This window comes from Haliotis cracherodii, unplaced genomic scaffold (genome assembly GCF_022045235.1).
Source record: "Haliotis cracherodii isolate W230 unplaced genomic scaffold, xgHalCrac1.p SCAF_12, whole genome shotgun sequence".
In the NCBI taxonomy this organism is placed as follows: domain Eukaryota; kingdom Metazoa; phylum Mollusca; class Gastropoda; order Lepetellida; family Haliotidae; genus Haliotis; species Haliotis cracherodii.
Genome location: NW_027266267.1, coordinates 40611950 through 40731629, shown reverse-complemented (window position 1 = coordinate 40731629; position 119680 = coordinate 40611950). Strand labels below are relative to the sequence as shown.

General features: G+C 38.3%; 1 pseudogene; it reads left to right on the top strand.

Moving 5' to 3' along the window:
• The first annotated feature begins 24858 nt into the window (after nucleotides 1-24858).
• Nucleotides 24859-101367, top strand: LOC139457896 (scavenger receptor cysteine-rich domain-containing protein DMBT1-like; annotated as a pseudogene).
• Nucleotides 101368-119680: the final 18313 nt, after the last annotated feature.

The following is a 119680-nucleotide window of genomic DNA, read 5'->3' as shown; positions in this document are numbered from 1 at the left end:
TTCTTACTTTATTCAATCTCTACGTAAGTTTGATAGGTTGACGAGGCTAAAAAAACAGATGCCAAGCTGGTCCGCCTTATGTCCTTGGGAGCGTAGGTGTGAGGTCTGTCTTGTAGAACCTACGCCGGGTACGGGGTGTTTGAAACAAAATACCTCCTCCTATCCGGGTCGAGGTTTAAGTCGTGACCGAGTAGGTGTCGCCTGGCTCATGGTTATGCGGTCTTTCTTCGAATGGCGTCCTGTGTGAAACCATGGAACACATGATTCCCCGATGTCATGATGTCTATATATGTATATCTCTTGGTAGCACAAAGAGTTTTTTTTAAGCAATCCTTACACGAGTTTATCGCTAATCCTTGTAAAATCCTTTGAATTTTCCTGATTAGTTCCAGCCTCCTCGTGTACGTCTCACACTTGAAGTCCTTACAGGCTAGGGTATCTGCGCCCCGCCATCCAACCCTGGGATAAATGCATAGTGTGAGACAGGATAAGATTTGTAAATTTTCTAATAAATTGTATATTTATATACTTATTCTATCTCACTAAATATCCTATCTCACTATCGCTAAATTCCCACCCAACCATCCCCGCATCACAGTTACACCAGGTTGTTTGCTCTAGATTGAGAATGAGGGTGCTGGATATGTCAGGTGATCATGTCGCCTTGGTCGTGTCGCACAGGCTTTTAGTGGTGCGTGAACCATGATCACAGTGGTGAATTAGTGATGTGTGAGATGTATTTAGGTGGGTGGTGTTTTTGAAGCTGGAAACTTTGTCCTAGGACGTTTCCACACCAAGATCGAAGAATGAGAGGAAATGCATAGTGTGAGATAGGATAAGTATATAAATATACAATTTATTAGAAAATTTACAACTTCTTTAATATGAGGATCTCAACGTTTCGGAGTCTTTGCTTACTCACTTATCATGTGAATGAATAATAGGATGCAGAGAGCATATATTTGTCCATGTAGTGTTGATATGATGAACCCTTTTGTGTTGATAGATAGAGTAGTGGCCAGACCCTCAAACTGCTGACATACCCCTCCCCATAGTAGAACAAAGCAAACTTAGGTTTTCCTTATGTGTTTGTATCCAACAGACTAGAAAATGGTGGTTGTTGTCAAATGTGTTGGTGGCAGATACTGTTTTGGGGTCAAAATGCACTTTTCAGTTGTAAAAATAGAGAAAATTAAATATAGTCCCCCCCAAAAGCTTTTTTAAGGTAGTGTATGCATTGAATCCTTATTTGCATCATTAATGTGATAGTTTACACATAGTAGACTTGAATTATTGTTAATTTTGTAATCGTAGCCCCTCACAAATTGAGTTATTGGTAAAAAAAAAGCCAAAATATGGTGAATTTTGCTCTATTTTCATTTTCCAATTATTGAAAAAAAGAACTGTAATGAATTATTAGTATCATCTACCAAGCCATTTGATAGCTCAAAATGAGCCGATACGTCTAACTGCTTGCCCTCAAAATAGACAAGCAGATGATACTGTTTTGAAAGAAACAAGTAACTCAATTTAAATTGAAGAGAAGCCCCAGTGATATGGGAGATTCCGAGATGAACCTATTCTATGGCTATCAAGGCTGCTACCCAAACCGATCCAAACTGTATCGTTATGTCTTCAGAAATACAAATTTCTTTCAATATTTATACTACGAGATAGTAAGGGTAAGGCTTACTCACCGGTGGAACGTAGACAATATCGCTAATACAGATATAACGTATTTGAATGTTAATACTAAAGACAAACACTAATTATTTTTGCAGTGACGATATAACTCTTATACACGTTTATTGGTAACTTTCGTCAGTTTTGCTCTTTCGTCAGTTAACAGTCTCTGAGCCAATGGCGGATGCACCAGCAGCGCAAGTCCCAACCCCAGAGGATGTATATATCAGATCCCCTGCAACTGTGGCCACCAATACATTGGAGAAACCTTCAGATCCCTCAACACCAGACTCAAAGAACATAAGACCTCTGTCAACAGACTAGACCTGAAATCCGCTATTTCCGAACACATCATCAAGAAGCAAGACCATAACATCATGTTGGAAGCAACAAAAGTCCTATCTACCAACAACTGGCGACAAAGAAAACTAAATCAGGAGACACAGCCAGCCATGAACCGTGACGAGGGAACCTATCTGCTCAGTGCTAGGGACTTATTGCTTTTATATATTGCTACTTATCCAGATGGCTTTCATTTGTCCATCGCCATTTCTATTGCTATTACCTATCAGTGCTAATCAGTGTAATTAATTAGAAGTTCATGGTCAAGTCATGACAAGACGCGTGTGAGAGAGCTCTGACTAAAATATAAAAAATCATCACAGAAAAAGAGGCCAAAACAGTTGTTGCACAATTGAAACATCTGAAGCTAGTGTCGAAGTACCTGGAAAGACAATGGGAGTGAGTTTAGAACAGTGGCGGGTGAGAATTGTCTTATTCTTTGGGTGTTGACCAGGGAAAGTGGCCATAGTCGATTGAAGCCTTTATCGTCGGCCTGTCCCAGTCGGACTTTTTATCAGAGTGACATTCTTGTGCTGTCTCTTGGTCGTGATTAGCGGGTCAGTAGAGCAAAATCCTGGTCCCGATTTGAGATCGTCTGATCAAGCGCCGAAGAAAGGTTCTACACAAAGTAAACTAACTTATTGTCAAGAAAAGGGAGGTAACCCGGCAGAGCCTAGTCTAACTGACATTATGAGCGCTCTTCAGCGAATGGAGACAAAATTCGAGAAGTCGCTTCAAAACATCCGGTCAGATGTCAATAAAGTCACGAAGCAACTCAACGAGTGTGTAAAAGATTTTGAAGCTGTGCGCGAAGAAAATCGTGTGCTCAAGGAAAAGGTTAGCAAACTTGAAGATTCATTTAAAAGAAATAATGTAATTATCATGGGAATCCAGGAAAGCGAGAAAGAACTGTGGACAGAGACAGAAGATAAAGTAAGAAACTTTCTAGAACATGATCTTGGAATCGAGAATGCCATGAACGATGATGTATTATCAATCGAAAGTACGCGTAGGTTGGGGAAAAAGAATAGTAATGGCAAGCCAAGGCCAATATGTGTTCAGTTTATGAGGTTTAAACACAAACAACATGCCCTTGGGCAATTTCGGAAGAAAAAGCGTGAAGAAGGTGAACAAACTGTTTTCTTGAAAGAGGATTTCAGCGATATGATAAGGGACAAGCTCAAACAATTTTACCCATATCTCGAGAAAGCCCGTTACCACATCGGCGAATCAGAAAAGATGTTTCTGAGGTATGATACCATCGTGGTTGCTGGCAGAATGTACACATTCGACATGGAAACAGGAATCGAGCCAAGGATGGGAAACCCTTACCCCAGTGGATGGAGGAATAGGGGTGCGGCCAAGGCCAGAGTACATGTAAATTAGATTTTGGAAGTCTGAATGTTTTCTCATGGAATGTTAGCGGGCTAAAGAAGTTTGTAAATAGTGATATTGTGAATATGTTTATGAAATTTGACATTATTGGGTTATATTAAACTTTTGGTAGATCAGAAACTGAATTCTCAGACTTATTACCTGGATATTCTCACTAGGGAGCTGCAAGGGAGTGTAGCTGGGAAAATATGTGTTCGGAAAAACATAGCCCATTTGTACCAGAGAATATGCTCAAATTATGCAAATGAAATATTCTTATTGTTCGATGGGATTACTTGTACATTTGACATGAAAACAGTATTGTGTTTCAATTATATCCCTCCAGAAAGTTCATAATATTACAGGACTGTAGATGAGACAAATTGGATTGAGAGCCTCCGGAGTCAACTAATGACTGTCATATCCGAGTATGGTGACAATATACAGTTTACTGTAATAGGTGATTTGAATGCGAGGGTTGGACTTGAACAAAATTTTATAATTGATGATGACATCACATACCTGGATGCAGAATATGATACTGACTGTTTTAACATTAGAAGAATATCACTGCAAACACGAAAACGTCGTTTTTTTCCGTATATGGTCATTGGACGGAAAAACAACGTTATTTGGACGTTTTGAAACCATCGTTTTTCGGTCCAAATAACGTCGTTAGTTGACATCGGAATTTACTGGGAGAGAACGATATCATCAAGCTCCTCCCTTTCTTGATTGACATTGTTAATCAAGCAACAGCGTCTACCGGTATTTCTACTTCTCAGATTTCATTGGTCAGTTCTTGCGTGTTAGATAACAGGCCCGCGTTTGACGCTGCGCTCGATGCGCTTAGCGGAAGTATTGAAATCAATCGTTCTGCGCATGCGGATTACTTAATGCCTTGTCCAAATTTTCCGTTCTGTGCATGCGCGATTGTTTCCGAGATATCATGTCACCACTATTTGACAATAATTCATAAACACAGTCTCGTGAAAGTTCGGAATCGTACAATTCCAAACTGGTGATGCCTATTCAGACTAATGCTTAGTCTCTAAAACTGTATAGTTTTGAAAGAAACAAGTAACTCAATTTAAATTGAAGAGGAGCCCCAGTGATATGGGAGATTCCGAGATGAACCTATTCTATGGCTGTCAAGGCTGCTACCCAAACCGATCCAAAATGTATCGTTATGTCTTCAGAAATACAAATTTCTTTCAATATTTATACTACGAGATAGTAAGGGTAAGGCTTACTCACCGGTGGAACGTAGACAATATCGCTAATACAGATATAACGTATTTGAATGTTAATACTAAAGACAAACACTCATTATTTTTGCAGTGACGATATAACTCTTATACACTTTTATTGGTAACTTTCGTCAGTTTTGCTCTTCATTTTAATAACTTTGTTTTCACATATACATGTAGCAATACCCGACAAGCCTGTCATACATAATTATTGGGCAGTTTTCAATCTTGTACCGACTTACTCTGGTGTTCCTGAGCGAAGCATATTGGCTTGGGTGTTACACCCCGTTTTTCTGGTAATCCTATTATTACTTTATTTTTTATGTAATGACACCCTGTACACTTGATCACGGCTCCGTGACTATCCATAACAATCAAGATGAACATTCAGTTCAAGTAAAATGATGACACCACAGTCAGTCAAAAACCAATGCTGTGAGGTTTGATAACACTTTTATACCAGGTCGAACATCGTGGATCCTCATTTTGAGAATAATATCATATGCTAATCCATCTGCGAATACCGTCCCGCTCAAGATGACCTTACTTGTTGCTAAAACTATCATCTATACCCCACTCTCACAATAATTAATCTCATTAATACATTAATGCGCGGCATTCTCTACCTCTAGAAGATTATATAGTTAACATGCTTATCCAACTCGAACTATCATGCACCCCACCGCCGCCCCACCCCTCGCACCCCACCCCCCCCCCCTGCTGATAGCCTCCGCAGGATGTTCGTTCAACTCTGCAAGGAGCATTCTCAGTGGCTTCAAACGCCCTGAAATGTTTTCGCCTTCCATCCAAGATGGCGGACAAGTAAAATCGTATGATATTTGGGCTATTTTAGGTCGCAAACACTTTTTTGATTACCCAGTAAAGTTTTATTTGTTTTATTTCTTTAAAAATATATTACGTGTTCATGAATTACAATTAAGATGAACATTCAATTTCCGATACAAGTAAATGAATAAGTGTGCTTTACGCCACAATCAGTCAAAGACCAACGTTGTCTGGTTTGATGATATTGTGTACACCCTATCCCCATTTAAGTCTCCAATGTGCGTATTCCTGGTGACGAAAAGGCCCCATGTACCTGGGAATCTCATTCGTGCGCGGCATTCTTTACCTTAAGAAGATCATAGTTAACATGCTTATCCAACTCGAACTACCATCCCGCCGAAGATGAATTTTGATTTACCAATCCCTGAATTGAGAAGACGTGCGTTACGAAGCTCCTCCAAGTCGTCATCAATATCCATAAATGTCTGTGATATTATTACCCATCAAAAGCCGAATATATTTATTGCGCTTTTCTTGATTACAAATGTCATAATTGGGATAACACTTTCTTAGTAAAGTAGAGATTCTCGTACTTTTTTGGGTTGACTCCCGTCCGGGATTTGAGCCCACACTATGAGTGAGGCACCCAATCGCCAGCACACAAGTCAGCTATCTAACCCATTCTCAGTAAACTACATATTCTCGTAATTGTTAGGGTTGAGATAATAGACGTTGATGGACAAATTAAAGCCAAAACTTAACTTATGAATGATTGGTAATGGGCAAACGGGAGGCCGGGGTAATCAGCGCTAATTATCTGTTGGCTTTCCTTGTTACGTACGTTTTCTTTTTACTTTTGTTGTTCTTACAGGTACATTTATATGTTCTCTGCCTCATAGCATTTATTCACCCGATGAAGGAGTTAGTATATACTCCGAAACGTTGTGTTCCTCATAATAAAGACGTTGACATTCATATTTTTTCCCTTATAGGTATCACTTCTTAATGCCCTTCAAAGAATCAATCTAGCTTTGTTTTTAAATGTGGAGATATTTGCTTAGAATATAATATGGTCATGCCTATAAACATTTGGGTCTTTGTCTACTTGAGCATTTAAACATAAATTTTATAGCTGATGACATTACTAAATCTGCAGGAATGCAGTTCACGTCATAGCAAGCTATGATCTTTATTTACACTTTACATATTCGAAATGGAGAAGTTTATCGTAATCTTCCGCAACTCTCACCTCCTGACCAGTTGAACTTCTTAGTGCATTCTGATGCCATTGGAAAATTCCAGGCTGCCCTTCTTTCTGTGATGTTTTGACGAATGAAATCTATTGCGTTATGATAATCTCTGTTTGCTGATATTTAATATGTACATATTGTAAAATATTTACTATACTTTAAACGTGTAATTCGATGCATACAATGTAATGTAAACATAAGTGATGATGCACGAAGGCGGTTACAGTCATAGTTATAGTGCGATGGATATAGGGGAATGGTAGGAGGGTGAATGTATGTAAGCACGAATACCGATACATGAGGGCGGATATAGTTATTGTTCGATGGATGTTGGGGAATGGTGGGAGGATGGATTATGTATGAAAGCATGCGCATGGATCCATGATGGCTGACATAGACATAATTGCGGAGAAAGAAGAATGCAATGTGTGCGTGTGCGTGTGCCTGTGCGTGTGTGTATGTGTGCGTGCGTGCGTGCGTGCGTGCGTGCGTGCGTTGTGATACGAGGGTTGGCGAACATGTTGTGAGATGATTGTGTAAGTAAGTTAAGTGGGTGAGGATGTGGCAGGTATGAGTATTGATACATGCAGACTGGGGGTTGGGGGACATGGTGTGCCTGTTCTGGTGTCTTTTGTTTCACTCACTTGTAGTGTTTGCTTTAACTAAAAAAAATGTGTTAATGACTGAAAATGTAGTACATATCTATTCGAACTACGTAGCCATTTTTATGCTGTACACACACACACACACACACACACACACACACACACACACACACACACACACACACACACACACACATTCACATTACTTGTTTCATTAAATGTATCATCGAGTATCAGTAAGAATCTAGAAATAACTGCCTTTGTTCTGTAAATCTCACCAAGTTTCAGCTTTCGCCTCTTCCTTTGTGGAAATAGGTTTCACATTTGTAAAATGATCTCTCTTATCTGTCTGTACCATCAACTTAACTGCCCTCACCCCCTGCAGTTTTCCCGTCCCATATTGCCAAGCAGGTCTCCCACAAGGAAGAATACGGCCCTCCCTCATTCTAGTTGTACCGTGCCTAGCACAAAATGTTGTGGTGCCTTGCTGTGGCCAAACATTTTGTAACAATTTGGCAAACTTTGATATGTAAACAGCAAATATAATTCAGTTTTATTTCAACAAAAACGGAAAAAAATCCTACTTATTTAGTGGATACCATAACATAAATCAAACCAATAGATCGTTTGAGCTAGAATGAATATCAAAAATATTTAGCAAGTCGATAGTCATAATTGTTGGTCCTAAAGTGAAATGTTCTTCATGAATACTGCAAATCATGAAATTAACGCAATAATAAGTCAGCACATTAATGCGAGTATAGAACCCTGGCTTAAAATACGTCATGACATTTATGAGAGTAGCATTTCAAAAATCACCGTAGACTAACAATTTAATAATGTAGTATTGGCTGATAGACGTTCGACCAAATAATATCATTTGCTAACTTCAACTGTTCATCTAATTTCCATTAATGTATGTTACATTAATGTACATAGTTAATATGTTCATGGGCTTCATCACTGAATGTATAGTGTGGAGGACTACTTCAGTTGAGGATAAGTAACATAAATAATGATATTATTATGCTATTATCATTATTATTCCTTCAGATTATTAAAAAAAGTTATTATGTTTTCATATTAAACATAGAGAAAAAGGTATGGAGATTGTGGAAGATATGTTTAGAACAGGAATTGTTAACATAATTCTTAAAGATATTATGTTTTGTTTGTTTGTTTTTTAATGCCAAACGCAGCAACTTAAGGATATTACAACATACATACATTTAGGTTCAGTTGTATTCTTAAATTTGTATCATTTTGCAAATGTTACAGAGACCTGATAAGTGATATAATAATGTATAGTCGCTATTCTTAAAAGTATGAATATGTTAGATTTATCAACCAGAAAAATTGCATACCAAAGGATAATCATATTTCATGACACCATTCTATGTCAAAGTCATTGATATTTGTGTATGCCGTTACTACATTATTGGCTATGACACGGATACGTCGTGATAAAGCACTGAGAAATTGATGTTTGATGATATAAGATAGCTATGCAATAAATCGCACAGAACAAAGAATGAAGCGATATTTATTTCACGATAAAACATTGTTCTATCATGACGTCATTTATGGAGATTCGAACATGCACTCGCAAAGTGAAAACGTCGAAAATTTGACCTTATTTTTGAGAGGTATGTGTCTAGTGTGTTGTTTTCAATAGATGTAGCTGGGGAAGGTAGATAAAGGCAGTGCCCGAACAATCGCATCCAAAAGTGAGAGCGAAATGGCAATCGGTATTGGGAGAAAAGGTACAGATAATCGACGAGAAAATTGTGACCAAAAACCAAAAAAAAGACCAAATTCAAACCCTCCTGTTCATAAAATGGATTCATCTGGCATGGCCGCGGTCGGATTCTATTCAAGGAGTCATCATTATTTAAGTACAGGTAAATATTTTAAAACGTGTACTTTTCCCTAATTTAACACCCTTAAAGGAGGCTAAGGCTGTGTGGATATCTCATATAGAAATAAACGAGTCGTGGTCGTTGTTTATCGTACAATAAACAACTCCCACTCGTCGTTTGTTTCTTAATTACATGACCATATACACTAACATTATATCTTTTCATCTTTATCAGTCAACAAAAGCGACATAAGCCTTTCCATTATCACAAGAAACCCTTGCCAAAAGTAGCGCCAACTGCACGATTACGACAAGACCAGGAGCATGTTTCATGATTCACCATAAAAATGATGACACTGGGTGCTCTCAAAAACGCGAGCTCATTCCGATCCACTAGTGGCACCCGCAAAGGCAAGCCAATTGTTCACCCGAAAAGGCAGAGAATTGCATCAGACATCATTTTGGTCATTGATACGTCAAACCTGGAAATGTCGTCTTCACGTACAAAACAAAACCCAAGCAAGGACCCTAATCCTTTAAACCCGCCCAAAGTTCTGTTAATTACATAGTTTTTACATTTTCTTACTAGTTCTGAAGTAAATCGTATTTACCCATATGAATCGTCTTATGTCATTTATTGCCAATAAACAAGAATATGCACACTTTCTGAAAGTAATGTGTGATAAGTCACGCAGCAAACCTATACTCTCGATATACATGCTGCGCTTACTTAAAAAAAATATTGGCTTAACAAGATACGTATATTAAAGTGCCATGCTTTCCTGATGTGTTATCATTCTAATTTGAAATAATGACATAAATAGTTACCACTCATCTTTCAATATTTTTCAAGGTTGGGTTATCACGAACATATTTGAATATATAGAACAGCTGTACTTGCTTATCTTTATACTTAAAAGCAACAAATATGTCCAATACAGCCAAATATTTGGCAAAATGAAGAAGGTCTCTCGGCTCCTTTTTATTATATTTTATAACTATTGTTTAATAACTGGGTTTTTCTGTCAAATATGTTCCTTTCAGAGATTAGATGTTATTCTATCATCAGGTCTGTGGTACGTTCACTACATCAGCGTTGACATTAAAACGATATTACATATATAAATACATACAGAGGAAATGCTTAGTATTTACCTTTTAAAGAAGAGTGCAGGGCGACTTGTTTTATACATATATATCTGGACATATATGTATGGACATTTGGATGAATATAGATATACCTCCTTATAGATAGTGTTCGTAGATGATTGTAGAACGTGCATGAAGAAAATGGAATAATTATGTGAGCAATCGGGATAATACCACGTTTAACAATATACAGCGATATTGCGATATTGATTTCCAACATACAAGACGAACCATGAAATTATGACTTGAATTTGGAACTGGCTTTCTGGTGTGATGTAACACCCCATAATCTCCTGTAGAAAAAGAGCTTAAAGCACGAATAAAGATCACGAGATGATACTGATGTAAATACTTCTGGACATATATTTGCGTAGTAATTCATCAGTATATATGTATTTTGCGCAAAAGGATATTGTAGGATCGACGCTGACATGCGCATATAACCTATTCACCAGTGCTGTAATATTTGATTCATTTGTATTTTGACACATATCGATACGAACATGGAGAGTCTGTTTGAAGATATATAGACATGCATGGGATCTTTTGGATAGTTGGACCTCACAGCTAGACTAACGCTTAGTCTCTGAAAATAAATTATTTTGATTAAAACGAGAAACTATTTTTAAATTTAAAAGGAGCCTCAGTGGGATGGAAATTTCAGCCTGAACCTGTTGAACATATAGGCTTGTTTCATTTGGGGCTATCAGCATTGCAGTAAGGCCTGGGCGGAATGGAAAACCTGTCACTACTTCTCTCTCCAAACGAAAATAAAAAACGAAAAATGTCGGATGTGTTTCTTCTTAATCCTTCTAATTTTCTATTAAGATACATGTTTTAACTTTAAAGTAATTATATGTATCTCATGTTCAAAAAATGTATTATTGGTATCTGTGGTGCTGGTACCTTTTTGTCGTCATAGTGTAGCTTTTGTGGAGTTGCTATGAATATCAAATACATGTCTTGAAATATGGACTAACAGAACCCATCATTGAACCATTTGCAGTCTAAACCATCTAATTGCCGTGAATGGATATATTATCCATCTACTTATACACACTTATTATGGACAGAACATAATTTCATTGTACCTTATTATTAAAAAAATACCCTTGAAGATCGGGGTTTGAATAGGCTTTCAACAACCCATGCTTGTACAAAGGCGACTCGGGTGGTCAGGCTCGCTGACTTAGTTGATGCATGTCATCGTATCCGAATTGCGTAGATCGGTGCTCTTGATGATGATAACTGGATTGTCTGGTCCAGACTGGAGTATATACGAACCACCGTCATATAGCTGGTATATTGCTGAGTGCGGCGTTTAACAACAAACACTCAAACAAAAACTATTATTAAACACCTTCCAACAATGAGAAATTAAACTTATATTTTCTATATATTCTGTTATATTTATAACATAATTTGATTCATAATTTAATTATTGCGTTGCTTTCTTGTCTGTCATTCAATGTACATGTTCAAACCCCTAAACTTTGAATATTTGATTTTTTCACAAATGGTTACGTTAGTGAGTTGCCTAGATCTCTCGTTACCTTCTCACACGAACAGATTAAAATAATTTGTTTTTATTATCGTATTTCAGTTTATTTAATTCATAATACGAAATTAATAATTCATTTATCACAGTTTAGATCATATTCGTTTATATCACTATCTGATGTTAAGGTTTTATTGCAGAAATTATAATGAATTCAAAATGTAGAAAGATACACAATTTGCTATTATTTGACTTTTAAGCTCTACAAAGTATAATATAATGATGAGAATTCCTGTAACGGGCAGTATTTAAGAAAGAAATATAAGTCGATTAGTCAGATATGCCCTTCAGTAGTATTATTGTATATCTCCAGAGAGAGGTTTACATTGTAGTTCTCATTATTTGTTGATAATTCTACAAGCAACATAGACAATATATATTCTACCATAACGAAAGAATACAGAGTATACAATAACTCGAATCACAATAACAAATCTTATATAAACAGCGGTGCTAATGGTTTAATCTCTACATTGTGCCCATGTTCGTAAGACCCTTGTTCTATTTAGGAAACAGCCCAAACCCGAAACTCCACAACATATCCGATTACACTGACCCAGTTCTCCAGTTCTTCATGCGATACTGTCGCTCTTGTACGTCTCCCAGTCCATAGAGAATAAATTTAAAAGGAATCCAACTCAAGTCTAGAACTATTTGTCAAGCCTAGATTGCCTCAATTCTATCCATGAAAGTACAATGTAAGCGTTAATAAAAAATATTGTTCTTGGCTGATAAGATTATATTTTGTAGGTACATATTTTCAACTACGAAAATTGTACTGACACCGGCACTGTCCCTATTGAAGCTATTTATAACTCAAATAAGACTTTCGAATTGTCGTCCATTGTTCGATGTCAATACATCAATGACAAGTGAGGATGATATAGTAATCGTTGATGCCGCGATACACTATATTAAACAATTATAATCAAGTTGACTAGTATGTACATTACTACAGTGAACATGTACATGATCATGCCCTAATAATCAAATGTCGTAATATAAAATACTAATATATTATTATGTGATGAATTTGACTGGATCAGTGGTAACATGTGATATTAATATTCCATCAATTTCTTTCCTGGTTGGTCTATCCATGTCTACAAAATGAAAATAATGCAATTAAAAAGGAACACAGAACAATTCTTAATTTCAGACTAGAGCTGTTGAAATCTAGACTTTCCCAATCATTATAGACTTGAGTTGGTCTCATTTTTTACATTATTCTCTTGGGTCTACGTCACAGCTCATACCACACAATAACAAGACCAGTTAGTCCCCCGCCGGAGCGCCTGGATTTTGGTTATATCATCTAACATGGCCAACTCTGCCCTTAAGTAAACAAGAACCTAATTAGCGAGTGGTCCTTTATGATCATGCTGGGTTTTTGTCCTTTGCTTGAACAATAATGTAACTTAACTTCTTTTATTGAGTCGTTTATTTGTAGATAATTTCGTACACAGATATTTCATCTAACATGGTAATTATAATCATAACTATTTTTCAATAATAATGGTATGCACAGTTCTTTATGTTGTTCTGTACACGGATTCCGCAGTGGCTATATTGCATCATATTGAAACTCATGGATGTGTATGCCACTGTACCAAATTAATTATGATCATATTCTTTATTATTATTATCCCATTCAGACCCGACATTTTAACAAGAACACACATAGATCTAGTTCAGAAACACTAGACTGAAATTAATCCAATATGATTCCAAAATTATAAGATATATTTATGATTAATGTCATAATCGGGGCATAATCGGCGATATTTACTTCATCAAATTTACAAAATGAAGATCGTATCATGTTTACGATTTCGTGATAACAGTGACCTGACACGAAATATTAACGCACATATCACTGTTGAAAATGTGGTTTGTGTCATTGTTTACATTTCACCGATATGACGAACACTTTCGAGTCTCGAAACAGCTTAAATAATGTTTCCCTTCACTAAAAGTAACAACGGACGTTATTCTCGTATATACATTGCAAGAGCATTCATGAAAATGCTAAGAAAAATATTTAACCACCCGTTCTAGCGTTTTTCTATAGTAAATACATGGCGTGTCCGCCATGTTTGTTCGTCTAGTGGAGGCGGCCATTGTGCAGTCATTGCCTGGGTCAGTGTAGCGCCAGCGCAGCATACCCGGGGAACCAGGCTGCTTCAATTATCCAATTGATTTGATTAGAATATACTTGCGTCAGTGTATTTTATTAACGCCCAAAACAGTAATTTAAACACATAGAATAACAGATCATATACACGCCTGGTGCCTTCACTTACCAATAGCTTTAATAGGCCATCCCGGAATAAAATCGTTCCCCGAAAAGCGAGGAACATCCCTTTTATCCTTTTTATAAGAAATTAATTCCAAACAATATCCTCAGTAGATGAGAAGATCTGTTAAAGAATTGCCTCTGTAAGTCAATCACACTGAAGTAACTGTGCATAGCGGAGGGATATGTTATCACAATAAACTTGGCAACATGGTTTGGTTTGACTTCTTGGCGCGAGTCTGAATTCCTTTAACATGTTACATGTCCTAAAACTGGCTTATCAGCAAATCTCGCTGCACTACGCGCAACAGATACTAGAGCAAGGCATGCCAGAAATACGAAACCTAATACTTCCGAAAGGAAGCCTTAGGCATCACGTGCGTCGGGGGACCAGGGCCATCTCATTGGCCGTTAACAGTTGTACAAGGCGGGGCAAAAAGCATCGTTTTTCCGTCCATTTTACGCTTGAAAAACTCGACCCTTTTCCGGAAACTTTCTAGACGTTCGCCAATCAATCAATTTTAATGCATTTTTAGTCGTTTTTCCGTCCAATGACCATATACGGAAAAAAACGACGTGTTTGCAGTGTATCCAAGGATAATGTTGTGAATTTATTTGGACGATCACTACTATCGCTATGTCGAGTGATGGGGCTACACATGCTAAATGGAAGATCTGGAGGAGATAGTTGTGGTAATTTCACTTTCATCTCACATACTGGAAAGAGTGTAATAGTCTATGTCTTGGTTTCTACAAGTTTGTACACAAGTGATTCAGATTTTGACATACTTGCCATACCAGAATCAGATCACCTACCACTGACATGTAGACTTACTTTAATCTGTCAAGTTCATCCACACAAGACAGGCCAGCAGTTATAAAGTCATGGAATAGGCTAAATTGGAAACCAAACTCCAGCCAGCTATATGTTGACGAACTTGTAAATGCAACATGCAACAGCGAGCTGCAAATGACATGTGTAGAGAATCTGGATGATAATGACATTAATGCGGCAGTAAGCAACTTGTCTGAAGTTATTTGTAAATGTGCTATTTTAAGTGGTATATAATCAAATAAGGGGTCTGAGGGGCGCTCCCTTAGTCAGCCCAAGTGGTGGGACCATGAATGTGAGATTCTCGAAGGTGAAAAATATAAGTGTTTAGACAAGTTTAGATTATCTGGTTCTAACATTAACTTCAAGAATTACATTTTATCAAGAAATAAATTTAAGAATGCATGTAAACAAAAAAAAGCCAGATATGACATGGCGATAAACCAGATGTAATGCGGGTGATAAATAATGAGGGTGTGACCACACGGGAATTACGGAAATTCATCAAACGCTACAACAGGCAAGGGAGGTCTGGCAGTGAAGCAATTTCACCAGAGGAATGGTATGATCATTTTTCATCACTGCTCAACAACAGTAACTTTGATACTGACTCTGACTTCTGTGAACATGTACATAAATTTATCAGGGACAATGAAGATCACACAGCATGTTGTGACAATGTTGAGGGTGTACAAGTTTTAGATAAGACTATTACTATGGAGGAAATTAGATCTGTAATTAATGATCTCCCCAACGGCAAAGCGACAGGACCTGATTGAATTTTAAATGAACATTTAAAAAGTGTATCTCATATACTTTTACCTTATATCCACAGGTTATTTAACAAAATATTATCTGTTGGAGTTTACCCGTCACAATGGACAGAGACAATAATATTTCCTATTCATAAAAAAGGTGCAAAAACAGAGCCTAATAATTATGGGGGAATATCTTTGTTATCGGTAATTGGAAAGGCCTTTACCAAAATACTAAGTAATAGACATGTTGGCTGGTGTGAAGAAAAAGAAAGCTGGCTACAGAAATGGATATAGCACCATAGACAATATATTTGTATTACAATCAGTTATTCAGAAATACCTCTCCAAGTCAAAAGGGCGCCGCTATTGTTTATTCATAGACTTTTCGAAGGCATTCGACAGCGTCCAGCACCATTTATTGAAATATTTACTTTTACAAAAAGGTGTAAAAGGTAAATTTTTCACAGTTATCTCATCTCTGTATAGTCAGTTAAAATCATGTGTTCTAGTTAACAAGTCCTCACTGTCTGAGTTCTTTGAGTGTACAATAGGAACCAGGCAAGGGTGTATGATAAGCCCACTGTTATTCACTCTGTTTTTGAATGAGCTAGTAGATATATACAGGTTTAATGATTGCAAGGGTATTTTTGTCAATGAGTATGCTGAAAACATCACTTTGATAATGTTTACAGATGATATTGCTAATGTTGGAGATTCTGTTAGAAGGTTACAGCACCAGATAGATTGTCTAGCAGGATTTTGCAGTCAGAATGGGATGAGGGTTAATTTGGAGAAAAGGAAAGTCATGGTATTCCGAAGAGGTGGTATAGTAACAAAAAAGTGGAAAAGTGGTATTATGATGGTATTCCTCTGGAAGCAGTATCCGCTTATAAGTATCTTGGTGTGTTTTTCACTCCTAAGCTCTCATGGAGTTCGGCAAGAAGTACCCTTGCAGAACAAGGAGAAAAAGCTCTGTATATTTTGTTTAGATTCTTGAAAAAGTCTAAGCTTAACATTAAAGAGTCCTTGTTTCTATTTGATAGGATTGTTTCTCCAGTCTTATGTTATGCATCATGTGTTTGGGGATTTGAAAGTGTTCAAGTTATAAAAAATGTGCACTGCAAATTTCTTAGAAAAGTTGGTGACATAACCCATTTCCTTAGAATTTTGTAGGGAAAGGTTGCAGGATTGTTGGAAACAAACATGGGCACTATCTATAAGTGAAACAAGTAAGCTTAATACTTATTCCATTATCAAATCAGTGTTGGAGCCGGAAAGGTATTTGCACAATATGAAGAGTAAAAATATAAGAATTACTCTTAGTCGATTCAGATGTCGTAACCACGAACTGGCTGTTGAAATTGGGCGGTGGGGAGGAGTTGCTAGAGAGGATAGAGTATGTAAATATTGTTTTGATAATCTGAGTGTATCAGTTGTGGAGGATGAAGTTCATTTTATTACATCATGTTACTTGTATAACAAATTCAGAAATATGCTTTTGCCAAGTATTTGTTCTAGTAATCTTTGTACTCTTTACAAATTTGAGAAAGTTATGACAGATAATTTTTGTCAGAATCTTTAGCACTGTATATTGTTAAATGCACGCAGGCAAGGCAGGTTTATCTCAGAGGTTAAAGGGAGACAACTTTATATATAGTCCACGAGTGCTTCACTTACTTTTGATGATTATAGTAGATCTTTTCTTAATGATTGTAATTGTTGTTTGTCATTTAAAATTGTTGTGACTTGATTATATACACATGTACTCTAGAATGGAGGCCTTTATTACAGAATAAAAGAGTCTTGAAGTCTTGAAGCTAATTACCCCCTGCCTCCCGTTTGTCCATTATCCAATGCTTCTTTCCAATCAGTGATAAAGTCCTGCTGTCACTTATCAGCCCTTATTAACTGCTAAGTTTTGGCTTCCATTTGTCCATTGCTCAATAGCTATCAGCGCCAATTAGGTGTTGGCTTCCCTTGTTTAGTTTCCACCTTTTTCATCTTATTACTTTTGTTGTTCTTACAGGTACATATATATGTTCTCCGCTTCATAGCATTAATTCACCTAATGAAGGAGTAAGTATAGATTCTGAAATGATCATCTTTATAAAGAAGTTAACGTCCATAAATGCTCTTCTTTATTTTTACCACTTCTAAATGCCATTCAAAGACTACATAAAGGTATCTAAACCTCATAATCTGACATATAAATCAGAATATTTATGAACACACTATTTCTCTCAATACCCAAGGAGTGCACTACAGTATTATGATTATATTTGTAATTACATACATGATTCTTCATAATAGAAAATCATTTATACCACGAAACGCGTAAAGTTCGGTGTAAATTTAGTCAAAAGTAACAAAAAATGAATATGATAGAGATGTAACCGAGATATATCTTTACTCGTGGCATAAGAAAAACAATATTGTGGCTATGTAGCCATGCTACGGTCCAAACACACTTCTGAACTTGTACACGGCAGACGTAATTAAAAATTAACATATCGCTATTTAGTTTCCAGAAAAAGCAGTAAATGCACTCTGGTGTCACTGGACTTTCTGCCTGATCCATTACTTGATTCTCTGGTTTCTTCAAAGACAACCGTCGCACGAAAGGCAACATACAACACTAACTGTTCTTGCAAATTGTGTGAGTGGCATATGTTACCGGTAGGGCAGGACATGTTTACCTTTTTCACTGATTTTCAGTGATCTATTCATATAATTGTCACGGCTATTTTGCTGCTACGTCCAATGGAATCTGTATTGGCGGACAATCCAGACTGGTTGTTCTCTGGTGTAGACGTTTTATAACGTTTTAAAACTATTTTCTTCTGTTATCTGCTGCAATACTGAATTTTAAGGATCGTGTCTATAAGATGTTACTACATTTATAGACTGTAATAATATATGTATGGTATAAAATAGAGTCTAGAAGAGTCAGAAGAGAAATGTCAACTGTTGTGCGAAACATGTTTAGACATTAAACACTTGATTATCTGATTTTTTCATCACTTTTCTTTGATAAATACAGCAGCAAGCAGGAGTCGAGCAAGGATTGTGGAAATGTACATATTTGAACGGACATGTTTACGCTCTTGCTTGGTGTTGATGTTGTCGTATTGTGAGCACCTCAGAGCAAGACACACCAAGTACCAAAACTGTTTAAACGGTTTAGAGGGTTAGAGAGAGGGTCAGTGGAGTGTGCCCACCTCTACTATCAAGACAGAGATCATATTAGATGACTAAATATTAGCTGAGATAATGATAAGGATAAGATCTTATGAAAAATATTTGAACTCACATTCTTGGGTAACTTAACAATATAGCTCAATTGCACTCAGCTGAGTTAATCTGGACTGGGTATTATTTATTTGTAAGTGAATCGTGAAAGGCAGTTGTACGCTTGTAATTGTGATCTAGTGATATTCTTATGGTGATGACTGGTTGTAAATTCAAAGAAGACAGCTTTCTTGACATTGCTGACACATGATGAAATATTGAAGAAGTTGTCAGTTTGGATTGAGCCCCCTAGAAATGTCCCTAAACTTTGCAAGAGCATTCGTCCTTCTACTATACTTTTGAACACCCTTGACGACCTAGGCTATGTCCAGGCCTCCAACACTGACAAGGCAGCTACAATGTTCCACCTTTAGAAGATGCTTTCAAGCAACATATGTTGAGAGCCATTTTTCAGACGACAATGTGGCTGCAGATATATCCCTCATCCCATCTGCAGTGACAAATCATATGTCATTTGAACCTGAAGGCTTGAGTGGCAGTGGTGGCAGAGACTGAATGTATCTTACTGCACTGGAGAAAAATAATGGATTTGTAATGATTTGGTAATGAGTTACTGACAACAATAAAGCAGTTGCATATAAGTGCTTCACATTGACACTTCAAAGTAAGTCAATATGATCAGCAATTATAGTATATAACATAGGTAATAATTATCTTACATATGACAATAACATGCTAGATGGAGCTCCTGGTCGAAACCTAAATTTTGACATTTACATTTCTCATACATTCCAAAGTGAAGACCAAATATTGTCATTTTCCTGTATTGGCGACCCTCTTGGATGCCAAATTTTTCTCAAGCTCATATATGTAAGATACTTAAACGATTCATGTCTTCAAATAAAACAAATTGGTGTACCAGAATGTTAGTGTGGTCATAGTAGTTTTTGAAATATGTTACTATATATTTGTTGTTTCCTTAACAGGATGGGGGTGGGATCACATTTACTACATTTTCATACATCATATTATACCTACATTAATTGTGGTTATTTTCTAAAGCATTCAGGCAGATATTGTGATATCACACGACATGATTGTCAATATGAAGGCTACGTTATCTTTAGTTGTGGAATAATTTGAAAATGAAAATTGAGTGTATTTTTCCTGTTTTTTGACACAGTTTGGCCCATAACTCGACTTAAACAATTTTGCTAATTGTTTATTTGTTCTATTGTAGGTTTCCTAAGTCAGCACATTAGTTTTATTTATAAAATGAACATTGCAATATGCAAACTGACTTGGTAAGCGTCATTTATTTGATTTACCTAATTTTGACACTATATGCATTTTACCACCAAAAAACATGTCTGCCACCAAAAGAAATCACCACAACCATCGTTTACTTATGCATAAATGACGTCTTGTGAAGAACAATGCGGTTGTGCTTTGTTCTACTGTGGGGAGGAGTTACTCTTTAGATAAGCCTCTCTTTAAGGGTGGGCCGCTACTCTAATAACAACATTAATGTGTGAGAACTTCATTGGTTTAGTAAGTTCATAACTAAGAAAACAACTGCCAAACAACTGTTGCCTAATGATAATAGGGATACGTTTTATGATAATAATTATTTATAATAAGGGTCCAGTTGCCAGTACCGTAGCTCCATTATCTTTTACACTCACTTGTGTGTTGCAATAACATGACACTAATGAGTGCTTCATCAGTTTAGCAACAGTTTATAATTCTTATGATAAAAAGTTGAAGGGAGATACGTTTAATAGATAGCTGAGGAGAACGTCTGTTGAAAATGTAAAGATTTTATAATATGATGACAGCAGAAATTCAGGGTTTATGGCATTGATAGAGGTATTCTGTGAATTACTGACAATGGTAACACTTGTTTGATAACTACAATAGTTATGATCCCCCGCCCAACAAAGTTGGCGGGGGATATAGAAACGGGCTCCGTCCGTCCGTCCGTACTACCGTCCGTACGTCCGTCCGTCACGTTTCGTTTCCGGAGCATAACTCATAAATCGTTCAATATTTTTTCATCAAACTTTGCAGGTCTGCCAGGTACATGCTGAACTTGTGCCTTTTGCTATTTAGTAATGTTAGAAATTATTTTTTTTTACATTTCCATGGCAACAAGATGGACTTAGGTTCTGTGAGGGTAGGGTTCGATTCCGGAGCATAACTCATACACCGTTCAATACTTTTTCATCAAACTTTGCAGGTCTGTCAGGTACATGCTGAACAGGTGCCTTTTGCTACAATTATAAATTTTATAAATTTTTATTTTTTACGTTTCAATGGCAGTAAGATTGACTTAGGTTCCAAACTCTTTTTTTTTTACAATTTTCATGACAAGTTCCATCTCGGTTAAAAAAAGGTTAGGGTTTGTTTAGATTTAATTATGTCATAAATTCTGCAACAGGGGCGGGGGATATAGCCACGTTAGTGGCAAACTCTTGTTCTGATTGAATAGAGTTGATGACTTTGATAATAACCCCACAACCTCCAACCACCATCCCACAAACCGAACATGCTCACCTGTTCTATAAAAAACACTTTTGCTGAAAAGAATATACACAAATCCGTACTGAATTATACAAGTTAATCCTGTTTATTATTTTCAGTCAAAATTACATGCATTAGTGTTCAATAATGCCAGATTGGGAAATGAGCAACCGTCTTCTTGGCAGGTTTTTTATTTATACAAAATTGGAAGGTTCCCATAGTATCTGTGTGGAACAGGAGGACAGATATATTTAAAATAAAAGTTGACCATGCACAGGGCTTGGCATGACCAGCCGATTAATAAGATCGGGCCCATCCTACCACCCGTCCAGGTGAAGTGAGGGTCAAAGTGGTGTGTTGGGCAGTGGAATACCTGTTCTTGACACCAGAATCCCGTCATCCAACGACACAGGGGCGCAACCCACGGCATACGGGTTGCCCAATTTAGTCGCCAATTAAAAAGTGCGTCTCATCTTCATCAGAGCAAATGCTAAAAGAGTTAAAACAATGTGTACAATTCCTATCTGCTGATAGCCAAGAGGCAGGGAACCACATCTAAACATTGCTAAAACTCGGTGCTGGTCTCTGAAATTAATATTCAATACATGAGGTTCAACCTCATTAAAAGATAGATTGAAATTATCTAAGTGTTCTTTATTTGTTGCCTTTTACAATCCTGCAATCATCCCCAAAATCATTTACTTCTGTTATTAACGTCGTGAAAGTGTTGTTTAAAAAAATCGATTTTTATTGTATTTTGCAAATGTTGAATATGAAATATTTTTAAATTGCAGCTGATTGCTTTTTGTCTACTCTACTGGCCAAATATTTACAGTTATGTTTAGACCAATTAATAACCTTAGAGCAAATTCTGTCACATGACTGTCGTTCAAACTTCTAAAACCGTTAGTCTAAAAACGTTAGTGTGTACTTTATGAATAGGTAAAGCAAGCCCCACCATTAACATCAAGATTGAAAGTGGTTTTATGTACACCCGGAAAATATACGACATGCTCTGTTTTCTGTGATATTAACTTGCATACATTTGTTTATACTCCACATTGATGATCCAGAAAACATGACTGGTTCAACCAGAGAACTTAACACACGCATGGTTAGACATACCTCCTGCCACATCAAACTTCTTAAATAGCTATGATAAGGCGCGACTGGCAGATTTATAGTGTTTCCTAACAGTCTTTCCTATATCTAAGAAGTAATTGAACCATAAGCTAAGATATCTATAACGTTCACCATTCTGTAATTTGACATCCCCACAATTGAATTGAACTCTGGTCGTGTTACAGAAGCACATTGATCTTGATTTATCTTGCTACCATTTACAGTTTATTGCCAACGTTTGCACCAATCATTTGAGACATTTAGCATAGATTGTAGAGACGCTTCATCTCGAGCAATAAGCGCGACATCAGCAGCAAAAAACAACAGAGATATTGAATACCACAATTGAGATTATTAATACATTCATCCAAATCATGAATATACACAGAAAGAAAGTAGGGGAGAATTTACAGCATTGTTTTACTCCTTGGTAAACAAGAAAACGTTCAGTGAATTATCCATTTAATTTGCCAAAACAATTTACACCACGATAAAGAGACTGCATGGCGTCCATTATTTTACCTTTTACACCTACTTTACGCAGCTTGAACCGCAAATTATCTCTTGTAACGGTGCCAAACGTCTTTTTCTAAAAACAAAGCTAAAAAAAAAAGAGGATTGTTTTTAAGCTTTTCTTTTTTTAATTAAAGTAGATAAAACATATGGATGATCCGTACAATCTCTTTGTTTTCGGAAACCATTTTGTTCCTCAGCTAAGATAGTATTTCTCTTAAACCTTCAAGACAGTCGAGTATTTAATATATCTACATATATTTTACAAAGGATTAAAATAAAAATGTAATTAACCGGGCGATTTCCCACATTTAGATGGTTCCACCTTGTCGCTGGATGTAAGTTATCACGTGGTGTCTGTCACAACAAGGATCAAGAATATAACTAAGGTGCTTCCATGCTTCTGCTAGTCTCTAAAGTTGTAACTATTTCGTCGTTTATATTTGAATGCAATAGGTTGGGTGAAATGGACACATGGCAACTATGCAAAATTCATGACTGGTAGAGATCCCTTGGCACCTAATAATTGAAGTTTAATTACCTAAGTTATTTGTTTCTACTTGGACATTTATGATCTGTTTACTTCTTTACGTATTGATAGAAAACAATGCATGTTTACAAGCAAACGATAAGCTTTTTGAAAATGGCGGTTGTTCAGATTTAAGTACATGTATTACTTTTGTCTGATGCCTTTCTTACGTCATCATTTGTTAGATCTGTGCATGCTTTGAATATCCTTTGATGTTTTACGTCCATCCGTTTTTACTCTAGTTTTTCAGTTAAGCATTGTTTTTATCTGTTTTGTATGTCTCTTAATTGGAACTAGTTATAGTGTGATGTGTGAATGCCGTTGAAAGTCGTTGATCCAGAACGTTGGAATCCTTGGTATAAGAAGTAAATAAGACGAAATCACCTTGAATAGTATGGTAGATGTCACTTGTGAAAAAACATTTCTAATCTCATTGAAACCAACCCAGTGTATTTAGTCAACCAACAATATACCATTATCTTTCTTCTATGCCATTGTGTAATGTCAGTACATTTTGCACATTTATCGCTCTCCACTTTCACATGATCATTAGAAATATCATCTTAGTTATAACAAAATAAAATATCAATAGATATTGCCTGTCCCGCTGTTCTTCTCTAATGGGGAATGGAAATGAATTAAGCTTCAATGGCCCCATGATCTAATTTAACGCCAGTACACTTTGGGAATTCTAAGAAAATAAAGGATTTAAGAGTTGTGTGCTATTCTAAACATTCACGGTAGGATAGATATGGTCACTGAACAGGATGAGATGTGTTTAGAATATAACGTGAATATATAGAAATAAGCATGAACATATTCCACCTCCAGTTGTTACGTAGTAAAATAAATATTAGTTTTAACTATTTGAGAATATTTGGTATTATTCTACCGAAAACATGTTCTGTATACTGTGCACAAACAGATGACTAGGGTGTTCTGATAAGATCAAAGATTGATAGAAGGTCCAAAACGACCAAGAAATCGAATGCAATTTTACATCATCAAACAGAACAATTTCCCATCTATATCAACAACTTGTTTGTGAGAAAGTGTCTGTCTATGTTGAAAAATATTTGGCTGAAGTAAGTATTTGTGTTTGTTTCTTTTGATAGTTGTGATCTAGTATCACTGAAAGTTACATTGAAAAACAGCAAATTGAGACGAAACAAATAGTCTTGATGGTCAGTTGGTTGATTAACCACTTCCCAAAGGTACAGACGCTGTGTTGTGTTTCAGCTGCTGCAGTGGTATATGCTCGCCAAGGAAGTAATGCAACCTTGTCCTGGAGATTACCCCAGCCTGCTGTCAGGGAGTTTACAGTGAGACGTTATTCATCAGATATTTTGTTCCATGTGACCAACTACAACAAGGTGGACATCACTAGCACGTACAGGACAAGAGCAGAGTTTACTGGGAACATTGCCTCGTCAGGATCTGGTGTGTTCAGTTTTCTGCTGTATGATGTTGTGTGGAATTCTGACCATGGTGTCTACAGATGTTACAGGGGTTCACCAGGCTCTAGAGGGGATCAGATGTCTGACTGTGGACAGGTGCTTGATGTTATACGTGAGTATATGGCCACACTGATTGTGCAATACTACTTGTAATGATGTCATTATATGTATTTGAAATCCATAAACTGAAACGTTCTTTCAATCACATTTGCTCAAAACAGTTTTCATTTCACAGACAAAATAGGATTTACTTTGTGCATATAATTGTCTAACAGAATTTGGAAATATTGATAAGCGCAAGTTTTGAAAAACGAACAGATTAAATAAGGTACGGTAGTGCCAGTGAGTTGTTATACATACTCAACAACAAAAGTTCCTGTGACACCAATATTTTAGTGTATTTTTCAAACAAGTAAAGTTTGGTTTTCAATATTGTATTACATGTATGGAATCAAGTCACAAAAACGCAACTGATACAGGAAAGCATGCATTCCATGCAAAAATTTACTTGTATGCAAGCCCCATGTATTTCACTAACCAAGAATGGGTATAAAAACATGTGTGTTAACGGGATTCCATATGCATTGTTTAGCATCGTGCTGACATCATACACTCAGAAAAACAACAAAATTACGCAATTATTCAACATTACGAAATGCCACGCCTGTCCGAAAATGAGCATCTGCGTACCATAGGTATGCTTGAAGCAGGATCGACAATTTAACGTTCACAGAAATACCATTTGGTGTTTATGGCAACGTTGGCAACAGACGAATGCATTCAGAGACCATCCTCGGATTGGCAGGCCACGCGTAACCAATAATCGACAAGACAACTGGATTCGAACAACACACCTACGAAATTGATTCCAGCCAGCAACAGTGACTGGAAGAATCATCCAAGGCCTTCGACAAATATATTTTCACAAACCGTACGTCGCCGCCTCAGATGTGCAGGGATTGTTGCCAGAAGACCCGCCAGACGTCCCATTTTGACAGGAAACCACCGTCAAGCACGTCTACAGTGGCGCAGGCAGCGTCTACGCTCGACGGCCATGCAGTGGAGACAAGTTCTATTAACTGACGAGTCTCGTTTTCACCTCAGCCACAGCGATGGACGGATTCAAGTGAACGTTACGTCAATCATTGTGTCATGGAAGAAGATCGGTTCGGGGGCGTTGTGGTATGGGGTGGGATTACAGCAAGACAGAGGACCCGTTTGATAGTGGTAGAGGGAAATCTACAGATATCCCACAGGACTTTGTGCCACGCCTGGTCAATTCCGTGAGACGAAGATGTGTACATGCTATTGATTTGTAAATTGACATTTTGGCATGTTCATGTTTTTTTGGTTTGAAATCACGCATTTTCTGAAGTCAGTATGGCAAATTAAACCATTTTATCTTTTTCAACCCGAAATTATTTCAGTTTTGGTAAAAAACATAAGTTTTCATTAAATCTTATTCAGTGTCAAAAGAACTATTGTTGTTCAGTGTATATATATATATATATATATATATATATATATATATATATATATATATATATATATATATATATATATATACACACACACACATGTTTTCAAATTGGTGTGTCGTTGCGGTACCCGTTTGGTTTAAGCGTTAACTTGCCACGCCGAAAATCAGGGTTCGATTCCCGACATGGGTACAATGTATGAAGTCCCCCGCCTCAACATTGCTTGAATATTGCTAAAAGCTAAAATCAGCCTAAAATATACTCACTCACTCACTCAAACTGTTATCTGACTAGATGTTATCAATTAAGATAATTTCTTTGTTTGATACCAAGTAAAGGACACTATTCAATGATGATTTAAATATCAATATGACCAGAGATAATTGTCTAACGCAATAATTAAAATTAGAAAACAAGCTGGGCAATTCAATTTGTCCATCACTTGATTGTCTGATTGTTTACATGCCGCCGCCGCGTGGCATTAGTATGGATGTGCGGTGTCAGGCAACACACATACTTTTTAATGCAAATCATGTGAGTGGCTCGTGCTACCGGTAGGGTAGGATATGCTTACCCTTTTCGCAAACACTTGTTGTCATCATCCGTGATCCACTCATATCATTTTCACCGCTGTGTTGCATTTTACGCCCAGTGAAATATGCTTCGGTGGATAATCGAGATCATTGTTGGTACCCAAAACAAACAGACTAGTCTTCGGTATGGGAAAGATCACCTGTTTTTTGTTACTGATTTACTATTTTTAAGTTTTGAACATCTAAAATCTTTTTCTTATGAAGAAAAACATAAAATCACGATCAGAACGTATTTCTAAAAAATACATGACAAGGCGTTAATGTAAAATATGGAATTCACCATCACATATAACTCAGAAGCACATGTCTATTGTTTCAGTTAGAGATGTAAAAGTGTATTGTCATAATTGCAAGTGTCTACTGGAAAAGGTGTTTCATATGTGAATGTGGTCAGTGCATGTCTGTGCAATCTTGGAATTTAATATATTGCATTTTTCACCAAAACATTGCTAACACTAGACTGTCATGTTATTGATGGTATTACCATTGCCCACACACACTGCATGTTTCCAATAACTAGGATACCTGTCAAATGCTCTCTTAGCTCTTCAAAAACGTTGACAAGAAAATATGTTCATTATGTGACATTCGTTTTCAATTTGCTAGACTGCTTCTCAAAGAGATTAATAAAACAGTTGTGCAATCATTGCCGAAATAAACATTATGTCATGAACTTATTGAAACGCAACAGTATCAGCTGTATGTTGTGGAATATTATTATTCCATGAGTACTAGTCTCTATCGCATAAATTCATCACTCTTGGGTGATTATCTCAATTTTGACTGATTTATTGTTTTATTGCTGAAATACTTCCAAAACCGCATTAAAAGGCATCTGTAGCACATGTGGAACGAGGCCATATTTGGGTCAAGTGACTTCACAACTACCCCGATCTAATAAATTCACTTTTTCATATCATGGGTATTTCAAACGTAATGAAACTTTGTATTACTTTCTTTTGGACCACCATAACGAAACAAATAGACTTTCTTCAGAGATTATACAAGTGTAACGAGGGACATGAAAATAAATATGGTTAAGACAAATTATCTTATTTTCATGAAAGTAAAAAGTGGAATCCAATGGAGGAATATGCGTGGTCGTCAAGACGATTCGTTACAAAGAGATGTACTTTTCTGAGTATGCAGACACAGTATTGTCACATGGTGTGGTAACTGAAGTGACAGCATTTCAATAAGCGCTTTTTACAGTTTATCTAACATACTATACACAAAGAAATAAAATACATTTAATATGGTATGATGTATTTGGTGCTCATTGTGAACTCGGCCATCAACGTAATAATTTTGTTTTATTATGTTCCATGACTTTATCTGAAGTTGTCAACTGTTTTTAATTCAAAATGAAATAGGTGAGAAAAACTCAAGATGTCATAGAGAGAGCATTACGTGTATAGATTTTATGGTAATAACGATTTTAAAGGCGTGTTTGATTTATGAAGCATGATCTGTGTCAGTATTTATGTTATATTTGATGTACCAGATGATAGGTTACAAGTATTGTGCAATATTTGGAATTTGTCAGGATAATTATTTTTTGCTGTGGTACAACATGTGAGTTACAGATCAGTGTGTGTTGATAAAAGCGATCAAATCATGTTCATGGCCATTACTATTATCAGCTAATAGCATTGTCCACTGTACGATGCTGATCATATCATAAACATGTGGCACCCTTCACAAGTACGGGTATCCTGGCAGACACTCTTTCCACTACACCACATTGCCGGTCCGGTCCTTCATTGTACGACGTTTTAAGAGCAGATTTCGTATTGCCAAAATTATTTTACACCAAAATTTATTTAGTTGATAATATGAGGGAAAGATACACTATCTCTGTATCAATACTCTCTGGTATTGCATGTAAAATTATCTGGGGGTGGCAGATGTCGGGGCTGGGATTTATTTGTACGTTTATGGACACACACTAATATGAACCATTTCCTTAACACATAAACATACAATTTCATAACACAACTAAATAGTTATTAGATTATGTAAAAAGGTTCAAGACATAAGTCCCATGCACACAAACGTTAAGAGGTGGAGGCGGGTGTGTCGGGAGTGTACAAATACATTAAAGTTTAACATCTTATCTACAACCTTCACATTATCCACCCTGTAAGCCATTGTTAAGTTACAACCTGATGACAATTCAATGTAGTGCCTCGATGAAGTCTGTGTTAACATACACTGAGCGTACACAGGAAACTTCAATGGTCTGTGGTAAAGTGGATCTCCTCGCCATATTAACTCATATTAACTGACGTGGTTGTTGCATTATCAAGCCAATGCTTGCGATATGATGCAGTTATATTACCTGACCATTGAAATATGAAACATAGGATCAATCTAAACCTTGTCATACCGCTGGCATTGTTCATCAAAATCAATTACACGCTTGGATGTTACATGCTATTTTCAATGCTTTATGGGTTGCAGCATAATCAGCCACCTTTTTCCAGGATCAGTGCTACCACGTGTTTTACATTCAGGTTCATTTGGTCCTTCCAAAGTTTGGAAGAATGCCACCTTCGATGGCTTAGGCTTTCCTGCGAACTGAGACTTCTATGCCAATGACATCATCTACGCCGGTCGCACCTTCTTTCCCAGAACCTGATGTGAACCTCAGTTCTCCTGCCAGGTCTGTTTTGGAGATTGTGAATGACAAGGCACTTATGGCCATCGCTTAAGACTTGTTTTCAGCATCCTTTCAGGTAACTGCATATATGGTGAACATGTCTAATATTTTGAACATGACCTTTCACCATGGCCATGTCCCTGTCTGCCACTACTTCAAGGATCATGCCATCTTGTTGGCCACCTACGTTGCCATTCTTCCCAGAAAGTAAGTGGCGTGAGAAAATCCTTTTGTCTTAGGGTATTGCTTGTTTCCAAGAATTTTAGCAGGATGTGAACGGATTACAAGTTATAGATCTTCAGCCACTGTTCTGCAATAATTCAGGATGTTATCTCTCGCTAACCATCCATCTGGTGGATTTCATGGCATCATTGGACGCACAGGAAGCATACCGGCACGTCCCTATTCATTGTGAAAACCAGCCATTTCTCACAGACTCTAAGGCAAGACTTGCACATCGGCAGCCACGAGGTCTTGGCTGGGATATTGCTAGAAATCACTGAACACAAAGCCTGAAGGACGCCAGACTCCTGATCCCCACAGCCAATTTCAGTGGCTCATTACATGATTGTCAGCGTGCCACTGACGTAAGAGACAATAGGCTTGGCTACTGCAGCTGGTATTGGCGAAATACTTACTTTAGACGTAACCCAGGTAAAATGTGACAGAGGACCAGAAGCCGAGGTTCACACGGGTCTCATGTGGGATTCTGTGGCCAAAAATCAACAACAATGAGAGTGAGTGAGTGAGTGAGTTTGGTTTGACGCCGCTTTTAACAGTATTCCAGTTATATCACAGCATGTCAGCTTGATGTGGGAGGAAAGCCCTAAGTGATGCAGGTCTCAGACGTTTACCACTTCGGTGAAACCTACGAGCACAGGTATGGTGCTGACAAACCTAGAAACATAATCGGGGCGAACTGGGATTCGAACCCACAATCATAGGTTTCTGGCGTGCCAAAGGGACGCAACTCTGCACAGCGAATCGCGGCGCCTTGGACGACTGGGCCACTCGTGCCCCCTAACAACAAGGAGAAGATTGGTGGATGTTCATAATATCTTGAGTTTTTGACTCCATTGCTTGCTCTAAGACTTGATAGTGACAAGAACTTCCTGGAGACAGAGCAAGAGGTTGCATCCTCCGGGCAGCTGAGTATAGCTGAGGTCACAAAGAATGCGATTCCGTTTTGGTTACGGACGACAATTCTGCAGGTGTATCAACATGCAGGTTTGGGTCTGCCTCATGCATACAATTAATACGAAATCAATTCTCTGGTATCCTCGATGGCACAACAAACCAAATGTTCAGTGGGTGACTTCCGGTTGCACATGATTGGCTACTAATTCATCTTTTGCTGACTCACAGAGGACCCATGGATAAATCCGAACAAACTAAATACTACCTACAAACATCAGAAAACAAAGGAAGTGGGGTAAACAATTTACTTTGGTATCTATTTCTGTTTCTTATGACTTGATATTTCTGTTAAACAAAATACATATCGGACACACAGCGCCTTACAGTAATGCGGCTAGCATGAAGAGAATGTTAATGCTTCTGAAAAGAGAGTTGCTGAGCTAATGAGAAGTACAAAAGAAGAAGTTCAAGATTCCAATAACTCTTTAAAACGGGAAGTTTCTGACATGAAAGGAAAGTAAATGTGAGGGGAATTGAACATGACGTTGCAAATCACGATAGCGTAATCAAGGAACTATGTGAAAAGCTATCAGCCAAAAGAAGCCATCATATTCAGCTTTACAAACAAGTTACCCTCAAGCAAATCCATGACAAGAAGCCAAACTTGCTTATCTATGGTATTCTAATATGCCGAGCAGAAAAGTACAAAACGGGTGGTTCGGGCTTTCCTCGTCAATAAAATAAAATATACTTTCAGGTGATCCATCGTCTCCCTGTATCAGATTATCAGAAAAAATACACCACCCTATATCACCCAATAAAATTATGCCCAGATCGGGAAGGTGGCTATCGGGCCAGGACACTAGCAGAGAAACTGGGATCAGCATTCAAGCTGATCCGCCAGTCAAGCTTAAGAAGAGACGTAAAGTCTGAGTAGAGGGGCTGCATCAATTCGTGATGCTGATTACAAGATCCATCTCCCCGAGGCAAGAGAATTAACTGACCTTGAAAGTTCAGTTTCCACCCTTGCCGAACTAGAAGGGAATTTCCTGTGCTCTATCGTAGCGCCACCAGTGGCTATTACGAGTTATGTCCCTTCTAAACCTCTCCTTTACACCAATCAGATTCCACCTCTCGTATGACTTGCATTTGCTTCAAACAAAACAGTAGCACCCAGTCAAGACGATCTGATCGATAATCAAGGTCTATATTGTGGTACAACCAGTATTACATCGCGAAATGCATCAAATCGCGTGAGCACCTTCATTAAAAACATGAAAAGATTTGGAAAATATGTGTTGACAACGAGTTGGCAGTGCACATGCTTTGCAAATCCTGCAATCGACCGAAATCTGCACCACAGTTTACGAACCGGATTTCGATTTTGATTGGACTATGCATAGACTCGTTAGCCCAACCAAAATGTAACTCCACAATACCAGCCTAGTTCAGCAAGGGTGGAAACTGGACTTTTATAGTATGTTAACTCTCTTGACGTGGGGCATTGAACAAGATCTGGACAAGGATGAAAGCGGTTTCAGCCAAAAGAATCCTGGACACCAAAGACACCAAGGAACCAGGGTCCTCATGGTGCAAAGGTGACCAGTAGACAGTGCTACATTGATGGGACGTGAACACAGGATGACTCTCTGTTTACATGTAATTCACTACTGATAATGTTATTACACAGACTGTAAATAAACTAAAACCTCATGTATAAACTGTAGAATGTGTACTATATGTGGACTAAATTATTCTTTACATGTTTAGTTTAATTGTGAATTAACTAATTCAAAAGATAACATGAATCAAACTAAGTGGCAAAATATAGGCGCAGCTTTATCACATAACAATACAGGCGGAGGTCGTGACAAGCAGTATTACACAGTACACAGATTACGCAATGGAGTAACTACAAAATCATAACCAGATCTATCGGGAAAAATACACATCATGACCAAATGGGCCCACGTGGACAATACACATTGTTAACAAATGGCCTGGAATATAGACGTCATGACCATGGAATTTACACGGTACAGTTCATCGTCCGTGGCTAAACACAACATGAGGCGTGAGCTCCAGTCCATCCTGTGTAATTACACACACTGCCATCCTCTGTGGTTTTGGTACACTTCATGTGCAGTATGTACGTTGGGGGTCAACTACTTACAGTTTATGAGAAACATACCACGACCTCTGCCACTGAGCTTGCTTTATGGCAAGCTCTTTCCCCTGTGGATTAAGGATTAGATCAGAAATGCAAATTGACACAAGATTGGAAATGAGCGGCTGCGTCCAAATGCGGACAAACCAGCAAATACCTAATGACCCTCCTCAAATGGGTAAACATGACATGTGGGTGCCAATCTGTCTGAAGAAATATGTCGGCTATGTTAATTATATTGTGTCCATGAACATGCCCTCCAAGGTCTAGGACGCCTTTCTTCCGAATTTGTTAAATCTCTTCCTTTGCACTCTATCACTCTGCCGTCTGGTATACCCCGTCATGTGAGTCTCTGCAGAACATCTAACCATATGATGTGCATGTAGGGCATCATGTGAAGTTTTGTAAGATCCAAACTCACCTTTGGTAGCACATCCAAGAGATCCCCGTAGATCAGACTGGAGTTGACTAACCATATTTCTGTCAGAAATGAGCTGTTAGAACATATTTCTGCGAATGTACTTACCATATACAGCAGATTTCCAGCTACCCCATGTGTAAAGTATGTTATGTGATATTCCCTGTGTTACCGCGGCTCCAATCCTAAATTAGTGTGTGTTGTAGGTACTGATATCTGATGACAGGTTTACCATTCATACCGATGAAGAACTGGCCTGGTTGGGCTGAGCCTAAAGACAGATGTTTGGTTAGTGACGTGTCTTGGCAAATTGGCAGTAAAGAAGATTGATAACCTGATGTACACACACACTGGAGGGCAGTAGGTAGTCTCTTTAACATGTCAGTTATGATTGGGTGTCTAGCGTTGGGTGTCGTCATCAAAGCTACTGTATTTCTGTATCCCCGCATGCATTTGCAAACGAAAAAGTTTTGTGATGTCTGGCAAGAGCTGAGCGGTGCAAAGCTGGAGATAACCGTCCTTGACATACTGGCTATGAGATATTTTATGTTGGTGACAAATTTTGTCAAATAACCTTAATGCAGCTGCGTAGGTATGTTGAGTATTGCTCGTCACCGGTTATTTTTAATGCCCCAGAGGCCTCAGATTTTAGATAAGCCACAGATTCCTGGGAACTGGTGTTTGTTTAGTTCTGGCTTCTGATTTCAGCTGACGAAACATCAGATAAGGAACATATGTGTTTGTTTTTTTTAAAAAGTATTTATACTAACCTTTGACTAATAAATTAATGTTGAGACAATGAAGGACAGACTGCCCAACAAACTGCATAGTCTTCCCACATGTAGTTCACTGCTTGTTCAGTATGGAAACAACTGCCTGGTTTTCACTGTTTATTAAATTTTTTTTGCTCCTGAGCTCATCAGCCCAAATGTTGTGCGCAACTTAGACTGAAGTGGGATGGTTCCATGTTAGACCTATATTCTTCCAATGCTCCGCCCATGAACCGTTAGTTCAGCGTCCTGGAAAGTATGCTCTGAACCCACGTCATGTCTCCTGATGTCTGTCTGTTTAGAGCTGTAATGCTTCGTTTGTAATCCATCATTGATCCAGGAATAATGACATTCCATTGCGATTGTCTAGGAATGGAAGCCAAATCAGAAAGTCATCTTTCTTCATATTTCTTGTAACCCTTACCTTATGATGATATGATGAGGCTTCTTAAGATCACAATATCGAATCACTGATTCTCCAAAGGAAGCCCCTGCCAATTGGAATGGCCCTACCTATGTAATTTAGAGAACTAAGAAGACCTTCGACTGCTGGTATGGTTCACTCTTTTCTGACTGTATCGAGCTGAATTCCAAGGGAACTTGTTAATGGGGTTAGTGTTACTGTTTTGTGGTTGGCTATTGGAATTCGTAATTCATCGCAAGTTGCTAATTATATAGACATGACTTATTGGCATTCAGATTTATTCATTTCAGATCCTCTGCATAGAAAGTCGCGCGAGTAATGCATTAACTCCCTTTGGGAATGTATCTTTCTTTGCACTATCCACTTGATGAAGGTGGATTTTGTTTTCCAAATATTGAGCAACTTATACTACATGCGAATCGTAATGCTTTGCTGTTATAATATGTGTGCAAGAACTTTATTCCAGGCAAGTGAATATCATGAGGATTTACCATGCATAACCGTAAAACGTAAAAAGTGTGTTACGATATAGACTGGCAATTCTGACTAAACTTTACTTCATTGACATTTTCTCAAGTACAGTTTGTTCCATATTGCGCTGATTCTTGCAGAGAAACTAAACTGGCCCCTCTAGGACCCGTCTTATGTAAGTGAATCCTTCTGTGAAACCATAACAGAAAATACTGACTTTAGTTAACAATAGATAGGAATCCAGGTATTCTAACAGCTTATCTTCTTTGATAAGTGTGCGACTCAATGCCTTCATGTTTTGGGAAGAATCTATTGTAAAACTGAAAAATATTAACATCTGGGGCTAGTTGACTTCCTCCAGCTGATTGGTTCAATCAGCACTTTGAGAATAGGTGGCTCCAAATACACTGATAGCAAACATGAGAAGCGTGGTAATGCTACCTGTGACAAAATTTTCCAGGGAAAGTTTAGGAGTAAACTCAGAGCAAACCCCGAGGGACTATCACAGTTATGTGACATAGACAAGACATATTTTTGTAGCGACTGATATTTATCAGTGTATATCTGTGAGTACATTATGCACTGCTTATTCACCGACACAATATGTAAGTTAAATTGTGAAACAATTTATCTGTAGACTGATTGATTTACACCTTATTTGGTTTAATTTGGAATACATATTGAGAAGTGTAATGTGTACATGCCCATGTGAATAAGTTCTGGCATCCTTGTGCACGTATGTATATGTATATGTGTGTACACGTATTGGTATATGTATAGGTGTGTGTATGTGTATGTGTATGTGTATGTGTATGTTTGTTGTTTGTTTGCAATATTCAAGCTATATGGCGGCGGTCTGTAAATAATCGAGTCTGGATCAGACAATCCAGTGACTGATATCATGAGCATCGATCCACGCAATTGGGATCGATGGCATGTATCAACCAAGTCAGCGAGCCTGACCATCCGAACCCGTTAGTCGCCTTTTACGGCAAGTATGGGTTGCTAAAGACCTATTCTACCCCGGAATCTTCACGGGTCGTATGTGTATGTAGGTATATATAGAGGTGTATATGGGTAAACATGTTTATTGTGACTATACTGCTAATCCATGGGAAGCTCTTTGCCTTCATCCCAAAAGCCTGAGCTTGTGGTAACAAGGGATATTTATTTGTGTTTATTCTTTTTATCCTCTTCTATCACTATACAAAACTAAAAATCATTCCAATGGGTACATTACACTTCGTTATTTCAAGATAAACATGGTATAAATAATACCATGATATTGATTACATTGATAATTGATAAAATACATATAGTGTCGGGCAAATGTAGAGAAATAGCCGAAAAGACAAAACAAAATAAAGTCATGAATTTATATAGAAAAAAGAAATTCTCTATCTTTTGTGTGCAGGATGTCCATATTTCCAAAGATAATGCATATCTTATATAAAACGAAAAGGTTCTTGATGTGTTATAAAATATAGAATGTAAAATACACAAGACTTAATTTAACAATAATGTTACACCTTAGTCGTCATGTGATTACAGCCCACGGGGTTATGAGAATATCAGTGTTATTTACAAAAGGCATATAGAAGACACCCCTGAAACAATTTAAGATCACAATATATCACTTGTTTCAGAATATATGTACAATAACACATCAAATGTAAAGTGTCGATCTGCTTCTTAAAAGCTCATTACATCATTACAGCAGATACACAAATATATTCCTTCATCGATATTTAATCAGTGCAGATGTACCTTTATATACAAAGACAATATAATTACACTTATTAAACGCATAACTTAGGAAATCATTAAATCGTCAAATCATATTATGCATAATGAATGCATGACATGAACATATTATATAGAGAAACTATATACAAAACATACCCTGTGTGTTGCACGAGAGTGTAACATGCCTTCTGCCAGTCGTCTCATTCGACAGTAACATGACCCTAAATGCAGATACAATATTAATTATAATATTGTAAATAACATATAAATAATTAAGACATAAACACGCATCACTGAAATTCAACTTAAGTCATTCATACAACTATCAATAAAGATATGGATACATCTAGAGAGATGTGTACAATGTCTAGAAATACACCAGATTTACTAAATAATAGCAAATATGCATCAAATGCCAAAATACACAAAATACCAACTTACCAATGCAATGAAATATAAAATATACTGAACAACACAAGTTCCTGTGACATTGAATAAGATTTAATGCAAAGATATGTTTTTTACCAAATCTGAAACAATTTCGGTTTGCAACAGATAAAAGACTCCTGCAAGTGTTCAAATGGTTTAATTTGCCATACTGACTTCAGAAAATGTGTGATTTCATAAAAAACATGAACATCCCAAAATGTCAATTTACAAATCAATAGCGTGTGTGTCCACCTTTGGTTGCGATGCAAACAACACATCTTGCTCTCATGGAATGGACCAGGCATCGCACAAAGTTCTGTAGGATATCTGTCCATATCTGCTGGAGCATGTTTCGAAGATCCTGGAATGTCTGTGGAACACGTGGTTGACGTCGAATGTGCCGATCCCTCTCATCCCCCATGTGCTCGATTGGTGAGAGATCAGGGGAGCGAGCCGGACAGGGGATTACCTTTGTTGAAGAGAATCCTGAATAAGTCGAGCAATATAAGGCCTGGCGTTGTCATGTTGAAAGGTAATGCCTGGGCCATGACGACGCAAAAACGGTAGAACAACAGGGCCGATGATCTCGTCGCGGTAGCGCTGTCCATTGAGGTTTCCCTCTACCACTATCAATCGGGTCTTCTGTCTTGCTTTAATCCCACCCCATACCATAACGCTGCCGCCCCCGAACCGATCTTCTTCCATGACACAATGATTGACGTAACGTTCACCTCGACGTCGGTACACTCGAATCCGTCCGTCACAGTGGCTGAGATGAAAACGAGACTCGTCAGTGAAAAGAACTTGTCCCCACTGCATGGCCGTCGAGCGTAGACGCTGTCTGCACCACTGTAGACGTGCTTGACGGTGGTTTCCTGTCAAAATGGGACATCTGGTGGGTCTTCAATGCACATCTGAGGGGGGCGACTTACGGTTTGTGAAGATATTCGTCGAAGGCCAGGCTTCTTGCAGTCACTGTTGCTGGCTGGAATCGATTTTGTTAGGTGTATTGATCGATTCCAGTTGTCTTGTCGATTATTGGTTACGCGTGCCCCCCACTCCAAAGATGTTCTCTGACTGCATTCGTCTGTTGCCAACGTTGCCATAAAAACCAAATGGTGTTTCTGTGGACGTTAAATTGTCTTGCAACATCACGTTGACTCGATCCTGCTTCAAGCATATCAATGGCTCACAGACGCTCATTTTCGGACAGGCGTGGCATTTCGTAATGTTGAATAATTGCATAATTTTGTTGTTTTCTGTGTGGTTTTGGTCAGCATGATGCTAAACAATGCATGTGGAATCCCGTTTACACACATGTTTTTATACCAATTCTTGGGTAGTGAAATGCAAGGGGCTTGCATAAAAGTCAACTTTTGCATGGAATGCATGTTTTTCTGTAGCAACTGCGTTTTTGGTTACTTGATTCCATACATGTACTACAATATTGAAAAGCAAACATTACTTGTTCGAAAAATACACTAAAATATTGGTGTCACAGGAACTTTTGTTGTTGAGTATATATGTTTTGATAAGCAATACTCATGACCCTAATCCCATCACACTCACCTCATTCACTCAACCTATCGTTTGTTTATGTTTACAAGTTATTTAAAACCTATTTTATTACTTATATACTTGATTTAAATTAATGATTAAAAGCATAATGTTTACAATGATATAGATTAATTATGATTACTTACCTTGATTACTTGATCTTTAATCCATTATGAATTGTTGTGCAGTGCAGGTGTGTTTGCAGGATAAAATAAGCAATGACAGGTGAGAAAGGGATCTGAATTGAAAGGTATACTAATTGGCTAACAACAGGTAAACCTAATGATTAAGCAAACAATAGAACAAAACACCCTTGGAAGTAAAATAGACTGGACCATTGACCTTAGATCGAGTAAAAGCTTATCAGTAGCAGATGCTTATCAGTAGCAAATACTGATAAGGACACAAATAATAATATATAGGAAACCAGGAAATGACACAACCCTCTGTTGAATCAACAAGCTGAAATAGAAAAGACATGATACCTTATCTACACTAAAAATACTTACATATTTACAAGCTGCAGAATTTCCACCGACTCATTATGTTATTTTAGACATGATGGTTGATGGTTTAAAGTTAACCCTAACCGTAGTGTATAACTGATAACCCTTTAGTTTACAGTAGACTGAGTAACTATAAAAAATAATTAGGTCTTTGAAAGGCATTTAGAAGTGATACACATAAGGAAGAGAATATATGGATGTCAACTTCTGTATAATGAGGAACACAACGTTTCGGAGTATATGCTTACTGCTTCATCAGATGAATTAATGCCATGAGGCAGAGAGCATGTATATGTACATGTAAGGACAACACAATTAATAAGATGACAATAGGTGGAAAAATACGAAGGGTAGAAACTAACAAGGGAAGCCAACAGATGATTGGCGCTGATTGGCGCTGATTGGTGATTAACAATAGACAATGGAAGCCAACACTTTACAGTAATTGGCACGGAAGGTATGGAAGCAAGTACTTAAGTTATCATAGATAAGTAATAGGTAATTGACACTGGGCAAACGGGAGGGGTAATTAGCACTGATAGGTGAAAGAATGGTCATAGCAAAGGGCAAATTGAAGCCAGCTAGGTAATTAGCAGTGATCAAAGATCAAAGCAATAAGGCCCAAGCACTAGGCAGATAGATTCCCTGGTCACGGTTCATAGTGTCTCCTGATGTCAATGGGTTCTTGTTGTTTCCTTTGTTGCCACTTGTTGGTGTTGGAGGCCAGGACTTTGGTGGCTTCCCATGTGATGTTATGGTTTTGCTTCTTCAGGATGTGTTCAAAAATAGCGGATTTCAGGTCAAGTTTGTTAACAGAGGTCCGATGTTCTTTGAGTCTGGTGTTGAGGGGTCTAAGGGTTTCTCCAATGTACTGGTTGCCACAGTTGCAGGGGATCTGGTATACACATCCTCGGAGGTTGGGACTTGCGCTGCTTGTGCCTCTGCAGGATGTACTCAGATGCAGTCAATGCGCCAACCAGCCATCGATTTTCTTATGGTGCTCACCGAAGAGAAATTATCACTACAGGTTACGACGACCGAGACAAAATACCCAATCAGTGTGTTTCCCTTCACTTCTCCAGAAGCCAGGAATGCACACGCATCTTCAGGTTTGAATCGTCATGCAGACATCATCATGAGGATCCATATCAAGATGCTTCTGAGACGTTATGACAGTCCTCGTTACTCTGGTCTTTATCATCGACACTCTCTCAGCCTGAGATTCAAGATTTGGAACAGATTTTATCTAGTGCTCCTGGTGTACATGGATTGTAAACCTAACACTTATCCCACAAAATATTTCTACGAGAGTATTATTGCCCTCACTGGGGACAACCTACACCATTCAAACAGGAACATTTGACGAGAGAGTCCGTCGACCTTTCATCAGTACTCTCAGCAGGTCTTCGACACATGAGGATGTGTTCTAGCATCATACAGGGCTCAACTTGCTACTGCACCGGTTTCACCTCATATTCTATAGTGAACTGACTGCCTATACATTGTTATTCTTCGGAACTCGCAACACCACTCGTTGCGTGCAGAGCTTTTGGACACTGTTCGGCAAGCCTGCAGAGTTTCCTGTTCCTGTGCAAGTGTGATTCACATATCACATGTCAAGATTCCCTGTTTAAAAACAAGGCTGAGATGCTTGGACAGACTGACCTCAAGCGAGCCATGTGGTGCATTTACTGTAGTATTTTGATGACTACACATGAAGTCTTTAACATCCTCGCACCTCCTTTGTCGTCACCTCAAAATAACAATAGGCAGCACTTTTTACGGCCCAAGGTGATGGAATCCATGGTGTCTTTGCCAGTGCTTCACATCGGTATACCGCTGATCAACCAGGTAAGACAAATCATTCCTCATTTATTCAAGATGGAGCTTGTGAATATAGACGTTTATTCGAGATATGCTTTACATCCCTTCAAGTCTCTGGTATTGCCGCACTTCAACATGGTCCCGATTACCCAGCTTTGTGTGATCATTCGAACCGAGAATAATATAGTCAAACTTGATTTACAAGATACAGGTTTGACTTCGAATTCTCAGTCAACTACTTCAGACAAGCACATGGTTTTTGCAGTAAGTGCTACGGACCCATTTACAGTATTCGAACATCCGAATAATGACACAGTAAAAACTCTAGATCATCAGTTGGATGTTATTTATAGTGGATTTCACGGGATAGCATATTTCTCGGGATAGCATAGTTCGACCAGATGGCGCCCTGTCTCCCTTCTTCAGGTTCCACTGGTTTTATCCACCAAGGCTACTATTGATTCTTCTTGTACGATTTTGACATCACCTGCTGGTTATTGGAGAAGTAGATAATGTAGAGAGGCAGATGATCGACAGGAAAAGGGTTCGATCTTCCAAGGGTCATCATCGCAGTTGGTTAGTGAACACAGAAACATCTGAGACCACACTGTCTCGTACACTGCAGTTGATCGGAGCTCTTTTTGACGCTGATCTCAAGAAGATGTCCTCTGGACAGGTGGAAGAAGATACAATTACTCATGGCATTAGCACTCAAACAGTCTTTACATCTTCGACAATGGTAGCAGTTACTCTGTCCTTTGACGTCGGTACAAGCTCTTACCTAGAGAAGTCGGCTACAACTACGGCCAATTCAGCGATAATTCAATGAGAGACCTTATCTTCAGATTAACAATTGTCGGGTGCAATAGAATAGACCCTCAAATCTTGAATTCAAGGCGGCCATTCTATCGATCTCCCTTTTGGCAGAAGTTCATTGGCAATCAGGACTCATGATCCAGTCCGACAATGCCTCAGTCGTTTGATACATCAACAAGATGACGATGGAATTTTTTCAGCTGATCGATGCTTTGGACATCAGCACCCAAGCCTGACACATTCCGGAAGTCAGCAATGTCATAGCAGACTCACTGTCACGTCCGGATCAACCATCCTCAAAAGAAAGGCGTATCCATCAGGAAATCTTTAAGGGGATTTGCCGCCTCTACCATTGCCTAGAGATTGACCTATTCTTCACAGGTTCAACAGACAACTCTGTTTTAGTTATGTCTCTCCAATTCCCGATCAAAAGGCATATGAGTTTGTCGCTCTGGCCATATAATAGGAGAGTCTCAACGCCTACGCATTTCCCCCTACAGCGCTTCTACCATGGGTAATCCAGAAGACCGTAACGACAAAACATTTACAACTGATTTTGATCACTCTCTACTGGCCAGCTCGCAGCTGGTTCACCATGTTGGTAGACCTCACAAAAGGAAACTATTTTCCACTTCCCTTGTGAAGAAATCTTTTTCCTTCAACCTCACTCCTGCCTCCTACAACCATCTCTGGACACCCTACATCTATGGGCCTGGCTCATTTACAGAAGTCCTTTGTCACTTAAGGTCATTCAAGGCGAGTAGCAAGGACCATCACGGAGGCTCATTGTACTTCAACATAAGTGTTGTCCTATAATAAATTGCTTATCTGTGATAGATCGATCAATACCTTCAGCATCTTCTCTCCACTCTACATTATCAACATATATAGCAGGTCTTACTTTGGTCATCACCACCGCAACCCCCGTAAAGATCGCTGTAGTCCCTGAATTCCAAGCACTTCTCTGCTCTTACAAACTCACCGACCAATCGCCCAGATTTCGTCGACCAAAATGAGACTTGAATGTAATACTACCACACTTGATGTCAGCAAAATATGAATGCTTGGCGGAAAAAGATTTTGAACAGATCAAAATCCAGACAGTCTTTCTTCTAGTCCTGGCTACTGCTGCAAGGGTCAGCTAAATATACGCCTTGGATATAAACAGGATTTGATTCGAGAACCACAGCTACGGAAATGTTCATATAGGTCTACGATGGGATTTCATCATTAAGAACCAACTTCCTAGTCAACCCAACAAGCTATTTACCATCCCAGCATTGGCTTTGATTCTAGATCCCGAGGATTACGAGGACATATTGCTATGTCCAGTTTGAGCTCTATGCAGTTACTTGCAAGCCTCATCGACCCTGCTACGATCCCGGAAGAGATTGTTTATCCCTATCTCTCAGAACTCTCCCAAACACCGGTCCCCTTTGGTTATGATCTACAATACTCTGTGCCTACAACTTTGCGCAATTGCCTCCACCCCAGACATCAAATCCTCATGAGACGAGAGCTGTTGCATCTACCATTGCTCTACATAGCTCCTAAGTGCTATCATGGAAGGATGCTTCTGGAATTCCGACACGATCTTCGCCTAATCCTACTTCATGATATCTTCGTAACCAATGTCCTAGGGCTACACCACATTGGTCTGCTGGTCCTGGCTGAACAATTAATGACAGCCCTTTAACACAGATAAATTACGAGTACACTCACTGTAATCGTGCAATCATATCATGTACAGCATGAATATATAATTGAGAGCCACTCCCTTTCATTCATTATCATTATGCGGGTTCCCAGAATGAGGCCCGAATGGAGAGGCACAAATCATCTGTAGAGACTGTAAAAAAATCTGTCACCGCGAAGTTGCCGTAAGGCGCGTGTAACACTTCAGTGTGGCCAGGGACTGTGTAGGCAAGTGGGCTCGTGAGGACCGGCACAGTAAATAGACAGTCAGTGAACCGTATTCATTTTTGGATACACCCTCCACCAATGAGGAAACCCCCGACCACTACTTTGAAGAATTTCTGGTGACCTAATGGTCACGATTGGGCAGTTAATGACTGACAACCGCCACCAGCTGCTTGATACTGTTGATTGAAGTTGTGTTTTGACTCTCTAGTAACCCAGTGGTCACGACTGGGCAGTTAAAGACTGATAACTGTCACCAGCTGATTGATGAATTGTGATACAGGTTGATGAAATCGTGATGCAAGCAGGCGTTGGGTCCCGACTGGCCAGCCAGGCTATCCAGATACAAGCTGGTCCGTCAGTGAGGTCGAGAGAGAGGCACAGAAGAGCACAGGAATGCGCTGAACACCAACCAAACCAGACCAACAGAACAGTCCAGGAAAGCAGCCTAAGAACTCTAACAGCCACAGACTTACAGCCAACAGTAAACCCAGCTTGCAGAAGACCAACACACTCGGACGAGCTGTTGTTGCACCTGGTCACTCCTGAACACCATCACAGCCTCTCTCACAGTCTCTGCCATGTCCCCGGTAAAGTATTTGTAGGACCAGAGAGTATAAGTGCTTTATAATTATTAAAGAAACTGTTTTAACCCTGAAACGATTCGTCTGTTGTGCTACATGCAGCCGTTGATGGTGTACCAATTTTATTATCAGCCAACCGCTGCCTTGAGAATGTGAGTCAGTGATGGTTTGAAGATCCTCTTATGGGTATTGTCGATCGTTTCCTCATCTATATGTATAATTCGATCCTGCAGTGGGATCAATGACTTCGACAAAGCATTAAATCGGATGCCAAACAAATAATGGCCGGCTAGAACTACTTGACTGGAGACCCCTTCCGAATTTTGTAAAAGTCTTGGTCAAAAGCTTGCCTAATTCAAAACCGTGTAGTTGTCATAGTACAATGTCCAATACAAAAACACACAAGCATATGTTACACCCGTAGACGTATCACTGTGTCCTAGTAGATTAAAGGGGTTTTCAAGATCCCTTTATAGCAGTGATTCAGCCATACAAAACATAAGTAAATCTCCAGACGTGGGTGTGTGACAGTCCCAGGATTGAAGCATGTCAGCACCAGCTTCCTCGTGTACATCGCACAGGTACAGACAATACAGTCGTGGGTAATCTGCGACCCACCATCGAACCCTGGGATAAATGCAAAGAGTGTGATAAGATAAGTTGTAAATTTTTCTATAAGTTTTATATTCATAATACTTATCCTATCTCACACGATCATTGCCCGCCCATCCAATCCCGCATCACAGTTACACTTGCCTATTAGCTCCGAGAAAGACAGTGATGAAGCAGTCAATGGATCAGATCGAGGACAGGGTGCTGCATGAAATCCGGGTGCATGACCTAGATACTGGAATTGTCGTCATGGTGAAGCATGGATGGCTGGGCAAATGAAGCTTAGAAGCTTGATAATTTGGTCAAGGACGTTTCCATGCAAGGGATCGAAAGAAGAAGGTGGAATCCATAGAGTGAGATAGGACACGTATTATCAATATACAATTTATTGTCAAATTTATCCTTCTTTCTCGAAACATGTACTCAATAGAGGGTGTGAATAGTGCGTAATACAAGAAAATACGGTATATGTGGATGATTTATTCCACTCTGACTGCTGCCGGTGTCACGAAATATATTCGCCCCCAGAATAAAATCTCCCCCCGGAGAATTTATACCGGTACAGTTCCGCCCCTCTCGAAATAAACTCTCCCCCACCCTACGAAATAAAATCTCCCCCCAGAATATTTCCTCCCCCGGTCGTTTTATAAATACTTGCCATGCAGTTCAATAGTTGATGTTATTTTGGGTTAGGTAATGTTGTAATCTATTTTTAGCCATTGATTCCATTACTTTGCATAAGTTTGAAGTTAGGGATATTGGTCTATATGAGTTAGCTTGATTAGCTGGTTTATTAGGTTTAGGGATTGGTATGACTAGGGCCTGTTTCCAGGGAGTAAGAACCTGTCCGTTTAGGTAGATGAGATTGTATAGTTTGAGTAGTGCCTGGAGTAGTTTTAGCGGGAGATTTTTAATTATTTGGTAAGAAGTTAGGTCAAATCCTGGGGCTGTGCCCTTTTTCCTGTTTTGGATTACGTAGAGGAGCTCCTCCATTGTGAAGGGTTGGTTTATTTCTAGATTGTTATTGTTTGGTTCTTTTGTGGGTTTGTTTTTTGTTTTAGGTTTATCTTGGAATTTTTGGCTGAAGTTGGTATTACTGCTAACGGCTGAAAAGTGGTTGGCGAGATTATTTGCTTTTTTGGGCGGGGTTGGTTGAGTTGTTAATGTTAGGGGATTTTTTATGTCGTTTTAAGCCTCTAATGGCCTTGATTTTGCGCCAGAGCGTTCTGGCATCTGTACGGTTATTTATACCTTCGCAGAATCTTTTCCAGCCTCTACTTTTTGGCTAGTTGGACTAGTTTTTAAACCTGGTGGTTTAGTTCGTGGGCTATGTTTAGATGTTTGTAGTCGCGTTTTGCTTTATTGAAGGCTGATTTACGTTTTCGTCTAGTCTGTTCTATTTCCTCATTCCACCATGGTACCGTGGGTTTGGCTAGCCTGTCTTAGATGTTTTGAAGGGGATGGAGGTTTTGGCTGCGTTTATAATATAGTCTGTTAGGTTTTTACAATAGGTTTCTGGATCCTTATTTTCTATTTCGTTTAAGTTAGCTTCGTTGCAGATATCTTGGAATGGGTCCCAGTTATCTTTATTGTAATGGAATTTTTGTTCTTGGTTTTCTGTTTGGATTGGTACGTTTGTATTTCCTATTTTATGTTTATGGGGAAGTGGTCACTACCTAGCGGGACGTCGTGCACTTCCCATTGAGTACTTTGAGCTAGATCTGCGGTGCATATGGTTAGGTCGATAGCCGACATTTTTTGGTTTATCTTATCGTACCTCGTGGGTTGTTTTTTTATTTAGGAGTACTAGGTCGTTTGTTTCTATCCATTCGGAAATTAATTTGCCATGATTATCTATTTTATCATCTATGCTCCATGTAGGAAAGTGAGCGTTAAAGTCTCCTAGGAATATAGTAGATTTATCGCTTATTTTGAGTAGTTTGTTTAGATCCTCAGGTTGGACTTTTTGTTCCGCCCAGTGGTATATATTTATTATGTATATTTTTCGGTTATATAATGTGATTTTAATGCCGTTGGCTTCTAGGTTTGGCGTGTCTATTTTTATATCTTCGTAATTTATATCTTCCCTGATAAATATGATTAGTCCTCCTGCGGCTCTTCTTGTTTTTGGTTTAGCTCTGTCAGTTCTAACTGAGTTGTAGTTAGGTAGTGTGAATTTGGATTTTTTTTGAGAATTTGGTTTCCTGGATACAAGCAATGTGAGGGCCTGTATTTAGTTTAAATTTAGTTTTTAGTTCATGGCCGTGGGAGGTGAGTCCGTTGGCGTTCCACTGAAAAATATTTAGTCCTTCCATTATTGGGTTCGGGTGATTGGTGATTTAGTTTTTAGTTTTTATTTTATTTGGTGACTTCTTTTAGATGGAGGTTAAAGTGGAAGAAGGGAAGATAGGTTAATTTGAGATTGAAAGCTACTTTGTGGAAGGATTTCATGCTAGCTTTTGGTGAGTTTTGACTATGCATGTATACTAGGAGTAAGGTGAGGTTCTTTAGGTTTTGGGTGTTAGCTGGTTGGGGAGTTTTGCGGTTTAGTTTTTTCTTCCTTTTTGGGTCTGAGAGGGAAGTTTGGTTTGTTTTAGTTGGAGTAGTGTCTATTGTTTCCTCAGTAGTGGAGGAAATCTTCGTCATCGGTTAGATTAGGTTTAGCTGATTGAGTTTCCATTTGGGAGGCATGTGATGTGGAGGGTTGTGTAGGTGTTTGCGGGATGGGTGTAGCTGTGGATTTCTTAGTGTTTGTGTTTTGTTGTTGGGCTTGCTTGTAGGGGAGTGTTGTTGCCATGTGGGCTGTAGGGTGCTTGGATGAGGGTCGTTTAGTGGCGGTCGTTTTGTGGTTTGTTTTGCATGCGAGGGTTGGTCTTTTGGCTATGTTGAGATGTGGGAGGGTTCGTGGTTGGTTGAGTGGCTGCTTGTGTGTGTGAGGTGGGTGCGGTTTCTCGGTAGGGGCCCCAGACAGAGCTGTCGGTTATGGGTGTGGTGTTTGTTTGTGGGAGGGTGTTTGGGTGTGGTGTAGGGAGGAGTGGTTTGGAGGCGGGTGTAGCAAATTTTCGTGTTTGGATTTTGGCCGCGTCTATGTTTATGTGTTTGTTTGCCTGCTGGGTGAGTGTGTGTCTGTGTGGGCATTGGTTTGAAAGTGAAGTGTGTTGGATGGATTTGCAGTGGATGCACCAGGGTGTACATGTGCCTGGGAAGTCTGTTTGTGCGCATTTTTTACATTTAGTTTTAGGGTATGTGCATTGGGAGGCAGTGTGATTGTATTTGAGGCCAGAAACCCAGATCAAAGCGGTTTCACTCCTGGCCGCTCAACCCTAGATAACCTCGCCCGACTAGAGCAAGATATTAAGAGAGGACAACTCAATAAACAATATACCACAGGCATCTTCTTAGACTTCTCTAAAGCTTTCGACATGGTATGGCACGACGGGCTAATACAAAAACTTTAAAAAATGGGACTCAAAGGTCAGATAATAAACTACATCCAGGACTTCCTAAACAATCGTAAAATAACCGTGGGTATAGACCAAACACTATCGGACCAATGTCCCCTGGAAAATGGCACTCCCCAGGGCAGTATTCTCAGCCCCACCCTCGTCAATATAATGATAAACGATCTATTCGATGGCCTATCCCCTAAACTAAACACATCAAAATTCGCGGATGATCCGCACTAAAAACATTAAAAGCATTAAAATGGCCCCAAAAATACTCCAAAAATCTCTAAATAAAATACAACAATGGGCTGACAAATGGGGCTTCTCCCTTAACTCAGAAAAAAACCAACAGGAATAGTATTCAAACTCCCCAGTTAGAGCCAGTTAGGCATCTTAGGGTGTTTAGGTCTTTACTGCATTTAGTTGTTAGGTTTTGGATGTGAGCATCCCAGGTGAGATGTTCATCGAAAATAAGTCCTAAGAATTTGGTTTGTTTTTGAAATTTGATTGTTTGGTTGTTTAGCTGGCTTCTGATAGAGACGATGTTTAGTTTATATGCTAGTCGTTAGGTATAAAGATTGATTAGTAACTTTAGAAGTTCTAGGACAGTTATTAACATGTGTCGTGTCAGCCCTATGGCATTTGCGATTGTCAACTTCCAGAAAACATCCTGTGTTGGTTTAACATGAATTAGTAAAGGTTAATTAATGTCAAAACACTGTCATTTCCTGCCCAGGATATCACACCCCTACACGCTAAGGTCGGTGAGAAACATTCTCATCAAAGAAAACACAGTCAAGACTAGCTAGTCGTCTAGCTACAAATCCTGTGATATATCAAAGGTTGAAGAATTTTGAACTGAACTGTCCAAAAGTTTATATCTAAAATTTTGGAATTGGATACAGTAATAAAGTCTTGTATCAATATGTAGACTCATAAATATTGGTTTTATGTTTTAACGGAGATATGATATTTTCTTATGAAATATCGCGTATTAGTGTTATTTGCATGCTTTACCATTCATTGTACCGTTCTAAACCATGTGAATGTTGTAATATCAGTCAATCGGGTGGGCAAACAGCCCAATCCTCGCTTTATAAAGGGGTATGTCAATCTTTTTGCAAGTTTAAATGACCCCTGATACTTTATGAATACTTTATGACAGTTTATGGAGTCAAAATCAATGCTGATTATTCATAAACTTAATGCTTCGTACTATAGGCCTGTGGCCTCTTCAGTTCTGAATAAAGATTGAAAATACATCAGTCAATCAAAGATGAAGGTAACTTTATACATCAGAGTTCTTGAGAATTAGTTCATGTTTTGTTCTTAGACTTACATTTCAACCATCGATTGTGTTCACATGTAGACTCAAACTGGTATATTAAAAAAATGTATACAGACAACAAAAACTGTATTAGAAACAACAAACTCTGTAAACTTTTAAGCATATTTTTTGTATAGCATTTCAAAAGCCTGGTTTGTTTGCATTGAAATCAAAACAAAGGAATCTGTAATTAAAATGTGTAAGGTGAAAAGGCTTTTACATAAAAGAGCAAAATACATGGGGGAGAGTAAATATATAATTCTTTATAACTTTTCTTGAATGGAGCACATTTGAAAAAAAAGGTAATCCAAGCATATTCGATATAACCGTGTTTAAAGAATTTATATCAGTCATATATTTCTAACTTAGATCACCCGTATGTAATATAACCCAGGTAAAGCATGCATAACGGGGAACATTGTAATGTTGGTACAGTCTTGTGTCTTCGTGCTTTAGCATTACACATTTTCATATTTCTCTAGGTTTTAATGTTTATTTGTTTATGTATTTTTTATTTATTATTTTCTCTCCTTTATTTTTTCTGGGTTATATATTTATCTAAATATACATTTAGTTACTTGTGTGTGTGTGTGGTTGTTTGTTTTTATTTGTTGATTTTTATTTTTATTGATTTTGCAGGGTTTTTTTCTTTTTGGGTGTGCGAGGAGTGGATGGGGGGCACTTTTCCTTTCGTTTTTCATAATCATATTTTTATAAGTTGTATATAACGTATGAATCCCTTCTCAGATTCACCGCCAGCCCGATTGTAACAATTACATGATCACTTTGCTTTGTCGATGCCGGTTGATGTTGTTCAATACAGGCTGATAGTGGATGTTTTTGATCCTATTCTACATGCTAATCATTTCGGGAAGATGATACACATTTCTCTATATTTTGGGTTATTTTGCTTATATAATTTCCGATTATCATTCTTAGTTTTACTTTTTCTCTTCTGCTGCGGTGATATCCATCCGAATCCAGGACCTTTGCATAGTCCAGATTTAAAGATTATATATCTAAACGTACGCAGTCTTAAAGCAGTAGATTTTATCAGTGCTGAATTAGATAGTTATGATGTTGTAGGTTTAACAGAAACATGCTTGCACCATGATATTCTAGCCACTGATATTACACTGATACCATTTTCATATCGTAGCCTGTATTAAGGAATATATTTTAGATCTAAAATCAGAGTATAACGGACAGCCTGAGCTGGAGGCGCGCGTGGATATATTCACAGTTTTTACGTAGTTAGTGTTAAAACCGAATGTTTGCGAGGATTAATAAGATTTCTGAATTCTGTTACAACAGTAACCGTACATGTATTTGTTACATTAAGTCATTTCATTCAAATTTGTTTGGTATGATTATGTCTTATAATTATTTTAGGATGGAAGGTACAGTTACCAAATAAAATATGCTGAAATATCAATTCATTATGACCATATTTCATAATCTATTTTTTAAAGTAACCCTCCTTACATTAAAGATTACTATTTAAAGAATATAGTACTTAAAGACATTGCAACAAACCGAATAATCAGGGGGGAGACTTTATACTCAGGGGGGCGCGAAACATATCCGCCCAGGGGAGATTTTATTTCAGAACAGATTCTCCGGGGGGAGAATTTGTACGGGGGAGAGTTTATACAGGGACATTTTTATAATACTTATCCTATCTCACACGATCATTGCCCGCCCATCCAATCCCGCATCACAGTTACACTTGCCTATTAGCTCCAAGAAAGACAATGATGAAGCAGTCAATGGATCAGATCGAGGACAGGTTGCTGCATGAAATCCGGGTGCATGACCTAGATACTGGAATTGTCGTCATGGTGATGCATGGATGGCTGGGCAAATGAAGCTTAGAAGCTTGATAATTTGGTCAAGGACGTTTCCATGCAAGGGATGAAAGAAGAAGATGGAATCCATAGAGTGAGATAGGATACGTATTATCAATATACAATTTATTGTCAAATTTACCCTTCTTTCTCGAAACATGTACTCAATAGAGGGTGTGAATAGTGCGTAATACAAGAAAATACGGTATATGTGGATTATTTATTCCACTCTGACTGCTGCCGGCCTGTTTGAACTATGCTTTGGCGATAGGTTGATTATTAAATCAGGGGCAAGATGCCAAGTTGTTTCTTTGTACTATACAGCTTTGCACAGTTATAAGGAAGACAAATGTGAGCGGTTTCCGGGACTGAGGGATGTTTTTGATAGCAAGACAGGCATTTTCATTTGGTGTGTAAATTTCCAAATGATGTAAATTCATTTCAATTTTTGACAGGATACTGTTTATGCAAATTTGACCTCATTTCCTTCAAATCATAGTTTGAAATGAGTCAAAGTTAATCCAGTAATAATATTGTTTAACAAGGTATGCATTTGAGACAAACAGGGACAGTCGATTTGTTTTCTCTCTAAAGAATTCACTACTAAAAGCAGGCCCCTCTATCAATTTCACTAAGAAGACGCATTATCAGAATTAATGTAAGCAATAAGGCGTGTTTACCCACCAATTGCAAAGAAATAGTTTCAAACGCGATACAAATGCAGTTACTATTGTTGAAACTGCGGTTCTCGTTGGAATCACTATTGGAACTGACAGCACTGGCAAAGGAACACATTCGATCATCTGTTAAATTCCACATTTCGCCAAATGACAACAACACTTACTGTCGCCACAGCTCGCGAAACATGGCTGACAGTAGCCGAGAAGAAAAACGGGGAAGTGTTTTAATCAACGCTTGTTTCCAGAGAATGTAATCCGTATAAAGAAATTGATGCACAATAATTCCCCTTCACCACAGATTATTAATTTTCATCAAAAATGTAATTTCTATGTATTCTCATTGTAATTTGATGGGAGTCGAATGGGAAGCTTATCAGTCATAGAGCTAATTTCATTCACTGTTAGAATCATCTTAGAGATAGATCTAGTATTTGCCTAATAATTTTTATGACAGGGCCAATACAAAAAAATGTAGTCAATATCAACAGAAAGGATTCGTCGGTGGCTGAGTGACTTTTAAACAATAATATTAATGTATACATATTTTATTAACATATAGAATTACCAGATCCCCACTCAGTTACCAAGATTGCTGGGATTTGATGGGCGGATGGGCGAGATGACGGACATCCTCAGCGTGTTCGGGGACCATACTTATCTACTGCCTGTTTATTTGCGATAGCTGATACCAAAACACACGCATCCAAATTTAGACAACAAATTATGATGCATATGAATACTAGTTGCTCAATACCATAGATTTTATTTAAGTTACTTCGCTTGTCGCTTATTTGTTTATCACCACCATTTCTCGCATGCTGTTTTTTCCGGAAAGGCATGGCCAATTAAATAAGATCGGCTTTTGACCGATACAGCCAAACTTATTCCGCTGAAATTGGACCGAGTTTCCAATAGGGGTTGTGCACATATTCCACTAACGACCGCTGTCAAATCCATACTGTTTCTTTTCGTATAAGAAATACATTCGGTTCGAAAACGGCAGCTATACTACCAGTATGCCTTCATTTAAAACCCATTCAACACTTTTTATTCCAATAGACAGGAGGGCCTGAAAATGGAACATTTAATTTGTTCTTTTTCATTTAGGGAATCTATCACTAAGCCACTTCCTGTAACTGCAAGTCCTATAACCCAACTTGAACTATAGAATTATGATATATAGTGTCATGATAACATCAGGATCATGTTACATGCAATCATGTTGCACAGGCTGCAGGGTTCAAAATTAACAACACAAGCCCACTGTTCTGAGACTAGAAGAATTCAGAAAGGACAAGTGACATGTTCCTTGTGGACGATCACTGTAACAATTAGGCTGGTGGAAACTATTGCAAAATAAAATTCAATGTGCCTTTCATCTAAGCTGTGCGAGAAACCGGTGATTGTGGGTTCGAATCCCAGTTTGTCAGCACCACACCTGAGTTCATTGGCTTTCCCCAAAGCTGGCACGTCATACTATGACTGAAATACAAAATCACTCATATCATATTGTTTGTGTATATATACTCAACAACAAAAGTTCCTGTGACACCAATATTTTAGTGTATTTTTCAAAAAGTAAAGCTTGGTTTTCAATATTGTAGTACATGTATGGAATCAAGTCACAAAAACGCAATTGCTACAGAAAAGCATGCATTACATGCAAAAGTTGACTTTTATGCAAACCCCATTCATGTCACTACCCATGAATTGGTATAAAAACATGTGCGTTAACGGGATTCCATATGCATTGTTTAGCATTGTGCTGACAACAACCACTCAGAAAAACAACAAAATTACGCAATTATTAAACATTACGAAATGCCACGCCTGTCCGAAAATGAGCGTCTGTGAGCCATTGGTATGTCTGAGGCAGGATAGAGCGTTATGGGAAGGGATGGGATTACAGCAAAACAGAGGACCCGTTTGATAGTAGTAGAGGGTAACATCAATGGACAGCGCTACCGCGACGAGATCATCGGCCCTGTTGTTCTACCGTTTTTGCGTCGTCATGGCCCAGGCATTACCTTTCAACATGACAACACCTGGCCTCATATTGCTCGACTTGTTCAGGATTCTCTTCAACAAAACAACGTGAAGGTAATCCCCTGTCCGGCTCGCTCCCCTGATCTCTCTAATTTGTAAATTGAAATTTTGGCATATTCATGTTTTTTTTTATGAAATCACGCATTTTCGGAAGTCAGTATGTCAAATGAAACCATTTGAACACTTACAGAAGTCTTTTCTCTGTTGCAAACCGAGATTGTTTCAGAATTGGTAAAAAACATAACTTTGCATTAAACCTTATTCAATGTCACAGGAACTTTTGTTGTTCAGTATATTATATAATATTGATCTTTGAATGCAATTGGGTTGGATCTAGTTTTTGATCAGATGTATCTGTTCTGGTTTATGTGACATTCATTCTTTTGAAACATGCAAATCGATCAGAAGTTTGGGCAAAGAAATGGAATTTGGTGATATTATGATAATAATAAAGTGACAAAGCCCCTTTCCATATCTGATAGTAATCTCTGCATAAACCTGGCCGGAATCATACAGATCACTCAAATTATCTCCCTATATCATTAACCAGTTGTGTTTGCAAAAACATGGAACGAATAGTGAACAATACATTAGTTTCGTATTTTGAAACCAATAATCTACTTACAAATATTCAATGTGGTTTCCGCAAAAATCGAAGTACCATTGATCATTTAGTACGACTAGAATCCTTTATCAAAAAGGCTATTGTAAGCAAACAACATGTAGTGTCAGTTTTCTTCGATCTTGAGAAGGCCTACGACACTACCTGGAAGCACGGCATTCTAAAGGATTAACATGATTTTGGCTTGAGAGGTCGTTTACCTCATTTTATATCACAATTTTTAACAGACAGACAATTTCAAGTCCGGGTGGGTACCGCCCTGTCTGACCATTATAATCAGGATCAGGGTGTCCCACAAGGCAGTATTTTGTCTGTTACCTTGTTTAGTATTAAAATAAATAGTCTGTCCAAGGTTTTAAGTGATTCAGTGGATGGATCACTGTTCGTGGATGATTTTAATATATCTTGTTGTGGTAAAAATATGCATACCATAGAGAGGCAGTTACAAATCTGTCTCAATAAAATTCACAAGTGGTTCTCTCGAAAACGGGTTTAAATTGTCTTAATCTTAAACCAACTGTATACACTTCTGCAGAAAATATAAGTCGCATAAAGACCCTGAAATATTTTTGAATGGCACCCCTATCAAAGTTGTAAAAGAGGCCAAATTCTTAGGACTCATCTTTGATAGCCATTTAACTTTCTTACCACACATTAAATCACTTAAAGCTAAATGTCTGAAGGCACTCGATTTGTTGAAAGTTGTACCTACCTCAAAGTGGGGAGGGGATCAGACAACCCTCTTACACTTGTACAGGTCACTGATCCGTTCAAAATTTGATTATAGCTCCATCGTCTATGGTGGAGCCTGTAAAAGTAATTTAAAAAAACTTGATACTATCCATCACCAAGGACTGAGGCTTTGCCTTGGAGTGAGTGAGAAAGTGAGTGAGTATGGTTTTACGTTGCTTTTAGCAATATTCCAGCAATATCACGGCGGGGGACACCAGAAATGGGCTTCACACATTATACCCATGTCTGGAATCGAGCCCGGGTTTTCGGCGTGACGAGCGAACGCTTTAACCACTAGGCTACCCGACCGCCCCTTTGCCTTGGAGCCTTTCGCACTTCTTCTATTCCAAGTCTGTCTGTTGAAGCGGATTAGCCTTCTCTTAAACTAAATCATATTCTAATCAGTCAAATCCAGCTTTTATTTGCATATTTAATCCCCTTTACGAAGATATTTACAATAAGAAAACATCTCTTGTTCCACCACTAGGAATAAGAATTAAATCAGTCGTTTTGCTGCGAATATTAACTTCCAGGATATAGCTCCCACACAACTTTTTTCATCACCTCCTTGGCAAATGGTAAGGTCAAATGTAGACCTCACATTAACTAGACTTAAGAATTCTGATACAAATCCACATATTTATAAACAACAATACAATCAATTAAGAAACACTCATGACACTTATAAATCTATATTTACAGACGGATCCAAGGATGGTGGCGCAGTTGCTAGTGCCACCATCATTGGATTCAGAACAGTATCTTCACGATTACCCGATAATAGTTCCATATTCACAGCAGAAGCGCACGCAAATTTAAGAGCACTAAAATATATCAAGAAGAAATCCAAATATAAAGAATTCATTATTTTTTCAGATTCACTTTCGTGCCTTCAGGTTATTAAAAATATGTTTTGTAAACATCCATTTTTAATTCAAATTCTTGAGTTATTTAATGATCTTGCGACGGGCCAATATGACATCGTCTTTTGTTGGTTACCAAGCCATGTTGGGATTGTTGGTAACACAAGGGCTGATGCTGCCGCAAAAGCAGCACTCAACAAATCTGTGACACCACTTCTATTATCATACGGTGATTATAAACCTGTAATTAGATCTTACATCCGTGATCTGATGCAAAAGAAGTGGGACACCCAAGTTGGTATCAATAAATTACATGAAATTAAACCAAATATTAGTTACACCTAGTTGGGTTGTCAGTCCAGATTTGAAGAGGTCATTATGCGACGATGTCGTATTGGCCACTCAAGATATACACATGAGTATATATTAAAAGGTGAGGATCCTCCGTTTTGTATCCCTTATGATGAAAGAATCACGGTCAAGCATGTCCTGCTTGACTGTATTGATTTTTCCATCACAAGGGATAAATATTTCAGTGTAAAAACAGTGAAGGACCTTTTTAGTAAAGTTCATTCTCATTTAATACTATGTTTTTCAAAGGAAATAGACCTTATTCTTAAATTTTGATGTATTTAATGTATTGTTTTTAAAAATTGGTAGTGCAAAATTCATAACTTAGATTGTTAGTGGCTGTACCCTCGAGGGGGGTTGAAGTAGCGTAAAATTATTGTCCCCCTAAGAAGGTATATAAGTCCCATATCATTCGAAGTATTTCTCTCATGCCAGGCTTTTAAACGTAGAATATTCGTCATTTTAATCTTCGGCTTAATTGGTACACTGTCGCCAGTGACTGAAGGGATGATATAAATCCTAAAGTTCATGCAGGAAGCAAAGGCACTGTAAGTCCCCATGGTCCCTAGTATGGTGATCTCTCTTTAGTTACTGACGATCTCTAGCCCATTTTTATATTGTGTTGTTCACTAATACTTATGACTTTTATATATTCTCATCTAGTTTTAAATCGACTCTGTGATATTCTAGTTATTGTACATTGTCTAAATAAATGTATTAATAATGTACTTCTCGTCACGATATGGCTGAAATACTGCCGATGTGACGTTAAATCTTAACTCACTCACTCACTCTGCATAAAGGAGAGTCGATTGTACAATTTCGACTATATCATGAGCGTGTGTTTATGAATCAATATGAGACAGCAATGAGACCAGGTGTTCACGAAAAGGTGGGCGTATCTTGCCCACCAGTGGCACCGGTCACAAAGGCAAGTCAACTGTTCACCTGAAAAAACATGGGAAAATATGGTACAAGTCAAAACTGGGAATTGCATTGGACATCGTTTTTGTCACTGATGCGTCAAATTTGGAAATGTCCTCCACATGTCTACCTTAAAGCTTTTTAAAAGCTTTACTGAGGCCTTGAATATTGTAGTCACCTTGATCAAACACATTCTTAGCAAGAGCCGTATAACGCTCTTTGAAATCTTGCTAGAAAAAGCATGCTTGATTGTATCTCAAAAGTTGCGAAATGTAAACACCAAAGGCTGGAGCGCTGCTGGAATATTGCTCGACATTAAGGGAAAGTTGACCATTGGAAAGTTGAAGTCTACATTAGCTACCCCACCGTCCCCTCCCACTTAAAACTGACATGCTGTAATAAATTACCTCAACACTGGACCAAAAGCGAAGGCTATGGAAATGTCCGAGCTATCTTCAAGTCAGGTTGCAACCAGTTTTGGAGATGTCTTATTCTAACCAGGTTTTTGTTGCATATCATTAACTGATGGTCTACCCTGTCCGGTATGGTCCCTTACATCGAGGATATGTTGTCAATATGCTGAAGTTCCAAATGGCCTGAGAATGTTTAGTGGATCCTGCTTCCAGTGTCCTGATCGCAGCTATAGAGCATCTCGGAGTAGACCTTGTATAACAGAAGACGATGAACGAAGTTTCCATGTGTTGGAAAAGTGTAGCAAAAAGGAAATAGTCAAATATTTGCTACCTAAAAACAAACTCAGAACTATTATTATTGTCTATTTGGCATTAAATATGGCTATCCCTGAAATGAATTGTGTGATTGTACAAATGTGTTGAGTAATGAACATAGTCATGTTGATTGTCACAGAGCCTGAGAATCACATGCTATGTACAAGTGACAGTCGGCATATGAGCACAAACACACATGTTCATATTTTCACAATTCATGATTACATCAAAAGGGATACATGTCAAAATGATAATGATAAAACCTTTATCATCTCAGCCTAAAACAAAACGAATCTGAATCCAAGAAATTGTTAATAGCAAGAGCAGTGACACATGTCATCTGAAGCTTATGACCCCAAATATGTCACTACCATCCAATTCACTCTTTTCTGTATGCCGAATTCACCAAGGCAAATACCTTTGATAGTTTGACAATATGATTAGGTATTATGATGTTTAAAATGTTAAAAAGATCAACCTGTCACTATATAATCTTCCAATAGGTTCCAATGTTTTAGTAGCTGTTATTACACAGCAAAATCACTGGATTCAATTTGTCAACAACCATCGTTAATTCACCGATTAATTCTTAAAATGTCTGAAATAATTTCCATTGATCAGTAAAGTTGGTCGAAAAGGTGTATGGACCTGTGGAAACCACCTTTTTGCGAGTTTCCCGACCCCTTTCATAAAAGGTTCCAAAGCAATGCAAGATCCTCCCGTATCCACAAATAAGTAACGGTGACAATAATTAAACACACTTACTCTCTATTTTACACCCAAGAATAGTGTGTTTTATCAGGTATATTAAGTATTTGACAACAATCTAAAAATATACTAGTATTCAACAGACGAAGGAATTTTTATGTACTAACTTAAGATATTAAGAAACAAATAGAATGCTTAAACATTTTTTGAATGATGAGGCACAAAATTTCACGTAGGTCTGTTATTTTTCTGGAATCGGCTCGATGCTAAGTTTTAACCGGGCATAAATTTCATTGGTTTAAATCGACCATGGCTGGCTACGTTGAACTCTTTTGATCTTTGGAAATAAGGTAGAAAAGGGCTACATGGCACATGACGATTTAAAGGTCAAGCAAAATATAAACTTTGTCACTGAATCCATGCCTACAATGTGTGTAAGGTTTTGGAAGTCTATCTCACAAAATGTATCGACATCAAAAACTTTCCTTTTTGTCAAGTCATATTTCCCTAAGTAACATGTTTTTTGTTTAAAAGATCCTTCATTCAGAACATATAGCAAAACATTTCCGTATTGTTAGCACTGCTGCCAGTGTTGGAAGATGATGATCAGTGACTCACTCATGGATTGACGGGTTGACACTCTGCTTTTGACATTGCTCACAGTTTAACTTTGTTCTATAAAAATATATGTATATGGGTGGCCACCTTCACGGCTCATTGAACAAAGAGTTTTGCAAATTGGATGGGCCAAAGCAGGACACATCAAACTTTACATAATCAGCAAAATAATAGGTTGACAATTGCTCAAAGTATGTTATGGAAATTATTCGAAACATTTAATCTTTTAAATTTGTGAATGGTGGTAGAATATCTAAACCTCATTAGGACTACCTCATTTTGGTATACCAGATAGTCCATCCGTCTACTGTTGCTTTTATTCTAATGTCCGTCAATGCTGTTACAGGTTATTACATTTTAAGACATCAGTTATCCATGTTTTTACATTTGCAATACATGTTTCAACACTCATCTGAAATGTCCGTTTCTGTTTAGGACACATATCTGAAAGAAACATATTTTGCAGTTGAGTCACTGCACTGCATGGATTTTTATCCCCCCGCCATATAATGCGGGGGATATAGCGATCAGCCAGTCTGTCTGTCCGTCCGTGTGTCCGTCCGTAATCATTTCCTTTTTCGAGGCAGAACTCGAAAACAATTCAGTGTATTTAATCGAAACTTTGCAAATCTATCTGTCACATACTAAAGTTGTTTCTTTTGCTATTTAGGAATTCTTATTTTTTATTTTTTTCCCGTTTCAATTGCAACAAGTTTGACTTAGGTTCTATAGGGTAGAGTTCGTTTCCGGAGCATAACTCAAAACCCATTTAAAATTTTCTTACAAAACTTTGCATTTCTACAAGTTGGATATAAGTTTTAATATAAGGTGGGTTCACTTATGGAGTATAACAAATAAACTGTTAAATATTTCCTTGCCAAACATTGCATGTCTATATATAAAGTGCATACTGAACTGGTGCCATTTGATATTAAGGAGTTTTAGAAATATGTATTTTCGAATTTCCATTGCAGCTATTTTGACATGGGCTATGAGAAATGTTGGGTCAGTTACCTGGTTTGGGACCATAACGTGTTAAAATGGGCGGGGGACATAGATGACTTCGTTGACTATACGCTTGTTTAGTTATTGTTTCTTGTAATTTGTCATTTGTTTGCATAAAAAACCCCACAGAAACACACTTATTTTACTTTACATTTCATATGGATGCCACCATAGTGGATCTTTGGTGGGTAAACAATGTATGCTTCTTCAAGAACTTTCAACTCTTGACTCATTACATAGAGAATTGCACATTTACTTGTGGTTACTTTACAAACAGCTACCGGGGGGATATGTCATCTTTCAGATGACTCTTGTTTTCAAATGTTTTTAAAAGGTCCAATAATGTAAGTTGCAACCTTGACCCTTTAGTCTTCAGACCACACTATATTAATTTAATATTGACCTATATTTTCAAGGTCTCAGTGAGAATTGTCAATGGGTGTTTTTATTTTGTACATATTTTGTAGTGAAGATGCTTTGGAAACCTGCAATTAAGGAAAAGAAAACGTAAATGGTTCCGTTATGGTGATGTCAACCCAGCGTGTTACATACAATTCCCTCTCGTTAGTAGAGAGTAGAAGTATAAAGGTATCTACTTTCACAAATTTGCGAGGTAGATGACAAGGCCCCAATTCTGATTAACACTTAGTTTCATTTCAGAACACATTCTTGAAACTAAGCTGTATTGCTAATATTAAGAGGAGATTTTGCGTAAGCGTGAAACAATTTCGAATGACAAGAAGTATTATTTCATTCAAACAGAATGGAAAAGCATATACGGCTGATATGGTTGACTTTGTCACAGTCATAGCAACATGGTGAGTGTGCGAGTTGGTACTTCCTCAGCTCAGAACAGCATTTAAGTGTCAAAAGTGAACCAGGTCTTAGACAGTACCTTTGTTACTTTGGTTAACATCACGAATACCAGTATGGTGCTAATCGAGGTTCATATTGAATTCAAATCTTTGATAAGCAGATCCTTGCACAACTAAGGAGCGCAACTCTGCAAAACTACTCCCAATGCCATAGGTCACCTGTTCTTCCCTTTTTATAACTGGGTTATTATTGAAAAAGGTTATTCCTGGTCACTGCTACCAACATACATGTACATCTTATTTACTGTTCACAGTTCCTTACTTGGTGAAGTAACAGATAAATTGTTGCTTATTTTCCGTTGTGTAAATTGACAGATTTTAGATATGACAGACATGTGTTTCTCATTTTGAGGCCATAGAACCATAATGTATTCACCATCTAGGTGCAACATCAGTATTGGTTTATGGTGCAACATAAGTAAATGTATATGTTTACTTTAGTTACAAAGGAGATAGTATCAGTAAACTTTTTTTCTTTGGTGATATACCGACAAATCCTTTTTAGCAAAAGTTACATTGTTATACCTTTCAACATTTACATTAAGCTTATACTCTAGTTATGCAGTTTTCAACATTTAAAAGTGATATTGTTACCTTTGGGATTAACTTTTTAACCTTTCAATGATTGTCACACCACACACAACTGTCATTTGTTTTCAGTTTCTTGGATTTCTGTATTTTCTTGATCTAAGGCAATACTTTGTAAACAAGTCATACACTTGTTGTATCTACTTCAGGATGTGGCGGACGCTACACAGGCTCGTCTGGTTCTATCTCATCACCTAACTACCCTGGCAATTACGGCAACTACCTGATCTGTTCCTACGTTATTGATGCCGGAGAAACATTGATCACTCTCGTGTTTGAAGATTTCAGTACGCAGTCATGGTACGATGTTGTCAAGGTATGTATAGCTGTAATTTTGTTAAGATGTATACAAGGTAGTGTGCGCTGTTTCTATAAGTCAATTAGAACCAAGAAGGAATATAGCATGGTAATATGATTGTACCAGTAGTGGTCAGTGACCTTGTCGATTTCACAACTCGTGTGTTGATAGTGATGTTAAGCACACCATACGAAGGTCCATTTAAAAGATACCGAGAGCTTGAGCTAAATGCAACGTACCAAATTCCTCAAATAATGTGTTTTGCCTGAGATAGTCACATCGAATTTGGAAGATGCACTGTGCGATTTTTTCCTCTTTACTGGAATAATGTTTGCCCGTTTTTCTGATATTACTTCATCCATATAGCTAGAGAACCGTTTCATGGACATCTTGACAGATAGCCACCTTACGACATAAACAATCGAGTTATCACCAATGTATTACAATCGGATATGCTCTGTTAAGTTAGCTAAACTACATTAAATAGGTGTTCAGTTTCGAGATAATATTGTCATATAATTGTATTCCCATTGGTGAAAGTAAGGAAGTTCGACATTTCCCAGTGGGGTATATAAAATTTGTCAGCAGGGACATGGTGAAATAAAGGCCAATTCAGTAGCCAATCAGAAACGAGTATCGTAATGCAAAGTAGGGCATATTCTCGAATATGCCAGTCTCCATAGATGACACAAGAGGACATCGATGCAGTGCATCAATGTTTCCCACACAAAGCTTGAGATGTAGAGCGGTTCTCTGAGTGATATCAAAGAGGCTTGGCCAGATTTGGGGCAGAAGGAAAACATGCAAAAACATCGTGGCGATGTGATACAGGCAAACATCTACTGTATATACAGGGGTGAAAAAAATCCATATATCTGGTCTCTTTTATTTCCAGCCCAGGCGGGTAAATCAGTGGAAGTGAATTGACTATGTAGCAATTGTTTAACGATTAATCTATATACTGGAACCTTAAGTTTGATTTTGCAGAGCCAGGCATAAATTCTGGCTCTTATGCATGAAAAAACAGGTAATCAAGGAGGCGAGCACAATTGGTGACCAAGGGAATGCCTATTTTTCGAGGCAAATTTGTGTATAGGCAAAACGGGACTCAACCCTCCATTTATGAACTGCAGGTCTATGACTCCTCCAACAACCTCCTTGTCCATCTAAGTGGCGATAGAGGGGGCTACATTGTCCAGTCAGCCGTCTACTACCGTGTTGTGTTTACTACGAATCCTGGGGATGTCAGGAGGGGATTCAAGGCTGTATGGAGAGGTATGTAGATGTTTACTTATGTGATATCTTGTTTACTTTGTAATTTGTCTCCTTTCACATCTTTTCATCATCACCTTGCAGCTGATACAGGTTTGTTTACCGCAAAAAAAGTCCAGCTATACACGCTTGTAAATGCTTTGTATTGATGAGCTATACAAAGTCTAAACAATTTTGTATTGATGAGATATACACAGCATAAACTACTTTGTAAAGATGCTGATTACGTTCAAAGTTGTTTTTCGTTGTATATGTTGGTGGAGAGAGATAATTGCTATGAATTGTTATATAATTGTTCTGTATGTGCAACATGCAGTGTTTCTAAGTGTCCCAATGTTTTTTAGTTGTATGTATTGGAAAAGGGGTATAATTGCTATGGATTGTTATATAATTGCTCTGCATGTGCAAAATGCAGTGTTTTGAAGTCGACTTATATTATTAGCAAATTTTAAAATACAACTGATTAAGTAGAGCATAACATTACTGAAATTTGCCCTCAAGTTTTAATTAGTACTCTACTGTGTTAGCGGGATTGCGTACTCTCCTCGCACTGATATTGACAGGTAAGTGATTGAGGCGTCTGGTACTTTTCATGGAGCTTTGCACGGTATGTGAGTAGACATCATGGTCTAATACATATATAGGATTAGCAGACGGAGGTGATTGCATTGATGGTGATATCTACATTATAATCACTTGAAAGTGTGGAAATTGGTTTTTGCTGAGCTGTCGGTCTGTACGGTATGCCGCTGTGTGGATAGTAACATGCTGTAGTGCACATAGCAGACTAGCAAACGGAGTGGATTACTCAGGCGGTGATAGCTTTATCATGATCACTTGAAAGTGTTGAAATTGGTTTGTGCTGAGCTTTCGGTCTGTACGGTATATATGAATAGTCATCATATCCTGATGCAATGGACGTGGAATTTCGCTTATTATTACCATATTGAAATAAAGTTGAACTCAGCTTAGTCTTGTTCAACCAGCTGCGATGTTAGTACAACAGACACATGAAAATATAAAGAAATGTTACAAATACAAATTATTAACAAGGGAAAAATGAAATCGTTTAAATAGACGCTCTTTGGAACACGAAATTAATTCTAGACATATTGAGATGTTACTGATATCTTTTACTTGTAATATTAAATGTCAGCATTCCGGTTATGAAAATAATTTAAACCACAAGAATATATATATATATAACAGACAGACAGACAGACAGTTTATTCAGTAAGAAGGCCATAGGCCCATAATACAGACAGTGATTGATTGCATGAACTAAGCATGCCAAGGAAGTAGTCGATTTACGTTTCTCTTAGCCGTTGGACTTTATATAGATATAAACATGTGTTATATACAACATCAAAGTTTTCTGATGAAATAATTTCATTAAAAGATGTTACAGTTTGAAACTTGATATACTGTTTAAGATACATATTTCTTAGGGCTGAATAACGCTCACATACAAGTAAAACATGAAATTCATCTTCAGTAAAAGATATACCATTTTCTATACAATATTTACATAATCGTTCAGTGTATGGGACATTTGTGTATCTCCCCAAGTCAATTGCAAGTTTAAACATGTTACATCTGAAACGAGTCATACATATTCTCAGATGTACTGGTATGGGGAGTGTAAGATATTTTTCTACATTCAACAGGGATTTAAAATGTTTATAATAAAAGGTATCAGATATACTATTGATAGAACTACACCATGATTGTTGAAGGTTATCAAATAATCTTTGCTTAAAAAGATGAATAAATACCTTCACATTGCCAACATCTTGTGTTAACCATATATATCCAAAACCTAATTTAAACAAAATATTCTTATCGAAGTAGCCCATGTGGTGCGACCAGAATGGTCCAGTGATTTGAGCATTAAATAACATTGGCGAGGCAGTCTGCGCTCGTCCAAACGCAGTAGCCTGCACCAATACTTGATGGCCCTTGTGGTATACACAAATTGGAGAGGGGCTCTTCCGCACTCTCCTAAAACCATTGCATTGTTTGTTGTTTTACCTGTATTTAGAAACCATTTACACATTTTGTTCTGTACATCTTCAATAATTTTACAATATGAGATGCCCCATATTTCTGCGCCATAACAGACAATAAGCACAATCATAGCATCAAATATCTTAAATAAATCTTGACAGGGTATATTACCAACTTTCTTTTGATATCTATATAATGTCATAATGGCCTTGTTACTCTGTGCAGCAAGAGTATTTAGTGCCTTAGTCCAAACAAGTTTGGGCATGAACACAATACCCAAATATCTACAAAACAACACGGTTTCAATATATACATTATTAAATTTCCATTTTTCATAATGTCTAAGGGGTCCGCCATTTCTGAATACCATAACTTTAGTTTTCTTCAAGTTTACCTTCATGCCTGTGGTATTGCAAAAAACGTTCCAAGGCATTGATCTTCTTTTGTAAATTTAAAGGTGTATCAGCAATAGATGACACGTCATCAGCAAACATAAGTGCATATATTGCTGGGCAGTCTTTAGTAATAAAGACAGTTTGTCCTCCATAATTTTCCATAAAATTTACAAGTTTATTTATGAATATTAAAAACATCTGAGGGCTGAGGATGCATCCTTGACGGGTACCTATATTACACTTAAAGTATTTGGATAACCCAGTAGGTGTTCTAACACAGGCACACAGTTTATTGTACATTGATGTAATAATAGACAAAAACTTTCCGCAGACACCATATCAGCCAAACTCTGTAACAACATAGTGTGATCAACATTATCAAAAGCTTTTGAGAAATCTACAAATAAGCAGTAGAACCTTCCATTCTTTTTACATGTATACTTTTGGATAATGGCCTGTAGTGAAAATATATGATCTGTCGTGGAATAGTTGGGTCTAAATCCAGCTTGAGATTCGTCAATGATATTGTTATCATCACACCACCTCTGTAGTCTAGCATTAAGAATAGATGTAAATACTTTGCATATGGTATCAATGAGTGATATGCCTCTATAATTGTTGGCATCATTCACATCACAAGACTTGAACAGAGGACAGATGATACTTTTCCCCCACACATCTGGAAAGTTACCACTCTCAAAGATTTTGTTAAATGTAATAACTAAAATTGGTGTAATTTGTTTCTCTGAAGACTTTAAAAATTCAGCCGCAATACCATCAGTCCCAGGGGATTTATTATTCCCAAGCTGGTTTATTTGACTTGATATTTCTTGTGCTAGAATAGGAATGTTAATTGTTAGATCATTATTGTCAGGGATATGGTACATACTGCTATCAAGTGCAAGATCCTGCCTAAAAAGAAGAGACATAAAATGGTTAGTCAATTGCTCAGTATTAATTGATTGAGTGACTGCATTAAATGGTTTACTATCCTTGAGCAGTTTCGAGAACAACTTTGGGTTGTCTCTTGCAGCTATCAGTTTTTCTCTCTGTGCTTCAAGAAATGAGTTTTTCTTTCTACTAAAAGTATTTTTAAACATTGATCTTAAGTGTCTAAAAAGTGAACAATCTTCCCCATGATCTCTGTGAGCTCTCAGGGCTTTGTATTTGTCATGTTTAATTAATTCAAGTTCATCATCCCACCAGGGAGGCTGCTGTCTTCTCCTGAAGTTAGAATTAAACCATATACTTTTTTGGTGTGTTCTGCAGCCTTTTGATAATAACTGACTATACAAGATACTGCTGTATTACAATTATTATTAGCTAGTTGTAAGATATAATCATAATGCTCTACTAATATACCCTCAAGCTTGAGCAAGAAGGTTTCTTTAGCACCTTCATTCCACACATATTTCTCCCAACTGCTTCCACCTTCCTTTTCCAGATTACAGTTGGAGTTACTCCTTGTATTACCTGGGGCTGGGGGTTGACTATATTTACCAGATGAGGTACCCTGAATATTGAGTGAGCAATATAAGGGGAAGTGATTGGAGTGATCCTGTGTCCCAACCCCAAAGTTAGAGAAATATGGAAAGAGAGAAGAGGAGGCAATCATGTAATCCACAGCACTTGATCCATTATGAGTGAAACATGTGAATTCACCATTTGTATCATTAAACAATCTCCCATTAAATATGTGAATACCAAAGGTCCTACACAATTCAACAAGTCTTTTGCCATAATTATTATGTGTCACTGAGTCTCTGTTTTCTTTGGCATATCAAATGTATCAGAGGGATAATCATCAACATCTCTCTGAATAAAGTCAATATTGTCATCAGGGATATAGTCAAGGAAGTCCTTTGTCCTTGCATTAAGATCACCAGCAAGAAATATATGCTTGTGTGGGTGTTCCCCAACAATAATGTTCAAGTAGTTTTCAAGATGAGTAAATCCATCACTATCTATATTTTCATTAACTGGTGAATTTTCGGGTGAGATATAAGTAAATATCAAAACACAGTCAGAGTCCCATGATAAACTTGATGTTTTGAATAATAGTACAACAGTATTTTCAAAATTATCATAAAGCCTACATAACAGTCCACTATCTAGCCAATGCCAGCGTATCAAAACAGTGATACCACCACTATATCGCCCAAACGTGTGTGTCTTTGGACGGACACAGTTTAGCGCACGAAAACCGGACAAGAAGTCCGAGAATTCATCGGACCGTCTCACAAATGACTCACAAAACGCGATCAAGTCAAAATGTTCACAAAGACTTTTTACCTGAGATGTCGAGTTTTCATATTTTCGCAGTCCTTCTATATTCCACGAGAGAATATCAAATGTTGGGCCCTGGCCGTCACATCACTTACCAAAATTGTCAACATTGGGAGTTAACTCCCCTGAAGGAGGTGTGTCTCGGTTTGTGTTGCTTCCGGGTCCAAACAAATCACTCCATGAACGATCGCGAAAAGAGGGCCTTGCATCACGATGCGTACCCCCACCTGTAGACACCTTCTTCACACACTTGTCTTGTCGGTCGTACATATATACCTGCCCTTCCACAATAAGCTTGTTAACACGTATCTTAGGTCGTTTCCCGCTGTCTCTGGCTTCTTGAAAGTAGGTAGACAGTGAGCGTCTATCCTCTCGTATTTTCTGTGGGAAATCCTCTGTTACACGTGATAGGTGATTTCTATCTTGTTGTTCCCGTCCTCTCTTGAAAATATCACTCTTGTCTTTTGTCAGTAGGAATTTAGCTATGATAGGAGAATCACTTTTGCCAGGGTTGAGGCGGTGAGCACGAATAATAACAATATCATTTGCCTTCTCCATGTGTAACTCGTCGCGCAGAAACTCTCTCACGTTTGACTCGGACTGATCCCATGTTTCGCCCCTCTCTCCAGATATTCCATGGAATATTAAGTTGTTTCGCCGCTCACGACACTCTTGATCCTCGAGTTTCTCTTCCAAACTAGACAGAGAAAGTCTCAGTTGTGTATTTTCATGTTGAAGCGAGGCTAGCTGCTCGTGGAAATCAGACGCCACTTTTGTGACCTTGTCATCGAGTCTCTCAAACTTATTGTTTATGTCCGTGGTGTTAGATTTAATGTCCTTTAAAATCGCCGTCAAGTCGCTGTTTTCATTTTCCGTTGCCGATATCTGTATCGATCCTGTTTCAGACACGGACAAAGTTGACTGATTTCGGGTGTTGTGTGCGGGGCCAGACTTAGGTGGGCCTGGGTTTGTCTCGACACAACCATCTGCTACAAGTAGCAAACTCAGACAGATCAGAACCCGTAGGCACATCGAGAAACACTTATTGCTAATTTTGATACCTTTCATGCTTCTTCTCGCTTTGTTTGGTTGTACAAACAGTCCTATTTTAGCTCTGTATCGGGAAAGAGAGATCCCCATGGTGGGAGCTAAGAAAAACACGTCCACCCTGTTCAAACTCACGCATGCGCATATATATATATATACCTCGTCACCACACATTTTTAAGTAAAAGTAGAAAATATAATTACAGTTCAGATTTCATATACTACCCCATCTGTGAACATAATTTCACTAACACACCCTTTTCTGAGCTGCACGTGCATGCTTGCATTGAGCATGCTTGTACCGGGGGTCGGTTTGCTAAAAACGCAGCATGCACATAGCCTCTTTTGGCGTATGTTATGTTGGTAGATACAGCTAAAATTTGGTTTTAGGCATAAATTAGGCTTCATTTAGACCAGGGGCGGTAGGGTAGCCTAGTGGTTAAAGCGTTCGCTCGTCACGCCGAAGATCCGGGTTCGATTCCCGACATGGGTACAATGTGTGAAGCCCATTTCTGGTGTCCCCCGCCATGATAGTGCTGGAATATTGCTAAAAGCGGTGTAAAACCATACTCACTCACTCACTCACTCACTCACTCACTCACTCACTCACTCACTCCAGCCGGTGAAATGCCCAAGCGTCCAGTGCCTCCGAACCAAAGATGGCAAATTATTGGTATGCACCAGACTGGTATGTCATGTCGTGCTATTGGAGCACAACTGAACATTAATCACACTGTCATCAGCAGGCTAATACGTAAGCATACTGCTTCCGGTGAAGTGAAGGATGTACCGAGGTCTGGACGTCCGAGAAAAACCAATGACAGGGAAGATTGTGCTCTCGTACGCCAAGCTAGACGAAGCCCAAAGTCTACTTGTACACAGCTTCGACATGGATGGCATTCATACAACTGAGTGTCCATCAGCACCTTCAGACAACGCCTAAATTCTGCAGGATTGAAAGCAAGACGACCAATCAGACATCACAAATCAGCACCGCCATGCCCGTTTAGCCTGGCGCAAGGCACGTGCTCGCTGGAACCTGTGGACATGGAGCAGGATCCACTGCTCCAATGAAAGCAGATTTTTGCTGCATCACACACGGGAGGGCGCGAGTTTGGAGGCAGAGAGGCACAGCATATGATCAGAGGAACATTCAAGCTGATGTTCCATTTGGGGGTGGATCCGTCATGTTGTGGGGGTGTCGTAAACTTGACCTCATCACAGTTCCCGGAACACTGAATGGACAGAGGTACCAGAACTTGATCCTGGACAGTGCTGTTGTGCCTCATTTCGATAAACATGCTCTCGCCACACGTCCAGTCTTCATGGACGATAATGCCAGACCACATCGTGCTCGAGCTGTTGTTCAGCATCTCAAACACAACACCATTGAGACACTACCCTGGCCTGGCAGAAATCCACACATTAATCCTATTGAGCATTTGTGGGACATTTTGGGACGTAAGGTGAGAGCAAGGGATCCTCCAGTTCAGAACCTTTAGGAATTGACCCATGCATTGTATGATGAGTGGCAGCAGATCCCCCAACAGAGATTCAGACGTCTGGTGACCAGCATGAGACGGCGTGTAGAACATGTTATCCAAGTGCGAGGCGGTTACACTAATACTGAGTTAGCCAGTCATTGTGGACCTTACTAGTGTGTTCGACATTAATGAAATGTGAACTGTGTTTAGTGTCTGTTGGAGCGACTCCGGCACCATTTTTATGAGGTTGAAGATCCAGTTTTACTTTGTGAAAAAAAGTGGTTGGTGCGATATTTATGACGAGGTGCATATATATACATGTAACCTTTTTACAAATTTAATACAGAGTAATTGAAATATGCAAAGATAAGATATCATCACAAGTATTATAATTGAAGCCTCTCCTTATGTTTTATTCCATGTTAGGTTTACATGGCCAGATTGGCAAACAAGCCTGGCTGGGTTAAATTAATGCCGCTCTGGGTTAAAAAAGCAAACAATATACATACATATATATGGTTTGGTTCGGTTTGACACATGAATCAAGATAGCATTATAATGGCTAACACTGTTGTGGTCAGTCCATGATGCAGACGATAGGATGTTACAGTGATGTGTGCTGATGTAAACAGATTAAATCTTTTCGGTTTGGTGAAACACCACTGTGACCTAGAGTGTGTGTTTGTTGTTTTACGCTGCACTCAGCAATATTCCAGCTCTATTCTAAATAAACGAGTCTTGACCAGACAAATCCAGTGATTGACATCATGAGCATCGATCACTGCAGTTGGGAACGATGACATGTATCAACCAAGTTAGTCGCCTCTTACGACAAGCATAGTCGCCTATTACAGCAAGCATGTGTTGCTGAAGACCTATTCTTCCCTGGATCTTCACGGGTCCTGTGGTAAAGAATCATCCGTCCGTCCGTCCTTCCGTCCGGCCGTCACATTTCGTTTCCGGAGCAGATCTTGAAAACCGTACCATATTTCTTCACCAAACTTGGCACATAGATAGATCTAGTGGTGAACTGGTGCCTTTTGATAGTTTGGGATTTAAAAAAAAGTTTTTTTCAAGTTTCCATGGCAACTACTTTGATTTAGACTGAAAATGGAGGTGGTCCTCGTTTCCGGAGCAGATCTTGAAAAACGTACTATATTTCTATACAAAAAGGCCCAGTGAACATAGTTCACAGGAGCTAATGCATTGCACACACCCGACATGTCATATTGGCGGGGGATGTGAGTATTTCATGCTTGTTGTATTCATTTCCCAGGAAGTGTACAAAATTAAGCCACGCCCACCGAGGCTCACTACTTTTTATTACTGCGGAATGTTGCGGAATCGATGGATTCCCTGTAGAGTTTTTCAAATTTTTCTGGAAAGATCTTGGAATATGGGTATACAGATATATTTCGGAAACATTTGGAAATAACACTTTAAGTCTAACAATGAATAGAGGTGTCATTACCTGTATACCAAAAGGCACAAAAGATAAACAACTACTAAAAAACTGGCGACCAATTTCTCTCTTAAATTCACTATATAAAATTTTGAGTACATGTATAGCAAACAGAATTAAAACAACACTTAATACTCTTATACACGAAAACCAAACTGGCTTTATCCCGGAAGATGCATTAGCGAAAACATATGACTACTACATGATATCTTGTTTGAGACAAAATTACAAAATAAGCCTGGATTTCTATTACTTATAGACTTTGAAAAAGCTTTTGATACTGTTTCAAAACAATTTACCATGCTGACACTGGAAAAGTTTGGCTTTGGGCCTAATATAAGAAAATGGATATAGATACTTACAAATATTGCTTCATCTTGCATCATACAAAATGGACACTTATCTACATTCTTCTGTAACGAAAGGGGATGTAGACAAGGAGACCCATTGTCTCCATATCTGTTCCTGCTTGTTGCAGAAACGTTGGGAATAATGATTCGTAATAATAATGCAATAAAGGTATCAAACTGAATAATGTGGAACATAAACTTGGACAATATGCTGATGATACTGAAATATTTCTAGATGGGACTGACGAAAGTTTAAGTACAGCTGTTGACACCCTAAATGATTTTTATAGAATGTCAGGATTAAAAATTAATATTGATAAAACAAAAGCAATATGGATAGGCTCAAATTATGTCAGGACCTGAAACTAGACTTGCACAGTGGGGACTTTGAAATATTGGGAATAAAGCTTAACTCAAACTTAAACAATCTGTGGTGTTATAAATACAATGAAGAGAATTGAAATTATTAACCAAATGTTAGGGAATTGGAGAAATTTAACATTGATAGGTAAAATTACTGTTGTCAAAACATTGGCCCTATCAACCTTAGTACATACATTCTCTTCTCTTCCAAACCCTCCAAGCGAATTTATTGGTGAACTTAACAAAATATTGTACAGATTCATATGGAATGACAAAAGGGACAATTAGAAAATATGATGAAGGCGGACAGAGGTAAAGTCTTTTATAATTGCTCTAAAACTGTCAGTTCTAAAAAAACATCTCCAAAATTAAAAATGTAATAACCCTAGCATTTTTCCACTCAAAAACATATTCCTACTTGGGGCCAATATTGAAAACTGTATGCACTTAGCTAACCCATACTGGAGAGATGTTTTGTCTGCTTGGGGAACACTGTAGAGAAGACACAAAACTACTTCCACAAACATCGAAGAAGTACTATCACAACCTCTTTGGTGTAACCATCAGTTTAAAAAAACGGATTTCATTATAAGAAATTGGTTTTTAAAGGGAATTTACACTATTAAAGATCCCTGCAATGAAGATGATATAATGCCTTCAGTGAACTTAAAAGAAAATACCCAATTAAAGGCACAATTATTGACTATTACCAAGTGCTATTAAACATACAAAAATCCTGGAAATATACTATTAGAAATAATCACATTAATTTATATAATCAACATTTAAATACAACTTTAATGGACTAACTTGTAGCGCCTAGAGGCTCCAGATATTTTTATAATAAGATTATAACTACAGCAAATCTCCCAACAGTCTGTGAAAAATGGGATACCATTCTCGACTTAGATATATCTTAGAAGGATGTTTTTATCAGATATAGAAAATGTACAAAAGATGTAATATTACTTGATTTTCAATATAAATGTATTTATCGCACCATCTATACAAAGAAAGAATTGTTAAAAATGAAAATTCTCGATGATGATATGTGCTCATTTTGTGAAACTGATACTGAATCCTTACTTCATGTATATTGGGATTGTAAGCATGTTAAAGAGTTTTGGGCTGAAGTTGAATGTTTTCTGAATACAAAATGTTCAAAACAATTTACATTTACAAAATGCTCTGTTTTCCTAGGGTACAACTCTAACATTCTGTTAAATCACCTTATACTTGCATGCAAAAAATATACACATGTATCAAGTATTAAGAAAAACAAATTGTCACTTGAAACGTGTCTGAAGACTTTAATTGATATATTTTGGATAGAGAAATCAATTGCACACAAAAACAATACAATAAAACAGTTTGACAGAAAATGGAATGATTTGGCAAATGAACTGTCTAGTTAATATGTCTCTATTCTTTTTTTATTTTTTATTTTTTTATATTATTATTATTATTATTTTTTTTTTACACAACCAATTTGTAAGGATTTAGCTCCACACTTAGTCAATAAATATGGCAAATATTTGCCCGTTTTCACCATGTGTAAACTTTGATGGACACCTGTAGCGAACTTAAACTTGCCGACCTGCTGTCTGCTGTATAGGTAACCTATACCTAACAAGTATGCCACAAGACGTGCTACTCCATGTATTACTCTGTAATGTCATATACTGAATTGAATAAAAAATATTAAAAAACCCACCCAAAACAACAATTGCATACATCAGAGAGATTAACGTGAGTAGGTTAAACAATGACAACAGAAGGATAACACGTGATGAGGAAGCCATTACACCGGATTATGTGTACATAGGTGGGGTGATCATTGCTTTATGAGTGCAAAGTAGGCGGATGGGATGAACTAGCCTTGATCTCTGTTGATGGATGGCTTGTGGTGGCGAATGTGGACTGCTTCTGTTCGTTTTTATCCCCCGCCGGGCCAGAATGGCCGAAAGGGGGATTATGTCGTGGCGCAGTCCGTATGTCCGTCTGTCCGTCCGTCCGTCTGTCCATCCCACAGAGGGTAATAAGCTTGTTAAATCAACTCCTCCTACAGTTTCCAGAGAATAACCCTGACACTCTACACACAAGATGTCGACATGTTGATGATACATATCGCAGTCCCGTTTCATTTCGACTAATTTAGACAGAGTTACTGTCCCTGTTTACGGAGCTTCATGAAATCTACTCCTCCTCCAGTTTCCAGAGAATATCACAATATCTAACTATAACTATAACTATACTTAGTTTCCTTGTATAAGGCTTTTGTGGGTGAGCTACATCCTTCTGGCATAAGCATTCAGACTGGATTACTCCCAGCAAATTGTTCTGCACAAATCGTTTCAAATGCAGTGCCATCTACTATAAAATAAAATAAAATACAAAGAAAATATAGACTCTTTAAAAAAATTCATGCGGGGGATGTTGTGCTCTCAGAGCACTCGTGTCTTAAAGTGAAGACATTGAACGGATCTGGACGTTTTTTCCAAGGTTGATGTTGTGATTCGGTCAGTTGGTGATATGGTCTGATTTGATGGTTGAAGTACTGTGCTCTTTGATTCTGGTTTTGATGTTTGATGGGGCGGGATGTTTCACCTATGTAGGATTGTCCACAGTTCAATTCTATATACTACTCCTTAAGGTTCTTAGCGTTTGGTGTTTCTGCCGTTTGCTTTTCGTAGTGTATTGAGGGAGGTGGAACTGGTGACGTAGGTGTCAATATTGGCTTGCTGTTGGAGGAGGAGGCAGATAATGTGGGAAGATTTTCCAATGAATGGGCGGGCGAAGCGGAAGGGCCCTGATTCAGGTTTAGAGGTCGAAGATCTGGATGTGGGATGGAGTACAGAGGATCTGACTTTGTCGACGAATTTGGGTGGATAATTGTTGAGGTGGGCAAAGACTTGACGGAGGTGTTCGATCTGGTTTGGGTTCAACAGAAGAAAGGTTGATAGCTTGTTCGATGAATAAAGAAGTTTGTATCCATAAATTGTCTCTACTTTGTCTTACTGACCTCCGCAATATAAGCTGACCATTTTGACAAATATATATAACTAAATGCAAACTGTGTTATATGGCAGTGTATATTTTGTGGAACTGTGTAACATTGTTTCTGTTGTAACTCGGTAGAAGCTCATTGCATTGTATTTAGACCGTGATTAGGTGTCAGAAATGTAGTACTGTTTAATGTAAGCAGTTTTGAGGAAGATACTATATTTAGATGATAGTGTCATGTATTAACTTTCCGGAATACCATCATGGACTATGATAATGTGTTATAGAAACATGTGGAATATTATATGTTGTGAGGGCAATGTGTGGAAATTTCCAGTAGCTGGTAGACTGTAAAAAGGGGACAAGAGCGTGCCTCTCGTATCTCTCTCACACATTTCATAACATCAAGACCAGCTTTCTGGTGAATTTCATCATCCCTGATTTCCTGCCTTGACCTTTCTTGGAGGCTCGACCACTGTCACCACTGAGTGCATATACTATTATTATTGACTTTTGCTATCACCACTGTATTTTTGTATTTGATACCAACCAGTGGCATCATGTTCTATACTGTCATTGAATTGGGACTGCCACTCTATTGTATACTGCCATTGTATTTGCTGTGCAGTAATTTGTATTGATTTGTAAACCTAGGTAATTTTGTAATACATTTGTTGTTTGTACTGGTTTCACACTAAGTTCTTGTTCGTACAAATTTCTGTGTTAATTTGTGAATTGATGCGTAACAACTGACAATTTAGATAAATATTACAACAGTGTCATAAAGTAACTGAATACCTTATTTTAAATACATAATAATACGTTTATAATATATCACTAACTTGTCAGGAGGATCTTAGTGATCAACTTAAAATCCAGGACGGTTGCAGTCACTCAATACGGTGAGGTGTCAAGGTTGGTGTGAAATGCCGAATGCTAGGTTGTCTAGACTCGAACAATCAGGTGTAAGGTGACTTAAACAAAGAAACAACAGAAAACATTCTAGAATGACCCAGCCTACCTATAATACACCGGAACTAATTATTGTTGAAGCTGAGGCTTAAATATACTGTCGATTAAAAAAAAGCACATAGGTTAAGTTCATATTCTGCTGAAATAAGCATTGGAGAGTACAACAGCTGTAAATGTTTACTACATTAAAAGGCCAAAATATCATTACAATAAAATATGTACAAATATGCAAAATACAGAGAGTGTTTCACGTGTTTGTGACTGTGTCTTTAATGTAAGCTCTGACATTTTTGTTAATTTATATGATGTTTTACAGTTATCAGTTGGATGTTACAAGGTACACTGCTGGAGCATTGACCTTTCTTAAATGTGATGTTTTGCGTTTGCTGTTGCTTTCATAAATAAGTCACACTCTTTGCATGTTTGTAAGTCTGCCTCTGGCAATCTTTTATAAATTTTCTCTTTTCCAGTGCCCACAGCTGAGCATGTCAGGGTCGGAAGCTATGCCACGTTGTCATGGACTCTCCCGGAGCCTGGGACCAGGGAGTTCAGTGTCTGTAAAAGTGAGACAAAGACATGCCTTCTTCACGTCACAGGCCACAATGATGTCAGAGCTGCCAGTGACAAGTTCACATCTAGACTGAGATTCATTGGACACGTGTCATCATCGGGGACTGGTTAGTTTAGATTCGTGCTCTCTGATGTAAGTTGGGAAGACGAAGGTCATTACAAGTGTTACAGAGGCTCACCAGGATCAGGGGGACCAATCATCCCTGACTGTGGACAGAAGCTGGTAGTGCAGGGTAAGTAATAATGAGTAGTATTGAGAAAGTTCGGTCTTCTGTCTGATACGTATCCGTTGCCTACCAAATGCCTGAAATATCACTTGATGTTCATATTGTTTGATAATGTTGACATATTGATTAGCTTTCTCACAATGTATGGGTTGGTTGACATTTTAGAAACTGTTAAATACCACGACTAACACATGTATTGATATATTTTTGATTTTTTGGAAATGTAGTTCCAATGAACATGTGGCGTTGTTCAAATAGAGACAACATTCTGCATAGATCTGACACTGTTATTGCATGTGTTTACTTACGTTGGTCAAGCGACTATCGTTGCAAATATAATTGCTACACCCTGAATGTTTGTGCTTGTAAATGTCACTTATGACTGCTCTACAACAATGAAAAACTTCATGATAAGGATTTAGAAAGGTATAGTGATCCACAATCATGGCTTTTCTTGAATTTTCTTGTAATATTGACATGTCAATTAAACTTCTTACTTCAATATTTCTGTTTCATTCAGAAATTCCTGTAATCAGATCCATGAAATCATTTTATATACATTACGTAAAATAAGCAGCAAGAGGACAGTCACAAATCTTTAATGTTAAACATCATTCTGAACAATTCTGAACCACGAGATAGTCATGGTTTAATGTAAAAAACATCCCAAGAAATTCTTCTTATTCCAGTCTGTGGAATTATACCTCTTTTCACATGGCATGAAATTCATGCCAGCATAAATGCCAGAGATGTATCCGCAAGACAAGAAAATACTTCTGTGCATTCCTTTATTATGGAATACAGGTCCTGCAGACGGCGACAGGGCAACTGCTATTCTTATCAGATTCTTTCATGGCAGCAAGTTGCAAGTCACATGCTTATTCTCATATGTAACAACATGACTGCAGCAAGTAAAACACAACCTCTTGTGATGCTTTTTATCAACCGGGCCTACTGCACAGAGCATCCTTAGTTACCATTGACCATAGGTGCTTACAATCCACTTTACAAAATACATGCCTGAGTCATATTCCACTTGCACAAACTGATCTTTGCGCTGTTGTAAGACAGTTTGGATTTTAAATCGCGATCTTGCCTCAGATTAAAACCTTCAACAGTGAACATATGATTACCTTCAATTTGGGGGTCCTGATCGATAAAGGGGCGATATTAGACATGAGTAGGTATCTTTCTACAACCACGTGGACTCAATCAAGTCGGCCATATCAGGTAACATATCCTGCTTTTAGGAGGCCATCCAGTATAGGGGGGTAGGCTAAGAACTTCTGGGGACGTGCTCGTGTTTTATACTATAATGACGATGCAAACGACTGTACAATATTTTAACGATCTTAATTTTGGAGACGTTGAACTAAATCACGGGGAACTGACTCGACAAATTGGCAGTACTAGATGAAGAAGGAGATTTTCTAGGGCACTAAAATAACAACTGGTGTTTACCGACCAGAGAGTGTTTTATGTTAAAAAACGTTGACTATTAATTTCTTCTCTCATTTTCCAATGTAGTTCACTTCAAATTTCTTCTCTTTTTCTTTACTGTTAAGAAAAACGTTAACATGATCACGGATTTGATGCTATCTACAGGTTCAGCCATTTCCAATTTCCTCCACTAGTTATTGGATATTTTTAGGATAATATTTCCCTTCTCCCTTAACCCCCCCTTTCATGTACGCAAAATATAAAACATATACTTCTTGAGATCTTTATATAATTCATACAATAAACTAATGTTCAATTAGTAAGATATTGATGGGTGTAAGGAACAGTCCCTTTGAATATTTATGATTTAACACACACATGTATGTACAGATTATAATAATATGAATATCAAAATTCATCAACACTTGCCAAGTTCACCAATATGTCACCAATTGGAATTTGTCACATATCATTATCATCAGTTATAGGTTTTACGTTGACGTTATAGTCAGTATATGTAAACCATATTGTATTCTGTTCCATTCCATTCTATTTTATAATAGAGTATTATAGATTATTATATTATAGAGTATTATAGAGTATAGTAGATTTATAGGTATCAATTTTGACTCCAAATTATAAATGATTTATGTATATATGTAAATACGGATATATAAAATATAATACTAGAACCTATTGGTTGTGTTACAGAGGGAGAAATATTAAGGCCTGATATAATAGTAATGTATAGCTTTGTTAGAGTTAAATCATATATAGTAATATAAACAGTTAGGCTATTTGTTAGCATAAGGGGCCTGGTAAATATAGGAAAACAGAAGTAAAGCCTAGCCTTAACAGGGACAGGACGTCGATCTTTCTGAAGCATTGTTTTCACACAACAGCCTATAATCCCCCAGTTTACTTTGCTATTCTCGCGAGAGAAGTTTCTGCTCTTGTGACTTACTGCAAGAGTAGGCTGAAATGACTTCCTAAACGACAGATAACTCCCTAGGCTCAAATGACTCCCCCATTGGTTTTCAACAATACATATGTTTTGACACTAATTCTGCAATTCTGTACACAAATAATATATTTTCGATGATACAGTACAGTTTTTATGATGGTTGCACCCCATTTATTTTACTGATTGTAAAATTACCAAATTTTTTGCTTAATAAGATTTTATGTGATAAATTTGAAGGACTTTATTAAGTCATTTTGTTTAAACCTTTTACATACAGTTACACATCAGCAACTTTATTTTCTGACATAATAGCTGGATATGATGTTATACTGATGCTTTACTGCGATTAACTTTTGAAAGATTCGTATTCATTATTCTGTTTGATTTATTTTGTATTTTAAATAATACTGCACCTGATATTTGATTGTAATGTCTGTAATATTTTTAAGAAAGATAATTATATTGTCACCTTGACCTGTTTGACAATCTTATTTCTGCATGTAAAATGTTCATATGCATGCACGATCATTATGTAACAAAATTAATGGAAATCTATATTTTTAAAACATATGAAAATAATTACTTTATCTAATGTGATATGATGATAAGTTTCCTAAATGTGCTTTGTGTTCAGAAATTATTTCTTTGAGTAGTAAGTTGGCGCGATCATGGTTTTATTAGGTAATATGTGGTTCATACACTTATGTCTCTTTATACACGAAAACTATACGTCTTGTTAATTATAATATATCATTACAATTACTGGCTTCAAACGACATAGGTATATATATTGTAATTTAGGCTTACATACATTTACATACATTTACATACGAACGCACGCATACATACATAAATACACACCCATAATTTACATTCATCCATGAACTCTTCAAGATCCAGGTAGGAATAGGTCTTCAGCAACCCATGCTTGCCATAAAAGGCGACTATGCTTGTCGTAAGAGGCGACTAACGGGATCGGGTGGTCAGGCTCGCTGACTTGGTTGATACATGTCATCGATCCCAATTGAGTGGATCGATGCTCATGATATCAATCACTGGATTGTCTGTTCCAGACTTGATTATTTAGAGACCGCCGACATGTAGCTGGAATATTGCTGAATGCGGCTTTAAACAACAAACCAACCAACCAACCAAATTCATACATGTAATGGTACATACAGCCAAACAAACATGTAATCACACGTACATACTGAATAGGTAGGAAGCGCGTGTATTGATCTGTTGTCTTAATCAATGACCCATCAAGTTGTGTCAGTCAGCATGTATCAAATCTTTATAACCGGTGAGATTGTGATAACTGTCACACCTGACTTATTTGTCGGAATAGCACGTCTGAAAACAAGGGTGAACCGTTCCACAGTAATTCGGGGTAACGGGTGCTATAGAATCAAAATACCGGCGAGCTATATGTATATACAGTATATATATGTTACGATTATGTGTCATTCCTTAATCAGAACAATGTATATTATAAGTATACACACTTAAAAGTAGACACATGTAAAGGATAATAATGACAGAGAGATAAATAAATGCAGGTCGGGTTAGTATTATTTCCTTGGTTAATTATAAGCTGACATCACTTTTTCATTAGTAAAGAAATGATGGTGCCAAAAAAAGACCAGCAATTAACATTACAACCATAATGCAATCGCTACTCGTTACTCAATACAATCCACAAAGAACAATGTATTGGGCGCCTTTTCACAATTTGTTCCTCACTTAATATCAGTAATTCATTTATGGATACCAAAGAAAGAATCTAATAATTTATATCACAAAATTGATTTTATTATATCATGAAATGTTTACTGATATCGCAAGTCGATTTGAAGACATCAATAACTGAATTTATTATATCAAATAATGTACGTTATGATCTAAAACATTGAATATGGTATAGCCTTCGTCTCCGTGACCTTATGTCCATCTTTTAAAAGTTTGTGTAGATAGCTACAGCATCGTGACATTTACATATATAGTCATATTCAGATGATGTCTCTACATATATGTTTGGGCAAACTTCTTCCCTTTATTTATCCAGGTTTCCTCCTGCCTCTGAATGTGGAATACAGGCTTTAGGATTTTATATGTATCTAGTTTTCATTGTATTCTAATGCGATTTGAAAATTATTATTTACTATCGTAATTACTTCATGTTTTACATGAGACGTTTTATATTTACCATGAATTACATTTATTGCCTGTAAGCTCAATAGAATTGGCAAATACCCATGACATATGACAAGTAAACTATTTATGTACGTTGAAAAAATATATATTGTAAGTGCTAAAATGATGTCTCTAAGATCAAGTAGAAGATATATTGACAGTAGCGCTGGGAATTTCTTCAACAAGCCCGTGAAAACAACACTGCTTAGCTCAATGTTTACCTCTCCTGGCAGCCTTTATGCAACGACCATCTTATACACAACCCTGTGCTCACGTCTACAGGTCTCTTCCTGTGGTACTGTAATTAGTAGAACCGTCTCCTTCAAGTGTATCCTCGGTGATATAATCTACTCTCTTTAATCAAATGCTGCCCTTTACCAGCGTCAAGGCTATGTAGCTGAGACAGACAGACAGACAGACAGATATTGTATTTTCGTCACACTGGTGTAAAAATCATTAACAAACATGCCTAAAATAGACGTTATACTTAAAAATGATAATACAGCGCCACTCATATAAAGTTATAGACAGAACTCGAAGATATATACTGATAAAAACGTTTTACCCATAAAGCAATAGCTCTCTGCGTTGTTATATTAAAAAGTAGGTTTTGGCAGTGACATTTTCCTTATGTTTAAAAAGGACGCACCATTTCTCATTGTTTGAAAGGTTTAAAAAGTTGGACATTTTAGTCGTTATACCCGTAAATAAAGAGGATCTTAGATCATCGTATGGACATTCGAATAAAACATGTTTTTTATCTTCAAGATGATCATTACAATTAAAGCACAGTCTGTTTTCAACCTTTACATTAATACATCTGCCTGTTTCGATCCTTAAAGGTGTAATACCACATCTATTTTTTTGTACAGGCAGATCTGTAACTCGGGGGCATAAAGCTCTTCATAGCAATAACAATCTTTAAATATCCTACACGTACGGAATTTACTTGTACCAGTATGGACATTATTTTTCCATAGAAGATTCTGGCATCTTTTCAGATATTTTTCCATAAGGACATTTTGTATTTTGCTTGAAATATCTTTCGTATTTAAACCAGTGGTGACGTTGAAAATATGCTGTATGTTTAGGTCGGCGAATTTTGTCGAAAAACTTGAGTTCCAGTTCTTGTGATTGGCTGAAAGCATAAAAACAAGTTATTCAATCGATCAGGCATATTTCTAAAACGACACCATTTTCTAGCTATACATATCCACTGTCTGACAATCGGAGGTATCCACCCTCTATCCCCATTCAGAGCAAAATTATGTGCATATCTACCCACCCACCCCCAAAAAAAACTGATGGCCCGGTGGTGTACTGCATTAACAGCAGATAATCACAGTTACCCCATACAGAGCCGTAGCTAAGACAGACCACACCAAAGTGTCATATAACTTAGAAAAAGTGCTAAAATGCATACCTCTTATTGTCTTAAACTTGGAAATAAGTAGGCCTAACGCCCTGTTAGCTGATTTGTCCGCAGTTTTTGCCATTGTGTTATAATCAAGATGCTCAGTCAACAATAAACCCAGGTAGCTGTAACAGATAACACCACTTAAAGCCGAACTACCAATAAAAACCTGTTGTGTGATTCTTGGGACGCTAGGATTTCTAAAATATACAACATGAGACTTATCAGCGTTAATAACAGCATCATTGGTTTCACACAAGTTATTCAATATTTGTAACAATTGGTTCAAGTCATCTTCAGATTCTGCAAATAAAATAATATCATCAGCATACGCTAAGGCAGAAATAATAGTACCATCAATATCAATGTCAAGTTTGGAATCAGTCATACCATTCAGTCAGTCATTGATGAAAAAAGTTAACATTATAGGAAACAGTAAACACCCTTGTTTCAAGCCACGATTAACATCAAACCAGGATGTAAACATACCATTTACTCTCACACTTTATTTAACATTGCGATAAAGTGACTGAAGCGCTACTAGCATGTTTCCATTGACACCAACATTATGAAGTTTATGCCATAGCAGATTTCTGTTAACAGAAATCATAGGTTTTTTAAAAAATCTATGAGAGCAGTAAACCATGATTTTCTCATACTTTTTCTTGTTTCTATAATTGAACATACTGTGTGAGTATGGTCAATAGTGGACCTCTATTTTCTAAAACCAATTTGGGCATCATTCAAAACGCCGGTAGATTCTGCCGCAGATTGTAATCTTTAATTAAGGACGTTACAGTACATCTTATAAATTGCATTTGTGAGGGTTTTGATTGTTTGTTTGTTGTTTAACGCGGCTATTTGACGGCGGTTTGTAGAATAATCGAGTCTGGACCAGACAATCCAGTGATTGACATCATGCGCATTTATCAACGCAATTGGGATCGGTGACATGTATCAACCAAGTTGAGCCTGACCACCGGATCCTGTTAGTTGCCTTTTACGACAAGCATGAGTTGCTGAAGACCTATTCTACCCCGGAATATTCACGGGTCATTTGAGAGGGTAATAACCAACTATACGATAAGGGTTCAATGTACAGCTCTTTGGTTTTGGGTTAATTATTCCCATCGACTACTTTGTGGGAATATTACCAGTGCTAAAACAAACATTTAATATTTTATGCATTGCTGATATTACATTTTGAGACTTCAAACATTCAGTAGGAATACCATCTATGCCAGGCGCCTTGCCACGCTGACTTCTGTCTATAGCTCTGTATTGTAATGTTTGCATTGAAAAGGACATGAACATCTTCATCATTTTGTCTGTCAGTATGCAGATTTCACTGTAAGTACCAGCATCCCCATCCAGCAACTGACAGTAATCTCTCTTCGATATATCTAGCACTATCTATCACTATCTCCAACTTTAATTGGAATCAGCTTCTGTCTCTTTCCAACCACACGGATTTTACCTATCTTCTTTCAAAACTCACGGTCATGGCTTTCACAGCTTTTCCAGCCGTTTGCTAGTCTCACTCACACATGCGCGCTTAGCTGTTTGAACAGGCTTATCAAGCTTCTTTCCCCTCATAACAAAGCTATGCTTAAGATTCACTCTGCCGGGTCCATGCTTACATTTACACCACTTTCTTCCCGCCTCACACATTGCATTCCAAAAGCAAACATCACAAGACAAGACAAGACAAGAAGTTTATTGTATGAAAGGCCTTCGGCCTATATATAAATACACACAATGTATACATACGTTCAACATATATGTGCGTTCTAGGATACATTTGTATTTACAAGTTCTTGCCGAATATTGAGTGCTTGATGGAGAAATTGAGCTAGACTGTAGATTACACCAGAAGATTGATTAGACATAAGTGATTTAAGGGATGTGGTACATTGCTGTTTAAGGTATTTAGCGGGTACAAAACGTTTTCGGATATCTTGGTAAAACTCACAGATATAAAGTACATGAAATTCGTCCTCAACACCCATATCACATAATGGACACAAACGCATAGCTTTAACGTATTTTGTCTTCTTCCAGTATTTACTCTAATATTATTCAGTCCCATACGAAAACGCGTGAATGTTGAACGAAGATTTAAATTACAAAGAACACTTAAATTTTTTTCAGGCTCCAGTAAGGATTTGAATGATCTATACACATCATATCTGCTACTTGCATTTAAATTAGACATCCGTGTTTGATAAAAGGTATTTACAATTCTTTCTTTGAACATATTTACAAACATACAGGTGTTACCAACTCCTTGATAAATCCAAGCATAGCCAAAGCCATTTGAGAACAAAAGTACCCGAATATTTGATGCCCAAGTTGTGTAACCCAGATTATTATATATAACATATTGTAATCTTTCCTTGGCAGTCGCTGTTTGTGCATAGTAAGTATTTTTAGCCAATATCTGATACAACGAATATATGAATTAACGTACAGAGGATATCTACCGCACTCTCCGTAAACAATATTATTAGGGGAGTTGACTCCAGTCATTAAAAAAATTTTACAAGCAAGAAGATGTACTTTTTCGATTGTGTTAAAATGTTTAAAACCCCATAATTCAGAGCCATACAAAAGTATTGGTTGTATCTGTGTGTCAAACAATTTAAAAAATATACTTGGGGATAAAGCCTGGAGTTTAGGTAAAGTTGACAATAACATGACCATGGCTTTTTTACACCTTACAGATAAATCCTTAACAAGATTACCCATACTTAAAGTGTTGGTAAACAGAACACCTAGGTATTTATACTTGCTAACAACTTTAACTCTCGAACCCTTATATAACCATTTTTCGACTGAAGCTAATGGGCCACCTCTTCCAAAAACGACTATGTTTGTCTTTTCTAAGTTTACAGTTAACTTCCAATCATCAGTGTAATCAGTCAAAATGTTTAATTGGTTCTGAAGACCCGAGACTGAGTGTGATATAAGAATAACATCATCAGCAAACAATAATAAGAACAATTCTAAAATATCCGGACATAATTGGACCCCGTGTTTGCCACTATTCAATATTTCTATACACAATTCGTTAATAAAAAATGAATATAGAATGGGACTTAATACGCATCCTTGTTTCAAGCCAAGCGGACAATAAAAAAAGTCAGTGAAATCACCTTTACAACGCACACACGCCCTAACATTAGAGTACATACTTTTAAGAATCAGGTACATTTTGCCCCGTAATCCAGCTCTCCTAAGGCACACCCACAGTTTATGACGATTCACAGAATCAAAAGCCTTCCGGAAATCAACAAAAGCTACATACAGTTTTCCCCCACGTTTCATCAAATATTTTTCTATAATTGCATTGAATGTAAAAATATGATCTGTAGTCGAATAGTGTTTTCTAAACCCGGCCTGATATTCTGGAATTCCATCCCTCATATTGGCCCATAACGTTAGTCTGTTGTTTAATATACTCGAAAATACTTTACCCAAAATACTGTTTAATGTTATACCTCTATAATTATCTGCATTGCTAACATCTCCTTTCTTATGAATATTGTAATGTTTGCATTGAAAAGGACATGAACATCTTCATCATTTTGTCTGTCAGTATGCGGATTTCTCTGTGAGAACCAGCATCCCCATTCAGCAACTGACAGTAATCTCTCTTCGATATATCTAGCACTATCTAGCACTATCTCCAACTTAATTGGAATCTGCTTCTGTCTCTTTCCAACCACACGGATTTTACCTATCTTCTTTCAAAACTCACGGTCATGGCTTTCACAGCTTTTCCAGCCGTTTGCTAGTCTCACTCACACATGCGCGCTTGGCTGTTTGAACAGGCTTACCAAGCTTCTTTCCCCTCATAACAAAGCTATGCTTAAGATTCACTCTGCCGGGTCCATGCTTACATTTACACCACTTTCTTCCCGCCTCACACATTGCATTCCAAAAGCAAACATAGGCTATCATTCCACCATGGCTTTCCACGTCGCCTCTTTTCATTACTCCCATTCCCAAAAACAACATATGAGCCAGAACTAACTTCTCGTGCATTTCATTCTGAACTAACCCAGTTAACCAGTCAGATCAAGTATCGAGATCAATCTGGGAGTGAGTGGAAGCCTCAAGTTGTAAAATGATATCATTCAATTGGTTACGACAACCATAAGATGTAAGAAAATCACCTGGTACATCCGAAGTACAGTACTTAGTTACATAAACAACATCCTTCTCCCTAACAGCAACCTTGTTGTGCTACCAAACATGACTGTCCACTCTAATAACAAGTCGCTTGGGCACGCCAGAAACCTATGATTGTGGGCTTGAATCCCGGTTCGCCCCGATTATGCTCTAGGTTTGTCAGCATCATACCCGTGGTCGTGGATTTCACTGAAGTGGTAAACGTCTGAGACCTGCACCACTTCGGGTTTTCCTCCTACATTAAACTGACATGCTGTGATATAACTGGAATACTGTTAAAAGCGGCGTTAAACCCAACTCACTCACTCTAATATCGATGGTCAATTTTACTGAGTAGGCCTACATCTGTGCTATCAACTGTTGGCGTAATGCCCGAAACTGACTATAATCGTCCAAGTTCTCATATGGTATGAGGCAGAAATCGACGACTGAAGCGCCTCTAGTTGATATATATGTAAATTCATTTGAAATCTGCTGCCTTTCGTTCAGGATAAACTGACTGGCATATATGAGAAAGTCAGTAAAGCAACGAACATGTGCATTTGTCACAAAGTTAATCACATGTCTCTCAGGCACTGAGTCTATCCCTTCTATAAAATCCCTCATATCCGAACATATTCTATTAAAGTCACCACAAATGTAGAGAATAGTGCCACATGTTTGGAATTCCAGTGTCTGTGTCAGTAAGGTCTCTAGGTAGTCTGCAGCACATACATGCCTTGTCGAATTTTCTGGGGGAAGAAAACAAACACAAACATAAAATTTGCTGTTACTGTGGTCTGAGAGCTCTATCCAAAGTATACCTTCCTCGGATTTATTTTCAATACTGACACTCTTGAAACTGCCACGAAAAGAGTTCTAATTAGAAATCCTACTCCTCCAGATCCATGTTTAGCACGGTTATGCAACAGAGTTCTGTTATGTCTGGAACATGTATATCAATTTAGTGTCAATTCGACCTCTCGACATAGGTGAGTTTCGGCTCACCAACTATATCATAGTCACAGGATTCTAACAGTTCGCGGCGTAACATGTGACTATTGTTCAGAATGCCAGGTGTCCAGCCAGCAACATTCGTGAACCCACAGACTGCCTATCTTCTACCATCCTCCCTCCATGGATTAGAGTCCCTGGTCTGTGTTGCAGGCGATCTCCTGTCCCCTCCATTCCAGTTGGATTCTCTTGGTCTCCTGTCTCCATCAAGCCAGTGTCTTCTGTCCCTGTTGTGTCGTCTGCTCTCTGTCTCCCGACGGTCATGTGCTCATGCACTGTTGTCTCTATCGTGGTTGTCAATATCACTGTCATCACGATCCGCTCTGTCCGTGTTTCTGTCGGTGTGTTTGTTATCATCACGTGATCGTGTTAGCAGCAACCGTGAGCTTACCCCCCACCACAGTAGCTATTGTTCTCAGATTTGATTTGTACTGGTGTTGTTGCCGGGTTTTATCGGCCATAACATAGCCGATCGGCCATAACATAGACGTTACTATAGTTCCACGTATCTCCCAACTTTTATCCTCATTTGACTTGCAACTATCACCCCTGGGTGGAGAGAATCTGTCGAAAGTTTTCTCAAAGCTTTGTCTATCACTTTACCTCTCAGTTTCAAACCATCCTTGATCATGGCATTGACGTTATTTCTAACATTCTCACCCTCTGTTTCTGCAACATTTATGACCACAATGTTTAGTTTAATGAGGTCTTCCTCTCTACCAACAACTCTGTTTCTCAGCTCATTGAATTCTCTATTGAGCACGTCTCTCTCTGTGCACTGTATATGCTTAATACTGTCTCGTCTGTCGTGCACCTCCTTCACTTTCCTCGTCACATCTTCCAGAATCTCTATCAGTTTGGCATTAAACGTTGTCTTCAAATCTGCCCATACTCTCCTCAAATCTATCCATGCATGAAGTGAGAGCATGCGCTAAAACGTTCATGGCGTTCATGTAATCGCTAAGATATGCATCATGCTTCACAAGGTTGACAAAGAGACCCAACCATCATAAAGTAATTAGGGTCCAATAAAAACAAAGCTCCGTCAAACCTCATAAACATGATCACTGAAAGTCGTACTGCAGACGTTAAATGTCAAAATTTAAAAAAAGCACTTGAATAGCAATAACATTTACCAGGATCATGTATTCTCATCTTCGCAAAACATCAAGTAGAAGCCACAACAGTACTCATATTTTCCATCACTCTCACATCTAAAAATGAGACATCAGCAAGGACATATAATACAATGTGTATTGACATTTTTCGTCAGGATATCAAAAAACTTCTCTCCTTGTTACCACCTCCAAGTTCAGCTTAACATGGGTCCTCCTTCAGTCAAAAGTCTGTTTCCCCTGTAATGAGTATGTCACGCGTTGCGCTCGAGTGACAAACGGGGTGCACACCCATTTTCAATGCATTGCGCATGGATATCATAGGCGTGGCGGACGGGTTCCACACAAGTGTTCAATGGGGTGCACATGAGTTGCGTAACGCGTTGCCCATGCATGTAAGGGGAATGAACTTTTAGGCAGTAGTGTAGTTATAAATGTATAAGAAGAGTGAAGTGTAGAATACCAGTTTTGTTTAAAATTATCAAGAAATCTTATCTTAAACAATCTGATAAAACTTTCAATTTTCCCAACATCCAGGCTAATCCATACAAAACCAAACCCAAACTGAAATATAATGTTTGAAATGTGTAGCCCATGTGACTCTACCAACATCATCAAGCGACTTCAACATTAAATAACACTGATGAGGTACCCTATATCTATCATATATAATATTTTCACATCCTCATCTGAACATTTTCAGTAGTTTTACAATGTGTTGTTCTCCAGATTTCTGACCCATAGCACAATATTGGTGTAACCATTGCATCAAAAATCTTGAAAAGATCAGTACAAATAACATCACCTACTCTCTTTTGATACCTGCGTATTGCAATTAGGTCTTTATTTGCTTGTGATGTAAAGGGCCTGTTACACACTACCGATGTACCTAACCAGGACTAAACCAGAGCAAAAATCTAACAACAGTGAGAAAATTGGAGGAGCTCCGTCGAGAAAGCACTTGAAAAATCAATTTGACCGTAGCAATACCGATGTAGTACCGGCGTTCCCGTTGTGATACCGTTGTCCTATTGTTGTCCTACTGATGTAAGAGCTGATGTGTACCACTTTTTTGTCACCTTATTGTTACCGATCCGCCGCCGATGTTAATACTGACGTACCACTGTTGACGGGAGCTATAGCAGAACGATACCGTTGCGCTGCTGATGCACTACCGATGTGACGATGGAGCTCCACTATCACGTCGTCGTCGCATCGGTACTACTTTGGAAGTATTCGGCCGTACTACGGTATCACATCGATACGGTACGGTACACCGGAGAGCCGCTGATCCATTACGGGGTGCTACCGGTGCTCTAGCGACATTAACGAATCCTTACTGGAGTACTACCTTTGTAATCCCGTTGGTCGCTCCGGCAGCACAACGGCAGAAATTTTTGAGCATGTTCAAAAATTTCTAACGTCACCTACTATTGTCAAGTGTGAATCTGATGAATATCCAAGAGATGGGAGCGATTGATTTCACCCAAGAGATTCAAACAAGTAAATGCATGTTTCGGAGACAAAAAAAGGCTCAATTTTCCAAAAATGATTTCCTTACAAAAATCGTATGGTCCATTTTCACACTAGGGGGCGCTGAAGTCGTGACTTAGCACTTTTTTTGCCTTATACTACTTACAAATAAATTAATGTTTTCATCAAAACTAAAAAAGACAATTTTAATATTTGGTGTCAAAATAAATAGAATTCAACAACATACACAGTCATACACAAAACTTAAGCGTTCTGATATATTTCTGGTGCAATAATACTTGTGTTGGCACAACAAATTGCAAACATAGTCAATGTTGACACTTTTCGTTCATTTCCCTTCCTTTCGCATTAAAAAAATTGCATAAATTCTATTTTCTGTAACAAAAATGTGTTAGAAATTAAGATAAATTTTAACCATTCCATTTAAAGTAATCAAAAGGATATTGCGCAATAAGTGACAAAGGTCAAATTATAAATGCTGACACAAGGGAGATAACTCTTTGATTTGGTATTCATAAAAAAGTTGTCATTTGGATACATTTTAAGAAAACTGAAAGCACCTAAGATAAGAATCTTTAGTTAATAGATTATCAGAAACAGGCTCTGTTAGAAAATATAAAGACGAGCACAAACACATTTCTCAATAAATTTATATCCAAATAGGTATTTTATAGCAGCTTCAATTTACAATAATTATTCTTTAGCCTCCCTCATAGCACTTGTAATGAGAATGTCTGCATAAGAAATTTCATGACTTAGTGTACATGTAACTATGATAATTAATTTCATATTCATAATATCTTGAGATTCTTCTTGAGAATCGAAATGACCACATGTTCGTATTTCAGATGTATTTCAACTATACAAATTTTGGCTATCTAGAAGCCATAAATCAAACAGTTACTGACCCCTTTGATTGTTGCCTGCTCTAAGAGTCATGTTAGTATGACACAAATTGTTATTCAAGCTATTTACTTTAGTTCTCTGGATGCTAAGTGACATGTATACCAAGCTGGTACATAAGGTGCACACACAATTTTCAAGTCCAGAAACAACGTTTTCTGGTCGTGTCTGTGACAAGCCTACACATTTAAATGTTGACTTGAAGGCATCTGCTAACTGGACCATTTACAAGGGTCAACACTTTCCCTTTCTAAGGAATGCAGCTGTGTAGTAGCACCGTGTGAAAGTATTTGACACATGTCCTTGCCAATTACAGAAGCAACTGGATTGATGTCGATATAGCGACTTGTGTTGTTGCAGTTGTTCCTTGTATCAACCCAGACAGGTCCCCCTTCCAGGCGTTGAAAGTGATGAAGCAGCAAAACAAGTACATCTGTATCTGATGCCCTAACAGATATGTTTGGAGAATCAAGATTTTCACTAACATTACACAGATTGTGTATAATATAATATGATGAATATGAAATTAATTAGCATAGTTACACATACACTAAATACGTTTTGTGTAGGCAAAATAAGACATGAAACTTCTTATGCAGACATTCTCGTTGCAACTGCTAAAAGGTACGCTAAAGGATAAGTATTGTAAATTGAAGCTGCTGTAAAATACCTCTTTGGAGAAAAATGTTTTTGTGCTTTTCTTTATAGCTTCAAACGGAACTTGTTTTAACTGATAATCCATTAACTAAAGATTCTTACCCGAGGTGCTTTCATATTTCTTAAGATGTATCCAAATGACAACTTTTATGAATACCATTGGAAAGAGTTATCTCCTTTGTGTCAACATTTATAATATTACCAACGTCACTTATTTCGCAATAACCTTTTAATTGAATGGTTACAAAATATTATCTTAATTTCTGACACATTTCTGTCATAGTAAATAGAATTTATGCAGTGTTTCTTTTCAATATGAGGGAAGGGAAATGAACGAAAAGTGTCAACATTGATTATGTTTGCAATTTGTTGTGCCAACACAAGTATTATTGCACCAGAAATATATCAGAACGCTCTTCAAACTTGTATTAACTAGTGGGGACCTCTTGGTGATATAAATCGCTCCCATCTCTTGGACTATATCCTTCAAACACTTGGCCACAAAGTCAAACAATGCATGACAAGCCTAAGCATAATGGCTACAGAAAACGACCAAATCATGTGTTGACACATCATCAAACGAATGCCTGAAGCCATTCATTTGCGATAATGAGCCATGTCAACCCTGCTGCTATTAGCATTGTCAATTTTAACCTCATGTGGAAGAGACAGGTGTTTGTTTAGAGGAAGTGAAGATCCTAAAGTGATAACCTAGCGTTGAGTGCCTGTTTGAGGCCACTGGCCTGAAAGCTTCTCCCTAACCCTCGGGAAAGAATCAACCGCCGAGGAGCAACACATAACCAAGAAGAAGTCATCAGTCTCTGAAAAGAACTCAGAATGAGTCGAAGTAAAGAAACTGTCTGAGACCTGGATTATGATCAATAACAAACAAATCAAATTGTAACCGAGATATTACCACGGCTGGAGAACTCAGATAAATCCAGAACAAGTCAACCGGGGGATCGGAAGACCAGTCATGGTTGTAAAGCAGCTAGTTAAACAACCATGACCGGAGAAACTGGCTGTATCAGTATTCTGGGTGGCGTGAACGAAAATGTCCCTGGATATATGATTATCCATACCGATACAGTGGCTGTCATGGATACAAAAAATACAAAACAAATAAATGAGGACAACTGTGAGAGCTACCAAGGTCAACAAACAGTTATCAAGTCAAGATGATAAATTAGTTAATCATGTCTTTTATAAGCTCACCAGGTTCGAAGGACCAAGGTGAGCTTATGCCATACCGTGGCGTCCGTCGTCCTCCAGTCCGATACATGCCCTATATGCTCCTTGTTTTGAATTTGGCAAGGGAAAGATATGTGTCCTTTTGGTTTCAGCAATGATGGATAAACTCGCAATATTGTAAATAACTTTGGTGATCTGAATTTCATTTTGGATGTAATTAAGTTCCATGTACTTGGCGGAAATTTATCCAAGGAATTAACATGAGATGAATTAAAAATGAAATCATGATATTTTGGAAAACTAAGTTTGATCTTTCAAAAGGAGTGTAAGAGTATTAGAGAATCATGAAGCGTATTCCGTTGCATCCTTTCAATAATGTAACAATCAAGATTTGTGTAATATATAGTGATATGAAGGAATTCCGTCCATCTGTCCATCCTTCCAAGGACATTTTTGTGCGACCTATAACTTGAAAACTACTGCATTCTTTTCAAACTTAGTGAACACGTTCAGTGAACAGTAGAGGTGTAGTACGAAGTTTGATTTAAAACATGCTGAAATAAGTTACACCAAAAGTTGCTAATTAACAGAAATTTGTTTGGTTTGAATTTGTGTAACGCCACACTCAGCAATATTACTGCTATATGACGGCGGTCTGTAAATAATCGAGTCTGGACCAGACAATCCAGTGATTAATATCAATTGGGATCGATAACATGCACCAACCAAGTGAGCAAGCCTGACCACCCGATCTCGTTAGTCGCCTCTTACGACAAGCATAATCGCCTTTTACGGTGAGCCTGGGTTACTGAAGACCTATTCTACCCCGGATCTTCACGGGCCTACAGAAATTGAGGAACTTGAGTGTTCTCATTGTCATCAACAAATCAAAACTGTTTGATCAAATGTGAAAAAAAGGGTAACATTAAAAAGAAATATCGGACTACATGCTCAACGGGTGGCCGTTACGGTTGCTAAAATATTTGGCTGACGCTTTTTTAACTTGTGGGATTTCCTTTTTGAGGTACAAAAACTCCTGAAAGCTGAACATTTATGCGAATCATACGAAATAAAAAAAAATAGCAAACAGTTATGTTAATGTGAGTTATATTTGGGTGTGTTGAAAGGTTATTTTGAAAGTGCACAGACATTGAATGAAAGAGGCGACCTGACCTTTTTTCTTAGTGAAATATTTCAAGACGTGCGTTTGGAGAACACATCTATATTAGGTGGGAAGGTGGGAAGGTAAGTTTGAAGTTTGCCTAGTTGGTGCCAAGGTGTCTTGCAGATAATGATGATCTTGATGGAATTGTATGGAATGCATTCATTTTGTCCAATATATCCAGAATACAGGCACAGACACGGCCAGTACATCTTTAGTCCGAGGCTAGTGAAAATCTTTAGGGACTAAAATCCATGTAACAATAACTACTAGTCCGAAATGAGCTGTGGACTACTTCGATTTGAGCAATGGGGTTGACCCCTACAGAACATCTGAATTGATTTGTATCACATTTGGTGGCAGAGTGTCTTGCCCAATATTGATGATTTCGAACTTGACATGATTTACAGGGTAGTGGGAAGCAATTGACCAATTTGTTTGTTTTTGAGCAGACATTCTCCAGAACGTCAAAATGGAAGTGTGATGGTGGGCTAGCCTAATGGTTATTGTGTTCGCCCGTCACGCCGATGATCACGATTCGGTTCCCAACATACGTCCAGTGTATCAAGCCCATGTCTGATGTCTGCTAGATATCTCCAGAACATTGGCATTGACTTTGTTTGAAATATCGTGCCACAGGACATCACATGATAGGTTCCCAGTTAAAAGTAGCAGTCTTTACCTCATTACTGTTAATGATATCTCGATAAACACTGCAATGATTCCGGGGTAACAGATCAGTTCATTTTGTAGAACACTGACTGATTGCCTTCCAAAAATGGCCTATAGAATATTACAATTTGTTAGTGATGTTTAAGAATGTCGAAACAAAGAAGGGTGAAACCATGAACATGTTCTTATGACATTTGTCCCAGCAAAACCACTCGATTAAGATTCAGCAGTTTGCTGATTAATTATCAAAATGTCTAAAATATCGGTCTAGTTGGTCGATGATAAACCAGAAGCTGTTGAACCTCATCCCAACCTATCTGATTCGTTTTTCGAGTGGGTTTATTAAATTATCCATGGTTGGATACGACACATTCTTTCGAACTTTAGAAAGAATGTGAAAACGGCTCACACAGTGGTTCTAGCAAAATATAAATTATTGCAAAACTATGCCTACAATGTGAATACGTTTTTGGAAATCCCGTCTCACAAAATGTATAGACTTCAGAGTACGTTGCGCCAAGTAATCTTTCTATTGGTAACATGTATCTTTTTTTTTCTCGAAAAAAGTCTTTCTTTGTAAAAATGTAGCAAAAGACTTCTGTATTGTTCACACTGCTGGCCGATCCGGACGCAATACTTCTATAAGTTCTCAGGTTTATATTTTTCTGAATGACTGGTGCGAGACTAATTGGTTAATAAAAGGCAAGTCTTACTTGAAATGGTTAGGTTATCTAATGGTGTTGAACTGTTTAAACCCATAACTGGGCATTATACTTATTATACCTTATATATAGTTATACCAAGGTTCCGTCCGTCCGTCCGAAAACTTTGTCCGCGCGATTTTTCTTAAACTATTCAGGGGATTCATCTCAAACTTAGTACATATAATCTGTGTCATATGGAGGGGTGCAGTCAAAAGAAAAAAATGTTTTTATTAATTTTCCATTTTTTTATGAATTTTTCAAACCCTAACGTCCGTCTAAAAACTTTGTCAGCGCGATTTCTTTTAAACTATTCAGTGGATTCATCTCAAACTTAGTACATATAATCTGTGTCATATGAAGGAATGCAGCCAAAAGAAAAAATTGCTTCTATTAATTTTCCATTTTTTTTATGAATTTTTCAAACCCTACCGTCCTTCGGAAACTTTGTCTGCGCGATTTCTCTTAAACTATTCAGTGGATTCATCTCAAACTTTGTACATATAATCTGTGTCATATGGAGGGGTGCAGTCCAAAAAAAAATAAAAATGTTTTTATTAATTTTCCATTTTTTTATGAATTTTTCAAACCCTAAGGCTAACCCTATCCTAGCTATTTAATTTGTAACTACTGATTTAGGCGGGTCGGGGGTATTAGTGAGCAACGCTCACTTTTGCACTTGTTACCTCTCATCTTCTTTGGATATATAACGAACAATAAAAAAGAAAAACAAACTAAACATTGTTTAACTTGTATTGGTTGGCTTGGCTGCTGTCTGGGTAGCCACATCAATTGGATGGCCAAACAGGGAGTCAACTTTATTGTTATAGCAAAATAGTGGCTTGGCTACTGCTCGAAATCTGTTAAGTATTCTTAACAATTCATCTATTAATTTCGTTAACGCTGTTCGACTACCTAAACTTGGTATGGCATAACCAGCAAAACAGTGGGTTGATGAATGCTTGAAGGCTGTTATGGAAAGTATTCATAACATTTAATCTTTTAATATCTAGGTCCCAAATGTCCCTAAAGAGGCAAAAGCACTGCCCTGTATGGAATTTATTGAATTTTCTTGAAAGGTTTCTTTGGAAAGTCCAAAATAATGTTGCGACCTTTACCTCATTTTGTGGACTGCTCTTTGTTATTTAGAATTTTGACTTACTTTGATTCTATCTGTTTATTATGATGACTATTTAATTCTTAAAGAAGCCTGAATTATATATAGAAACAAGAAGGTAAATATAATCCACCCTCTCAAAGTATTCTTCCTTGTTTGCGTCATGTGACTTGGTTTCATATTAGTTCAGGAAGCATTCTTGAAACTAAACGGTCTTGCTAATATTAAATTATCAGGTTTTATCTAGATGTCATTTTGTGAAATTGTGAAACAATTGAGAATGATGAAAAGGCGTCTGATGTCCAAATCGTTACATTTTGCACGTTTATATTAACATGGCGAGTGTGTCAGTTGGTACTTACGCTGGTTAGAGCAGTATCTAGTTTCACCAGGGCGTGTCAAAAGTGAAACAGGGTTATGTTATGTTCAAATATTTGATTCAAATTCATGATCAGTAGTTCCTTGCACAACTGAGAGAAGCAACTCTGCACAACGACTACAGGTATCAAGCTCAGCCTCTGCCCCCTTCGTCACCTGTTGCCAACAGGGTAACAGGGTAACAGTTACAGAAAGTTATTCCTGGTCACTGCTGCGTGCATGTGGCCTAATGTTCAGAGTTGTTGATTTGGGCCAGTGTTATCATTCACTGTTTATTTGTCATGTGAATTGGCAGATCTTAAACATGACAGACATACGTTTTGTTTCATATCAGAAGCCATAGTCCTCTAATATTTTAATCCCGAAGGTGCAACATCAGCATAGGTTTGTGGTCACAGATATACATCTACAGACAGACAAACTTAAGTTATTCAGTGTTGCAAAACTACAGAAAAGTTTATTGTAATATATCAGTGTTTTCACAGGTGATAGTACAATTAAAGCATCTCACAGATTTGCTTTAAGATATGCGTGGAAGTTGGAATTTCTGAAAGCAGTTTATCTGTCACACATATGTAGGGCATGTAAGTCATCCTAAGTAAAGTTATTTTCTTTGGTGAGATAATGACAAAACCTTTCTGCATGGGGATATGTTTTATATCTTTCAATATCAACATTAAGCCTAAACTCTAAATCTACTGCCTCTAAACTTTGAATAACTTATTCTTGATATGCTATAATTGGCAGAGAGAAATATATCTTTCTACATCTAAAGAGATTTTGTTACGTTTTGGGCGACCGTTTTCACCTATTCAACAGTTTTGGATTTCTTTGATTTTTCGAATTTCTTGATAAGAAGAAACATTAGGAACAACCACATACAGACAAGCCTTATTGTTTCTATTTCAGGATGCGGTGAGCGCTACACAGACTCCTCTGGTTCTTTCACCTCACCAAACTATCCTGGCAATTACGGCAACTACCTGTACTGTACCTACATCATTGATGCAGGAGAGACACTGGTCACTCTCGTGTTTGAAGATTTCATAACGGTGGAAGTGTATGATGTTGTCAAGGTATGTAAACATGTATGTTATTTGAAAAGCAATAAGAACCAAAATGAAACGAAGCGTGCAATTAAAATATCAGATCAATGATTCTTTCAGAAAATACTTTTACAGACAGAACATAGGAAGAAATTTCAAGGGTTTATGATTACACATTAGAAATAGCATTATGACAGAAAACAGACACCGATCATCCGGACAATCTCCAACCATGTATGTTACAAATACAAACATGATTTCAGTTATGTCCATCTCTGTTATTTTGGATATTTGTTTATTACATAATTTGTTAGTACCTGTTACTTCACAATCTCCTGAACGTTTATTTTCTCAATTCCTCAGTTATATTCCTACTAAATACGTGTTGCTGTCACAATTCACAATTATCTGACCGACTTTACATGCAGCATACATGTGAGCTTCAAAGTTTGCGTACCACCGTCTGTAACCACTGCGCTGAATGCATGCATGTATTCTTATTACCGATAATACGACGTACCCATGGACACATACTACACTATGTATCATGTTTAAAAGTGTGAAATTTAAGGGCAAAACGACTTAGAATGGTTTACTGTTCTAGGTAAGCAAACCTGGTTATCCGTGATGTATCACCGGAGGACAGACATGACAATAGATTAGCATTGTTTAGGGGCGAAAAGATAAACTGCCCATACACCAGCGAAATGAACGTTACCAATAAAGGTGAAGGCTGCACTAGGTAGCCATCTATAAGTGTTACAGAAACACATATCGCTTACAAGGATGCTACATGCGATATGTTCTGTCAGCTTAAGGTTGGACAGGCTGGGTCAACGCAATTTTGGGGTTAGTGAAGGGAACATAAATTGGAAAACATCGCCCATTGCTTGTGTAAACATATTTCGAGATGTGTTTCCTGGAGCTTTGTTGATTGGTTAACTATGTATTTATCCTGTAATCATTATGAGTGTGTTTAATGTTTTGTTATATTAAACAATAACTGTTACTGAAAACAAGAGTAACGGACATGTTCCCGATAGTTTAGGTTTTAGTATGTATTGCGAAAATCATAATATGTTAATATTTTATTCATATATTATATTTTTATTTTGATCATTATAGTATCTACACATGTAAGAATCTGTAGGAGTGTTTTTCAATCCGAATTTGCCTACAGTTAGTTTCCAGGCAAATTGGAATGTAGTCAATAGGGACTCAGTCCTCCTTTTGTAAACTGCAGGTTTATGACGCCTCCAGCAACCTTCTTGTCCTTCTTAGTGGAGACAGACAGGGCTACATTGTCCAGTCAGCTGTCTACTACCGGGTTGTGTTTACTACAAGTCATTGGAATAGAAAGGGATTTAAGGCTGTGTGGACAGGTATGTAGATGTGTACCTCTCTGATATTTTGTTTTACTTTGTTCTTCCTTTTATTCCTTTCCATGATACCGTACATTTAATATTTGCTTGTCGTTGTCATGGTTGCTTGTGTATACTTTGTGAAAACATGTTATACATTGTGTTTTTCCAACACGTCTGCAGCTCATGCAGCCTGACATTGGTAACCTGACGTTGCATCTTCAGCTTGCTCACCTTTTTGTCTAGGACCAAGAGACGAGCTAAAGATAAGTTTATGGAATCAAGCTACAGAAAAAGTTGAATACTTATCTGGTGCCTCTGTTTGGTACATTCTGATTTCGGACCGGACTGCTGAAGTGTGTGACCCTGCTTTCTCAAATCTATTTGATTCTAGAACAAATGATATTTAGGGTTGCCCTTTCTTAGTAAAGTAACAAATGTCAGTATGTTTTGTCTTGAGTCTCCTTCGGGATTTGCACCCCCACACACAGAGTGAGGCACCTAATCGCCAGTACATAACATCAGCAATCTACCCCACTCAACCACCGAGGCTTCCATACGAAATAGAAGTCCGACAACTGGTAGTCTAGATGACGTACATTGTGTACCTCTCAGACAAATGTAGACTTGACATTGCTCCCATTGCCAAAAGCTACGAAAACACAGTGCCTTGTAGAAAGTGCTGAAATGTAACAAATTTATAATAAGCACTGTCTTAGTGTGTTTCTGTGGCCATTGTGATTTATTCTTGAATACAAAACATTCCTACAGCCATTGAGGAGAACACTTTGTATTGGAAGGGCACTAAGTTACCCCATCAAAATGCTTTTGGTAAGTTCATAATTGATTTACATATATGGTAAATAGGTCTTTCCCGAGCTGCTTGGATTGTCGGTACCTTCATTCGCTCATTATGTATCCTCTGTTGTGTTCAGAGAGAATTTATGAATGTCAACTTCTTTAATATGAGGATTTGATGAGGTGTTGATGTGATGAACCCTTTTGTGTTGATATATAGAGTAGTGGCCAGACCCTCAAATTGACAAGATACCCCTCCCATAGTAGAACAAAGCAAACTTAGGTTTTCCGTATGTTTTTGTATCCAACAGATTAGAAAATGGTGGTTGTGGTCAAATGTGTTAGTGGCAGACACTGTTTTGGGGTCAAAATGCACTTTTCAGTTGTGAAAATAGAGAAAATCAAATATAGTCCCCTCAAAAGCTTTTCTAAGGTAGTGTATGCATTGAATACTTATTTTCATCATTTATGTGATAGTTTACTTGAATTATTATTAATTTCGTAATTATAGCCTCTTACAGATTGAGGTATTAGTAGAAATAAGCCAAAATATGGTGAATTTTGCTTTATTTTCATTTTCCAATTTTGGGAAAAAGAACTGTAATGAATTATTAGTACCATCTACCAAGCCATTTGATAGCTCAACATGAGCCGATATGTCTAACTGCTTGCCCTAAAAATAGACAAGCAAATGATACTGTGGACTCAATCTCAAAACACATAAAGGTATGAGGAAATAAGGTCAACTTCTTTATCATGAGGAACACAACGTTTAAGAGCATAAACTTACTCCTTTATCAGGTGAATTAATGCTATGAAACAGAGAATAATAAAGTATTAAGATAACAAAGGTTGAAACTTCACAAGGGAAGTCAACAGTTAATCGGCTGTTATAGGTGATTAGCAATGGACAAATGGAACAGTTAACAGTCTCTGAGCCAATGGCAGATGCACCAGCAGCGCAAGTCCCAACCCCAGAGGATGTATATACCAGATCCCCTGCAACTGTGGCCACATTGGAGAAACCCTCAGATCCCTCAACACAAGACTCAAAGAACATAAGACCTCTGTCAACAGACTAGACCTGAAATCCGCAATTTCCAAACACATCATCAAGAAGCGAGACCTTAACACCATGTTCAAAAGCAAACCAAAGTCCTGTCTACCAGCACATGGCAAATAAAAATACAAGAAGAAACTACATCAGGAGACACAGCCAGCAATGAACAGTGACGAGGGAACCTATCTGCTCAGTGCTTGGGACTTATTGCTTTTATATATTGCTAATGATCCAGCTGGCTTTCATTTGTCCATTGCCATTTCTATTGCTTTTACCGATCAGTGCTAATTACCCCCTGCCTCCCGTTTGCCCTTTGTCCATTGCTTATTTCCAATCAGTGGTAAAGTCCTGCTGTCACTTATCAGCGCTTATTAACTGCTAAGTTTTGGCTTCCATTGGTCCATTGCTCATCACATATCAGCGCCAATTAAGTGTTGGCTGCCCTTGTTTAGTTTCCACCTTTGTCATCTTGTTACTTTTGATGTTCTTACGGGTACATATTTATGTTCTCTCCTTCAAAGCATTAATTCACCTAATGAAGGAATGAGTATATACTCTGAAATGATCCTCATTATAAAGAAGTTAAATTCTCTTCTTTATGTGTAACACTTCTAAATGCGATTCAAAGACTACATAAAGGTATCTAAACCTCATAATCTGACATATAAATCAGAATATTTATGAATACACTATTTCTCTCAATACCCAAAGAGTGCACTATTATGATTATATTTGTAATTACATACATGATTCCTCATAATAGAAAGTCATTTAAACCAAAAAACGCGTACAGTTCAGTGTAAATTTAGTCAAGAGTAACAACTAATGAATATGATCGAGATTTAACCGAGATATATAATTACTCGTGGCATAAAAACAATATTGTGGCTATGTAGCCATGCTGCGGTCCAAACACACTTCTGAACTTGTACACGGCAGACGTAATTAAAAATGTACATATCGCTTCTTAGTTGCCACAAAAAGCAGTAAATGCACTGTGGTGTCACTGGAATTTCCGTCTGATCCATAACTTGATTCTCTGGCCATGGTTTCTTTAAACCCCTGGATGCCAGAGGGACATATATGTCCTTTCTCTACAACCCTCACTTTGAAGTCGAATAAAATTCAAAATACATCACCAGCACAAATACAATTCACAGTTTTGAATAAGATGGGAAATTCCCCGTTCTGTGATATCATCCACTGGCATTTTAGGCCAAGCAAAAGTACTCAAAATGACCTCTGAAAATTAGGTACATCGTAAATGTCGCCATTTTTTACACAATACTAAATCACCACTCACGGCGTTATTTACAGCATGTTTTGAAATCTAAATTTCGGATATTTACTCGAAGAATCTGTCTTTTATGAAATCACCAATGATCATTCCAAAACGTCTCCGATAACCCTAGAATCGTTTCGAATGTTTTGGAAAATACGCAAACACGTACGCCGAAGCGAACTTTCCGCCATATATTGGATAGTGTTTACAAAATCACGTTTCAGGTACAGCGGTTATGAGACGCCTGTAACATCACGTATATTTCAAACTTAGCTGCAGTACATACATCCTTGAATTCCTCATACCTTTTAGAATCAAATGGCCAATAGTCTTTGTCACCAATACAAAGTGGCTAGATGAAATCAAGCAAAATAAATCAGGTGTGAAAACGAACGCTGTGCTAGAAAAAAAATGCACTTGTTTGAAATGTAAACAAAGGAAAATTCAGATTTTACACAGTGTAGCATTTTCTTCTATTTTGAGCTATCCATCTATTCGTTCTAGATATTGGCTCAACATGTTCAGAATATGCACGGGAAGAGAATCGTAGGAAGAATTAGGGAATTTGAAATAGATACATTGCAATGAGAACAGAAATTAACAAAGTTACCGTCCTGTGTGACGCCATGACTGACGGAAAATCACGCACAACGACAACGGTATTTATCGGAATTTCTGACTGTTTCCGTTGGTTTCAATGAAAATTATAACAAATAACAGTACATAGATTTTCAGAACGTTTCTGATTACTTACATGTCACATTTATGTATATACGATCCCTGAATCAACGAAAGTCCCCTCCTAAAATCCCGCTTAATGTTGAGAGTGAACACGCCATTTTCCAAGTCAAAGTCCGTCGCCGGTCGTTATGTCATACGTCAACATTGTTGTATATATTTGGTAATTTCTTTGAGGTGAAGGTCCTTGAATGAGAGTGCACACGAGATTGTATCATGCTGTTTACAATTTCAGTTATAATGTAGTTTTTGCATATCTTTTATACATTTGTTCACACAATTAAGTTCACTTTGGATATTTGTCAATGTTCAAAATGATCTCATGCATAAATATAGGTCACAACATGTATGAACGAACCTTTGATAAACCTCCTGTTTGTTTGAACATTGTTTACATAAAAAACTGATAGGTTTTTAGTGTCGAATACGATATTTCTTTCCTTTGGACAAGTGTTACAAGATGAAGTGTAAATGTAACTGCAGCATGTACATATTTCTTGGGACTTGAAATAGTCAATATTATAACTTCATATAACCAAAGTAGTTGTCTACATCAGTCCAGAACCGCTCCTGGCTTCTGATTGGTCGAGAGGATCACGTGACCTCTGTGACGTCACATCCGGTCACGTGACCTGCTCATGCGCGCAGGGCATGCTGGGAGTTGCGCGCACATCCAAGATGGCGTCGCATCCGTTTCCGGTGGCGCGCGCCTCCGAGATGGCGTCGCATCCGTTTCCGGTGGCGTGCTCCCCTCCAAGATGGCGTCGCATCCGTTTCCGGTGGCGCGGGCCTCCAAGATTGCGTCGCATCCGTGTCCGGTGGCGCGCGCACCTCCAAGAGGACGTAGCATCCGTTTCCGGGGAGGAGGGAAGGGGGAAAAACCCAGAGAAACGGTCGTACAAGGTGAACAAGATCGACATGGTTGTTGTTCTTTTGTTGTTCTAAAAATAGAAATAGGAAAGGCGATGGTGGTTAAGGGAGGGAGGAGGAGGAGGGTAGAAGGAGGGAGGAGGGAGGGGGAGGAGGAGGAGGAGGGATTCAGGGAGGGAGGAAGGCGGGAAGAGAGTCGGGTTCTTTGTTTTGTTTTGTTTTGGTGGGTGTGTGGCGATGGCATGTGGAGATGATAGCTCACTGAGACGATATTATCATACACAGTCGACGACTCTCCCACTTTGTTGCTAGTTTGACATCATATCGGCAAAGGATCTTGCAACAACATGCCACAAATCATGTCATCGGGTATGATGATGTGTTTGTCAACTTTGAGGTGTAAGGTTTCGTTCCACAAGGCGATTGTGTATTGTAGCCCACTATGGCAGTCGTTCGTCTAAGTTAAAAGTCGGTGAGTTGCGAATTTAAAGGGGCTAAAGGTGTTGGCTGAATTATAAAGGTGAATCGACAGGCACAGACATGAACGTGATGTAGACATCTAGGTATATGCCTACGTACTGCCATTCGTGTCTCCATGCAAACATGGTGCCACGCGTGACGACAAACACACGTTTATCCATAGGATGATGACGTTGTCATTCGTTCATCCACGCCGAGGAGATGGCACTCAATATGTCTACATGTCTGTTACCATTTGTGTTTCCATGCAAACGTCATGTACTACGTGTTTCCATGCAAACGTGGTGCCATGCGTGACTACAAACAGACGTTTATCCATAGGATTATTATTTATACCGAGGAGTTGGCACTCGTGTATGTCTACATGTGTACTGTCACGCGTGTCTCCATTAAACGTGTGGAGACTGGGGAGGGTGTGGGTTCTTTGTTTGGGTTTGAGGGTCGTCAAAGCAAAGGATGAAAAGAGTCCTCAGAGCTTTGCCAGTCAGTAGCGAAAACTAAGATTTGATTTAATGAGATAGGGCATTATATTATCAGTTAGGAAGTACGTATGGCAATGTCGAATCAGGCTTCTCGATGGCTTCCATGAACCAATTCGTGCCCTATCTCATTAAATCAAATCTTAGTTTTCGCTACTGACTGGCAAAGCTCTGAGAACATCCCAGTTACGGCCACGCCAGAACGACCTTTCATCCGACCAAACAGAACGTCAGTAAGACTGAGTGTACACCTCTGTAAGACTGACTGTACACCCCTGTAGGACAGACGTATATCCCTTAAGGCTGACTGTACAACTCTGTAATACTGACTGTGCACCCCTTAAGACTGACTGGACACCCCTTAAGACTGACTGTACACCATATACGGTTGACTGTACATCCATGTAAGACTGACTGTACACCCATGCGAGACTGTCTGTACAACTCTGTAAGACTGACTGTACACTCATGTTAGACTGACTGTACATCCCTGAACGGCTGACTGTACACCCATGTAAGACTGACTGTACACCCATGTAAGGCTGATTGTACATCCATATTGATTTCAACATAATTATAAAACTGATTGATCACTGATGTACGACTGACAGTACGCCCGGGTAGTACTGTCGGTAACCTTGTACGGTTGAATTAACTTACATCAACTGACTGTACACCCCTTAAGACTCACTGCACAACTCTGTAAGACTGAATGTACACTCATGTGCAAGACTGAGTGTACAACCCTGTAAGACTGACTGTACACCACTGTAAGACTGATTGTGCACCTCTGTAAGACTGACTATACAAGTTCTTAAGATTGACTGTACAGCCCTGTAAGGCAGACTGTAAAACTCTGTAAGACTGACTGTTCTGTCCTTAAGAATGATTTTACAACCCCGTAAGACTGACTGTACAACTCTGTAAGAGTGACTGTACACCACTGTAAGACTACCTGTACACCACTGTAAGACTGAGTGCACAACCCTGTAAGACTAAGTGTACCCCACTGTAAGACTGAGTGCACAACCCTGTAAGACTACCTGTACACCACTGTAAGACTGAGTGCACAACCCTGTAAGACTAAGTGTACACCACTGTAAGATTGACTCTGCAACCCTGTAAGACTACCTGTACACCGTTGTAAGACTGACTGTACACCCTTTAAGACTGAGTGTACATCACTGTAAGACTAACTGTACACCACATGTACAGTAAGACTGTACAACTCCTTTGGATTGACTGTACAACCCTGCAGAACAGACTGTAAATCTCTGTAAGATTGACTGTACAACCCTTAAGACTGATTGTACACCCCATGTAATATTGACCATGCAAACCTGTAAGACAGACTGTTAAACTCTGTAAGACTGACTGTACACCCCCTGTAAGACTGACTGTAGAACCCTTAAGAATGATAATACAACCCCGTAAAACTACTGCCTGTACAACTCTGTAAGACTGACTGTACACCACTGTACAGTGTCCGGTGGCGCGCGCACCTCCAAGAGGACGTAGCATCCGTTTCCGGGGAGGAGGGAAGGGGGAAAAACCCAGAGAAACGGTCGTACAAGGTGAACAAGATCGACATGGTTGTTGTTCTTTTGTTGTTCTAAAAATAGAAATAGGAAAGGCGATGGTGGTTAAGGGAGGGAGGAGGAGGAGGGTAGAAGGAGGGAGGAGGGAGGGGGAGGAGGAGGAGGAGGGATTCAGGGAGGGAGGAAGGCGGGAAGAGAGTCGGGTTCTTTGTTTTGTTTTGTTTTGGTGGGTGTGTGGCGATGGCATGTGGAGATGATAGCTCACTGAGACGATATTATCATACACAGTCGACGACTCTCCCACTTTGTTGCTAGTTTGACATCATATCGGCAAAGGATCTTGCAACAACATGCCACAAATCATGTCATCGGGTATGATGATGTGTTTGTCAACTTTGAGGTGTAAGGTTTCGTTCCACAAGGCGATTGTGTATTGTAGCCCACTATGGCAGTCGTTCGTCTAAGTTAAAAGTCGGTGAGTGGCGAATTTAAAGGGGCTAAAGGTGTTGGCTGAATTATAAAGGTGAATCGACAGGCACAGACATGAACGTGATGTAGACATCTAGGTATATGCCTACGTACTGCCATTCGTGTCTCCATGCAAACATGGTGCCACGCGTGACGACAAACACACGTTTATCCATAGGATGATGACGTTGTCATTCGTTCATCCACGCCGAGGAGATGGCACTCAATATGTCTACATGTCTGTTACCATTTGTGTTTCCATGCAAACGTCATGTACTACGTGTTTCCATGCAAACGTGGTGCCATGCGTGACTACAAACAGACGTTTATCCATAGGATTATTATTTATACCGAGGAGTTGGCACTCGTGTATGTCTACATGTGTACTGTCACGCGTGTCTCCATTAAACGTGTGGAGACTGAGGAGGGTGTGGGTTCTTTGTTTGGGTTTGAGGGTCGTCAAAGCAAAGGATGAAAAGAGTCCTCAGAGCTTTGCCAGTCAGTAGCGAAAACTAAGATTTGATTTAATGAGATAGGGCATTATATTATCAGTTAGGAAGTACGTATGGCAATGTCGAATCAGGCTTCTCGATGGCTTCCATGAACCAATTCGTGCCCTATCTCATTAAATCAAATCTTAGTTTTCGCTACTGACTGGCAAAGCTCTGAGAACATCCCAGTTACGGCCACGCCAGAACGACCTTTCATCCGACCAAACAGAACGTCAGTAAGACTGAGTGTACACCTCTGTAAGACTGACTGTACACCCCTGTAGGACAGACGTATATCCCTTAAGGCTGACTGTACAACTCTGTAATACTGACTGTGCACCCCTTAAGACTGACTGGACACCCCTTAAGACTGACTGTACACCATATACGGTTGACTGTACATCCATGTAAGACTGACTGTACACCCATGCGAGACTGTCTGTACAACTCTGTAAGACTGACTGTACACTCATGTTAGACTGACTGTACATCCCTGAACGGCTGACTGTACACCCATGTAAGACTGACTGTACACCCATGTAAGGCTGATTGTACATCCATATTGATTTCAACATAATTATAAAACTGATTGATCACTGATGTACGACTGACAGTACGCTCGGGTAGTACTGTCGGTAACCTTGTACGGTTGAATTAACTTACATCAACTGACTGTACACCCCTTAAGACTCACTGCACAACTCTGTAAGACTGAATGTACACTCATGTGCAAGACTGAGTGTACAACCCTGTAAGACTGACTGTACACCACTGTAAGACTGATTGTGCACCTCTGTAAGACTGACTATACAAGTTCTTAAGATTGACTGTACAGCCCTGTAAGGCAGACTGTAAAACTCTGTAAGACTGACTGTTCTGTCCTTAAGAATGATTTTACAACCCCGTAAGACTGACTGTACAACTCTGTAAGAGTGACTGTACACCACTGTAAGACTACCTGTACACCACTGTAAGACTGAGTGCACAACCCTGTAAGACTAAGTGTACCCCACTGTAAGACTGAGTGCACAACCCTGTAAGACTACCTGTACACCACTGTAAGACTGAGTGCACAACCCTGTAAGACTAAGTGTACACCACTGTAAGATTGACTCTGCAACCCTGTAAGACTACCTGTACACCGTTGTAAGACTGACTGTACACCCTTTAAGACTGAGTGTACATCACTGTAAGACTAACTGTACACCACATGTACAGTAAGACTGTACAACTCCTTTGGATTGACTGTACAACCCTGCAGAACAGACTGTAAATCTCTGTAAGATTGACTGTACAACCCTTAAGACTGATTGTACACCCCATGTAATATTGACCATGCAAACCTGTAAGACAGACTGTTAAACTCTGTAAGACTGACTGTACACCCCCTGTAAGACTGACTGTAGAACCCTTAAGAATGATAATACAACCCCGTAAAACTACTGCCTGTACAACTCTGTAAGACTGACTGTACACCACTGTAAGACAGACTGACTGTACATCCATCACAAGGGTCTTTCCGGTTTGGAAAAAATAGAACCCGAGACTCAGACCAGGCGCCGGAACGAACCAATCAGCCTGCTGCGTTTTCGACCATTTAGGAAGCAGGGTTTCAGTGCCTCTCCTACAAAACAAGAGCGAAGCCGCGCACACTGTCACAGTGCGATCACTGCAGGAGAGATCAGCCATGTCGTCTCGATGCAGCTGTCTGACGTGCCAGACCAACAGTCAACAATGCCGGCGGAGGAGGAAAGTCTATTCGTGGACAATAGTGGGCTACCCACGTGGTGAATCGGAGACGATCCTATCGCAGAGCCCACACTGGTTTAAGAACAAGTCTGAGGCTATGGCAGCATTACAACAAACTATTCAACGCGGAATTGACATACCCGATTGTTGGGGTGGTCCGTATTATTATCTAGTATCGAGATCAAGGAAAGTAATGTAATCAAGGAGACAACCCTTGTCCAGCTTGTTTCCAGTTTGTTTTCCAACGGCCCTTTTCAGGGTCACCCATCTCTCCCGAAAGAACTCTTTTCATCCTTTGCTTTGACGACCCTCAAACCCAAACAAAGAACCCACACCCTCCCCAGTCCTCTTGGAGGTACACGCCTATGCGTGACACCATGTTTCAAAATATGTTTGTATATATGGTGGTGTACACGAGTGGCATCACGTGTGCCTGGAGACAGGAATCAAACACCACGTATGTCTATCGATCAGTAACGTCTGTTTGAAGACACGCGTGACACCACGTTTGCATGGAGACACGCGTGACACTACGTTCGCATCACGACACGAAGTACATCACGTTTGCAAACGTCACGCATGTGTATCGATCTATACTTCTAGTAACGTGTGTTTGTAGTCACGCGTTGCACAACGTTTTGCATGGAGACACGTATGACACCACGTTTGCATGGAGACACGAAGTACATCACGTTTAATGTCAACATACCAAGTGGTATAAATGAACGAGTGACAACGTCATCATCCTATGGATAAACGTGTGTTTGTCGTCCCGCGTGGCACCACGTTTGCATGGAGACACAATTGACAGTACGTGTACATGAAGACACGCGTGACAGTACACATGTCAACATACACGAGTGCCAGCACCTCGGTATAAATGAACGAGTGACAACGTCATCATCCTATGGATAAACGTGTGTTTGTCGTCACGCGTGGCACCATGTTTGCATGGAGACACGAATGACAGTACGTGTACATGAAGACACGCGTGACAGTACACATGTCAGCAAACACGAGTGCCAGCACCTCGGTATAAATGAACGAGTGACAACGTCATCATCCAATGGATCAATGTCTTTTTGAAGACACACACATGACACTACGTTTTGCATGAAGACATGAAGTACATCACGTTTACATGGAGAGACGTAGTACACCATGTGTGTTTGAAGACATGAAGACACGCGTGACAGTACACATGTCAACATACACGAGTGTCAGCACCCCGGTATAAATGAACGAGTGACAACGTCATCATGCTATGGATAAACGTGAGTTTGTCGTCACACGTGGCACCATGTTTGCATGGAGACACGAATGGCAGTACGTAGGCATATACCTAGATATCTACATCACGTTCATGTCTGTGCCTGTCGATTCACCTTTATAATTCAGCCAACACCTTTAGCCCCTTTAAATTCGCCACTCACCGACTTTTAACTTAGACGAACGACTGCCATAGTTGGCAACAATACACAATCGCCTTGTGGAACGAAACCTTACACCTCAAAGTTGACAAACACATCATCATACCCGATGACATGATTTGTGGCATGTTGTTGCAAGATCCTTCGCCGATTTGACGTCAAACTAGCAACAAAGTGGGAGAGTCGTCGACTGTGTATGATAATATCGTCTCAGTGAGCTATCATCTCCACATGCCATCGCCACACACCCACCAAAACAAAACAAAACAAAGAACCCGACTCCCTTCCCGCCTTCCTCCCTCCCTGAATCCCTCCTTCCTTCCGCGCCACCGGAAACGGATGCGACGCCATCTTGGCGGATGTGACGTCACAGAGGTCACGTGATCCTCTCGACCAATCAGAAGCCAGGAGCGGTTCTGGACTGATGTTGACAACTACTAACCAATGTCCATGAATAGCCATTTCATTTTATTCTATAACTAAAACTGAATTTATTACTTTAACAAAATGTATAATATGTTTCTGTAAACTATATGCACACATTTCTGAAAGAATTGTCTTGATCTTGGAATCGGTTATTTTATGTCGTTTGATACACAGAACAGTGATATCTAACGATTCGCCAGGTGCGCGTTAGTCACAAACAATTTACGAATTATTCCTCTCGTATTGCTTTAAATAATAAATGGGTTCATTCTTTTTTCAATTTTGTGATCACAGGATATTAAGCTGTTTACTTTATTTCTCCAGGAATTGTAAAATGTATAAAAATAAAATCCATGCCAGCTACCCCCTTGGTTCAACCTTATATGATTATCCTGATAATTCTATACCAATAGAGCTTTCTTCGCAGCTTTTATTGTGTAATTCTGAGACGAGATGAAGAGTAATAATAACATAGTAATGAACAAATATATGTCCAATATTGAATATATATTTGGTTATTTTGAAATATTCTTTTGGGTATTTCATTACGTACGTTGATGCCAAACAGGTTCGTGTCTTGTGAGCTAATTCTCACTAAATGCCCTGAGTTACAATAAACTAGTGCTAAGCATGGCGGAGTTATGCCCCCTTTTCTTTGTACGCGTGTAACCTCTCTGTCGCCTTTTGACGTCATAGAGAAAAATCAGTTTTCGTCATATACGGCATGCTATTTTTGGCATTGAATGTATGTCGTTATACATACCCATATAACTCCATTTGGTATGTAGTTATGTCGTTCATATATGAGGCAGTATTTTGTTCGTACACAGTTTCCGTAAAGCTTCTAAATAAAAAAATCGCCTCACAGTACTTTTATCGGTGTACGATAAAAAGCGGAGAAATTTACCGTTTTTCAACGAAGAATAAATTGTCGGACAACACTTAGAAGTGTATTTTTTTTAAACCGCTTTAATATTTGCAGTTAGCTTTACACCTTCAAACAGGAAATTTAATATTCCCCACCTCTGCGTAATTTTATAGCCAAAGGTAGATCCAGTGCCGCGTGAGCGCATTTCTCGCTCAACCTTCACTTTTCCGATCTTAGCAAAGTGTGCGTGAGAAAAAAACCCTCGGCATCCAGAGGGTTAAAGACAACCGTCGCATGAAAGGCAACATACAACGCTTACTGTTCGTGCAAATTGTGTGAGTAGCATCTGTTACCGGTAGGGTAGGACATGTTACCTTTTTCACTGATTTTCAGTGATCTAATCATATAATTGTCACGGCTATTTTGCTGTTACGCCCAATGGAATCTGTATTGGCGGACAATCGAGACTGGTTGTTCTCTGGTGTTCACGTTTTATAACATTTTATTTTTTTGGTTCTGTTATCTGCTGCAATACTGAATTTTAAGGGTCGTGTCTATAAGTGAGTGGGAGTGAGTATGGTTTTACGCTGCTTTTAGCAAAATTCCAGCAATATCACGGCGGGGGACAACGGAAATGGGCTTCACACATTGTACCCATGTTGGGAATCGAACCCCGGGTCTTCGGCGTGACGAGCGAACGCTTTAACCACTAGGCTACCCGACCGCCCCCGTGTCTATAAGATGTTACCGCATTCATAGACTGTAATAATGTGTTATGGTATAAAATAGAGTCTAGAAGAGTCAGAAGAGAATTGTCAACGGTTGTGCGATGTCCAATCAAAACACATTTATCTGAATATTTCATCTCTTTGCTTTGATAAATACGAGGATTGCAAGGATTGCAAGGATTGTGAAAATATTCATATTTGAACGGACATGTTTAAACTCTTGCTTGGTGTTGTTGTTGTCGTATTGTAAGCAAGACACACCAAGTACCAAAACTGTTTAAACAGTTTAGAGGGTTAGAGAGAGGGTCAGTAGAGTGTGCCCACCTCTGATATCAAGACAGAGATCATATTAGATGACTAAATATTAGCTGAGATAATGATAAGGATAAGATCTTATGAAAATTATTTGAACTCACATTCTTGTGTAACTTAACGATATAGCGTAATTGCACTGAGCTGAGTTGCGCTGGAGTGGGTATTATTTATTTGTAAGTGAATCGTGAAAGGCAGTTGCACGCTTGTAATTGTGATCTAGAAGAACATTGTGAAATGTGATATTCTTATGGTGATGACTGGTTATAAATTCAAAGAAGACAGGTTTCTCGACATTGCTGACACATGATGAAATATTAAAGAAGTTGTCAGTCCGGATTGAGCCCCCTAGAACTGTCCCGTCTATTCGTCGTCCTGCCATACTTTTGAACACCCTTGACGACCTAGGCTATGTCCAGGCCTCCAACACTGACAAGGCAGCTACAATGTTCCACCTTTAGAAGATGCTTTCAAGCAACACATGTTGAGAGCCATGTTTCAGACGACAATGTGGCTGCAGATTTATCACTCATATATATCTATATATATCTCATCTGCAGTGACAGATCATATGTCATTTGAACAGGCTTGAGTGATAGTGGCAGTGGTGGCAGAGACTAAATGTATCTTACTGCATTGGAGAAAAATAATGGATTTGTAATGATTAAGTAATGAGTTACTGACAGTAATGAATCAGTTGCATATAAGTGCTTCACTTTGACACTTCAAAGTAAGTCAATATGATCAGCAATTATAGTATATAACATAGGCGATAATTATCTTACATATGACAATAACAAGCTAGATGGAGCTCCTGGTCGAAACCTAAATTTTGACATTTAACTTTCTCATACATTCCGAAGTGAAGACGAAATATTGTCATTTTCCTGTATTGGCGACCCTCTTTGATGCCATTTTGTCCACCATATTGTATAAATCAAATTTTTCAAGCTCATATATGTAAGATACTTAAGCGATTCATGTCTTCAAATATAAAAAAAATGGTGTACAAGGATGTTAGTGTTGTCAAAGTAATTTTTGAAATATGTTATTATATATTTGTTGTTTCCTTAACAGGATAGGGGGTGAGATCACATTTTCTAAATTTTCATATATTATATTTATACCTACATCAATTGTGGTTATTTGAGTAAGTTTCTAAGGCATTTAGGCAGACATGATTGTCAGTATTGAGGTTACATTATCTTTAGTTTTGGAATAATTTGAAAATTAAAATTGAGTGATTTTTTTCCTGTTTTTGACACATTTTAGCCCATAACTCGACTTAAACAATTTTGCTAATTGTTTATTTGTTCTATTGTAGGTGTCCTAAGTCAGCACACTGATTTTGTTTATTAAATAAACATTGCAATATGCAAACTGACTTGTTTAGAGTCATTTATTTGATTTACTTGATATTGACACTAAAATATGCATTTTGCCTCCAAAAAAATGTCTGCCACCAAAAGAAATCACCACAACCATCGTTTTCTAATCAACAAATGACATCTTGTGAAGAAATATGTGGTTGTGCTTTGTTCTACTGTGGGGAGGGGTTACTCCTTAAATAAGCCTCTTTTTAAGGGTTTGCCTCTTCTCTAATAACAACATTAATGTGTGAGAACTTCATTGGTTTAGTAAGTTAATAACTACGAAAACAACTGCCAAAAAACTGTTGCCTAATAATAATAGGGATACGTTTTATGATAATAATTATTTATGATAAGGGTCAAGGTGCCTTACTGCCATTATCTTTTACACTCACTTGTGTGTTGTTATAACATGACACTAATGAGTGCTTCATCAGTTTAGCAACAGTTTATAATTCTTATGATAAAAAGTTAAAGGGAGATACGTGCATTAGATAGCTGAAGAGAACGTATGTTGAAAATGTAAAGATTTTATAATGTAATGACTGCAGAAATTCAGGGTTTATGGCATTGACAGAGATATTCTGTGAATTATTGACAATGGTAACACTTGTGTGATAATAACAATAGTTATTCTGATTGAATAGAGTTTATGACTTTGATAACAACCCCACAACCTCCCATCCCCATCCCACAACCCGAACACTTTTGCTAAATAGCATATCAACAAATCCGTCCTGAATTATACAAGTTAATCCTATTGTTTATTATTTTCATTTATAATTACATTCATTAGTGTTTACTCATACAATTCACTACTTTGACTTGTTCCATATGTTCCAGTTTTTTTCAGGTGAACATTTGACTTGCATTTGCATGTAAGTTGTGACATGTGCCACCGGTGGTCTCACCTTATTGCAAACACCTGGTATCATCCCTATGTTCAGGATATAGTCAAAATTCAATAATAGACACTGCTTTTTGCAGGGATTATTTTGGTAAATTTGGAAAGGGCTTTGTTGCTTTTATTGACAATTATTTCTGTGAAGTCTGATTGGTTGATATCTAGTTTCCTTTACAAGATAGTTCAAAGATATATCTGAATCATTACTTGCTATGATCTTGTATCCGAAGAATCGTGCATGTGTCAGTGAACAGACTACAGCTTAATTTCGCAAAGACACATTCTGGATTTTTATGGCTAGGTATAACATTGCACATTCAATGCTAAGAAAATAACTTGTAGTACTGACGAAATTCTGCTTTCACTTAGATAGCTGTTGATGTGCAAAAAGAAAAAGGGCCACAACGCGACTGTGATTGGGACTAGGCCATTGCAATTCCTAACCATTGTGAAATATGGCTATAAATCACAAATCATGAGAAATTGTGATATCGTACAAAGAAAAGGAATAGTGAAATGGAATGCCCTAACATTGTGAGTTAAAATTTAACGTCGGATTAGTATTAAATTTTACCTCACCAGTACATGTACACACGTCACATCTACTATCTGGAACCGACATTTGAAGCGAAATACAAAGGCATATAGCTCTTTGTTAGAATCGAATTTCTGTCTTATCCAGAATCCTGTCTAACCTAATCTAAAATCCATGTCCCACGCAAATTTGATACCTAGAAAGGCTGACACCACAGTATAACAACATACACGTAGCGGGAGCAGCTGATACATATTACCATCGTACATGCAACTCTGGCATAGCTCGCATGTCTTATCTAGTCATTATCTGGCATTACCGAGTACAGGAAGAGCCAGCAGTAAACATTCCATATTTACTGAGTGAGTTAGTGAGTGAGTTGTGTTTAATGCCGCTTTTAACAGTATTCCAGTTATATCACGGCGTGTCAGCTTAATGTGGGAGGAAAGACCGAAGTGATTCAGGTCTCAGACGTTTACCACTTCGGTGAAACCCACGAGCACGGGTATGGTGCTGACAAACCTAGAAACATAATCGGGGAGAACCGGGATTCGAACCCACAATCATAGATTTCTGGCGTGCCCAAGCCACGCAACTCTGCACAGCGAATCGCGGCGCCTTAGACGACTGGCCCACCCGTGCCCCCCCTTTCATTATTTAAGTTAAATAGCTCTTGAAATAGGTCGAAGAAGATTCTCAGTCACGGTCGATTTACCTAGATCATTTGAATTGCCTTATTTAGCATTTCCTGCCATTCACTTCACAGATGTAAGAGATACAGGACTAGCAGAAGTAAGTTTGGGAGAAAAATAAACGCTATGCTTCAAACAAATTAATCATGACATTCATATTTACTTACAAGCCTTTTAGAATGAAACTGTTTGAGGTGTTTATGGTTTTCTAAGCTGAAGTTTGAATCAAATGTTGGCCCTAGACCCTGTATATGAAGTGACAAATCCCTTTCGATATCCAATAGAAATCTCTGCATAAAGCGGAGTCGATTGTTCAATTCCGACTATATTATGAGCATGTGTTTATGAATCACTATCAAATACTAATGACACCAGGTAGTCGCGAAAAGGTGAGCGTATCCTGCCCCACTGGTGGTACCCGTGCAAAGGCAAGTAAATTGTTCACCTAAAGAAACACGGGAACATATGCTACAAATCAAAATAGGGAATTGCATCTGACATCATTTTTGTCATTGATACGTCAAATTTGGAAATGTTCTCCACATGTCTATCAAAAAACTTTTTGAAAGCTTTACTGAGGCTGTGAATGCTGAAAGTGAATAGTGAAAAACAGTTTTTGTTTTGGTTTGGTTTGTTGTTTAAAGCCACCCTCAACAATATTCCAGCTATATGACGGCGGTCTGTAAATAATCGTGTCTGGACAAGACAATCCAGTGATTGACATCATGAGCATCGATCCACTCAATTGTGATACGATGACATGCATCAACCAAGTCTGCGAGCCTGATTACCCGATCCCGTTAGTCGCCTCTTACGACAATAATTTACAGCCAGCATGGATTTCTGAAGACCTCTTCTACCCGGGATCTTCACGGGTCGGTGAAAAAACAGACACCATATTAGATTTACATGTCTAACTTGTCTTCCAACACCTCGCTTGTGCCGACGCCCGGGGGTCATGAAACTAATTGGTCCAATAAAGGGGCCAATTAGTTTCGCAGACACTCTGCAGTTGCTCAGCGGAGTGTTTGCGTAGCTATGCAGAAAGTTCACAAACATTCTGCGTAGGAAGGGAATCGTTGCCAGAATTAGGGAATTAAAATTAGATACATTGCAAAGATTTG